Consider the following 144,179-nt stretch of genomic DNA (forward strand, 5'->3'; position numbering starts at 1 on the left):
ATGATCACAATAATCAGAAGACAACAATGAGACAGAGGACAACGATGACATTCCTATAGGCCTCTGATAGTGCCACAACTTGTACAAATAGGCGCGCTTCTATTTATACAATTGTGATCCTACCATAGGACACTTGCTCCACATTACACAGATTAAACCTAAGCTCTGATATCACTTTGTCACGACCCAAAATGAGTCATGACCGACGCTCAGGAAAATAATCCTATAGCAAGCCTAACATACTCAAATATAAGTTGAATAAACAAGTTACAAATATTTTACAAGTTCTAAAATAAATAATTATATATTTTTAACAAAAAAAATTAAAATAACTACAAATGATTGGATCCTACCTGTGACATATGGAGCATACACTTCTAGAAATTCGACAAAGAATAGGTACTCATTGCAGACCGTTACTCTTGAATAGAAAGTCTCACATAGTCAAATATTTGTTCCTGAAAAATATTTTTAGAAAACGGGGTGAGTTTTGCAACCCAGTGACTAGACAATACATCTATAATCGACATGAGACCATATAAATATTATTATCAATGTAATATTAACTAGAAAGTAATAGTTGATAATAATAGGTGAATCAATAAGGGAGTTCTCATACAAAAATCAAATCAAAAGTCCACACATGGGCGGCTCCACCTCTATGGGTAGCCCTTTCCTCTTGTGTGTCCTAACAGAATAACAGATCTAATGTGTGGTCTACACATTAGGCTAGCAACACCCCTGCTAGCTGGAGTCTGAGTCAGATGCATCTAAGTTAACGTCATAACCGCCGTTAACTACGGTTTTCTAATACGAGCCTCCCAAACCAATTCAAAATATATAGTTTCAAATACAATAAATCTTTAATCTCTCAAATATATAAGGTATCGAATCAAATCAATCATAATACTTTTTTTTATCAAAAATCTTTTCAAATCATATTTTCTCAATCATAAAAACATATTTCATAATTTCAAAGTGAGTGCCAACAAATACTTTAATATTTCAAAAGTATATATTCGAATAAAATCAATATTTTAAAATAATATAAAATTTTATCAAACATATATATATAGTCTCATGTAAATCTCTAAAGTATGAATTTCATAAAAAAAAAAAATCATTCAACTATAATAAATCCATTATTCTAATCAAATCAAAGTTCTTCAATAACAGTTTTATAAATATAATTAAAAACTCCTAATAGCATAAACCAAAAGCTTAACGGTTATAAATGTAAAGCCTACTCACAGTATGGTCCTAACGGACCGAAGAGACCAAACCCGGAGTGTCGAATCAAGATAAGGAGAATTGAAGTAAAATAAAACGAATGAGCGCAGAATTTGGACCGGAGTAGCGACAAAATGGAGCTGGCGATAGTCCCGAAAATCTAAAACAGGCAAAACTAAAATCGAATTAAAACAAGGACAAGACTGATTAAATAGTGGTATAATAGGACATGAAAGTTAGAGCAGAATCAAGGAAAAAGGACTGGACCGTGATAATGACAGGAACAGTTCAGCTCCGGTGGCAACGACGACTTGGTTCAGGTACATCCGAATGGCGACAGGAACAACGCAGCAGCGGACGGTCCCTCCTTGGTGTTTCTTGGCGGCAGAGGCGCGACGGCCATGGCAGCAGCAGCAGTGGAGTTCCAACGGCGGTGGAACCTCCCTGCGACCACTTCTCTCTCCACGCGCATTCTGTTTCTCTCCCGGTGACAGATCTAGCGGCGCGAAACGGAGGCACGAACGGCGGCGATGGTGGCTGGGCTTGACGGCAACGACCCTTCCCGTGGCGCCTCTAGGTAGAACGGCGCGTCTTCCCTCTGTTTGCAAACCTCCATGGACGGCGACGATGAAGACCTCGACGGTGACGCCTCCTTCTCCTTGTGCTCTCTCTCCCTCGGTTCTGGCCTTCCTCGCGACGACACGACGGCGGCGACGGTGGTAGTGACGCCCACCGGCGCCACCTCCCTTCCTTCCTCTTCTCTTCCCTCTCCGGTTCTCCCCCTCTTCTCTTTTCCTTTTTTGTTCTTTTGTTCTGCTGTTGGAAGGGGTAAGGGCGGCTAGGGTTTTGGTGAGTGTGTGAGGGAGTGTGTTATGTCAAAATTAGGGCTAGAATTTTGGTTTGGAAAAGAAAAAGAGAAGGGTATTATAGGGATATTACAAAAAATGATGGAGAAGAAGAAAAAGAAGAATAAAAATAAAGTATTTTGGTGAAGAAAGAGAAGAGTATTTTGGTCCGAATGACGGTTTTAAAACTAAATTAAACCTTAAGGATAATTTTGTGTGTAAAAAAATATTAAGGACGACAAAAATTTTCGACCTTTACCTTATAGACCAAAATCATACTTCACGTCACCTTAGTCTTGAGCAACACTTTTCTACTCAATACTGGAACCCTCCTCCAACTGGGATAAAATTTTTGTTATTTAGTGATGTTTCTAGAGTGGTTCATTCTCGTAATGTGTAATTTATGTGTAACTTAGACCTTTGTCCTTTGTTAAAAAAAAAAAAAAAATCTGTACTTAACTCTATATATTAAACTTCTTTCCATAGTTGTTTATTCTTTCTCATACAATTGTTATTATATGAACATTCATTATATTTTTATAATTTAGTTAAGAATATAAAATCTATTTTATTTACTTAGATTATACCAGAAAACTACATAATGTGATAAAATTAAATTTTTAAATTTTTATTTTAAAGGATAAAATATGATCTTTTTTATTTTTAAATAAATTTTTTTATATTTTTTTAATTTCACCTATAAAATAAATAGTAACAGATCATATTTTATTCTCTAAAATAAAATTTAAAATTTAAAAGATCAAATCCAATAAAATTATAAAAGAAGGTATGCGGCCGTTTGGTTAGGTTTTGTTTAGAAGTATTTGTGCTTTTGATTTTGTAGTTGATAATAATTAAGAAAAAAAAAAAAACTGAAAAAAGATGTATGTTTTAATTTTTATCTTTATAAATTGTATATGAAAAGAGAGAGAATGTATGCCGCCATTGCACAAATGCCATGTTTCTTTCTACCGTTGATCTTAAATCTAACGATGTTAGGATAATTTTTGTAACAATGAAATTGTTAATAATGATTTAATTTAATGGGTTACTTACGATTTCATTAAATTCAAAATAACATCTTATAATTTGATATTATACACCAAAAATACACCAAAATCATAATTTATCTGTATTACTCTAATTTTTTAAATATTAAAAAAATCTTTAATTGGTTCACATCACATTTTTTGGCATGTTAATTATTTGGTCAGTACAAATATTAAATTATCAATAAATTTTACTAATTTATAAATATAAATTCTAAAAAATATAAATACAAATTATATTAACTCATGTGAACAAATTTTTAATAAGTATAAATATAAATTATGTATTTATATATAAATACCTATAAGTATTAGTGTAAATTATTGTTCACCTAAAATAATAATATTTGTCTTTTCCTAGACATTTTAAAATTTTTCCATGCATTTCTGGCGCTGCTACATTCAAACTCTGCACCAGAATTTTCATTGTAACTGCTACACAGTACACACATTTCCGCTGCTGAGTGGAAATTCAATTCAATGCATAAATCTTTCTGTCATTTTAGCTTGTTTGCCGCATTGGTGACATTAAAAAGAATCATAGGCAAAAAATGGCAACAGTTTTATTTCAATTACAAATAAAGTCTTATCACTGTATAAACGCCAATGCCAAAAAATACAAATATTATGTATATGTATTTTTATAAATATATTACTCAGCATTTGCAACCGGTGACCTTTAAGCCATTGGCGATGAATCTATCTACAACCCTTCAACAAATATGAAGAAGGGCTTGAGAAGTTCACAGGTGAGGATTTGCTGTTATCACCTTTGCTTGGTGTTGTTTCACATTCACTAAAGTCAAGTATGCGTCGTTCCATCTGAAAAACCAACAAAATTCAATTCGGCCATCATAAGCTAAAGGTAAATCAAGAAAATGCAAGAATTGGCCAAGTTAAGAAATAGAATTTGGCTTAAGAGACACACAAGCATGTCTAAATTTGATTTGAACCACACATCTTCATTGCAATTCAGGGCAATGTGTACCATAAAATGTGGATTACAATGAGAAGTGGGGAAGGAAAAAACAGTTTTACCAATGCATTTGAAGCTGCCTGAGAATGCTTAGCAGACTGTTTCTGCAGATGATTATCATCCTGACCACCTTCTTCGTCATTTAAAGATGCATTTTTAGGCAATGCTTCAGGAGTTTCATTTTCCAAAACTTCTTGAGCATTAGCATATGTAGCAGCAGTTTTTTCACTGATCTGTTTCATCAGACCGATGGCGTCATAGCTTCTATTGCCTGAGCTCATTAAGTACCCATAATCCTGTAGATGTTTGTCAATTGTTTTTCGCAAGGCAGAAGGTTTCAGTAGTTAATCTAGTTCAAGATCAAAGAGCAGTTAATCCAACATATCCTACATTACCTCAATTGAAATTTCAGTAGCAATCCTGGGGCTGCACAGAAATGTTGCGTTGATGAACCATGGAGATTTCCATGCAGAAGGTGATTTAATGCTTTTCATAAAAGGTGTGTCACCAAATCTTGCATCAAAAAGCAGGCAATCAGAAAAGGGGACAAACTGAGAAATGAGAATCCAAGTGCAATATTTAGAAAGAAATTCAACAGAGAGAAGCATTCTCCAAGGACAAAGAATAAACCAATAAGCCATTATTTACTGTCGTTGAAGGTTTTCAAAATAATTCAGCATCACTAACCATAAAATTGCTCAAAAACTAAAGAAGTGAACATGTAAAAAAAGCAAAAGACAAAATGACAACTAATTTAAGGATTACATGCTACTTGTTTCAAAACCACCATCATTTTTGGCTTGTTTCCCTGAAGTCGTCCCTACACAAGTGACATCAACTGAAAGCTTTTCATGCTCCTTTGCCCGGACACACTTGACCCTTGAGCATGGACTGCGCTGATTCGGAATTGCTTCCAACCTCCTATTGCTCAAGTTCTTGGGAGTTCGAGCACTTGAACCTAGAACTGTGTCTGATCCAGGAGAATTTGGTGCTATATCATTCATATTACGTTCAACCAAAATTCCAGAAGGCTGTTCAACCTAATAAGCAGAATAAAGAAGTAATTTATCAACTGAAAGAGAGAAGCACAGTTCAGATAAAAACACATTTTGCTTTCAGGTAAAGAACATACTACTTAGTACTTACATTATCATTATCATTATCATCATCATTATCAGTGTCAATATCAATCTTCTTCATCTTTGAATCAACTTGATGCTTAAGGCTATCCTGAGAGCTATTTTTGACAGTCCCATTTTCTCTGTTCTTTTCATCCGAAATGGCAGAATTATTTTTCTCTTCTACTTGTTTATCTTTAACAGTTTGACCACAATTTTCTTTATCATCATCAACAGACACAGCAATGCTCCATTTTTGTAATGAAGTCGGAGAAATCATATCTGCCTCCCGATTCTCATTGTCATCAAACATAAAGTCCAAGCTGGAAAAGCTTTTTATCAAGCTGGATGGCATGTCTGTCACAAGTTTCTTGTCAGTTCTTTTATCTGAAAGTGGTGATAACAAATCTCGGTGTCGTTTACTTAATATGGATGGTGTACCAGTAAAAGTTTTGGCTGCACTTTTAAACAAGGCATCTAGATTATCACCACCAGAGGGTGAGTCCCACAACCTGAAAGGAGTTAGACAGGTTACAGGAGACATCAGAAGCTGGCGGATACCAAGGGGACTAAATTCTTGCTGCATATCAGGCTCAGATTGTGCAAGATCACAGCTTAGAAAAGGAATATCCAAGCTTGGAAAACAGGGCGGTTGGTAGCATAAAGTTCCTGTATCTTCCTTTTTTGAATGCTCATTCAACTTCCCATATTTTGCATAACAAGTTACCTTAGAATTTGATCCATAACCAAAACTATTTACAGGGACCAATTTTGAAGAATCCTTCGGAGTTTCTGGTTGCTCTTGCTTTACTTCACTATCTATATTGTCAACACAAGGAGAACTGGATGTGCCATTAGAAGAAATGACATTATCAGGTCCACCAGAGACAATTTGATGATCCTCTTTCCCTAATAACTTGTTGTCTTCAGCAGCATAAACGAATCTAGAAACACTAGCAGAAAATACTGGTGGGAAAGATTGAGAAGATGAACTTCCTTTAAAGTTGTTAGAACACTTTGGACAAGTAAGCTGTGAAGTCGAAGATGATTCACGAGGAGAAGGTATCTGTATATGACATGATTGACATAGAAACATATTGCATCCAGAAAAATCAACCATGTCCATGTCTTTAATATAAACTCTGGGAGAAAAGCATCCATCACTAACTGCCTCCGAAAATAGGAATCTGCAACATTCATCCTCAGATATTGACATGTTATTTGGCTTAGCAGGATCCATAGATGCAGGTCTCATCAAAGTTGAAATACCTAACCCCTCAGTCTGAAAGGGAACATTTACCATGTTACACATTTCACTATTATCCACACAATTAAACTGGTAATCCCCAGTTAGGGCATTTCCAGATTTGTGTGAGCATATCTGCTCAGCAAATTGAGAACAGCAAGCATCTTGGCAAGCAACTTCTGGGATGCAGATATCCACATCATCAAGAGATATGTAGTAATGCTGTGGACACGATGCTTGACTCAGATTATGATCCTTTCCTAGAATAGATTCTTCCTCTGGCTTATACACCTCTCGAGTTTGTAGATCAACATTACTAGTCAATCCAGCAGAATCAGCTGATTCTTGGCTACACTCTGAAACATCCTCTCTATCAGTCCTCTTAGGACCATTACCATCTCCAACGGAGTGCATCTCTGAAGTTAAAACCATCTGTTGATCAGGATTTCCAGCAAGTGGTGCAGATTGAAACTGAGCAAGCAACCCTGATGCCAAGTAAGAATCCAATTTCTTTTTGACAGAACTGTGCCAATGGTTCTTAATAGAATTATCTGTCCTGTTTCCACAGAAGCAAAAGTATAACACAAAAATAAGAAGATTAAGAATCAACTAACTATTGCTCATTAAAAAACCAGAATTTATTCCCTAATAATTGCTGCAGCGATCCTGTAAGAGAAAAAGTTTGACTTATTGTAAAGTTTACTTTATTTTTATGTCTCTTCCTCATACCAGAACCTACAAGTACTACTTTGGGTATCCAAATCCCTCACTCAGTTTCAACCTGCTTAATAACAATAGGGGGGGAAATAGATGTTTACCTCCCAGGCAAGAACTTCGTTAATTCAGCCCATTTGTTTCCATAAATTTGATGAGCACGGATTAAGGTCAACTCCTCTTCCTGTGTCCATGCTTCCTTGTTTATACCAGGATTAAGATGATTATGCCACCTAATAAATTTTTAGCAGTTCAATATAATCATACATGAGGCTATATCCACTAAATAATCTGAATAGAAAACTTACTTTTTTTTGCCCATGAACAGTAGAAAGATAGTACAATGATATTAGAAGAACAAGTAGATTCCAACAGCCATACCTTTCTCGACATTGCTTACCAATGCGTCCTGGTAAATGATGAGCAATAGTAGACCATTTTTTAGGTCCATATTTATTCACCAATTCAATAATTACTTCATCTTCCTGTTTGCATTTGAATTAATCAGGTATTTTCATATTTGAAATTAGTAAGAATTAAGACCAACACAAACAAGAAATTAGAACTCGAGATCACCTCCTTAGACCATGGGCCCTTGACAAGTTCAGGATTTAAGACTTTCTGCCACCTATGTAGGCATTGTACATCAGTTCTATCCTTGAAACACTCCGCTAGAAACAGACATACATGGCAATTAGACAAGTGAGAGGACAATCTAAGAAGGTTATGAATAATTTCATAAAGTATAAGAACAAATTGACAACGTTACAATACCTATTTTTTTCCAATTCTTTCCTTTGAAATGCTGAACAGCCTTCCGCAAGATCTCATCCTGATGACGAGGGGAATAAATGTTAATAAACAAGACAGAACTTCATAACATGGAAGTTAACACATTTTTACTCATAATTGCAACCAAACTTAAGACTTTATAATCTATTCAAATAAAATTTGTTAAATCCAGAATTCTGAAGCCTAAATATACTTCATGATACTAACACATTAGATGAAAATGGGTCACGGTAGAATATATTTTTTATGATAAAAACTCATAGAAGGGTAAAAAATAAAAAATCAAATAAAATGTGTTAAAGTTGCATGATTTAGAGTGCAAACATAACATTCCCAATCACTATATAGAAAAAAATAAGTCATACCATCCATTAGCACTGACAAAAACAAAGTTACCAAATTTAAGAAACGGTAAACATGTTCAAGTATGCAAAGTTTCACCTGTTCAGGTGTCCAATTCCCTTTTGTAGAACGCCTTGTTGGACCAGTAGTCCTCCTGTAATTCAAAATAAATGTTGGATAAGTTCCATATTCAGAGTGATGCTGAAGCCACAATCAAATAAAAAAAGGAAAAAGAATAAAAGTTATTGAATTACCCATGCAATGCTCTAATCTTCTGAGCACCATCAATCTGTTCCTTCGATGGAGAAACAGGGATTTTCCGGTCACCATTCATTGTTTCATGGCACAAAGAATGCGGCGATTCCTGCTCGATCACAAATCATTCTACTCCCCCCTTAAAGGAGCAGCAGCACTCAACTCCTTTACAAACACAAACATAGAAACAGGTAAAGAACAAAAAATCAATGAAATCGTCATCGACAAACAATTCAACCAAAGAAAATGAATATGCGAATCCCCAATCATCTGAATCACAACACAAAAACTTCAACACTTGCCTTCACAGTTACTTTCACTATTGATGTAAATCCAATTGCTCTAAAATTACGAATCCACAGTGCAATGGGTACTTCACTTTGATGATTTAATCTAAACAAAAAGATATCAAATCAAAACCAAAATATGAAAACAAAAAGAACACGAACGAAATCAAGTTCGAATTGAAGATACCAGAAGACAAAGGGATCCAATTGCAGAGCCAGATGAGAAACGCAGAAACGAGAAGTACGAAGATTGCAGTGAAAGTGCAAGGATCGCAACACGAAAGGAAACGGTTCAGATTAGAGAGAGAAAAATAGAACGTTGGAAAATACTTTGTATTCAAACAAGGAAATCAAACTGAAGGGGCGGACTCGAGTGAATGAGTTTCGAACTGTATATGCGTTTTAAATCTGCAAGTCTGTAACGTGCTCGTGGCTTTGGACGGTCCTGATTTTGACACGTCAGAAAATGTTATGCTTATGTGTGCTTTTTCAAATATTTAACGGCCAATTTTATTTCATATATTCATATTGACTATTGAGATGTCATTTTATCTAATTTGTTTAAAATCCTGAAATTTTATTTTTTATTATAATTTTTTTTTGTAGTACTCCTGTTAAGTGTTCAAGGTTTTTTTAATTAAAAAAAGGAAGGTTTTAATGTCTATATTAATATATAAAAGTTTGAGTAATTATCTAAATTAGTCCCCAAAAAATTTAAAAGTAGACATTTTAGTCTCTAAGAAAAATTAATACACAAATCAATTCCTAAGGTTTTACTCCGGTAGATAAATCAGTCCCTAGTTTATTTTTCGGTCAAGTAATTACCCAGTCTCCAAGGATTTTAAAAACGGACATTTTAGTGTAAAAAAAAATTAATACACAAATCAATCTCCAACATTTTCCTTTGTTAGACATAATCGTCTTCAGTCCAAAAAGAATAAAATAAAATAATTATTATTATTATTATTATTATTATTATTATTATTAATTGCATAATAATATTGTACTATAATTTTTTATATTTTTTTAACAAAAGTAATAATAGTCATTAAATAATAATAATATTCAATAAAATTATTAGAGATTATTCTACAAAAAATTTAAAGTTAAAATTATTTTATATTTTTGTATTTTATATAATCAAAAGATGTTATTTTAAAAGTCATGTTTGTATTAAAAAAATATTTTAATTTAAATTTCAAAACATCATTATTCACCTTACTTATTTCTAACGAAAAAGAGTATAATAATAATAATAATAATAATAAATATTATTATTATTATTATTAATTGCATAATATTGTTATTAATATTTTTTTGTATTTTTTAGACAAAAATAATAATAAATTTGTTCAATAGATATCAAACGATTTTAATATAAAGATATCAAACGATTTTAATTTTAAATTTTTTTAAAATAATCTCTAATAATTTTATTATTATTATTATTATTATTATTATTATTATTATTATTATTATTATTTAGTGAATATATATATATATATATATTATAAATACATACATAAAAATTTAATGAATAAATTTATTATTACTTTTGTCTAAAAAATATAAAAAATTATGATACAATATTATTATGCAATTAATAATAATAATTATTATTATTATTTTATTTTATTTTTTTGAACGATAAAATCTTTAGAGATTGATCTGGGTAATTACTATGCCAAAAAATAAATTAGAAACTGATTTGTCTGCCAGAGTAAAATTTTAGGGATTGATTTGTGTATTATTTTTTTTAGAGACTAAAATATCTACTTTTAAAATCCTTAAAGACTGATTTAGGTACTCTAAAAATTTTATACAACAATCCAATCACATATCAACATATAAACTAAATAATACTTTTCAAAGTCAATATTTGAAAAATTATATAGGTAACTGAATTTCGTTAGACAATAATATTAAAAAATATATATTATTATTGTATTAAAACTAAACTCATTTACTTATATTTTACTATCATAGGATTTGACTTTGTTTTAAATGCAGGTAGAAGCACTTTAACATCATTTGAAATATTAGCCAGTTTGGTTTATATGCTTTTGGTTTCTATTTGTGAAAATAATAATTTTTTTTACAAAATTCTTAAAATAAAAATCTTAAAAATAAAAAAAAAAACTAAATACACCTATAATTATATATTTATATATAACCTAAAACTATTAACAAGAAAGTTTGGCGGCTATTTTCAGACTAAGTTTAACATTCTTTAATAATGTTATTGTCGTCTTTTTTTATTCATCTTTAACATCGTCGTCTTCTTCTTTTGTTAAATTTATCTTATTTTTTTCTTTTTCATTATCATCATCGTTGTTATTATTGTTTTCTTTGTCTTCTTCTTCTCTTATATATGTTTAGAGAACTATAACACAAACATTTTAATTCAAAATATAAAAATTTTTAAAAAATTACATATCCAAAACATTAACACTCATAAATTTATGGTATGTGTATTAATTTGTGTGTTATATATAAAATTTTTTATGTTACATCAATCAATTTTTGAATTATCCAACAAAAATTTTTATACTAAAAAAACATTAAAAAAAATGATAATACATACGTATATTTTTTTTTTAATTAAAATTACGCCAACTTCATTAGATTTAATTAAAAAAATACTTGTACCGACCACATCACTAAACTATTAATTTTCCATATATTTGAATGCACACCTTACTCTCTTATCAAGCAAAATCCGCGTAACTATGCTTTAGAAGAGTGTAATCGCTTATGACATACATTAGTGGGTATTTATTTATTTATTTACGATAATAAAAATTATCACTTTTATTTTGATAAAAAAAAATTAAATTTAATATATTAACAATATAAAATATTTTACACTTTCATTCAATCACATTATTTTTTTAAATAATTATTTTTCAATTAATATAAAATATAATTATTTTTATTCGCACGATGTTATATAATTGCATACACGAATTAAAATTACTTTACACTTTTAATATATAAAAATTAAGTTCTTTTCGTAATGTCACTAATCGCAAACATATAATACCTATGACTATAAGAAATAGTTGATATATACAATTACTTGGAGATCGATAATCTCTAAAAACATACAAAATCCAAATATATATGTTGCTAAAATGTTCTACCTATATCAGGTGACCCTTTTAAGAGAATATAGACTATACAATTCTTTTCATTAAAAGAAAATTAAAGGAATATAACCGATACAACAAGAGCTAGAACATAAAGAACATTAATTAGAAATTTATAATCTAATTCAAATTCATAGTCCCCTATTACTCCATGACTTGGAAAAATAGCATAAAAGCCTTGACACAAATCTCAAGTAGTAAAATTTTAATAACCTTGGGTTTTGTGTATTGGGAGCTTTTGGATGATGTAATTGTAAGTAAGTATCAGAAAATAATCTTCTTCCATTGAAAATTATATACCATACTTGCAGAGATTATCAAATCCCATATATTCATGACTTTTGATCTTTTCAATCATAGCTAAGATGCCGACTCCACCTATTAAGAAAAATAATCAACGAAAAATGCTTCAAACTTTTTGGTCATGCATGCAAGCATGTATATCTAATAATAATTTAAATCATTTTAAAATGTGAAGATAACAAAATCAAATTATTAAGAGAAAATTGCAGGGACTATATATTAAATTATTACCTAGTGTAACTGCACTAATAAATATTGTAGATGCTAATATAAAGATGATGAGAGAGGCTCTTCCAAATATGTCAATAAGCCTTCTCACAATATGTTGTCCTACAACGGCTGCAATTGTAGCAACCAAAGTGAAGTATAAAGCTGCCACAAAAATCCAAAAATGCAAAGCTAGGTTAACAGGCAGTTATGATTTGTATCATAGATGTGCATAATTTGGCCACAATGTAGTGATATTAGTTTTTCAACCAATCAATATCCAAAGTTTAATATTGGATATTTTAATTCTATAAAATTTAAAAATACATATATATTTATTTTTGTTAGATAATATAATTATTTTTCAATTTGATTCATTTAATTAAAATGACTTTTTTTTTTAATTTTTAGGATTTGTTTTGAGAATTTTTAAATTTTTTAAAGATTGTTTTATACTTCACTCTTAAAATTAAATTAGAAGAGGAGTGTATTTTAAAAATATTTTGTATATTTTAGAATTCAAAAAATTAAAGTGTCTGCTTTTATAGACAAAAATACTATTTGTATATTAATATAAACTACTAAAATCAGTCACTAATGTATTTGTATATGTGTGGTTTAATTTATTTTTAATTTAAATTTGTATTTTAATATGTAATTTTTACTGGTGGCTGATTTTAGTGACTGATTTTAATAGGATTTGGATCCTCTAAATTTTAAAATTTACTTTAGAGTGTAAAGTGTAATCTCTCACCATTTATTTTATAAGTGGAATAAGAGAAAATATGAGAGAAAAATTATTCAAAAATGAGAGATCACACTTTATTTTCTAAGGTGAAAATTCAAAATTTAGATGATGCAAATTTATTTTTAATATACACATAAATTGATGGCTAGTTTGAGTAATTACCCTAAATGCAAATATTGATGCAATAAAGGCCACAATTATTGTAAGGTGAAATTTAACTTTATGTAAAGATAATCCTTAAAAATGGTTAAATAATAATTTAGTTAAATATATCAAATTATTTATTAATTTAATTCTATTAGATAATAATTTGACTAAATATATTAAATTATTTGTTAATTTTTAATTATTATTTTTAGTTAAAAGAAATTATGTGAATAGTCACCTCATAATAATATTGAAGCCGAAATCAAAATGATGAACCACAGTTTAAAATGCTAAGGTCCAATTTAGATACTTAATTAAATTCTTTAAAAAAAATTAATTTAAATAATAAATATTTATATTAAAATTAGTTTATAAATAAATTATTTTGTATTTGATTTTTTAGTTTTAAGAGTATTTATTTAAAAAGAAATGTGATTGAAAAAATTTTATTATGGGAGAAGTTATTTTTTTATTTTTTTATAATTATTTAAATAGCTTCTTAGAGAGCTATAATTTGGTTTTGAAAATTACACTAGATATTAATACTATATTTTTACATAAGTTAAAAGTAAAAAAAAAAAAAAACTTATGAACCTATTCAAGTAGGCCTTAAGGTAGCATTTAAAAGAGAGATAGAGATTGAGATTGAGAGACTGAGACTGAAATAAGTCTCTATTGTGTTTGGTGTAAAGTGAGAGATATAGAGTAAAATAAGAATGAACTCTAATTTAATTTGTACAAAGGATAAAGTTTGAATTAATTAATTGAAATAGAGATATTTTAGGTATAAAATATTATTAAAGTTTAAGTCTTCATTCCAAAAAATTTCATTCCCTGTATCTTCACTTTTTGGAGGTACTGAAATACTCAAATTTTAGGAATAGAAACTAAAATTTTAATATCAATCTTTACTAGTATCATAAAACAAATGCTACCTAAGTGTTATTGGTTTACTCTTTTTCCAAACTTATCTAATAAAAAACTAAGAAATATGAAGTAGAAATTAACCATAAAACGGCCGAGTTTAAATAAACAGCGTAATTAAACTTCTTTTAAAAAAATATTAAATAATAAATATTTATATTAAAAATAATTTATAAATTAGTTATTTTATATTTAATTTTTTAATTTTAAAAATATTTATCTTAAAAAAATAATAAATTTTTTTATTATAAAAAATTATTTTTTAATTCTTTTATAAATATTTAAATAATTTTTTAAAAAGTTATAATTTAATTTTAAAAATTACAATAAATATTAATACTATAATATTTTTTAAAAGTGAAAAATAAAAAAAAAATTATATCCATATATCAAAAGAAAAGGAAAAAAAAAAAAAAAAAACTAACCATAAGGAACCGGAAACCGTTTCAAGAGGTAGTACTGTACGACAGACATAGAAGAGGAAAAGGTCATGGCAAACGTGGCAGTCGCACTTGAAACCTGAGGTGGGACCCCCAACTCAAGAAAGAGAGGTCCCATTATGAATCCTCCACCAAGACCCAGCAAGCCACCAACCACTCCAGCAACCACTCCAAAGAAACAATACATGATTAGTTGAAACACACTGAAATTTGTTCCTCCTTCTCCTATGGATGAAAGTGTTCTCCTTCCCTTATACAATGAAACCGCCTCATATACACACACCCCTAATGCAACTGGAATCTACATTAATAAAATTAAATACAGAGAATTAGTTTTTACAATAATCTTATAGAAATAATAATTTAAAATTATCTTATTTAATTTTAAATATACGTACATTTATAATTATACATTTTTACATTTTTTTTGGTGACTATACATTTTTACATTTAATATTACTCAATTATTTCAATGATAATAAAAAATATAAATGTGACAAAATAATTTTGGACTACTCTGACCTAATTTTTTGTGTTTTTTTTAAAATATTTTTATAAATTTTAATTAGTTAATATTACTAATTTTTTGTTATTATAAAATTATTTTTTTAAGTGTATAGAATTTAGGACTAAAATTTAAAATTTAGAATTTATGATTTAAAATTTAAAATAAAAAATAATTTTAAAAAATTAATATTAGCTCAAAAAAGCTAACTTCTTAATAAAACTCTATTATTAAACTAACATGTATGGCTTCTAACTTCTAAGAGCTACTAATTAATTAAGCTCTAATATTCCTAATTAAGAATATTGAAATGGGCTTAATATTCATCTCTGAGAATATTGAATATTAATTGATGCACCTTTACATACCAATTACTTCCTAATTAAGAATTAAAAACCCTAAAAAAGCTCAATCCACAAATTAAATATTCCTTTACTATGGCAATGAGACAATGCATGAATATATAATTTACCTGTAACCCTTCCAATACCCAATATGATGTTGAACAAGTGGTTGTATAGTAGTTCTGTTGCCAAGAGTAGGAGATTGTGCAATCATGTTAGTTATGGAGAGTTTACGGTTGCAATAAACTTTCTATTGAAGATATGAAGAAAGAAAATTAGCATGCATGCCTTGGTAATTTGTATTGCAAGGAATAAAATCCAAACTAGAACAAGAAGTCCAAATTCATTCCAACATACGTTTTCAATGAGAGTCACCTGCACAATGGGTAAATCAAAATCAGTTAGATATATATAATTCTCATATATAATAAGATACTTTCACGGTTGCTATAGTTATATAAGTGTTGTTAAAACTAAACACATATTTTGTTATATTTTGATATTTTTTCATTTTTTAAATTTAAAAATATTATTAAATAATAAAAAATATTGCTTTAATTTTTTGCAACACATCTTAAAGTACCGGACTCATAGCCATATATATATGAGATAAGTTTTTGGTTACTATATTATGAGATAATATTATTATATATGTACACAAGTTCAGTTCTTTAATTATTGTTATATGTAGGACCGTTAAAATGGGTTAAATTTATTGGGTCAACCTATTTATTCATTTAAATAGATGAATTTTGCCTCTAAAATTAAATCCGTTTAAATTTCGGGCTAAACGGGTTGAGCCTGATTAATCCGAAAAAAACAGCGAATTAAATGGGCTAGCCCGCGGGCTAAACGGGTGGCCCGTTTATTTTTTTTTGACATTTTTTTAAGAAAAAGTAGTACTTTTAACCGATATTTTTCCCGATTTGACCCGAAAATTCGATCTATCAACTAAAAAAATATTATTTTTTAAAAGGTTTTTGACCTAAAAATAGTATTTTTTGTCAAAATATTTTTTAAAAAATAAAATAAAAAATAAAGAGATTGGCCCGTTTAATCCATTGGGCTGACCATAAACGGTCCGGACTAAAAAATTATGGCCTACGAATAAAGCGAACTTAATAGATCGGATTTAAATGGGTTAGACTAGCCCGTTTGACCATCCTAATTATATGTATATATGAATTTAATTTTAATACATTATTAATATAAAATAATTATTATTATACATATATAAATTTAATTTTGATGAATTATCAGTATAAAATATTGTTATAAGTATATATGTATATAAGAATATTTCATGGAAGTATTTAATCAGAGTATGCTGACCTCATGCTTCTCTATGTGTTTAATGGCATTAGGGCCAGTAGGAATTGGTCTGTATTCTACTTCAGACGCAGCACCTATATCAAAAGGAAAAATAAATAAGTAAGTAAATAAATAAAAAGTGTATATATTCCGAAAGCTAATTAAGGAGAAAGAAAATAAATTATTCAGACCTAATCATAAAGTGAATGAATAGATTCTCAACTCACCGTTTGACTCTAGTCTCCTCATAGCTTCCTGGAATCAAACATAAAGCAAATTAAATAAGACTATCTAGAGAAAAAATAGCATAAATTTATTTTATTTAGGTTAATATTTATAATGATATATTTATTAATATTTAAAATTATCAATTTATTTCAGTAATAATATAATTAAGGAATACAAACAAAAAAATGAATACATTAAAAAACTTAAAAAAAAAAAATAAATTATGACTCCATATGGTTCTCAAAATAGACTTCCAAACATTTTTGTTGAATAATAATATACTTCTTTAATTATATCTTGAACAAAACCTCACCTATAATTAAATACATTAGCTTGAAAATAATCTAGTTCTTGAATTCATTTTAAATTAAAATTTCAATGTTAATAACAACATAATATTTAATATTTGGATAGACTATAGAGATCTCTTTGAATTTTTTCTTATTACTATTCTTGGTATCCATTAATTTATCATATTTATACTGATTATCCCTCAATAATACTTGGTAAGTACATAAAGAAATAAAAAAGTGAACGATTTGTGTGTGTATAGCGTTATTGAAGAATAACGAGACCTTTTTCATTATTGTTTCCTTTTTCCATGTTTCAACACCTTTAAGGAATGCTTTTGTTGATGTTCCTGCAAACTAGCAAGATCAATCAAAGGAATCGGAACAGAAACATAATGACTAACCAAATTCATAATTAAAAGAATAATTGATTTTGACAATTATAACATGATAATTACACACTACACTCTAACTGAAAAAAATGTATGTGTATTTTTATAGGAGATTCACTGTGTAGTTATCATGTATAATTGTTAAAAATAAATAATAAAAAATATCAGAATTTATTATTTTTTTATTATTAATTAATTATTAATATTTAAAAATATAGAATAAAATATGTGATTAAATTACTAAACTAATCTAAATAATGACAAAAAATAATAAATTATAATATCCCTAGCATTTCCCTCATTGTTAAAAATTAGGACTGTACATGACAAAACTAAAAACCGATTAGTCGGTTAAAAATTTTTAACTAAATTTTAAATAACTGGGTTTTTAAAATAGTTTATAAATTATAACTAGTTTAAAAACGTGGTTAATCAAATAAGTAAAAAGTTAAAAACCAATTTGTAAATCGGTTAGTCAAATCATAACCGGTTAATGGTTTTGAATTTTAAAGTTAATTTTTCTAATATAAATGTGTTATAGATTTAAACTTACTTTATATTAGGAAAAAAACGGCTAAATTAATTTTTGAAAGTGTTAAAACCGGTTTCTAAATGAAAAAAAAAAGTTTTTATGAAAAAAATCGGGTTTTAAATTAAAAAAATATATTTTCAAATAAAAAAATTGGCTATTTTTTTAATTGGTTTTTGTTTTTAAAATTGATTTTTTTTCTTTTTTATAACTGGTTAATAATCAATTTTGTTACCTAGATTATTTCTTTATCAATAATAGACTTACCATTGTAATTATTTTTTAGTTAGAGTATATAAATAGTACATAGTATATAAGGTGTAATAACTCAACAAATAATAAGTCTATTATTTGATAAAGAAATAATCTAGGTAACAAATTTAGTTTATCAATCTAAACTAATTTTTAAATAAACTGAAATCAAATTTGATTTTTTGTTTAATCTTAACGTGTAACCACTATTACAATTTACAAACTAATTATATTTATCTAATATTTTTAATATTTAGAAATAAACAAGCAAAAATCATTACCTAAGAAAAGAACAAGCAGCAAAATGGTGACCAGCCATTCAGGAAATATAACATTAAAAATCACTCCAATGCTTATGCCAAGCATGAGCATTGGTTGAATGAGAAGTGCCAAATCATAGTCAATCATAGGAGCATTCATTGTAGGATGCCTCAGTTTAAGGTTATAGTGAACACTTGACAATGCTGCACCCATTATCATACCTAAAACAAATAACAACTAACATACATGAGGTAGTGATGTTTGTGAACCTATAAATATAATATAGGTGTCTTTTTATATTATTTGTTAAAGTGGCATATTTAAGAAAGATTATAAAAAAAAAATACATGCATAATTTATACACTTATTTTAATTAAAATAAACATTTTAAAAAATTAATTAAAAAATCTAGCTATTTCCACATTTTAAAGAAATAAAAAAATAATTATATATATATTTTAAAATCTAAAGACTACATACATAACCTAAAATATTTTAACCTGTATAACATGTAATTAACCCTAAATATTATATAAATAATAAAGATACATTATTATTATTTGTAGGATGGTGAACTCTTACATTTTGAAATAGCTGTGGATGATTTCTGATCAAACCCAATAATAAGAGTAAGCATAGGAACGTATATGCCACCACCACCAACACCTCCTACACTTCCAAATGCTGCTCCACAGAAACCTATTATTGTGCCCACAACTATTTGCCACCCAAGTTTCATATCCTGCTTATTAATAATAGTTCATAATTAATAATAACACTAATACATAAATAACATCCAAATCCTAGATATTACACATGTGTGACTACATTAACGTACGCAAAGTGTCTAATTAAGATAACAAAAATTAACTTGCTATAGTAGTACACAAAAATGTAAGAGGTATTTTTTTCCCCCATGAAATCAGCACAAATTTAAAAGGAAATTATGCTTTTTCATTAATTAAAAAAAAAAGACAAGGAAAGGGTAAACAATTTTTGTTCTTTTTTAGCATGCCATACAAATTATCACAACTTAAATCCCTTTGTATAAATTTTGTATAATATGAAAAAAAATTATACTGTTTTTTTTCTCTGTGTATGTAAAAAAAAAATTATAATTTAATTTTAATAAACTGAAAATATAAAATAATTTTACACATATATTTATTTACATAATAACACTTCAGTAAAAATAACTATTTTTTATAGTGATAGCGCTGAACCGTCATTGAAAAGATTACTAACTCATTAGATTTATGTATTTCATTGCATTAATGAAGAGCTTGCTTACCGGCCAGACATGTTGATAACCTGATTCTCCCGGTTGCCATAAGAACTCTACAATATTGGTAACTAAATTCTGTTCATAAGCATAATCCTTTGTATCATTGAATCTTGACCCTTCCAGCTTCATGAAAATTCTATCTCCCGAAACTAACATGAAAACCGATGAAAAGTATAACATTATCATCACCATCGTCCGAATCGAACCCATTGTTTTTCTTTTTCTTCTAAGTAACTCTCACTTCTTCTATTATTATTATTATTTTTATTTTTTCTGAAAAATGTTCTCCAAAATTACATATTATCTTTCTTTCTTTCTTTCTTTTTTTGGTGGTGAAAGGATGAAACTAAAACATTGTACTGTTGAGAAGAATGATAAAAACGGAAACTAACAAGCGAGGGAAAAAAAATGAAGAAATAAACTGTTATTTGGAAATTAAAGGATGAAAAAGAAGGAAAGGGAGAAGATTAAAAAGTATGAGTGATGATTAACGATCACAAATTTTTTGCAGAGAGTGGTGAAGGTTGTTAAATGGCGAAAAGAGCGCTCTCCCTCTTTTTCGCTTAGCTTTCAAAATTCAACAAGCAACTATTACAAATATTAAAAAAAATTTAACTAGAGTAATATTATTAAAAAAAATTAAAAGATCTATTATTTACGTTTTTTGTGCAAAAATATACCGTATTAGATATTGTTAGGTTATTTCATTGATTCTTGATTAGGATCTTGATGGCAATGCTAGAAGCCAGTCTAAATTTAAGTTTCAAAAACATTGTACACAAATACTCTTTTTAAGAATTTTCAACCATATACAATATACATTGAATTTTTTATAAAATTAAATATTATATAATCTTTTGTTTTTGTTTTTGCCTTGTATTTGGTTTACATTATTCAAATTTTCATTTTTTCCGTTAAAAACGCTAATCTCGTTCTCCTAGCATCTACCTTTCATCAACTCAAAAGTTTTAGAGCAATTTAACATTTCGTTTTTCAATTTTAAGTTGCTATTTTTATTTATTTTATCATTTATTAACTTTAAAATATAAATATAAATACAGAATTATCTTTATTTAAATTTAAATAAAATATAAAATATAAATTTAAATTTTAAGTTTTATTTCAAACTTCAAACTACTAAAGGAGCCATTAAAACAGACAAGACTTCCTCTTGATCTTGTAAACGTGTCTAAAATCAAAGCAAAACTGAGTATCCAGTCAAACTTGAGTGAAAACTAACTTAGAAACAACAAAAAGATAAGAGAGGAAAAAAAAGGGAAATAAAGATAATCCGAAGAAATTTAGTTTCAAATCAAAATTAAAATTATATCTAACATTCAATTAAAATTATGTGTATCCACTATCCAGTTAAACTTGAACGAAAACGAATTTGAAAACAATAAAAACGAAGTCGAGTGAAAACTTGTGTTGTGTCCAGTTAAACCTGTCAATTGTGATATTAAAGACTAGGATCATACCAGAGAATTATTTTAAAATAGTATCTTATCATATCATATCTTAAATTAAACTTACACAGATTAAAATGAATCAAAATCTTCTGTAATTGATTTTTAAAAACAGAAAGTATTTAATTCTATCATAGCTTAAACTCTAAATAAAGCACATCCTATAAATTCTGATTCAAAGAAAACTGTGTTCCTGTTAGCATACCGATCATGTGTATCAATACCATCAAATCTCTGAGGAAATTGGACATAGCAGACTTTCTTCCCAGTTTGAGGGTCCATTAAAAAGAGAAAAAGTAGATTCTTTACCATATATTAGCCTATCGGTCATCTGCTTTGCACAAGCATAAGACCATCTCTGCTTCTCTACTGGACCAAATATACAAGGACTAACGTCTTCCTTTAGCATATAGTATTTAGGATCCTGCAGCATGAAAAAAGTAAGGGTAAAATACAAGGGTACCAGCATCATATTAACCTAAATCCTCGTGGAAGATTAGTGATCAATTTTACAAATAGAAAGGTGCTATTAGGGGGTAGTAAATGAAAACAAAGAAGTGTACCTGATTGGAGCAAGAAGTGAGGAGAGAATGAAAGGCCAAATTGAAGGACTTGGTTACTTAGTTACTTAAAGAGGCACCAAATTTCTCATGGACTATGCAGAAAACCTCTCTCTGTCATGAGGGGAAGAATAATCAATATCTGGACTAATCAAAATTTCAGATCAAAGTAAGCATTAAAAGCCAAGTAGCACTTAACCCAAAGATTTATTTATAGGACTCTGCTTGTTTGAGAATCTGTCGGTTTAATATGAGTAGAACCATTGATGTAATAACACATGATTTGTTTAACCCAAAGAACATGATTTGCCAAAAGTAGCAACCAATATGTTGCAGTGAGTGCAGACTAATATCCATCCATGTAATATTTTCAATCGCTCTTAAACAAGTGCTTTACATTTATCTATACTTCTAATGAGAGATTGAATTGGATAAACTGAATAAAATGACTCAATTATGCCAATAAAGGCTTACATCTAGAAATTGAATTGCCTTACCTTACCACACTGCTTTAAGTTTGAAAGGTTGAGAGGGAAATTGGAGGGAACAAATTTCATTCTTGACATGGACAAAACAAAGGCCACCACACAATTGCTGCAGAATGAATAACACTGCTCATGTTTGTTAAAGAAACAAAATGAAAGGAGAGAGATATCATAAAATTAAAGTAGTATTTTGTCATTATTGTTCAACTAGCTTGTGACATTTGTTCTTCAAAGAATCAGTACAAATTCTCAGAACTCAAAAGCACTCACTGCAGAAAATGTCATATACAAATAGTCCAGTCTGCACAACACATGAATAGAAAAGATACACACATCAACTAACAGGAAACACTAAAAAAAAAGTGTAGTAGAAACTTTGTTTAAATACTAGTCTTGGTTAAAAAGATTGGAAATCAACAGAGTCAAGATATTAAAAAATGAGGATTTGTTTCTCCAAAACTTTGTTTTCTTTTTTTTTTTTTTCTTTCAACAAAAAGACGAGAGATCAAAAAAAGGGAAATAAAAGAAAATCTGTTTCTTTTTTTTTACGAGAAAAAAAAATCAGTTAAGTGATAGAAAAATGTTTGGGTTGAAAAATCAGTTAAAACCTTACAGAAGAAAATTTTTCAAATCAAAATTCAAATCATATCTAACATTCAATTAAAAGTTAAAACTGTGTGTATCCACTGTCCAGTTAAACTTAAATGAAAACCAATCTGGAAAGAACAAAAACGAACTCAAATGAAAACTTGTGTTGTGTCCAGTTAAACCTGGTCATATCAAATAATTATTTTGAAACAGAATCTTATCATATCATATCTTAAATTAAACTTACACAGATTAAAATCAATCAAAATCTTCCGTAATTGATTTTTTAAAAACAGAAAGTATTTAATTATATCATAGCTTAAAGCCTTCAACTATAAATAAAGCACATCCTATTAATTCTGATTCATGAGTCTCACATTCTTGTGAAAGAAAGCCTAACCTGTTTTTGGAAAGTGTTTCTAGTGTCAATCATGGTTGCCAAGATGAGAAGCAAGAAAACTTTGAAGGAGTTGTTGAAGCTGGATTTGAAAACAATAGAAGCTATGGCTCCGAATCCATTCCGCCTTACAAGAATTGACGTCTTAGTGTCCCTGCAGAATCCGGAGTACTGCAAAGTGAACCGGGCAGCAATTAAGGCAAATCAGAGTCTCTACCGCAAAGAGGACCACGCTGTACTCAAGAGGTTCTTCAAAGCTTTGAAGCTGCACCACTCTCTTGGAAAGGCAAGCATGAAAAAGAATAAAGACAAGAGGACGCCGGATAAGAAGAATGCTGCATCATCACCTTCAACAGGATCCACATTAGCATCTACATCAACAACAAAGACTGATATTCCAGAGCTTCCGGAAATTTTCAAGGCGATTATAGCTTCATTGAAAGGATTTGATGTAACTTTTGTGATGCAGAGGAAGTTAACAAAGACTGATTTGGAGCCTAATAACAGCCGGTTGGCGATGCCGGAGAAGCAGATAAACGAGGAGTGCAAGTTCTTGGCACACAAAGACGCGGAGATTCTGAGGATTCTTGAGGCTCGGGATGGGAAGGGGCGGCTGATTGGGATGAAAGTAGGGCTCATAGAACCGTCAGGTGAAGTGTGCCATGATCAGGTTCTGAAGAAGTGGAATATGACCTCTGCATCAACTTATAATCTAGCGAGTTCTTCTTGGTGCGACATTGCTAGGAGGAATCATCTCAGGAAAGATCATCTTCTCAACATTTGGTGCTTCAATGATGCCGCCAATAAGTTTTATTTTCTTCTCCATCATGTAGGCTCTGAACCTTTTGAGCCTTGCAATGAAATCAAGACTTGCTAAGCTTGTGAGCGGGGGAACATGAAGGGAGTAGGGCATTCTAGTAAGACTTCTTTCCCTCCTTGCACTGGGTTCGGCCTCTGTTCCTCTCCCGTTGGTCGAGTTATTACTTTCTCCAAGACTTCTAGTTCAACCTCTGTTCCTTACTTCTGTCAAGACTCATTACTTTCTCCAAGAGCCCTAATCTAATAGGGGAGGATGGTGCTTATAGGGAAAGAGTTAATCTGAGTTAATCTTGTTTAACCTGCTCTGCGGTTAGTTTTAGGGTTTAAATTGAAGTATTTTAATGAAATTAGAGATAAAAAGGTAAATAGGGATTGGTTAAATATTAAATAGTAAATACTATAGTATAGGAATTGTTAGATTGCAAAAACATTGTATACAAATACTCTTTGAAAGAACTTTACAATTTACATTGAACTTTTTATAAAATTAAATATTAAATAATTATTTTTTCTTGTATTTGAGTTTATATTAGTTAATTCTCCATTCTTTTTTCCATTAAAAATGCATTCTTTTTTCTATTAAAAATAATTAACCTTCTAGCATCCACCTCTCATTAATCAAATAGTTTTACAGCAATTTAGCAGTTTATTAACATTTCGCTTTTCAATTTTAAGCTACTAACTACTATCTTTGTTTAATTTATTATTTACTAACTTTAAAACATAAATATATATACAAAAATATTTTTTATTTGAATTTAAATAAAAATTTAAATTTTATATCTTAATTCTAATAATTAAAAATATAAAATATATTTTTTGTTTTTGAAAGTTTTTATTTGTATTAAATATACTCCTGATAGCTAAATTTTAAAAAAATTTATGAATAATTCAATAATAATAAATAATAACTATATTTGATTTGCTTATGTTAAAAGTTGTGCTGATAAAATTATTGGGGCAAAAAACAGAAATAAGCCAAGGGAGAAAATAATTTACGTGAATCAGCCAAAACGAAAACTGCTTCATGAATCCACCCATGTACGTTTATATGTAATTCGAACCAGCTAAATTCGAACTCCATTCCTACATAATTCGAACCAGTTGGGTTCGAATTATATACAAACACACGCACACACTAATTCGAACCAGCTTGGTTCAAATTACACACAGTAATTCATGGTATAATTCGAATTATGCTGTTAAAAAATTAATAATTTATTAAAAAAATTTTATTAAAAAATTTATTAAAAAAATTAATAATTTAAAAATTAAAAAATATATTTTTTATTTCATATGTTAAAAAAAAGCTAACAAAATATTTAATTACGAGACTTCTTTAAAATATTAATGAGCTATCAATTCGAATTCTATACAATACTTTTCTGTCCATTTTTAATAGCTCATGAATATTTTTTAATAAATTTTTTTAATAAATTTTTTTAAATTATACTACAAAAAATATTTTATCCTATGCAAAACAATTTTAAAAAAAATGGTTTAAAAAATGTTAGGAGTACTATAAAAATTTGTAATGTTCTAATAACTTAAGTAAATACATGCATGTACTCAAATTTTAAATAAAATATTCTACATAGTCAATAATAATTTAGAAATGAAAGAAAATATTTTATTCCATACAAAATAATTAAAAAATATATTTTATTCTATACAAATAATTTTTAAAAATGGCTTAAAATATGTTATGAGTACTATAAAAGTTTGTAATATTCTAGTGATTTAGGTAAATACATGATAAAAATATTTTTTCTCTAATTTCTAAATTATTAGTGACGATGTAGAGTATTTCTTTAATGTCCTAAGTCATTAGGACATTACAAATTTTTATAGTACTTCTAATATTTTTTAAGCCATTTTTTAAATTATTTTGCATAGAATAAAATATTTTTTTGGTATAATTTAAATAAATTTATTAAAAAATATTCATGAACTATCAAGAATGGACAGAATTTCTATTGTATAGAATTCGAATTGCTCACCATATAATTTGAATCAGAGTGATTCGAACTTCCCTATGCGTAATTCGAATCATGTAATATCTCACCATATAATTTAAATAATTTTATTAAAAAATTATCATGAATATTTTTTAATAAATTTATTTAAATTATACCACAAAAAAATATTTTATTCTATGTAAAATAATTTAAAAAATGGCTTAAAAAATGTTAGAAGTACTATAAAAATTTGTAATGTCTTAATGACTTAGGATATTAAAGAAATACTCCACATAGTCACTAATAATTTAGAAATTAAAGAAAAAATATTTTTATCATGTATTTACCTAAATCACTAGAATATTACAAACTTTTATAGTACTCATAACATCTTTTAAGCCATTTTTTAAAATTATTTTGTATAGAATAAAATATATTTTTAATTATTTTGTATGGAATAAAATATTTTCTTTCATTTCTAAATTATTATTGACTATGTAAAGTATTTTATTTAAAATTTGAGTACATGCATGTATTTACCTAATTAAAACATTACAAATTTTTATAGTACTCCTAACATTTTTTAAGTCATTTTTTTAAAATTATTTTACATAGGATAAAATATTTTTTGTAGTATAATTTAAATAAATTTATTAAAAAAATTTATTAAAAAATATTCATGAGCTATTAAAAAAGGACAGAAAAGTATTTTATGGAATTCGAATTGATAGCTCATTAATATTTTAAAGAAGTCTCGTAATTAAATATTTTGTTAGCTTTTTTTTAACGTATGAAATAAAATATATATTTTTTTAATAAATTATTAATTTTTTAACAGCATAATTCGAATTATACCATGAATTACTGTGTGTGTAATTCGAACCAAGCTGGTTCGAATTAGTGTGTGCGTGTGTTTGTGTATAATTCGAACCCAATATAGAAATGAAGTTCGAATTTAGCTGGTTCGAACTACATGTAAACGTGCATTGGTGGATTCATGAAGCAGTTTTCGTTCTGGCTGATTGGTGTAAAATTTTACTCCCTTTAGCTTATTATTGTGATTTGCCCAAATTATTGTTGAATTGGTCCTAATATTTTTAAAAAATCAACTGTCATAGATATATTTGATACAATTCAAAAAATTTTGAGACAAAATTGAAATAAAATAAAATTTATGAATATTTTTAACAAATTTTAAGGAAAAAAAATATATTTTACCCTAATTAAAAACGCCATCTAACAAAGAAGGCTTCCTCTTGCAAACTTGTCAAAATTATGTATACTCAGTGAAAACGAATTTGGAAACAACAAAAAGATAAGAAAGAATGAAAGGAGATAAAAGAAAATCGGTTAAGTGATAGAAAAATGCTTGAGCAGAAAAATGGGACTAATGATATATTTCTCAATCACAAATCTTTTACAAATGTATGCTGCTGAATAAGCTAGCATTACAGGTAACTGGGGCTTCCAGAAAATGACTATTTCTTCTCCAACTCCAATATTTCAATTCCAAAGAGTTATGGTATGCAAGTTTATTCCACCTTTTTGCTAGATTTGGGATCACTGCCTTCTTGAGATGAGTTGGCTATCTTGGACTCGTCGAACTCCAATAACTGATTTGAAACAAAATCAAAAAGTTGTTATGCATAAATTCTACAGGTCTAAGTCTAGTTAAACATACATTCAGTTAGTCTTCCTCTAACTATAACTCGATTCATAAGGATTGTTATTACTACGATAAAATGTTAAACATACTTAATAACCTTATAGAAACCTTAACAGGAAACTTTAGGTCAATTTACATTTGTAAATATGTACAAGATTTAGTTTTGATCTGTAACATGATGCAGTTTTTTTAAAAACAGTTAAAACCTTACAGTAGAAGAAAATTTAGTTACAATGTTATAGTTTCAAACCAAAATTAAAACTCACACTTTCTAGTGGTTTCTAACATTCAATTAATATCCAAAATAGAATTTAACTTTTGATCCACTATCAATGAACCATTAGGTATTTTTATTCTAAAAAGAAAATGCTTGAAACTTTTATTGCCATTACACTGTTGCAATTTGCAAGTAATTTGTTTTTACAAAGTACCCTATTGGGTATGTACTGCCCTCACAAAAAATTAGTAAGAATTTAACAATGAACAGATCAGAGGTAAAATTAGTAAGTCAAACGAACCTGTTTAACATCAGCATTCCATATGCAATGAACAGCCAAAGATCCAATTACAGCAGGTACAATGTATAAAAGAGCAGGCTGAAACAAAGATAAAAGGAAAGAAGGAGGGGGGAAGGGGGGAATCCAATCAATCCATGTTAAAAGAGAATGCATTTCCTATATGAATCTAAAAAAGCTAATTTCAATAGTACTCTTTTCTACTAAAATGTACTAACACTTCAAAGTTCATTTATAATTGATGAATATTTTATGATATATGAGTAAACATAAAAACTGGAGGAACTTTGCAACTTTAGTACTTAATTTTGTAGGTGTTTTCAAACTGCAGGATGGCCCAGCACACTACATGGCCTTAATTTTGTCAGTCGGATGCACATTTCATCATATTATTCACAAAATTGTCAAAGAAACATGATATTTTCACATGCTTGATCAGCCATATGTGTCAATATGATCTTCAAATACTTTCTATCTTAAACTACCATGACATCATAATTGAGAGCCAAGAACAGAAGAGGGAAGTAAAAGAAGAAATAAGTACTCAGATCCAGTCACCTGAGCAGCTTGAAACCAATTCATCACAAAAATTGTAAGCGCCAAGCCAATAGTATATCCTAAAAATGAGCTTTTGAAATACTGAGGCTGTTTTCCTCTAGACACATCAAACCGCAAAGCCAATGCTATGAAGATACCTGAGGGTATTTTATAAAAAAAATGAAATAACAAAATTATGACATAGAAGTCACTGACTCTTCACCCCAAAATGCACATAAGTATGAAAATATGAAAGATGAAAACTGCATAAAATTCTGCAGTACATGCAGGGTATACAATAAAAAAAAGTATATAATCTTTTCATGACTAATTCCACAATGTGAAGCATATAAGAAAATATGAAACATGTTTCATAACAGAAATGAGATAGGAAAAGTTCCCTATTCAAATGGTCACATAGAGAACAATGGTCAAGTAGTGCAAGTGCAACATGGATGGAATTGAAACAACCATACAGCCTCTATAAAATAGTCATTGACTAAATATGTGGTTAACCATAGGTGAAACAAAATTGAAGATCAGAATAATCTCAAAGAAGAATTTTACAGACTTAAACTAGGTGAAGATCTTAGAAGTTCTGGTTAGTAGAGGATGACACTACCACAAGAATTTACATTTAACTTTTTTGTTATATCAGGTGTAATTAGGGAGATAACATTTGTTATTTTATTTTGTTGCTGTTTGTTGCTCTACCAATAGCTTTTGAGGTTTCATGAAGCCAAAGGTGAGAGCAACCATTCTTCCTCATTCCACATGAAACTCACTTTTGTGTCCCTATAAATTGACAGATAATGTGGTGAAATGCATTACCTTTGTTTTAAAAACTTGCATTTTAACATTCCTCAAGTTGAGCCACTTAAAAATTTAACATCCCTACTCACTCATTAACGTACAACTCTTTTCCTACAATATATCAGAATCCAATACCAGATATAAATTAAGAAGTTCTACACTAATCTCACTGCTACAAAAAGCCGGATACATTTGCAAGAAAATACATCAATAAACAAGTCAGCCTACCAGGGATGACAATGTCACCAAGGCCAAGCATTGAAAATGGCCGGGTAGAATCTGCTGTGGGGAACAAAAGCTGAAAAATAATTGGAATGATCAATATTAGGAAGATATTGTATAATGTATACTATTTAACTTCATATAAAGGAGAAAATAAACTCAATTCACTTATATAAGACTTTAACCTTTATCGGAGCATCAAATGATTTAGCAACGCTAACCATCACTGGAGTGAAGAAAACCCAGAAAATGTCATATACAAATAGTCCAGTCTGCACAACACATGAATAGAAAAGATACACACATCAACTAACAGGAAACACTAAAAAAAAAGTGTAGTAGAAACTTTGTTTAAATACTAGTCTCGGTAAAAAGGATTGGAAATCAGCAAAGTCAAGATATTAAAAAATGAGGAATTGCTTCTCCAAAACTTTGTTTTCCTTTTTTTTCTTTCAGAAAAAAAAAAAAAAGAAAAGAGCTTATCTAAATTTTCTCAAATGAAGAACACAATTTTGAGCAGCTTGATTTAGTTGCAGACAAATGACGGGTGATCCAGTGGGGGAAAACAGTAATTAAAACTTAGTAAAATTAAAATTAAAATTAAAACAAAACGGTTCTAAAAACACCATTAACAATGAGGATAATTGAAGAAAATATTCTTACCAAGAGAATAGCACCAGTCTTGAAAGATCCAAGAGAAAGCATTTCAATTCCCTGCGAAGATTAAAGATTAAGCCAGTTGTCACTCCACTAGTTACTAATTCAAATGTGATTTACACAAACAAGGTATTATCAGTTAGTTTCTAAACCCTTGCTCTTCGGAGTATAATTATCATACTTTCAACATTTATGATATAAAAGAATATATTTATTATTTAATGCATTCAATTCAGTTGCTCATAATATGTACAAAAGCACAACAATAAAGAGAAACAAAGAATGCTAACCTTACAGTTCTAAAAGATACCTTTTCCAGGCAAGAGAAATGTAAGTAAAATGAATGAGTTTAAGGAACAACACATTAAGGATCAAACCTGAATACAAAAAGAAAGCCCCAATATATTATTTGCCAGCCAATGCTTCTGCCTAGCATACCAAGCACAGAAAAAAGTTCCAGGGATTGCAGCAATTATCTGTGACTTTGTAAACTCAATCTCCAAAGCTGTGTAAGAAAGGTGTAATGAAAAATATCATTCTGCATGATGGAAGCAAGTTACTGTCAACTAGACCAAATGCAAACAGCCAAAAAAATGCAAAATTCAAACACTTTGTCGCTATATATGTCCCCTATAGGTATTTTGTTCATATAACTTTTATGTACGTGTTTGCTTCAAATATAGTCATTAACTAAACAAGAAAAAGAAAGTATACTTGGCAAGGAAAAATTCTCAGGAAGTTATACTTCACACGTACATCACAAAACTAGCTGCCGTAGTCAGCAGAAGCAAGTGATACAAGTTGAAGAATATCATCACTGACTAAAAGATGACTGGTTATATATAACTTCAGGGTTGATACCCCAGTTAAAGAGTTCACAGAGAGAGTAGGGTGAAAGAAGGAGGCAAGCATGTCTCACATACAACGGAAATATGGGAAGCGCCAGACAATGATGTCCTCGTTCCAGTGCTTTGGTAAATACCGTTTGATAAGTGGTAATACCGTCGCCCTGTAAAAAGAGAAAGAATAAATGTTAGAAAGATGGCAAATATGAAGGGGAAAGAATCTACATGGGACATAATGGCCCTAGGTAAAGAACATACGAAAGCGCAATAATCCCAAGTAAAATGAAGTAGGCTGTCAATACAGCATTCACCAAGTCCTTTGATAGAAATTTGAAGAGTAAGAAAAGTGAGAGCAACATTGCACTCCCAACAAAGGGAAAACGCATGGCATGTTCATTAGACATTGTTTCCTGCATTATTATTATATACATGCCACATTTCAGGGAAGTCAGTTCTCAAGATGAACAAAGAGCAACATATGAAGTAACTGAGCATGAAAGGTACTACTCACAGAAGGCGGAGTTGGTTTGACGGAACGATAACATCCCACAAACACAGTGAGGCAAGCAGTCAAGATAACATTTACATTTGGTTCTACTTTAATTACAAGAGGTGCAAAGGTTAAACCTGCCACAAAAGATAGAAACTAACTAATTAACAAAAAATTATCTCAAAAAAAAAAAAAAGAAGCAAAAAACAAAATGAAAAAAAGAGAAAAGAAAAAGAGAAACGCTTTTTGGCTCCCTATGCATGTAAAATTGGAGAGAAAGGAACTTGAAAGGCCTACATATATCTTGATTTTAACTCCTCTCATGGACAATCCAAACGGATAATAGCACAACCATCTGAATTCAAGAACCTATTAAGAATTCTAAACCACAATCACTTTATCACTCATTCAACCCTACAGCTTAGTGAATTTACATTCCAAGCCATCTATGTTAATCAGTAGCAGGAGCAGAGATAAACATCAACTGAATTATCCTAGAATTCTTAAAGGTAATTTCAGGGAAACCAAAGACTAGTCTTCATTTTCACCCATTTCCAATTTACTCAGAAATATTACCTCCAAAACATAAATTAACAAAGCAAAATTATTTAAAAAATAAAATAAAAGAAACGATCAATTAGTAACATTGAAGAGAAACTTTCCACTAACCTGCTAAAGCCAAATTGGCAATTTTCTCAGTGCTTTTCATGTTTCAAAAATCTACCTTACAAGTAGCAAAAAAAAAAAAGATCTTCTGAAGTATAATCTTCCGAATATGGACCTCCCCCTGCGATCACAAAACGACGAGAACTTCAGAATTCAGAAATCAGAAGTTCATCATTGTTCAATTTCAGAAATGAATTTCCCAAAATTATAACGTTTAAAAAGGATCTCGGAAATAAAATGAAATGAAACCTCTTGCAGCGACAACACTAGGCACAGTCGCAGACTTTGCAGATCGGAGAGGCCAGGAACGAAAAAATAAAATAAGACTATGGTTTTTATCAAAAATGAAATAAATGGATTCAATTTTAGGGTTTTAAGATTATTTCGTTTTAATATTTTGATATTGATTTGTTTAAATTTCTAAACATCTAATTAAATTGTAGATCACGCGGTAACGAGGATGAAAGCGGATTTAGCTTCTCCTCCACGTAGGTGGAGGTGTGTAAGCCAATCAAATGCCTTCAAATTGCCACGTCAGTCAATATTACCCTTTTTAGATTTTAGTTTACCCTTTAGCCGTTGAAAGTTGAAACTTGAAACACAAAAGTCTCCAAACATGCCAAATCAGCCGGCTCAAGTTTGTTTATGTGTTATTTGTTTTCTAATGCGAACTGATCCGGTTAGATCGAAAATTTCGTCATTCAATCATTAATTCAGATTAAATCATCATTTAAATTGATTAAATACTTTTAATTTGGTCAAATTTAATTAAATCCAATAAAATATAATTAAATATATTTAAAATTAGTTTAATTTTATTCATCAAATTTGGTTAAATTTGATTAAATTAAAAAATATGTATTTTTTATGCATGTTTTTTCTATTAAATGTATTATGTAAATAAAATTAAATCATATTTTTTATCTCAATGATTGTTATTTTTATTTTTTTCTATAAATACTTAAAAAGTATAATAAATATAAATTTATAAATATTTAAAGAGTATAATAAATATAAATTAATTGATGAGTTATTAAAATTTAAAAATAATAATTAATTGAATATAAAATAAAACAAAAAAAGATATTTATTATGAAAAGAAACAAATTAAATTAAATTTTATATAATTATTTAATTATGACCAGATCAACTGGTTCAATCTATGACCCACCGATTAAATTAATGACCCAATAATCTAATAGTCTCATTGATTCGATTTTGATAACTATGCTAATATTTAGTCAGAATAAAAAAATAAAATTTGATTAATGATTCACGAGAGTGAAATATAAATAGAAACATAGGTACCTCATAAAACATCGGATAATATTCCGATCAAGAATATTTTTAAATAAAAAAATAATTCTTTTTATTGGAATAAGAGCAATAAAAAAATTATATACATATTTTTATTAATTTAGTGAGAATCTTTATTTTTTATTCAATTTTCTTCTTCACCAAAAATATTCTCTAAATAAAAACCTTTATCACCAAATTTTAAAAAATATAGAATACAAACATGAGTTAAACATATGTATATTTATATAATATGCAACTATTTGCAAATGCCAATTTATCTATTCTCTACTACTAATATCCTAACTACTAATGTTGACCATTTTTAATATTACTATTGATATTTTATTCAAGAATAAAGTGATGATTTAGTCCCTAAAAAATTATTGCATTAGACAAATTAATTTCTGAACAATTAAAATACTAAATTGGTTCTTGAAATTAACTCTTGTTGAACACCTGTAGTCCTTCTGTTAACACTGTTAAGTTTTTAAGTCGCCAAAATGTTTTTTGTGTTTTTTAAAGTAGTGTTTGTTTTGAGGTATTGAGACAGAGATGGAGAGATTGAGACTCAGTATTATGTTTATTGGTTCAGAGACTGGTACTAAAATTTTTTTTTCTGTCTCCAAAATTTTATTATTTCAGTACCTCTAAAAAGTGAAGACACATGGGACTAAAATTTTTAGAGATGTAAACTGAAACTTTAATAACATTTTATACCTAAAATATCCTCATTTCAATTAATTAATTCCAATTTTATCTTTTGTTCAAATTAAATTAGAGTTTCATTATTGTTTCAATTTCTGTCTCCTATTTTACACCAAACAGAATACTGAGATTTATTTCAATCTCTACCTCTTAGTCTCTATCTCTCAATTTCAATTTTTCTATCTCTTTCTCTCAAACAAACGCTACTTAAAGGACAGAAACGTTATGACTCTGATATAAAGTGCTATTAAAAGACTGATTTGTCTAATGCGATATTTCTCTATCTTTTCATCGAACGCTACTCTATTCAATTTATATTTGAAATGGCTATGAAAAAGAATAAAAAATCTCGTCAAATACAAGTATATGCATAACATGTGTTGTACGAGCATATTTGAGTGTTAGACACTAACATGAATTAGACGGACATTTAACTTAGTTGATATGTTTAAAATTCTAACTAAATTCAACCTGGTAGCGAAAGTAAATGGATCAACTTTTACACGATTCTCGTGCATTTTTTCCACTCGTAATAACTATGGAAACTTTAACACTTAATCACATGTTCTCGAATAAAAATAGTTGTGCAAATGGATTAATTAAAGTTAATCACACCTAGATTTTTTATTTAATTGTTTATGATTGCGTTTTTAGAGTAATCTTTTTAGAAATATCTTTCTCTAGAACAATTTATATGTAATTTTGTATTTTGAATTTTTGTCCGTTGTTTAAAAAAAAAAGAATATCAAAGGATCACACATTTCTTAACAAAACAAAATAATATTGGCTATGCTTTGGTGAAGAGTAACGGCTATTTAATTTTTTAAGATAATGTGGTTTCAGATGAAAATAAAACAATTTCGCTAGATAACTAACTAAAGTACCAGCCAAACAAAAAAATATATTCTCAATGCACCAATCAACATATTTGTTTACAATAATAAAAGTGTAATAGCGAAAATTCATTCTACATGACAAACAAAAGAACATTAATTTTTTTTGAAACAAAAAATACTCAACACACTAAAATAAAAACAAAACTCGAACACAAGGTTATCAAAAAAAATATTAATAATCATAACGGTTTAGTAATTAAGTCTTGAGAAGGAAGGTTGAGTTAAATTTGCGTTTAATTGAACTCCAAATATTTTCTAAGTTTTTCTAGTTATGCATGATCTTTTTTCATTTATGGAAAGAAGATGATTTAACCATGTATTAGTTAGTTTTTTTTTTTAAATATTGTTGAAACAAACTTGCATATATTTAATAATGACATAAGTTATGGAAAACTCATATTTATTTGTAAGTTTTCGTGTCATAATCAAATAACTAATTGAACCAAATCATGTCAATAAGAGAGTTATATGTTTGTCCCCTATAAAACCCGCTTTACAAATCATCATAATCAACAAAGGATTTGACATAACAAAAGACATTGATAATCGAGCATTGAACCATGGCAACACTCCTTAACATTTGTGTATTGTTCATCGTCATGGCTCATGCTTCTTTGTTGGTCGAAAGTGGAGGTGCATCTAATTTGGCGCCATCACCACTTGCAATGTACCAAACCTATTTGAGCCGCTGTTCACAGAAGGTAGCGCAAGACTGTCGCGACGAGATTCATTCGAGTGTAGTTTATGGCAATCAAACAGTTACTGAAAAATGTTGTTCCAACCTTGTAAATGTTGTGGGAAAGCAGTGTTATGACGACATGTCCAAATATGTTGCCACACTTCCAGATCTCAATCCCAAAAAGGACGAAATTCTGCAGAGGAGTAGAAATGTTTGGAATGCTTGTGCTACACACTAGTTGATTTCAACTCAATAACATATATATTGTAAATAAAATAATGAAATATTCTGTGTGAATAAAAGGTTATATGCATTTTTTCGCTTGTAACAACTTTCCAAACTTTGTTAACTAAGTGAAACATAACACTTAATCACATGTTCAGAAATAATTGTGCAAATGGATTAATTAAAGTTAAACACACCTAAATTTTTTATTTAATTGTTTATGATTTTCTTTTTACAATAAATTTTTTAGGAATATTTTTCTCTAAAACAGTTTATATGTAATTTTGTTTTTGAATTTTCGCTCGTTATTAAACAAAAATATCAAACTTGACTCATATTCATTTTTGAAAGGATAAGACATTTAACAAAACATGGGCTTTGCTTTGGTGAAGAGTATCAAATCAACTATTTTAATTTTTTAAGATAATGTGGTTTTAGATGAAAACAAAACAATTTTGTTAGGTAATCCAACTAGGATATTAGTCAACTGCAACCAACTAGTGTATAAACGGGAATGGATCCTCTCAATTATTAAAAAAAAAAATTGAAGGAGTAAAGTGTGATCTCTAATCCTTCATTATTTTCTCTTTCATGATTTTTTTGTCCCACTTATTAAATTAATGGTGAGAAATGAATAAATAAGGCGTTGACAACTTGAAACACGAGAAGTTATCCTAAAATAACACCAAAAAACTCCCTGAGAGTGTGCCCTGAGCGTTGGCAACACCAGGTTAAACTGGCACCACTTTGTGATAACACCGAGAAGCTCCTGGGAGTGTGCCCTGCCAGGTTTAACTGGCGCCATATACAAGTAAACCCTGAGATGACTTAGGAATGCAAGTTTCAACAAGTGTGCGTACGCACAAGTGTACGAACTGATACAAATGCAAAAAGGCGTTGGCAACGCCAGGTTTAACTGACGCCATATTCAAATCACTCTTCCACGAGCTTCAGTTTAAGAGATGGATGGTCTACAAAGAAGCCATCCCAGAGATAGCCTTTAAGCTTGAGGAAAATACATACTCTTTCCTAACCCTAACACTAAATGCTTACCCTAAGCTTAAATATTTTACTCCTTCAATTGTTAAAAAAAATTGAGATAATCTATGTCCGTATATGAACTGCAAAAGAAGCCTAACAAGTAGGGAAAAAAAATTATAAATCAAGAGTAATCTTAATCCCACATTCACTCTTATATACAGTAAAAAATAAAATAACTACAAAACTCTTTCTCTTTGCTTATGTATCACTGACGTCAAAGACCCCTATGTCCGCTCCCGCCACCAGCAGCTGGCCACACGCCCACACGTCCTCTTCCGCCACCAGCAGTTGCCAATTCTCCACTGTCAACTACGCATCACCTTCTACCACCTGCAGTCACGCGTGACGTCATAAATATTGTGACACAAACTTCTCTTCTCCTCTTACTCGAGTTAAGCCTCAATGTAGTCCCTGAACTTAAAAGTTCCTCAGAGTCATCCCCGAACTTGCACTCCGGGACTCAAAGTGGTCCTTCCAGCAATTTTTGGACAGGTGGCGCAATCGTAAAGCTTAGCTGGCAGCGTCGTTGACACGTGGGACTCACAGAAACGACGTCGTTTTGACTGTGGCGCCAAAATGACATGAAACGACGTCGTTTCACGCTGATTACGTCCCTCCCTCAATGTTTCAATAACGTATTGTCTCCCTCCTCTCTAAACACGAAACAAACACAACACAGAGTGAGGTTTCTTCTTCTCCCTCCCTCAATCTCCAATGGTGCATGTGCTCCTCCATTAACCGCTCCGATTTCAGTGGAAGACATTGGCTTTGGAGCATCGCTGCTTTCCTCTCCTTCATACACAAAGTTGGGAAGCCTGATTGCTCTGAAAGAGGTAAGCCAAAAATGAAAAAAAAATGTGGTTCCTCTGTTTTTTGATGTTGTTGTTAATCTAATATTCACAAAAGTTTAGGCCATTTTTTTCGATTGTCTTGGTGGGTATGAACGCCTCTGTTCTGTTCTCTGTGCTAGGGTTTAATCACTACTGGCTTTCGTAGTGGTTTGGCCAAGAAAATTATAGAGTAGGAGTGTTTCCTGTGTTTTGATGATATGAAAACGTGTTCTTTATGTGTTAGGGTTTACTGCTCTTAGTGGAGGAGTTTCCAAACTGTTAATGTGTTTCAGGACAATGACTCTGATCAATGAATTTGTTAAACAGAGTTTGCATGATCACAGTAGAAGTAAAGATCTTTTGGGAGTTGAAATTTTTTGTAACTCTGATAACAGATGCTGAATTTGACTGATTTACCTAATTGCCTTTCTTTGTATTGGGTTGGTTTAGTTAAATTGAATGAAATATGTAATGCTGTTTAGTTAAACAGAATGTGTGATCATAATGGATTCTTGCATACATATGTTAGAATAATATAAAGTAAGTTTTGCAATTGCTAATGAAGTTAAATTAGCTATTGGAATAGTCAAGTTGTTAGATGAATTTGGCCTGGACTAGTGGATTAGTTGTGGGAAAGGGTATGTAAATTTGAATGGTTTGATCCATGAAGATTGAAGTTAGTGTCTAGAGAACTGCTATCTTTAGTTAAACCAAAATAATGTTCTTGATTTCACACTTTCTCTGCATAGCTAGATGTGATTTCTTGGTATGACATCAGTAATGTTTATTCATTTCTTATTAGTGGACAATAATTGATTATTCTTTACTTTCAGATTCTTAATCTATTACTAGCAGTGATGTTTGATTTCAAACAATGGGTGTGATCAATTAATTTTTTTTTTGTAAATATTGGCAGATGGGTGATCCGTTAATTACCATTATATTTCACCATGGAGGGTCGTTTATCACAGGGGCTGATAGGAGTATGTCTTACAACGGTGGAGAGACTTGTGAGTTGCTGGATATTGATACAGACACGCTGGATGTATTCTTCATCCGAGACTATCACAACAAAATTGGGTATGACAAGGTTAGCCAAACTTGGTGGTTGGTGCCTAATTGGCCTATGCAAACTGGTTTAAGAGCAATAGCAGATGATAATGAGCTGATGGAGATGTGTTACCTGGCTCAGCAGAACAAGGGGGTTATTCATGTGTACTACGAACATGGAGTATCTGAGCCAGTGTATATTGAGGAAGTAAAACTAGTGGTTTCTGGCAAGGAGCTGATGCTGATACCAACCATTATCCCCACCCCAAAACCCACCACCAATGCCACAGCTGAACCAATTCCCAGCACAACACCATGCAATCCAACTTCTGAACCAAAGAATACTACTGAATCCACAAAACCAAAGGAGCCACCTACCTCATTGGCTGCTGGTAACCGAGACAAAGCAGAAAAAATTTTCCCCCAACCCACTGCAAGTCTTGGACCTAAGCCCAATCCACCACCAAAAACAATGGCCCAACCCAGTAAAAGCAAGCCCAAAATCCCACAAAAAAAATGCCCCAACCCACAGCAATTCCGAAACCTTGGTCCAAAGGAAAAGAAACCAAGAAGGCTAAAACAAAGAGAGGCTGTAAGAATGTAAAAACAGCAGCAGCAGCATGTGGAAGGAGGCCACTGACAAGAGCTGCTGCTACTGGAAATATTACAAGAACAATTGGTAAAGGAAAACAGCCCAAGACAGCCTTTGTTGCTTTGTCTAGTTCAGAGGGATCCTCAGACAGTCATGACAGTGACGATAGTGCAGAGGATGAAGCATATAGGCCTGGTGGTGATGAAGTGTCCAGTGAAGAAGACTTGCCTTCGGATAGATCAGCAGGAAAGAGTAATGTGAAATTGAGAAGTAGGCCAGGGAAGAAACTTACAAAAGGAAAGAAGTCTGTTATAGTTGAAGAAGATGGTCCTGTTTGTGCAGACTCAGATTCTGAGGATGATGAAATCATTTTTGGATCGATTTTTAAGTTTGGATCATCAGTTGCTCCTTATCATGATGTGTAGGATGATCCTTATAATGATTTTGATGGTGGAGACTCATGGCACTCAGAAGAAATGAAGACTCCTTCAAACTCTGAGGATGAGTTGGAGGAAGTTGATTCAGATGACGTATTCCCTGCATTTAGAGAAGGAGGGAGGTTTGGAGAGCTTAGGCTAAAGGTTGGAATGACTTTCACTACAAAAATGGAGTTCAAAGAGGCTGTGCGTGAGTATTGCATACAAGAGGGTAGAAGGATTTGGTTTAAGAAGAACGATAACGTGAGGATGAGAGCTGTGTGTAAGGATGCGAGCTGTGGCTGGCTTGTGTATGCCTCTAACAATACTGAGAACAACTGCTGGCAGATCAAGACATTCATGGATGACCACACCTGTGCAAGAGAGACAAAAAATAGACTAGCTAATAGGAAGTGGCTAGCCTACAAATTGGTGAAGAAACTAAGAAAATATCCGAATCTGAGACACTCCGAGGCTGCACAATATTTTAAGACTAAATGTAATCTGGAACTAAACAAGTCTTCACTGACCAGGGCCTTAGGAGATGCTAGATCTGTTGTGTACGGTGATGCAGCTGCCCAATATGGCATGGTGAGAGATTATGGGCTGACACTGCTGAAGAGCAATCCAGGATCCACTGTCACAGTTGGGGTTATACCTCAGCCCAACCCTGATGATGATCCAATTTTCGAGAAGATGTATGTTTGTTTGGAGGGATGTAAAAAAGGATTTCTGGCTGGTTGCAGACCCCTCATTGGCTTGGATGGGGCTTTTCTGAAGACCCGGCATGGTGGTCAGATATTGTCTGCAATTGGCCAAGATACAAACAATCATATATATGTTATTGCCTATGCAATTGTCCCTATTGAGAACACTGAAAACTGGAGATGATTCTTGGAATTACTTCATCAAGACCTGGGGGATTATAAGAAGAACAAGCTCTGTTTTATCTCAGATATGCAGAAGGTATGCAATATTTATAGGTTGTCACTTAAAATGATGTGTATACACTAGGCTGCTGATTATATATGCTGAATTAATCTATTGTGACTTAAAATGATGTTTATACACTGGTTGTGACTTAATAGTTCTTAGTTATAACAAGTCACTGGTTGTTACTTATTAGTTACCTATTGGGTGTGTTTCAACATGATGATTATACACATGGCTGCTGTCTATAGTTGCTGAATTAATCTATTGTGACTTATTTATGAAGTAGTTGTGACTTAAGAATTCTAAGTTATTTAGTGTCAACCTATCTATTGTAGTTATCTATATGATGTTAATACACTGGGCTGCTGTCTATATATGCAAAATTAACCCCTGGACTGATTATATGCTGCATAATGTTCTGTCAATCTGTTGTTACTCATTTATCCTGTTCTGCATAATGTTCTGTAATAGTGCTGTGTAGGGACTAGTTTGATGTCACTTGAACAAGTCTAGGGACTATATTGATGTCACTTATATAACTGTAGGGACAAATTTGCTGCCCGATAACAACTATCTGACCCCTACTTTGGTATCTGAAACAGGGCCTTATAAATGCAGTTAAGGAGGTTTTTCCAGATGTCCATTACAGATTCTGTGTTTGGCATCTGTGGAAGAACTTCAACAAGCAATGGAAGGATCTCCAGCTTAGAGCGCTACTCTGGGATTGTGCAAGGTGTACTAGCCAAGATGGCTTCCTTGATATCATCAAAAAGATTGAAAGGGTTAATAAGGAAGTCTGGGAGTATTTGAACAAGTGGCCTAGAGACTCTTGGAACCGGGCATTCTTCAGTAATGCACCTAAAATAGATAACATCTGCAACAATGCCTGTGAAGTCTTCAACTCCAGGATCAAAGATGCTAGAGCTAAGCCTATTATCACACTCTTGGAAGAAGTCAGAATGTATGCAATGAGGTCGATAGCTAGGAACAAGGTGAAGCTGAATTCGAACACTGGAGTTCTACCTCCTATACAGCGCAGCAGGTTAGAAAAGATACGGAAGGAATAAAAAAATTGGGTCCCGATGTGGTCTGGTGACGCAGATTATGAGAAGTTAGAAGTACATGGTTGGCCGACCAACATGGTTGTGGACTTGGGAAAGAGGCTCTGCACATGTGGTTTCTGGTAATTGAGTGGTAATGTTTTTTTAAATTCATTGTCTTAGTCTTATTATCATTATCAACCTTTGTTGTAGACTTACTATTGTTGTCTTCATTGTTGTGTGAATGCTATTTAGGGATGCCATGTGTGCATGCGTGTGCTGCACTGGCAAGGGCTGGTAAGAGACCGGAGGACTACTGTCATCCGTGGTTGACCATGGAAGCATATAATAACACATATGCCTTCCATATCAATCCAATTCCAAGTCAAGCACTATGGGAAAAGTCACCATATAACAGACCACAAGCCCCAAAATTTAGAAACAAGCCCGGACCACTTAAGAAAAAAAGAAGAAAATATGCAGATGAGGAGCCAAGTGAGAGTAAGAAGTTGAAGACAAAGATGAAAATAATATATAAAAAAGGTCGATGTCGTTGTTGTGGCGAAGCAGCACACACCAGAAGGAACTGTCTAAAGAGGGCTGCTGCCGAAGAGGCTGCTGCAGCTGCAGAAGCTGCTGCTGCAGAGGCTGCCGCTGCACAACCCACTGCTGCTAATGGTGGTGAAGGTCAGAATGACTCCGCTACCCCTGTCCCAGAAGTCCCAACCGAAATCAATCTTGACCAAAGTCAACCACCCTTGGAAGCAACTGATGACTCTCAACAGGTTCACGAGCTTATATGATTTTAAATTTATCATACTCACATCCTTACCTAGTTTACTAACTATGTTACATTTTTTTTTGGCTGATAGGTTCTATCCTCACCTGTTAGGCCGCCAAAGCTCCCTCTAAAAAGAAAGTTAGCCAAGGATTGTGAAAAATCAGCTTCAGGAAGTAGCAATCCACCAGTAACCACCCCACCTGCTGCTACCCCACTAGGAAGTTGTCATACATCAAGGAATCCCCCCACCTAACCCTATGCAAGGTGCAACACAGGGAACTGCTACAAGGCTTGCAAATTTCATGAAGTTTGTGCTGAATCTTGGATTCAAGGCACCCAGACACAAAAAATGAAGATTAGGATGATTATGTTTAGGGAAAGCAGGCTGTCTTTTTGTATCTATTTTGCTGATGTTATTTACAATGCCTAAAACATTGTCCCAGTGTTGGGGATTTTAGAAAAAGCAGGCTATTTTTTTGTATCTATTTTGCTGGTGTTTTGGCTCTATAATGCCTTTTTTGAATCAAACATCACCAATATGAATATGAATTATGAATTATGATTTTATTCAATTAAGTTTTCTCAGCCTTTTGTTTATATATTATCCTCTGTTACAAATTTAAGACTAGTTCAAGTGCTGTCCATTTATATTTCATTGAAAAGAAGTCCAGGAAAAGAAGTATGCATATAATCAAACACCTTAATTTCCATTTCTTTCAAACAAAAGGATAGGAACAACTACATGAACAAGGAATGCATATAACATGCATATCATTTATTTTTTGCTAGATACAGTTGACCCTCCTGTCTATCCAGCTTTAATACAAGAATACCAATTACAATCAGCAGCATGAACACAAACATCAAAATTCTCCCCATTTTTATAACCCTAATTTCAGCTTCTAATTTACCAAATTTTCAAGCCATCTTCATCTTCCATTCCTCATCATCAACTGAATGTCTTGTTCTATCATCACATGGCATGTCATTTTCCAAAACTTTATCAACCCACAAAAATAATCCACACCATTTCTTACCCACTGTCTGCACATCAAAGAAAATTCAATCAGCAAAATTTATATCCATAAATACAGCAATCAACAACAACAATACTTACATTGTAGTTTGGGCAACCCAGGAACGGTCTCCCTGGATTAGAATCCGTCCCTGACCACCGCAGCACTGGTCTCGACCTGCATGCACACCATTCTGACAAACGAGCTTCTCTGTTTCTGTTCATTCTCCTCATGATGCTTCCAAATGATCGTGGGTTGTTCGAGCTCCTAGCTGCATTGCTCGTGCTAGCCATAACCGACGGGTTTCAGAAAGGGAGAAGAGAAGAACACAGCACCGACGAGAAGAGAGCAGAGTGAACAATGTGGCCTTCAAATTTGGGGATTAGGGTTTTAACTTCACCTGAGGGACCAAATTGAGTCGGAAGACTTTACTCTGCCACATCAGCTAGCCGTTGTGAGTCACACGTGTCAACGACGCTGCTAGCTAAGCTTTCCGATTGCGCCACCTGTCCATAAATTGCCGGAAGGACAACTTTGAGTCCCGGAGTGCAAGTTCGGGGATGACTTTGAGGAACTTTTAAGTTCAGGAACTACTTTGAGACTCGAGTGCAACTTCAGGGACTACATTGAGGCTTATCTCCCTCTTACTCCGTCTTTTCTCTTCCTCTTTTTTTTTAAATAATTTTACAATAATTTTATATATTTATTATTATTTAGTATCAAATATTTTTTTAATTTAAAATTTACATATTTTTCGTAATAATTTGAATTTATATCCTCTCAAACAAAATTTCTAAAAAACAAATTTATTAGTTGACTGCATCTGGTTGGTTGTACCGTATTGTCTCAAAAAATCAATAGCTATCCTAGTGGAAAGAACAATTATAAACCGCTTTGTTAATTTTGTTAAGCGCAGAAAACAAGTTTGATTTGAAAGCGCAAGCAGAGCAGAAAAGCAAATGTCTCAGGCCTTTGCAACTGCACTTGAGCCTTTGAAGTTACACTCATGCAGATTCACACACACCCCATCCTTCTTCTCTCTCCCTCCCTTTCCCGCCTTCAACGCCAAACCCTCTCTCACTCTCACACCTCTTCGTCTCTCTCCTTCCCACCCTCCTACTCTCACTCACATCCTCCCTTCCCGTTTTCGGACACCATGCACCACGCAAAAATCAGGTATACCCTTTCTTGTTGTTTTACTCTCAACTTCCCTTTGGGGCATTTTCTCAAACACTTGTGCTGCAACATTTTTTAAAACTTGAAATATACTCTGTTCTTCTAGACATGATTTCGCAGCTTGAGATTGGGAAACCGGAGCGAATCAAGAAACCCGAGAAGCGAGTCAATGGAATATTCTGGATCATACTACTCAACATTGGCATATTCGTTGCTGACCATTTCTTTCAGGTCTGCCTCGTTTTGTCTTAGTTTCTGTTTGGTTTAACTTATACTCTTATAGGAAAAGTACTTTAAATTTGATAGAATTAAGTAGAAAAGTTTACTTTTTGGAGGAATTATTTTGAAAAAAAAAAGAGTGGAATTCATGAATTCAGATTCAACTTATAATTAGATTTGTCCAGAATGCTGAGTTCGGCATTGTTAGATCAAGGTGTAAAGTTATGTTTTAGTTAACTCCCAATTTTGTCCCTGTAAAAAAATGGGCACTATAGTTTTCCCTTGTAGCACACCAGATATGTAGCCATCTCATTATTATATATAAGTATAATCCTTCAATAAGTTAATGAAAGCATGTATGCAGTTGCTGATATCATCTTTCATAATTTGTATTAGTTTCTATTGTTTAATATGAATGATCTCAACTAGGTTAATGGCATCAAATCTCTGTACCTGTACCACAACTGGCCTGCTTGGTACCAATTTGTCACAGCAACATTTTGCCATGCTAATTGGTCAGTCCTCTCTAATTTCTTTTTTTCTTTTTAAGACAAAAATTGTTTGTAGTTAAATTTTCATAGGATAAAGTATTTTTTTTTTTTTTGTATTCTGATGTGTTACTTTGTCATTTACCTCATTTTACAATCTTACTACTGTTTTTAACTCTTCCAGGAAGCATCTTTCTAGCAACCTTTTCTTCTTGTACATTTTCGGTAAGGTGGATTTTCTTCTTTTGATCAAGTGAATTGTAAGATTGCTTGAGCAGTTTTCATCTTATTGTTCTTGCAACAGGAAAACTTGTTGAAGAAGAGGAAGGGAACTTTGCTTTGTGGCTTTCTTACATTCTTACTGGTGTTGGAGCAAACCTTGTTTCATGGTTGGTTTTACCAAGAAATACAGTTTCTGTTGGAGCTTCTGGTGCTGTTTTCGGGTTGTTTACTATCAGCGTCCTCGTAAAGGTACCTGGAATTGTGTTCCAATTTATTTGTTCATTTGTTAGTCTCTAATCATCCTTCCATGTTCTTACATTTATTATAACTTATATCTGGATGTAGATGTCCTGGGATTGGAGGAAGATCCTTGAAGTTCTAATTTTGGGTCAGTTTGTTATAGAGAAGGTGAGCATGGACATATTTTCCCCCTCTTATTGTGTAAAATAACTGCAAATCGTTATCGATTTAGACTGTTTTCGTCCTCTCAAAATGTCAATATAGTGAACATACAATTCAAGTAATTATTGCATGAGGCTATGTGTGTCCATTATCATAATTTGTAGAGATGCTTCCAGTGTACTATGATATCCTCCATGTTCTTTAATGATCATTTGAATATTAATTTTTTGAAAAGATAAAAGTTGTATCTCATAGATTTCTCCCTAATGAATTAATCCATGTTTGAGTATAGATCTGTTATCTGTGACTGTTTTAGGTGATGGAAGCAGCCCAAGCTTCAACTTCATTATCAGGAACCTTTCGCGGAGGCTACGCATTGCAGAATGTCAATCATATTGCTCATCTTTCTGGTGCTCTTGTTGGTGTTCTCTTGGTTTGGCTCCTAAGCAAAGTCCCTGCTGATCCCTCAGAACCATAATATACTTTGCACAACAAAACTGGCCAAACTACAAATGTGACTTTGCTCAGCTAATATTTCAAGTCAGAGTCTAGGTTTTGTTTACTACTTCTGTGGCTGTTGGATATTTATCATCTATGTAACAGGAATGTATTAATTGTAAAGGTGTTGTCTAGTGCTAGCTGCCCTAGGAGAAAATATAAGATCATTATCCAAACGGAAATGCTGTAAATGAAGGAACATAACATAATTATTTTATCGAAATGAAATAAAAATAAAGTGAATTGAGGTGAACTAATTAATTGAATTTCATTCTAATTTAAATTCCTTGAAATTGACGAATACTTTATTCGAACGCCCTTACATACATAAAATGAAATGTTGATCCATCCGTGTGTTATTCTAATGAGCCAAAAACTTGAACATTGCATTTTTACATTCTTTTTAGTAATTCACAATTGTTGATAGGGGCATTTCTTTTCCTAGGTTAAGAAAAGAAAATTGTATTTTTAAAAAACAAAACATGTTCATTTTCTGTAGCAAAATTTTTCTCCGTATTCCATTTTCATTACATTGTGTAATAAAAGCTATAAAAAAAAGTAGTGTGAAAATCTTTGCTCAGTACCCATTCCTCTCTCTCTCACACACTTAATATTGGATAAGGGAGAATCAAATGCAATTGACTATAGTAGAACCTAAAGAATTAAAGTTGAAGAATGAAAAACAAGCAATTGTGATGAGGTAGTTTGTTTAACAACACAACTTTTGCTGCGTGAGCGTAAGAATGTAATTACATTGAAAATTTAAAAAAAAAAAGGAAGAAAAAAAAGAAAAAATGTTCACCCTGAACCTCACCAATTCTTTTAGTAGAATACTGCTGTACATGAATTTGCAAGTTGGTATGTACCATGTTGACATTGAAACTGCTTTTGGCACATGATGGAAAATCCTTCTCCCAATCTATACATTTGAGAATGACGCTTAAACCTTGCTGTGAGAAGTGAAGTCTCCAATTCACCATCTCTAAGAAGCCTTCGGTTCCTTCTAGTCGCGAAAGCCGAAGCTTTATGATCATTGAAACCTATAGATGGGATCTGTAAGAGACCACAGAAGGGAACACTAGTAAATGGCTTTTCGTAAATTTTATCCAAGCTTTCAACTGGTATATTGTCATCTTCCTCTGTCGAATTCGGCATCTTCTTGGTTTTCAGTCTTTTTATGGTACTTAGCAACCTATTTTCCTCTTCTCTTAATCCAGCCATTCGCCAAGCATCGGCAACAAGCATGATTGTGGATTTCTTGGGTGGAATGTGAAAATCTTCCATTATTTGGAGCATTCCTTCTGCATTCCATGGCTGTTTTGCTTCAGCATACCCTGAGATAAGCGTCTCAAAGGTCTTAAGATTTGGCGAAATACCGAACTCACGCATCTTGTCAAAGACTCTGACAGCATTGTCCATTCTTTTAGAACTGCACCATCCACTTATGATAGTTGTTAACAAAACAACATTTGGTTGGATGCCTGATTCGACCATCGCATTCAGCAGTTCTTCTGCCTTTCCTGCTTCTTGCGCTCGAACATAAGCTTTAGCAAGAATACTATAAGCATGTATATCTGGTTTTATACCAGATTTCAACATGTCATCGTAAACTTGTTTGCATTTCTCTAAGAATCCAGCTTGGCTCCATACATTCATTACTGTACTATATGTAACCACATCTGGCCGAACATGAAATTCCTCCATCAACTTTAAAACCTGTCAATGGATATTCAGAATGTGTTACAAGATGAACGCATATGTATAAGAAATTAAGAGTCAATCCACCATGCCAAGCAAAATAAAAGTGAGAGCTTCATTATTCTTCCCTCGTTAACTGAATTAGTTAGTTAGACGTCTTAATTGCTTAAAGGCAAACAACTGATTCAGAACAAAATGTTTCAGATACAGATGCCCAATACATCCAAATTGTTAATTTCTCTTTAGAAGAAAATAACTTGGATGTACACAGCACAAAGAAAATAACTTATAGAGGTTGTTTCATCTTTCCCTTATGTAGAACTTTGATCCACCCCGCCCAATTGCTTAACTTAAACATCATTGCCAATTGCTAATTGTCTTCTAACATAACTTCTTGCTTTACTCTATATTATTTTTATTATAAAATCAAGAGAGTATGCAAGTTGGTTCTATACGGAATGTGTCTACAGTATCATTTATCATAGACAGGTTCAAAGCAATTTTTCGTCAAGAAAGAAATTTCAGACCACAACCACAAGTTCAAACGTACCTCATCAACACCATCTCTATCCATCACACCCGCAAAGCCATTAATCAGGGAGTTGAATTCAATAAGATTTGGCTGCAGGCCCAGATCCTTCATCTTATACATAATCCTAAGAGCTTCCTTTACTTTGCCTTCTCTACAGTATCCGGTTATGATGATTGTGCAAGTTCTCTCGTTTGGTTCCAAACCATACCTCTGCATCTCTAAAATCATCGCTTCGGCCTGAGCAGTCTGTCCTGTGTTAGCATAAGCTGTTGCTATAGTATTGAAAGTAACAACATCTGGTTGCATTCCCGAACAAGTCATCTTATTTATCACATTCCAGGCCTCTGATATATTCTCCAGCTTACACCTTGCTCTGATAAGCATGTTATATGTGTTGAGATTTGGTTTCAACCTTGCATCTTCCAACATCAGATCTAGCAACTTCGTCGATTCATCAGGCTTACCTATAATACCATACCCTTTTATCAATGTGTTATAAGTGCTAGTGGTTGGTCTTAGTCCACTCTCTTTCATCTTTTGGACAGTTTTCATGGCATCATCCATGTTACCGGATTCAGCAAATGCATTTATAAGTGCATTATAAAATACCGGGTCGGGCTTCATGTGTTTTGCTTCCACTTGTGAGACGATAGAATGTATAGGCTTGAAGCACTTTTGATTGGTCAAGGCATTTAAAAGGGTTGTGTACGTTACTAGAGATGGTTGGTGCCCTTCTACAATCAGATTTTCAAACATGGGAATAGCTTCCTGAGATTTTCCTCTCTCTATCAGAAAATTCATTACCTTTGTTTTCGAGCGTACCACACGGCAACTTCTTTTATCAATGCAGAACGCGCAGCTGGGTTGGCTGCTGGAATTTAAAATCTTAACAATGTTATTCATTTGAGTCTTGCCATCAGAACGATTCCCCTACCATATTACATGCCAAAAGATAATCAATTTTGATCAGTAATAGCTTCTTATGAAGTGGATGTAAACTAGATTTTGAGCGATAAGAACATAAATCCTTACTAGCAAGTAAACATCTCCAAAAGCAAGAAAGAATCACCATCTATAAAGAAAACTAGTGTTACACCTTAGAAATTAAAATGTGAATCTTGCAATGATAGGCAACTATTTTCTTCGTCGGAACCATCGGTATCCTCTTCAGTTGGCATGCCTCTCCGGACACCAAATTTTTCCATACCTAAGGCTCAATCAACCATATATATTGAAGGTTCTTTGATATAGATCCAACTAAGCCACAACACAACATGAATCAAAACTCCAAAAAGCACTAAAATGGCAGCACTTCAAGATAATCAATTTGCATAATTAAGCTTAATACCTTGACGCTGTTTGATTGAAACGATCCTTTCTTCATGTTGGAATTTGCAGATTGATTATCATTTCTTCTGCCAGTTGCAGAAACTGTATCATCGTTTTCAGGTTTCTTCATTATTCTCCTCTAAATGCTGTTCCTCAATGTGAATTTCGAATCACTTCAATATAGAACAAGAACCGTTGCCACTCCTACGATTTCAATTCAGAGAAGATCATAACTGAAAAATTCATAAAATTTGAGAAATCGAACGTCAAATTAGATTGCAAGAAATCTGAATATCTTTTTTTTCTCTCAAGAAACTTACAATCAATTACTCTCTCTCTCTCTTTCTCATTCCGCATTAAGAAGGTTCTTTAACAAACAGGAAGAGTTGAAATGAAGTTTAAAACCGCAATACAGAAGATGAGAAAAAAAGAACGATAAAAAATAAAGAATGGATATTGGATTTTATTACCTGCTGAATGTGCAGGCAGAGTGGCACGAAATTAGAGATTAGTGTGGTTTATGTGAGTGGTGTAGCAGAGTTGAAAGTACAGGTGGGGTTATGCCATCCAATGGAAAGAAAATCAAAGAAGATATTCTTAGGTTAGTTAGAAGGTAAGAAATAGAAAAAAAAAAGAAAAAAAAGAAAAGAAAGAAAAAAAATTGAGTGAATTTTTATTTTTTTTAGATGTGTTTGGATGAAAAGAAAATAAGAAAAAAATATTATAAAAAGACAATCTTACTCTTATATTATAAAATATATTAAAAAAAGTGAAGAGATAATATTGAAAGTAGTGAAAGAAAATAAGTTTTTTCTCCATTTTCTTTTTAATATTGGAGAGAAAAAAAAAATCGGTGGATTCCACCAGTTTTTTCCATCCCTTTTTTTTTCTCTCTAATTTCTCTTCACAATCAAACAATGAAAAATAATCATTTTCTTTCCTCTTTTCTTTCTTTTTTTTTTCTTTCCTTGCATTTTCTCTTCAAACAAACATAGCCTTATGGATAAGTATTGATTTGATCCCTAAAATTTAGATCAAAATCAAAATCAAAATCATCCCTATCCTTATTTTGAATTTAAAATCTGTCCCTAATATTTTATTTAATATTAAAATTGTTCTATTTGACCATTTTATGTTTATTCTACTAACCCTATTCTCTTTCCTCTCTAACTCCAAATCCTATCTTCTTCGCTCCACCGCAAGAATACACAGATCATATTTCTCTTCTTCTTCTTCTTCATACACCTCGTTCTTCTCCTCCTCTTCTTTTTCTTCTTCACACACAATCGCCACACACACTTTTTCACCTCGACGACCTCCACCCCGACGGCGCGGCGACCTCCAAGTGCAGCAGCGGCCAACAGCGACCTCCACTTAGACGACGCGGCAACTTCCAAGAGCAGCAGCGGTGACCTCCATGCTTTTTATAAGATATAGTTTCATTTTTTTTGTTTAAAAGAAAATTTGAATTTGTTGTTAAATTTAAAAATTTTGATGTTATTCATCACAATTCCTAATTCTCTAATTTTTATTGTTAGTTTTGTTCTTGCTTTTATTTTTGGATTTTTGAATTGTTGTTTTTCTTTTTGGATTTTTTGTTTCTCTCTAATTTTTTTTTCTTGTTCTTGTATTTGATTGTTTTTTATAATTAAATTTATAGATTTTTGGTTTTTGTAATTGGAGATGGATTTGGATATTTTTAATTCTTGTAATTGGATTTTGTTAATTGTATTTAAGGATTTGAAGTTTTGAGTTTTGTTAATGGAAGAAGAACAAAAAAAGTGAAATGGTGAAAAAAAGGGTATTTTTATCATTTAGAAAAAAAATTTATTTAAAATTAAAAGGATAATTTTAATATCAAATAAAATATTAAGAACGATTTTAAAACTAAAATAAGATTAAAGACGATTTTGATTTTGATCCTAAACCTTAAAAAGTAAAACAGTATTTATCCCATATTTTTATTATCCACTAAAAAGAAAAATAAAAGTAAAATCTTTTGAAAATGGAGACAAAAAAAAACAGAAATTTTTTTGTAAAACCCACACCAAATTCTGTGCAATTCTTGCCAAGGGCCGAAGCCTCTTTAAAAAAAAGGTGGCTATCCAAATTATAATTTTAGATTTTTTTTTACTATAAATAAAAAGCCTTTATTTTTCAAAAAAAAATAGTTTAACTTTAATTTTTGGAATACAATTTTTTTTAGCATTTGAAGTTATAATAAACTTTAAGTTATTTATAGATTTTGTCGTATCCCGAACGGACTTCTATTCAATTTCTCCATAAATATCCATGCTTCTTGAGATGAAATTCAATACTAATAGCTCATTCTTCTTTTTGATATTGTTCTCCTTTTTAATTTACTCTTTACAATGTCTGAAATTTCATTATTATCTATTCATTATGATGGTGAAATAGTGTATGATGAAAAAAGTTCTATCGTATTTAGGCCTGCTCAACCAGTGATTGCATACTTTGACAGCGTTAAAAAATTTAATATTGTATTTCATTAGCCAACAACACATGAAAAGAGTGAAAAAATTACCAGAGATATCCTTCGGAATAATATTTTGTTTTACAAAAGGTATATCATAGATGTTGTAATTGTTTTTTTTTTTTGTTATTTTTATTAGAGTTTAGTTTTTTAGCATATTTTATGTTTTCTGTTTAGGTATCAGTTACGTGATGACAAAGATATACATCTTATAAGGGTGTGGCACAACCGGGGACAAATGTTCATCTGTTGAAATTATTTGTTTTCTTAGTTGAGTTAAGTGGACGAGGATCATCTGCGAATACTGTTGATGATAGCCTTTTAAGTAGAGCAGTCGGAAGAAATATTAGAAGGACGATAATTGACCTAAATATGCCACCTGAAGGTAGTCAAGAGGAGTTAAATGTTGAACACTCTAACGAAGGCATGATGTAATCTTGATATTGAAAGTCATGAGGGTTCTGCAATTAGGGGCCCGATGATGGATCCCCATCAAGTTAATCCCAATGACAGTGAAGACGTTGAGGCTGAATCAACGAAAATTTTTGATGTGGGTGAGGAGGAGGAGGAAGAGATCAACTACTACAGTGACATACAAATCGCGCTGACACAGCTTATTATTTCTCGACCATACGACTGGTCGGATCACTTTTCCTCTTTAAATCTCGAGGCAATGACTTTAGATTGTTTATTTAGTCATGGAGGTCCAAAAAAGGATTCTGTCAGTGAGTTTGAGATTGGACAAGAGTTTGAAAACAAGGCGGAAGTCATGTTGGCCGTTAAGACATATAGCATCAAGAAAGCTGTGGAGTATAAAATACTAGAGAGTGACCAGCTAAAATATGTTGTACAGTGTACCCAGTTTGGGTCCAGTTGTGGATGAAACATACACATATCTTATCGTCAAAAGCAGAAAAAATGGGAGGTGAGGAGATACAATGGTCCTCACACTTGCATGCAAACATTGGTGGGCCAAGACCATCGAAGGTTGGATTCGAAGGTGACTGCTCAGCACGAGGGTTAAAGCAGATCCAACCATCAGCATAAGGGTTGTGTAAGGAGGTGAAAGGTTTGACTTGCAAAGCAGAGAATCATTGGTAGGATATACAAAGACTGAGAGGAGTCATACATCAAGCTTTCTCGTTGATTATTCGCTATGTAGATGTCCTTACCTGATAAGATTCATTATATTGTCTTTAGTTATGTATTCTTAAGGTAGTCAGTCCTCTTGTATTATAACATCTAGGGTTATTTATGTATTTGGGTTCATCTTATAACACAACCTTGGCCTGCTTCAGCTGATACTGGCATATTTCATTGGGTGTTCTGGACGTTTTTTTCCATATGTTGAGACCTTTAAGCATTGCAAATCACTTATTTCGATTGATGGCACTCACTTGAATGGTAAATACAGAGGCTTGTTATTGATGGCTATTGCTCAAGATGGTAATTCAAACATATTGCCTATTGCATTTGCAGTTGTCAAGAGTGAGACGAAAGAGATTTGGTCATTTTTTCTTTCGTATCTGAGGCAGCATGTTACACCCCAACCAGACGTGTTAGTGATTTCAAACAGGCACAAATCGATTGATGCTGCATTGAACACATAAAAATGTATGGAAACCGCCACATGCCTTTCAGGTGTTTTGTACACAACATATTGCTGCCAACTCCATGACTCACTTCAAAAACAAGGACTTGAATAAGGTTCTTATTAATGTAGCATATTTAAAGTCGCACCAAGAGTTTGTTCATTATTTTGGTCGTCTGAGGGGCGAGAATATCGCAATTACAAACTGACTTGAAGAAATGCCTCATTCACAGTGGACATAATATGCAAATGAAGGTCGCTGATTTAGGCACATAACAATAAACATCTCAGAATGTATCAACGTTGTCATGAAGGATTTTCGTAATCTGCCCATCACAGCTCTTGTTAAGTCAACCTACTTCCATTTGGGTAAATTTTTTGCGTGAAAGGGTTCAAAGGTCCAGGCACAGCTTTAAGTTAGCGTTGAATTCTCACAGATGTTGATAAAAGCCATATAGTTCAACTCGAAACACGTTAATACTATAAATGTTTACCAGTTTGATTGGTCGAGGACCACGTTCACCTAATGTGCACGGTGCACCTGAGAGTCAGAGGCATCCAGAAATAGAATGCCCCTGATCATCTGCATAATATATCATTTGGTATAATGCAATAGGCGCTCCTCCGTCGAGTGCTCCTCCAACTCCCCGCAAACAGTATTCTAAAACCAAGTTAACTTGACAGTCCACTTGGTCTGTGACTGTCTATTATCAGGGCCCAGAACAACACCCAATAGCTGCTGACACAGGTCTTCAATGGACGTTCCCTGGTAGAATTGCTCAAACCCGCCGATTCAGCCACTGACTGGATCTCCATTAATAACGAGTCCCAACTGATAAGCCATGTCATACAAGGTGATAGTCATCTCCCCACATGACAGGTGAAACGTATGAAATTCGAGTCGCCATCTATCGATCAACGCTGAGAGCAATGGCCAGTCATGCTCCCACTCTACCATGTAGGCAACATGCTCGAATCCTACTCGTCTAAGATGTGGCCTAATATGCTCGGACGGATATCCTAATAAATTTCTTCTAATACGCAAGACCTGAGACGCCTACTAAATAAAATAAATAAGCAAAATAAAAAAGACTCAACAAGTAATAACACAAATTCAATTTCACATAAATAAGGCCGCGTTTCTTTACAGAGACAAGACATTAAAACAAAAACACAGAGACACAAAATTATGTTTGACAGATGAGACATGAACAAAGACATTGTGTCTAGAGACACTGAATTAGTGTCCATCCTGATAAAAAAGACACAGAAACACTAATAAGGAACACAATTTAATTTTTATTTTTTCTTTCATTATTCTTGTTAATTTTTCATAATTATATTTTTTATTATTATATTTTTCTCAAAATTTTTGAATAAAAAAATAATAAATTGAATTTTCATAATTTGTTCTAATTTATTACTAAACAGAATACAAGAACATAAAATTTTATGTCTTTGTCCTTTGTGTCTTGTCTTATCCTGTCATGTCCTCAAAAACAAACACAACCTAAAAAACATGAGTTATAATGTATACCACTCGGTCAAGTCTACCTTCAATATAGTCATGATCCAGTCTATAAAGAGTATCCTGGTACTCTAGTAATTTTTACTCCATAAAACTACACTCTAATAAAATAAATTAAAATAAAATAATTTTAAATTAATTAAATTTTTATCAGACATGTTCAAAATAAATGTAAATAACATAATCAATTGGATGTAAACAATTATCTAAATAAAATAACTTATGTTAAAATTAATTCTATTAAATTACTAATCACATTTGGCAATAATCAAATGAAAGAGAAACCAGAAAAATGGAATTACCAAAATTAATCCTAATTAGTTCAAATGAAATAATAATCAAAATATTTTTTTCTAACTTAACATCTATTCATAACCACATGATAGTTTTACATATATTAAACTAACAACACATATAAAGTTATGAAACTAAATGTATCATCCGCTAATCAAATTAATTAACATAACTAATAACTTAATCTAATTAACTTGCTAAAGAAACATATTCAAATAATAAATAATAACAAATCAAACAAAAAAGATAAACATAACAATAGAATTATCTGAAACTGACGAACTAAAGAAATAAATAATTTTAACGATGTCCAAAGAAATGACCTTGATAAAATAAGAGAGGATGAGAGCAAATAGAGTAAAAAGGTGAAATGAAAACATGAAACATAAGAAATATAACAACAAATCGAATTAAAAAAGAAAATAAAACAACAGAATTATTTAAAACTAGCAAATGAAGAGACCACAGACTTCAACAATTTCTAAAGAAATAATCTTGACAAGAGAAGGAAGGATGAGAATAAAGAGAGTTGAAAAGAAATAAAAACGTGAAAAATGAAGTGGTCCTCCCGTGGCTTTTATATTTGGGTGAACTCAATGTGAAGTTCGCCAAGATTACGGCGAACTCTATAAATAACTTAGAACTTAGAGTTCGTTGTGGTATGGCGAACCTTACCAAAGTAATGAGGTTTGCGAGGGTACGACGAATTTGCTTCAAATACAAAAAAAAAAAAAAATTGTATCCTAAAAATTAAAGTTGAGATAATTTTTTCAAAAAATAATTTTTTTTATTTTATAGTAGAAAAAATCCTTTAATATTTGTTAATAAAAAAATTAATTTCTATAGAGATAGCTCCCTAAATTATATTATATGGTCCCTTTTTCAGAAAAAAAAAATCAGCTTTCTTTTCAAATTATAAATACAATTCATTAATAATTTAGTGGAAGCTCGTCAACAAAAAGTTCAAATATTTTTGTATTGTGTGCTAAGAAAATATTATAACCCAACTTATTTAAAAAATAAAATATAAATTTTATTATCTTTTCAATCTACTCATCTATTCAAAGAAATTTTCTATTCTTCTATTTTATCTTTTTATTTTTTTTTTATCTTTTACTCTTTGAGATTTTAATTTTTGTTTTTTTTTTCATGTAAATTAAAAAAAAAAATAATTCAACAAGTGGCTCTTCATTTTTTTTATAAAAAAGATTATGTTTCTATTATTTTCTTTTTTTTTTTAACTGTAAGAATACTATTAAACCAACACTTGAGACACAGTCATATATTATATATAAGTAATAGGATAGATAAAATATATTTTAATTTTTTTCTTTGATTTAAAAAAATTAATTTTATTTTTCTCTTAGTCTTGCTTGATTCCTTTTGTTTATACTTTTTTTATATATTTGATTATTTACTTAATTTACTATTATTTGTTATGTTTGTATGTAATTATACATTATTTTATTTATTTTAATTTTTTATTATTTAACTATTTAATTATAATTTTGTATTATTGATGCTACAATGTTAGTATTATTGTTCTAAATTTTAAATATCTTATTTTAAATTGAAATAACTTTTATATTTCACAAAAATTATAAATTGTAATTTACACTTTTCGTTAAATATATTTTTTATTATAAAAAATTATTTAGACACTTGAATTATGATTTTCTAAATAATTAGTCTAATTCTGCCTCTGATTTTTGCATAAATTAAATGAAAGGAGTATTTTATTATTTATAATTATGCTCTTACAAAAAATTAATCACTAAATTATGCATCTGTATAAAATATATATTAAAAATAAATATTAAATATAAATATATAATAATTAATCTTTTATGTGGACATAATATTTTTATTTTTATTTTTATCTTTTATTTTTTTCTCAAGATGTACACCGGGTGGCTTGTGTAAATTCACACAACCTATTGTGTTAAGTGCGTTTCGGGGGAAAAAAAAAGAACATTAATAATAACGGTTTACAATAGCAAAGTGTAACAGCCAAAATTCATTCTACATAAACAAAATAGAGAATGAAAAGAAGATGACTTAGCTATGTATTAGTTAGTTTTTTTTTTTTTTTAAATTGTTGAAACAAACTTGCATATATTTAATAATGACATAAGTTATGAAAATTTCACATTTATTTATAAGTTTTCATGTCACAATTAATTGAACCAAATCATGCAAATAAAAGAGTTGTATGTCTATCCCCTATAAAACCGACTTTGCAAATCATCATCAACAAAGAATTTGACATAACAAGAGGCATTGATAATTGAGCATTGAACCATGGCAACACTCCACAACTTCTTTGTTCATCAAAAGTGGAGTTTCATTCCACATTCCTATTTGAGCCATCATCACTTGCAATATACGAATCCTATTTGAGCCGCTGTTCACAAAAGGTAGCTCAAGATTGTCGCGACGAGATTCATTCGAGTGTAATTTATTGTAAATTTTGTAAAAATTAATAAATAATTAATTAATAAATTAATTATTATTCAAAAGAATTAAAAAATTTAATTTTTATAATTTAGAGGAGTAAAAATATTAAAAATACGAATTTTGACATTAATTTTAAAAATTTTAACCTAAAATCAGATTAATAGATCGAACTAATTAAACCGAATCCAAACTAGGCCTAGGGTCCAATCCGTTCACTCTCTTATAAGTGCTTCAGCCACTTCTCCCTCAATGAAAGGGAAATTCTGGTTGTGGAGTGGAGAAAAGAGAAATCGACGTAAAGAAAAAAAATCTAACGTCTCCAAAAATTCAATCGTCCACAACTTTTAATTCAGAGTTCCGATTAAAGAGTCGTCAGCGGTCACGTATTCGTCTCGAAATTTTTTTCAATTCTATTTAAATAAAGTGGTAAGAAATTTGCATTTCTTACCTGATTCTCTATCTCTCTCCTCAATTTCGTGATTTTAGAGTTTGGGTATTGAGGAATTGAATGATTTTGATGGTTTAGGTGAACTCTAGCAGTGGATAATATCACTAGGTTTTGTCCAATTGATCCATGGGTAAGGTAAAGAACTATTGTACCCTTGTGGATTATTGAATTAGTGAACCCTACGAGGATTATAGTGATATTGTATGAATTAGATGGTGTTCTTGTTGATTTGAAGTTCAATTGGGCGGTTTGGAACGAAATTCGGGTAATTAAGCTTGAGGAATTGATGTTTGGGAGTTTGAAGCTTGTGAAATGAGAGGTTTTTGAGGTGTTCCGAGTTTAGGAAGAAATCGGTCAAGGTATGGTTTTGGTTTCTCGTAGTTAATGTTTAATGTCACGTGAAAACTTAGGCTAGAAGACCTTTAAGATAGGAATAAATTGAATGAATTATTGATGGATTGTGTATATGGTATATGATGTGTGGTTCGGTTTTTGTAAATGATTTGCTATTGGAGTTGGTTGGTTTTGGAAAAAGATTTAATATTGGAATTGGTTTGGTTTTGAAATAATTTGATACTGGAAATGATTTGAATGACTGAAAGGTATTTGGTTTAGTAGTTGGGACTCTTGAAGGGTGACAGAAGTTTGAGTTTAGAGGAGATACTGTCAAAATTTCTATAAAAATTAGAGTTTTGATTTGAAGTGTTATTTTAAAAAGAAAAAAATTATTGTGTGGTTTGTATATTTGAGACTATTCGTTGACCCTCTGTCGCAAGATATGACCGAACACTTTAATTTCCCGGGTTTTTCCATGGGTATATATATATATATATATATATATATATATATATATATATATATATATATATATATATATATATATATATATTATATTTGAGTTTAGAGTTTGACTCCATAGAATATTATTGAGCTTGTTGTTTGACTCCATGCAATATTATTGAGCTTGGAGTTTAATTCCATAGAAGATTATATTTGAGTTTGGAATTTGACTCCATGGATATTATTTTTGAGTTTGGAGATGTGTTCACAGAGAAACTGTTCAATGGTTAACTACCAGGACATGTCGAGTTGGCAATATAACCAACAGATAAGACTCATTAGCCATAGGATAGACATACATCATGTGCATTTGTATGTTTTACTTGGGTGTGCATTGTTTTGGTTTGCTTAATTGCTTAACTATGCTTATCTGCTATTTGTTCCATTTGCTGTAATTACACATATGTCTGTGTTTTTCTTGTTTGAATTGCATGTGTATGTTTTCTGAGATACCCCTCTTGGCGGAGGTAGGAGGGAGCTGTACCACCGGTGATTCGGAGAATTGGAGAAGACAGAAAGTGAAGTGTTAGGTTAAAGTTAGATTTAGAACTTGAATACCTTAGATAACTTACTTAATTTCTGGTTTAGTTGGACCTTTAAGCTGAAATCCGAGTGTCGGTGTTCTAGGAATGCTTCTGGCTTTCCCGGGACCTTTTATATTAAGGATAAAGTATATTTTTTATCCTTGAAGTTTGGTAAAAGTTTCAAAAATACTTTTAAATTTTATTTTGTTTTAATTTTGTCCCAAAAATTTTCTATTTGCATCAAATATACCCTCAACGGCTAAATTTTTTAAAAATTTAACACCAATCTAATAATAATACATGAAAATTATGCTTGATTTGCTTGTGTTGAGGGTTATTCTTATGAAATTATTGTTGAATTGATTTTAAATTTTTTAAAAAAATTGTCGTCAAGGGTATATTTTATGCAAATCGAAAACTTTTGAGACAAAATTGAAACAAAATAAAACTTAAGGATATTTTTAAAACTTTTGTCAAACTTAAAGGACAAAAAATATACTTTACCCTTATATTAATTATGTGGGCATCTTTACCATGCTGAGAATCTCCGGTTCTCATCCTATGCATATTTCTATTGTTTTTCAGATGCAGGTCTAGAGGTACCTCATTGAACGTGCAGGTCTAGAGGTACCTCATTGAACGTCTGGAGTTTTCTGTGCAAGCGAAATTTGGTTATTTTAGGATGTTGTATTTTATATTTATGATATGTATATATGTATATAGATTCTCTTCTGTATATACTTTATGTTTGTCCCTCTAGAGTTTGACTTGGAGAAACAGGTGTTTATTCTATAATTTGAGTTATATTTTGGGTTTTATAAAAATATATATTTAAATATTCTGGCCGGTCTTAGTTTCGCAGGTCCAGTCTAAAGCTTGATATGTGTTTTAAAATTCTGATCTGTATATTATGTTTTTAGCCTTCTTTAATCTTACCTATCTATTTTATGCTTATTCGTACGAGTGTGACATGATTTTTTATTTTTTCGTTTTTGCTTAGATTCTTTTTCAAAGCTCCTAGTTTATACCTTGTCGTTTATACTTTATTCGTCTCTATGGGTAAAATATTACATTTATGGTAATCAAACCGTTCCTGAAAGTGTTGTTCTAACCTTGTAAATGTTGTGGGAAAGCAGTGTTATGACGACATGTCCAAATATGTTGTCACAATTCCAAACCTCAAGCCCAAAAAGGACGAAATTTTGCAGAGGAGTAAAAAGGTTTGGAATGCTTGTGCTACACACTAGTTGATGACTTCAACTCAATAATATATTTATTGTAAATAAAACAATGAAATACTCTATGTGAATAAAAAGGTTATAACTTTATGTATAATTTATTGTATAGCTCTAAATTCCAAGAACAATTTAAAATGATGATGGAAGAGCAATAATACTATCGTTTTTTATTTTGGTTTGGAAAGAGCAATAACTTTGTTCAAATGCGGGAAGATCACTTAGATAAGATGAGTTTGAAGTTGTTTTTTTTTTTATCAATTTCTCTCCTTTTATGGCCAACTAAGAGGAGCCTAGGATAGAACTCATGCCAGAAAAATTATTTTCGTGAATATTAGTTTAGCGGAAGGAAGAGAATTATTAAGGCGGGGACATCTTTGATAAAACAATTATTTTTGTGATTTTACGTCAAGTGATGAATTTATTTTTTGTGAATGATCAAAATTTAAAAAAAAAAAAAAAGACTGGAGATCGAATTTTATTTTGATTTTATTTGTGTATCTTTTAAATTATTATTCAAATATTTTTACAAAAAATTATCAATTAGATTAAATATACATGTCATTTGCTAAATACAAAAATCATTTACTACTTATATAAAAAAATATTTTTGTTATTTTTACCCATATTAAGATCACTTATTAAAAAGTTTGTATAGATAAAATTTAAATTTTTTATGTATTTATTATATATTTATTTATTAAAGTACAAAATTTAAAAATTTGTACTAATAATAATTTAAATATGTAAATTAAAGATATATGTTAGTTAAATTTATTTCCAAAATTTTTTGACATTATTTTCGGTCAATAGATGAAGAAGAGGATCTCATTATTACATGTTATCATTAAATTAAATTATTATTAACTTTTAATTAAAATTTTGATTATATATGTTTCTGATTATGTAATACTTTTACAAATAAGCTCAAATTTAAATTAAAGTCGGACAAGACATATAATTTAAAAATTACAGAAAAAAGTTTATACCTTACTATCAAAAAAATAAATCCCATAAAAAAAAAGTTAATCAACAATCACATTTTTCTCAAACATATTAACTAAACAATTCTAGAATTTTCTTCTTCACCACCTCTTCTGTTGTAGCCACCGCCACCACCACCACCTTCTTTCATCATTTTTGTTTCCCTTAATTGCACTGTACAAGATGTCCATATAGCTGTTTTCCAAAAAGAAAAAGGCCTTTAATTTCTTTGCTTCAACTGCAATTCAACATCTCATTCTCAAAGCCAAGTTGACAGTTAAATCCATGAAAGTTAAGCTTAGTTTCCCACCATTTTCCTTTCTTTCTTTTTTGTTGGGCCACTTTTAATTACATATATGGATTGGAGGAGCACCACTTTAATTTTTTTGTAACATAGTGCACATGTATGTGTGATGCACCAAAACAAAATCCTCCATGTCCAACATGTGTAATGAATTAACTTTAATTACCACCCTCTCCTCATGAAACTGATTGTGGCAAAAGTGAGAGAGAAAAAGTACTATGCTTTGCCTCAGCTTTCCAACATCTTTCAATGTCTTCAGCTATGTTCTTGGCATCCATGGATGCTCCAAGTAGACCTCTTTTGGTAAAACCAACTGCATAAAGACCATTTTCTCCCTTCCATCCATTTGGGAATGGCCTCTTAGGGTACCCATCTTCCTTTGAGAACATATCCCCTTCCTGAACATAATTGTTTTTATTAAATAATAGAATAAATATCTAAATTAATTTCTAAAAAATTTTAAATGGAATTCTTTGGGGCTAATTTTTTTTTATATGAAAAAATTTTTGGTGTTTTTGTTAAAAATGAGATTATTTAGTGTAATTACGGATAGGGGTAGGGAGATTTTGGAGGTGGAGAGTCAACACGCAGAGTGCATGTTACAATACACAGGATGCGTATTGGATACGTGTCAACAGCTAGGCAATACACAGGATGCGTATTGGACATGTGTCAACATCTTGGCAACACGCAGAATACGTGTTGAACATCCTTTTTTACACATCCACAATAAACAATACTATAATACACTTCAAATATTAATATTCAAACAAAACACTATTTTTATCTCCATATTAAAAATAATTTCTGATCTTGAGGTCCCAAACAAATTTTTATTTACTACAAAATTTTGAGAATTATTCCATTAGAATTATTTTATTAGAATGTATTTTTGAAGATCTAATTATCTAATAATAAATTTTATTAGAAATTTCTTACTCAAGTAATCCAGAACAATGTTAAAGAAATTTTAAAGACTTATTAGAAATTTCTTACTCAAGAAATTTTAAAGACTTCTAAAAAATAAAAATTTGTTAAAAACTAAAATGTCGAAACTAAAATTCTTTGTAACCAATTTAGATGTAGAATCTAAATAATATTACCATAGAATTTAGTTTTGAATGCTTGGTTAAAAAGAAAAGAGGGAAAAGTTAAAGGAGAAAACATTGTAGTGACATACCTTTAACCAATAGGGCACATTGCTTTTGTAACCAGTTGCAAATATAATTGCATCAAAGTTCTCTATCCTTCCATCAACGAATTCCACCGTATGACGTCTTAGTCGCTTGATTCCCGGACGTATCTGCACCCAAAGTTTAATTTCACTTGTTATTTTAATTAATTCATTTTATGCTTTAATTATTTGTAAACTATAATATAAATAAAAATATTAAATCACTAACATTTTTTATATTTGAGATAATATACTAATTAACTTTTCATTTTTCACTAGAAATTTAAACTGCCTAGCATTTCAAAAGAAAAATAAAACTCGATATACATTTCTATACTTATTATAGCAAATATTAGTAATCATTATCTAAATAGGAAATTGATTTAAATTTTTCAAACAATAAAATTAAGTAGTTATTCGTGTAAAGATGATTAGAATTATTTTCATGTGAAGATGCAGATTCAATAATTGGCATTTTTCGTATTACGGTTCAAGAAAAAATGATTTATCTTTTAAGAAGTGGTTAGTTGTAATATAAAGAAAAAAAAATTTATTGATTTGGTTTGATTAAAATAAATCACTCCTTAAAAATAAAGCAATATATTTTTGTAAATTGTAATATGAAATAATTTTAACTATCTTCATGTATTATGTATACAACTAATATGGAAAGGTACTAAGTAGACTGCAGAGATCAGACAAAAAAAACTAATGAACATAATTACGCGCACCAGACATGATTGACATAATGATGGTTCCTTCGATTTACTTTTCTAATAGTGAAAAATCTTGGAGATCCTTAAAACCATGTGAATGATTTGATTGAAAACACAACACAATGATGCAAATTCAAAAAGGGCAAGTGGAAAACTGAATAAATAGAAATGTCATTTCATTGAAATTATGGACGAGATATTCTCAAAATGTTAGTTCATCAGTTGAGATTCAAAAAAGAAATATAATAATAAAAAAAAGCAATGCTATTAAGATTAGTTATAAGAAGCCAACAAGCTATAACTAAAATGGTTTAGTTTATTCATCTTCATTTAGATCTTGAATTTAAGTCTCACTCCTAATTTAAAAAAAAAAAAATTAGTTATACAAAAAACTTTAAGTTTAGGTTTAGATGGCCGCACAATATCTAATTAGAACATTCAATTATATTTTTTAAGCGTATCATATTCATATATATTTCTGTATGATATTTAGAAAATAAATACTATTAAAAAAAAAAACACTTAAGTTATATCTATTTAGTTATTTTTTGCTATTTTAAAAATTTTAAATAAAAGTAGAAAGATAAATTAATATTTTTATTTTGAAATTCACTTATTCATTGTATCTTATAAACATAAACGACCATTAACCACCACCACCCCCAGTAGGCCTTCTTGCGTTGAAGTTTTTAATTAATAGACACTTATGTATCAATAAATTTCACTGGTTAATATAAATTTAACTAGTCTAACATAAAATTAGAAATATATAATAAATTAAACTAACAATATAATAATTTGCATATACTTCATGCATATGAGAATATAATTAAAAAAATGTTAGAAAATTAGTAAAATTTATTATTTTTGATTAGTAGTTAGTTATTAATATTTAAAAGTATTAGCTAAAAGTATTTTGTTAGATTATTTAGACTAAAGAAATTGAATTGATAACTAAAAGTGATAACTATAAACTATAAATTTTGCTGATTCGTAATTAAACTTGATAAAACCTAACTAGTTAGCAAAATCTCTTATATTACAGTTATTAGTTCAATCATATCGAAATTAAAATGCAAAAGATGAGAGCAATAATGATGGTAAGTTAAGATTGAATGTAATTTGATGATAAAAAAAGAAGCAAGCAAAAAGTACCATAATATCTCCACTTTTAATCTTGGCAAGGGTACCCACATCAAGCACTGGTGTCTTTCCGGACAGGTTCTTGAGTTGAAGGGGACCCAAAGGAGGCCGATCCAATCCGAACCGCGAAGTGTTGCCGAGCATCAACCATGACACGATCAGGAGGAGGCGATCAACAAGTTGTATGGGCAGCCACTTGAGCAGCCACATGGACAACCCAAAAGTTGATTTTCCCAGCATCTCTCTTGGTAGGATGTGTACCTTCAACAAAGTAGAAATAAAAAAAAGTATCATCATAATGATATAGAGAAAATTTTTTTTTTTTTTGTATTTCTTTGAATTTTTACTCATGAGTATCTTAATAACTACTAATGAGCTATATAGAAAGCAAGAAGTACAATACTTTCTATAATTAACTTATTATATATATTAAAGGTTAAAAAAATAAAAAATAAAATATTCTAACTCTTTAAATTTTAGATTTTAAATTTTAAATATAAAGTATTGATATAAAATATAATAAATAAAGAGTTAAAATTTATTTAGTTACAAATAATATAATACTTATTATTTACTAAGAAGCAGTTAAAACTGAACCCTTGATAATACTTGCTGATGTTTTAAAAGTTATTATTTTTCATAAAAATAATATTTAAATTATTTTTAAGCTTTTGTTTTCATGTTATACTTTATAAACTTAAAAATTAACCAATAACAAAAATGTTTTTAAATTACTCATAACAAAAACCCTATATTTTAAAAAACAATAAAAAATTAGTCCAAAGCAATCAAAAGTTATCTTATCTTTTATTCCTTAGTTAATATTTTTATCATATTTTACATTCATTAATAATCTCTAAAATAATTAAATATTAAATATAATAGATATATAATTATAAATATTACATGCATAAAATTACAAAATAATAAGTTACATATTTAATTACATAAGATAATTAAATGGTGTCAAACTCATCAATTCAATAACTTAGGATCCACGAAAAAAAACCTTATATATAATTTTATAATTTTCATTTATTTTCACTTTTCATGTGTTTATTTTTAGGATTTTATAATATATATAGAAAACGGAAACAATTTTTTTTCCCGAACATTCTGATTTGAGAGAACATCCAAGTGTTTCTCCATCATCACAGCTCAGAAATTCATTAAATTATAAAAGTGAAGACAGGTGCTTCACTTCATGAAAAAGAAAGTGGAAAGAGAAAAGGAGTAAAAGGTGTCATAGGAGCTTATGATGTGTGAGGATTATGGAACTTATTGGTAGGCCTTAAATTTTTTCAGGCCACGCTCTCTTTCTCTATATACAGTATGGAATTGAATGAGTGTCACTTTTGCTAATAAAATCGTGGGAAGCAAAGAAATTAAAGAAAGAAAAGTGGGGAAAAAAGTATCCTAAGGTTTTATAAATCACTTGCTATCTTATGTATGCTTCGAACCCATGCTGCGCGTGCGTGATGAGAATATCAAGAAAGTGAAATATCAATGTTTCAATAACATTATTATTCTTATATACTAGTATAGTACTACTTATGGTGCCCTCAAAATCAATAATATAATAATGCTTAATATTTAAAAAAAATGAAAAAAAAATTAATGCTTCCTGATGAGTCACCTTATTGATCAATCTATTGGTATTTGAAGCCACAAATAGAGAATAAGATCAATGAAACGTGGGTTTAGTAATTTGCCAGAAGAGCTTTTCATTTTTTTATTAAAAAAAAAAAGGAAAAACAACAACGAAAACATAACAAAAGATGAGGGCTAAACATTTGATGATTACTTTTTCTACTTTCCTTCATAGAATGAGCACAAGTAGGATTGCAAATTGCATGTTTCTGATTAAGAATTATTAGTAATTAGTGATTTTGACAAATTATATCATACTAGCTACCAGTTTTTATATAACAAAAAGACACGCACACACACACTCAAAAGAAAAGTGGAGTGTCTTGTTGCTACTTAAATTAGCAATCTTCTAACTTCCAAAAGCGAAGGAAAATGTATGTAAACCTTTTTTTTAACCAAAATAACTTATACAATCTTTCTTGCCATATATATCTATTTTCTGAAACCAACAATGATATATGATCAACAAATATTGTCATTTTAGATTAATATTTGATCATTAATAATTTATATTCATATTTACAAAAATTTATACCAAAAAATACATAATTTACACACATAAATCAAAATATAATTTACGCTCGTATTTATCAAAATTTATATATATAATTAATATGGATTAATAAAATTTATTTATAAAAAATAATTTAATATTTATACTAAATAAATATTAACTAAAATTACTAAAAATTCAAAAGTTTTTATTCAGATAATTTTAGAAGAAGAGAAAAAGAAGCCAAAAAGAAAATATACTAGATTACTATTTTAGCCATTAAAATGTCGTAAAATTGACAATTTAATTTTCACAAGTAAAAAATACGTTTTATATTGTATGGTCATCTAAACCATAAACAATAAACAGAAATGTTGGATAGTTAAAGAAAATTAGTTAAAAATAGCAATAATTTATTTTATTTAATATTTATTAATTGTTGTAATAATTAATAAATACTAATTAAAATAAGTTTTGGTTGTTTTTTTGTTTCTCCCGTAGAATTAAATGGATGTTTATCAAAAAAAGAAAAGAAAAAAAATAAATAAATAAATAAGGGGAAAGAATTGTTACCGTATCTCTGACGACAAGAGAAGGAGTGGCATTATGGTTGCAAAGATCCAAACAAACTTCCATACCCGAATTTCCACAGCCAACCACCAAAACCTTCTTCCCTTTGAACTCTCCCCCACTCTTATACAAGCTTGTGTGCTTTATAGTACCGCCAAACTCCCCCGTCCCCTCAATCTCAGGCACCACAGCCTCCGCATTCTCCCCTGTCGCCACTATAACCCACCGGCACACGAACTCCGTCGCCGTCGTTGTCTTCACTCGCCAGAACCCCAAGGAGGAATCGAACTCCGCTTCCTTGACAGCCTCGTTGAACCTGGGCTGAATGGCGAAGTGCTCGGCGTAGGATTCAAGATAGCGAATGAACTGCTGCTTGGTAGGGTAAGTGGGGAAGTTAGAGGGGAATCCCATGAGAGGAAGCTCGCAGAATTGTTTTGGAAGATGAAGGCGAAGTCGGTCGTAGGTGTTTAGCTGCCATAAAGAAGCTATGCAATTCGATCTTTCTAGAATCACGCTTGCCACGCCTTTTTCCTTCAGACACGCTGCTGCTGCTAGTCCCGACGGCCCTGCTCCCACTATCACTGGACCCGGCACCCACACGCATCGCTCCGCCTTCTTCCGACTTATTATAGGGTCGTGTAACCGCTTCCCTTCTTGCTCTCTTTCACAATACTCCATCAATTTTGCACGTACAGGTTGTGAGTGAATTCGGAAATTGAGAATTTATGTTGTGTAGGGTTAAGTGTAAGTGAAAAGTGTGTAACTAATTAAATCAGCATTCATCAAAGAGAAAAGAGAGTGTGAGAATTAAGGATGGTGACATCTCTCTATATTTATATTCCTATGGCTTCAACGAAATACTTATATGAGCAGAAGCAAGTGGTAAAATTAGAAGCGACAAATTACGAGTTGTTGCAGGTAATAAAAACTTAACTTGAGAATGTCCGGAGTCAATAATATTTTTAGTATAAAACAGAAAGTGATAGTTACTTAGATTTTTTTTTTATTTGGAGACAAATTGAGGTATTGAATTGTTTAAAAAAGAAATGAAATTAGTCGTATACCTTAATTTTAGTAAACTGAACAGTATTATGTGTTCAAATGCTAGGTCCAGCAACTTTTGTGATTTGTAGCCATCAAATAGCCATCAATAATAGTTTTAATGGTGTGAGATTTCATCCAATGACTCACTTTTTTTTGCTGGTTACATACTGGCCAGAATTTAACAAAATTGCTGCCCCTAAACTTTTCTATAACTTTTAATTATTGGGATTTTTCTTACGGTTCCGCTACGTTGCTGTGTTTAATAGAAGTGTCTTTATAGATATATTTTCTGGATGTGTCTCTTTATATATGTATTTAAAATATATTAGTTATTAGACACATCCACGAACACACTTCCATGAAATACAATTATAAATAAGAGTTGGCAGAAGTTGGCAGATAATATGTTGGTACCCTATACTTTTCCTTTTTCTTATAACTATCATTATAAAACAATATATACCTAGCTATATGTTAAACGCACACATAAATAATCACGAAAAAATTCCATAGAATTCGTACATGTGAAAACCACCAACATGCAGCAGTTACTATCCTATGAGAGGAGATTACTACTAGTTTGACTGTTGGATATGGATTGTTGCAAATAAACGCATATGATTTTTTTTTTAAATTATGAGTGAGATTTGAATTAGTGACCTTTAAATGAATATAAAGACTATATCATTTGAAGTATAATATAATTCGTTGACAATAACGCATAATAACGCAGACAGTTTATTTGTAATAATGATTAAATTAGCAAGCGGATGTAATTTATTTGCAGAATAATATAAGGCGGTGGTGATGATCACTGTACTCAACATTGGACAATGTGGTGCGGCTCAACTTGGTCCTGGTGGAACCATGAATTGTGTCCAACATGTCACCTACATTAGTGGGATATTTAGGGTTGGGTTCATAATTTTTTTTTTTTAATTAAAGTTGACTTTTGAAAGATAATTTGTTAAAAGTAATAATATTTATATTTAGTAAATTAAATTAAAAAATTCATAAATATAAATATCAATTATATTAATAAAATAATATTTAAATTTTAAATAAATTTAAATATAATAATAAATTTAGATATTTATTACATATAATATTAGACTATTATTTTTAATAAATACAGTTAATTTTTAAAAAACTATCTTTAAGATTCTTAAAAATATTTTTAACTTTTAAACACTGCAAATACAAACACACGAAATATTTCTATATATTTACAATATAGCTTATTTGATAGTTGATTTTTTGTTATGTAAACATGCTATTTTTGTTCTATGTATGTATGTATCCCTATATATTTGTAATATGAAAGTTTGACCTCCCTTATACATATGATGCTAACATCTTTTATGAAAGTCAATGTAAACATGACATAGACAAACGAGATTTCGTCATGTTTCATGGAGTATAAGATTTTTACTTCAAACTTAATTACATCACACAATGCTCTCTCATTTCTAAATCAATGAATGCAATATATTTACTCTAGAAAAAGGTGAGTATAATTTCTCCTATTTTCAATTATACTCAAATTTAATTTATTTTGGTAAATTTTATTTTGGTCCATTCTAAATGAATTTATTTTAAAATTCATGCTGTGTTTTAAATGTTAGTAATTTCATTAAAGCAGCAGTCTAAATATTTTTAGCAATAGTAAATTAATTTACATCTAACTTTATAATTTTTAATTCTTGAACTACCAATTCAGATAAACATAAAATATTTTGATAATCAAAATTATCGACTCAAATATCATTTACTAATTATTTTTTTATTAAAAAAAATAATTACCTATCTGTTGAGTTTAGAAAACACTAAAATTAATGTTGATGACAAATATGTTAGTAGTTGGGTTAAAAGTCTAATTGGGTTTAGTGTTACATGTAACAGCCCAGACCACCCGCTAGCACGATATTGTCTGCTTTGGCACACAAGACCTCACGGTTTTGTCTTTGACGATAGGGATGCTAGCCGAAACCCCCCACACTCACTCGTCAAAACGCGTCATGCTAGGGAGAGGTATCCATACCCTTATAAGGCATGCTTCGTTCCCCTCTCCAACCGATGTGGGCCTTACAATCCACCCCCCTAAGGGAGCCCAGCGCCCTCGCTGGCACATCGATCCGGGTTCTGGCTCTGATACCATCTGTAACAGCCCAGACCACCCGCTAGCACGATATTGTCCGCTTTGACACACAAGACCTCACGGTTTTGCCTTTGACGATAGGGATGCTAGCCGAAGCCCCCCACACTCACTCGTCAAAACGCGTCATGCTAGGGAGAGGTATCCACACCCTTATAAGGCATGCTTCGTTCCCCTCTCCAACCGATGTGGGCCTTACATTACAGGTCCGTATTTCATTATAAAGCCGAAACAAAAAAGATAAGCAACCCAAATAAAAGAATCAAATGTAATCAAGGCTACCAAATGAAAATGAGTCCATAATCCAACCTATTGTCATTCAGAAAAAAAAAAACTCTCAACTGGTGGTGCTATATTGCTTCGGGTAAGATACAAAGAAGAAAGAAAAGGTTCACCTTTTCATTGAGTATTAAAGAAGAAAAAGGTGCTTCACTTTTTCACTAAGTACCAACTCAAAAGAAAAAAAAGCAAATCAAGGAAGTTAGGTCAAATCAAAATCAACATGCAACAAATTAAGTATAATTAGAAGAGAAAAGGTAAATTATTTCTATTAACATGCAAGTCAATTACTTGATGATTTCTCCTTTCTTCTGAGCAACCATTTTGAGTAATATAAAAAAAGTGGTGGCTACTTTTTTTTGCTGTGAATCAATGGCTAATATTAAAACTTGGGGTCAAAACACAAGGTTAATAATTTTGATTTATCAAACCCATTGAGAATCTATTACCAATGAAGCTGCATTGCTTAAACTCTGATTTCAAATTGCTGATTTTATGGTCTGATTGAAGAAATAGAAAGAAAATCATCAAATAGCTCAAGATTCAAGAAGTTGACTTTGTTTTGTAAACCCTAGAGTTGGCTACAGAACTCCATAAAGAAATCACTTCAATTTCGCAAAAAAAAAAAAAAAAGAAGAGAGAACCCAAAATCAGAATTGAGAGAAATCTCACAAATCAAAGCTTGAAGTCTTAGAAGCATTGCACTTACACAAAATGGAGCATTCCACCAAGATAAATAGCTATGTTTGAGAGATTAGAAACTGAGTTAATCTTATAGAGTTTGAGTTATTCAACGTCATCTTCTTCATGGTTTATTATTGAATATTCTGTTTGTATGTTGTATCTTTCTTTGTTTCTATTCAGTAGTAAAAGGTATATAAGTGAGGCATTAAGAAAGAGTCATTGAGAGAAAAGACAAAAAGAAGAACATGGAGAGAAAAGCCAAAATTGATATCTTATCTCTTTTGATTGTATTTCTATTTTGTATCATGTACCTGAGAGGTATCTCTTACTAAGTTGGGTGAACACTTAGTGTGTTGAGAGTCTAGAAAATTACCTAGCCAAGTCAAGCTTATGTTGAAACTTGGTTTGTCCCTGATAACATTAAGTAGAATCCTTGAGAATTGGTGTATATTATACTTGAAAAGATAGTGAGAATTTCACTACTGTTGTGGTGGAGACTCAATGTAGGTTTCATTGCACAAGGTAGCTGAACTAAGATACATGGCTTAGTCATCTTCTTATTCCCTTCTGTGATTTTGTTTTTCATGATTTATGAGACAAAATAAAATTGTCTCCTGCATAATCATTATCGCGGTCTAAACAAAAGCAAAATTTTATTTTTTGCTTTGAGGACTCAGTATTCAAGATTAAAAGAATGCTATATATTCAATCATCTCTTCTTTAGGCCATCAAGAACCATCAATTAGTATCAAAATTTGGTCCTCAATGATCAAGCTTCACAGCTTGGAGGAAAAGTCCAATGGCTAACAACTTGGGTGCAAACATTGTGGCCTACACTTTAACTGAGTGTTAGTCAAATAACATGCTTTCTTTCTTTAATGGGAAGAACTATACCTACTGGAAGAAAATAATGCGAATCTTTGTTCAATCCATTGACTACGATATATAGAAGATCATTGTAAATGGTCCTCAAGTCCCTATCAAGACAAGTGCTAAAGAAGTAGTGACTCCAAAGGAAGACGCCGAATAGAATGATAAAGACAAGAAGAAGGTGGAGTTAAATGTCAAAGCCATCAACTTGATACACTGTGCTATCAGCTTCGAGAAATATCAGAAAGTATCTAGATGCAAGACGGCAAAAGAGATTTGGGATAAACTCCAAGTTACACACGAAGGTACCAAACAAGTCAAAGAAATAAAGATTGATATACTACAAAAAGAGCATGAAATATTTTTTATGAAGGATGAAAAAACTATTGATGAGATGTTGGAGAGATTCTCGATCATTATAAACAGCTTGGATGCTATGGGTATAACCCACACTAAACAAACTCTTGTGAGAAAAGTCCTTAGAATTTTTACAAATGAGTGGAAAACAAAAGCTACTGTTTTGACCGAGAGCAATAACCTAAGTCCTTTAACCTATGATGAGTTGAGAGGAAAACTTCTAGCTTATGAAACCAGACACACTAGCCAAGACACAAAGAGAAAAAGAGTGGTTCTAAAATCAAAAGTTTAAGTCTTTGAATAATGATTTTAATGATAGTTTTTCAGATGATAAAATTATCTTTTTTGCTAGAAAATTGAGAAGACTAATGAGGAGTAAAGGCAAGAATAAGGATTCGAGTTCAAAGGAGCAAAAGAGGGATCTAAGCAAAGTCATTTGTCATTACTATAAGAAGGCATGACACTTCAAGTTTAACTGTCTTAAACTCAAGAGAGAGGACAAGACAAAAAAAGAAAAGAAGAAAGTGCTTATGGCCTTATGGGAGGAGAGTGGGGAGTTAGAAAATGATTCTGATGAAGATGAAGATTCTGAATATGAAGCACAAATTTATCTAATGACTAGTCATGATCAATTAAATGAGGTAAATTACTTTGACTTGTCCATTAAAGACTTACATGTTATTATTGATAATCTCACTCATTATTCTGAAAAATTACTGAATAAATATAATAAATGCAAGTCTGAAAATGAAGTTTTGAAAGCTGAAAATAATTTTTTGAAAGAAAAAGTGAAGAAAATCAAATGTGGTATTGATCTTGTTGAAGAAAACAGATTTTTAAAATCTGAAATTGAAAAATTTTAAAGAAAAGCACTTGGTTGATGCTTCACAAAAACTCATTGCTAAAAATAAAAGATTAAATAAAATGATTAAAGGTTTAAACAATGACTTAGCAAAATTTGCACATAGTTCCAATAACTTGGACAACTTGTTTACTAATCAAAGACAATTATTTAAAATATCTGGTATGAGTTCTGTAACAAAAAATAATGCAGTTTTTGAAAAATTATTTGCTAACTCAATAACAAAATTTTTATTTGAAAAATTTGGTCTATGTTATTTCACCAACAATGATGCTGCTTTTGAAAATCCATATTTAAATACGAATGCATCATCATCAAGAACTAATCCTTTATCAAAAAATTTCGATCTTAGCTGTGTAGCAAAAAATTGTGCGGTTGCTAAAAATTGGTTTATCACTTTCAATATTATGTACACAGAAATTATTACTCTACTTGCAATAAATTGAGTCATTCCTCCTATCAATACTTTATTGTCAAAAGAATTGTGGAAACACAATTTATAAGATTGTTTATGATTTCAATGCTCTTCGACAATTAAGATTGATTAACTTTAAAGGATCCAAATTAGTTTGGATACCTAAAGTTACTTGAGAATGTATGCAGATTTTCCTAACATCTAAAAAGAAGAAAGACATGTGGTACTCAAATAGCGGATGCTCTTAGGCACATGGTAAAAAAGTCAACATTCTTTGTCAAACTCAACATGTATGATGAAGGATTTGTGACTTCTGGAAATGACGGTAAAGGTAAAATCATTGCTATCGAAAAATTTGATAATGATCTCTCTACCTTCATTGAAAATATTTTTCTGATTGATGGGTTGAAATACAATCTTTTGAGTATTAGCAAATTATATGATCTTGATTATCTGGTAATTCTTAAAAGATTAGAATGTATTATTGTGAATGAGAAATCAAATGAAATGTTATTTGTGACAAAATATTGTGATAACGTGTATGGGCTCACTTAGATTAACTTAAGAGTCAAAATGTAGCTTGTTTTCATTCAAAGAATTTTGAAAAATTGCTATATCACAAAAGATTTGGCTAGCATATTTCAAATTTCAAATTAATAAGATTGTAAAATCAAAAAAATAATAATAATAAGATTGTAAGAAGAAAATTAGTGAAAAGTCTTTTTAATATTAAATTTGACAAAGACATCACTTGTGATGCTTGTCAAATGAGAAAACAAACAAAAAGTTTTTTTAAATCAAAGGAAGATATTTCTACTAAAAGATCTATTGAATTGCTATATATTGACCTCTTTGATCTAACTAGAACTCAAAGTCTAGGTAGTAAATATTATGGTTTAGTAATTGTGGATAATTATACAATATTTGGTTCGGTTCTATTTCTTGCACATAAGAATGATGCATTTTTAATTTTTGAAGTTTTTAGCAAAATAATTTAAAATGAAAAAGATTTAAAGATCGCTTCTATTAGAAGTGATCATGGTAAAGAATTTGAAAATCAAATTTTTGAATCATTTTGTGATGAATTAGAAATTTTGCATAATTTTTCTTGTCCAAAAATTCCCCAATAAAATAGTGTTATGAAAAGAAGAAATATAAATTTTCAAGAAATGGCTAGAGTCATGTTATATAAAAGTGAAATTCCTAAATTTTTTTGGACTAGAGCCATATTATATGAAAATTTAGTGTTGTAGGCCTATGTTTCATTGTGAAGCCCAAACAAGAAAGACAAGCAGCCCAACTAGAAGAGCCAAATGCAACCAAGGCTACTAAATAAAAACGAGTCCATAATCCAACCCATTGCCATTCACGAAAAAAAAGCAACCCGCAATCGGTGGTGCTATGTTGCTTCGGGTAAGGCACAAAGAAGAAAAAAAAAATTCACTTTTTCACTAAACATCAAAGAAGAAAAAGGTGCTTCACTTTTTTATTAAGCACTAAATCAGAAGAAAAGGAAAGTAAATCAAAGAAGTTATGTCAAATCAAAATCAACGTGTATAAATTAAGCATAATCAGAATTGAAAAAATAATTTGTTTTTATTAACATGCAAGTCAATTACTTGCTGATTTCTCCTTCCCTCTGAGCAACCATTTCGAGTAATATGAAAAAAATGGTGGCTACTTTTCTCTGTTGAGAATCAATGACTAATATTAAAACTTTGGGTCAAAGCACAAGATTAATAGTTCTGATTTATCAAATCCATTGAGTATCTGTTATCAATGAAGTTGCATTGCTTAAACTCTAATTTCAAAATCCCTGATTTTATGGCCTGATTGAAGAAAAAGAAAGTAAGTCATCAGCTAGCTCAAGATTCAAGTTAACTTTGTTTTGCAAGAAAGAAAAGAGAACCCAAAATCAGAATTAAGAGTAACCTCACAAATCAAAGATTGAAGTCTTGAAAAAATTGCACCTACACAAAAGGGAGCATTCTACTAAGATGAATAGATACGTTTGAGGGTTCAAAAACTGGGTTAATCTTATAGAGTTTGAACTATTCAATGTCATCTCTTTTCATAGTTTATTGTTGAATATTATGTTTGTATGTTGTATTTTTCTTTATTTCTATTCAATGGTAAAAGATATATAAGTGAGGCATTAAGAAAGAGCCATTGAGAGAAAAGGTAAAGAGAGGAACTTAAAGAGAAAAGTCAAGATTTATGTTTTATTTATTTTGATTGTATTTTTTCTTTGTATCATGTAGCTGAGAAGTATCTCTTGCTAAGTTGGGTGAGCACTTAGTGTGTTGAGAGTTTAGAAAGTTATCTAGCTAAGTCATATTTATGTTGAAGTTTGGTTTGTCCCTGATAGAATTGGGTAGAATCCTTGAGAATTGTTGTATGTAATACGTGAAAAGATAGTGAAAATTTCACTACTATTATGGTAGAGACTGAATGTTGATTGCATTGTACAAGACAGCTGAACCAGGATATAGAGTTGAGTCATCTTCTTATTCCCTACTCTAATTATATTTTTCAAGATTTATGAGACAAAATAAAATTTTCTCCTGTATAATCATTCTCACAGTCTAATTAAAAATTTTATTTTCTGGTATGAGGACTTATTATTCAAAATTAAAAGAAATCTATAAAGTCAAAATCTCATTTTTTTAGGCCATCAAAAATTTTTAACTATCAATATAATTAACTAAAAAAAATAATTACTTAATAATTTATGTATAATACCATTCAAACTAATTTATATAATATATTAATAAATTAAACAACATATAAAATAACAAATTATAATATTAAATTTGTGTTTAATAATTTTTTTGAACAACTTAATTCCTAACAAAATAAAATGGCAAAACGGTCCCTTATAATTTAGAATAGCAAACAAGCTAGTTCCTAATAAAAAGTTAAAAACAAAAGGACAAATTAGTTAAAAAAAAAAAAAAAAAGGAATGGGTGAAAAACCGAAAGCTATTATGAATTAATTAAGCTGCCGCATAGAGCCTATCTCCAATGTAGAGGGAATACGACATATTGAAGCTTAATCTATGAATCTATGATCATGGTCAAATGGGAATAGAAAGAAAAAAGCTTATACCATATTTAGTAACCTTGGTTTAGTCCCTCTCAAGTGGGAACCGGACTTTGAACCTATAACCTAGTCTATGACCCTATGCGACTATGTCATATATATTTTCAAATTCGTTTTATCCAGTATTATTTCTAAGGACCTAAGTAGCAGGAAGGAATGTTAGGTCATTCAACAATTCTGAGGTGGGGCCATTGAAAGTTAATTTTCGAAGCCCAAATTAACCAATAACAATTATTCTACCTTAATTTCACTAGTTTTAGGTGCAATTCACCGATGGAATTCTGGTCACTTGATATGATGTATATGAAAATTTGTTGAGGAAAAAATAGATAAAATATATTTTTTATTTTAAATATTTATGATTTTTTAATATTTAATTATATATTTTTTAAATATTTTTATTTTTATTTTATTTTTAATATTTTTATTTATGTCAAAAGTTAATAAAGTAAGAATGTGAGAAATTAATTAGTTTAAAATTAAAATAATAAAAAATGATTAAAAATTACAAATTTAATAATAACTATTTTTTTTCACTTTATCATTTTATAGTTTTTTTTTAAAATATTTTTTCTAATAAATATATGGCACACTACCCATCAATATTAAACATAGTTAATTTTATATTGAGAAGGCGTCAATAGAACAAGAAAGAGAGAAAAACCCAATAACTAATAAGCCAAGACAAAAGCAGGAATAACAGTAACCAATTAGATGCATGAAATACCACTTCTATGATCTCTTGCATTATTTGCAGATCGAAATAAAGGTATCATTCACCCACCTATATATGCATTTTCTTCTAGAATATATATATATATTCTCTTCCCCTCCACTGAGAGTGTGAATTTTCAGTACAAGAGTGAAGTGTATTATTTTGGCAATGAATGAATTATGCCTCTTAATTAGTATAGTAGTGATTTAATTATATATTAAAGATATACTTAAATTTATTATATTCGCCACCAGAAGGTTGGGAGAGTTGTGGATGTCTAATCAAGCATGTATTATCATGGTTCATCCCATGATATGATTAATCATTATGTGCCTACTTTACCAAAGCATAAACAATGTTTTGTTGGAAAATTTTATCAATATGCTGGTAGGCTTAGTACCACTTCATAAAAGGGTCTATAGAGGGAGACACTTAATTAGAAGTTGATTTGAATTTGTTTATTCGAGTAAAAAAAAAATATTTTTATCAAACTAAAGTATTTTTATTAAATTTTAAATACATTTAGTTATATCTTTTAAAAAAAAAATTGTTAAAAAAATAAATTATTTATCTTTCTAAAAACTAACAATACCTTACTTTTAAAATAAGTCGAAGCAAAAGATATTCTTAATATTTAAAAATATTTATAAAAAATCTATTTAAATGTGAAATAGTTTTTATCAATTAAAAAATATTTTAAAAAAATAAAAAAATAAATATTTTTTTAAAAGTCAATCACGACTCTTAGTAGTTGTGTTACTACAAAAATTCAAAGATATTATATGATATAATAAATTTTTGTTGAAAAAATAAATATAAAAATAAATAAATAACTGTTTTGGAATAAATTTTATTTATTTTGTTTGTCCGAATAATTAGAAACATAAATAGAGACAACACTATTTTAGTTTTATCTCTATTGTTATAATGACTTGGTATTTTTTTTTCTTGCAAGATATATATATATATATATATATATATATATTTTTTTTAGAACACATAAATATAGTAAGCATATAGAGAAGTAGTATTTGTTTTCTCGAAACAAAAAAAATCTATTTTTTTTCTCTTAAAAGGTAAGAATAACAAAGACAGGCATTGAAACATAAAAAATTGTCATATTTTAAAATCTTGAAATTATTATCAAGTACACTTCTATTTGTTCTATCTTCATTTTTATTATATATATTTACTTATTTTCTAAAAAATAAAAATAGTAAAAATCAGTAATCAGAATGAATTTAACTAACAGAAAATAATAATTTCACTCTCATTATTTCTGATAATACTACCCTACACATTTTTTTTTTGCATTGTAAATATGTATATATGAATTTGTAAAAGAAAAAAAAAACTAATATTATTAAAATAAAAATGACAATATCCATTGTCTTAACTAATTAGTGGGTACTTTTATTATTTCCCATATATTTATCCATTCATTTTACATCATAGAGACAGTTTCCTCTCTATTATTCTTAAATGCAATCTTGTTAGTTAGGTCATCACAAAAAATGCATATCTAGAGTATAGAGCCCACATGAAATCTTATGATGATGACATACTTGGAAGCTTCATAGACATCCCAATCACTCAATCCTAATTGGTAAATTGACACACCCACATATATATATGTCTTTAATTATTAATTACCACTAACTATTGCTATTTACTTTTGTCCCTTGATCACTTTTCCTCAAATGGTTAAGTCAAAATATTATTACTTTTGTGTGAGATAATTCCTTAGTTGAATCATGTTAATCTGACTATTAGGGCCCCTAAAGATAGTAATATAAGTATATGTAAGCTTCATTATAAGAAGGAATACTAATTAGAGTCTGATGTAATAACAAGCCACATAAAATAATCCTGGCCTCGTGGTATTATTATGATCACTAATTATAAGGATTTTTCAAAGATATTCTCAAACCCCACATGGCCAAACGCCTAATTTAAAGATATCCATAATTAAATGTAAAATTTTATATTGGTTGAAGAAGGAAAGAAACATATTTTATAAGGATGTGAATATCCTTTTTTTATGGTATTTTTTAGTCTAACAGACAAAAAAATAATTTATAGTAAATTATAGCTTTTTTTTGAGGGTTTATCATTAGTAAATAGACAATAAATTTGTTACTGCTGCATGTACAAAAACAAAAACAAAATTCAAATCATAACTAATTTAAGCAGATTAGTGATGATATAATCACTAGACTAACCAAAATTAATTTAAAGACTTTTCTTTTGTCAACACATTTTAATAGATGATTATCAATTTTTACTATCGTCTCTACCATCAAAAATAAAATTTAAAATTCAGAATATCAAAATAGACAATATTTTCATTTTATTTTTCTTTTTTAAGAGTTTACACTTTTACTATCCTAATATTGAGAATAATAGTTGTAAAATTATAAATCAATAGTATTAAGAAACCAGTATATTTTGTGATTTATAATTATTAATTAGTTATCATTAATATTTTTAATAGTATGAAATTACATTTAATAATATGAAATTACACCTTTTTTTATAGCTAAATATTAACTAAATTTTAATGAAATTATTGGCCCTAAAATTTTCTCATTACAAATTTGAAAGTGCAAAAACTAGGGATTATGAGTGATTTTATATGTTTAGGCTTATCGAGTAGTGTACAAAATCCACTTGCAAGCCTAATTAACATCTTAAGCTTTATTTACACTTAATGGGCCAATCATATCGTTATTAAGGTGAGAGTTGAAATCAAAAGGGAAATGAGCATAGTAGTAGTGGATTGATTACATGCACTTACACCCACGCTAAAAACCTAATATCAGCATGCATGTGTCATTAAGTGGTGAAACTTGAACCAAAAGGAGAAAGAGAAATAAAATAACATGGTGGTTAAGTGCTAATTTAAGTGGTGAAACAAGTAATTATGTCAATAATTATAGGTATAGAAAAAACTCATACTCGCGTGCACATAGTAGTACTTTATTTAAGCTTTTTTAAGTAATTATAAAATTGGTTTTTGGGTTGACATTTTTGTGCATTTACTTTGATTACGCATCTAACAAAACCGAAAGCATTATGAAATCATCCTATAAAATCACACCCTGAATATGTTAATAGTTTTTTTTCTGTACTAAATGCGTAATAACAAAATTAAATATAATCATCATAGAATTGAATGGGGACATGTGCAAAAATAAATAAATAAATAAATAATAACTAAGCAGAGGCATAGGTGGCTTTTGGAAGTACTCAAAAAAGTTCTGATAAGCACTTGAATTGTTTAATTTAATATCCCAATCCAAGTTACAAGACGACATATTTAGCATGACAAGCATCTCAAAATGTATAAATTTAATTAAATACAAAATTAAAGTAATAGCTTCACTTTGAAGTTTTAACAGATTGCACACCACCTGAGAAAAAGATGGAACTATTATTATTCCATGAGATGGATTTTTATTATTATATATTTACACTCCATTTCAAGCTAAATCTTAAAGTATGATCAACTGAATAATGTACATATAGGTTTCTTATAATTGAAATTTTGAACCCCATTATTTAGTCATATATACAACTTAATAATCGAGTACTATAAATCTACGTTAAAAATTTAAGGTATTTGTTAATGTTGTAAGTATAAAGAGTGAAGTTAGTCCCACATCAAAGAAAGCAAGGAAAAATGAGGAGTTTATAAGATGAGAGACTCATTAATTTGATATTTTAAAGTTTTGAGTTGAATGTGATGTCTCAGTGACCCAACAGAAAATATAAAATTATATATTTTTCCAACTTTATTGGATGTTCCTAAAGGGACATCAAGCACAAGATTCCATTAGTGATCCTTTTGAATTTGCTCCTATGCCTTTGGTGTCAATGGTATTAATGAGTGGTAATCATCATCCATAGGCATGAGTGATGAGAATGGTTCTTAGAATCAAATGTAGCTCTGGATTTGTTGATGAAGGGATAACGAGTCTAAGAAGTTTAGACTATTTCTTGAGTTAATGATGATCTATTTAATTTACGTGTTAGATACATTATAGACATTAATACATGAATACATTTGTCAGAAAAATACGTATTTAATTTTAAGGTATTTAACCAATTTGGATTGGTCAAATGATCAGTTCACTTGTTTGTTTGAGTGAGTGTCGGAAATTCGAATCTCGTCTTATGTATGTAGTAACTCATTGATCAATAATAAATTCATCATTGGACTGTCGAACTAGAAAATACCATATGCAACAAAAAAAATGAATGTATTTAGTTGTGTTTTTTTATTAAAAAAAATAAAACTTTGCAAATAAGATTAGACACACGCAATGTGTCACAAGTGTTTAATTATATCTTAGCGAGATGAGGAAACTACTATATATTTTGAATTCAAAAAATCTAATTTTTTTACATATACATACCAAAAAAAAACATCTAATTGGACTCCCAAAAAGATTATCTTAATTTGATATAAATGTGCTTTTTTTTTTCATAAGTGACAAGGGAATCATATTGATCGATTTTTTAAAAATATTTGAATCATTATTCAAAAAGTATAAAAAAACTTTAGAAAAAAATTTGATCTTTAGACCCATTTTTTCATTTTTTCTCTTGAATTTTTGGCTATTTGCTTAAAGAAAAAAAAAATCATTTGCTGCAAAATTTTAAAATTTAGAGATTAAATGAGAATATATATCTCATTTTTTAAGCAAATTTTTAAATAATTATATCAAAATATGATATATAAAATTCTTTTTAGAATATGTCTTCTATATATAATGCATTTTGTCAAATAGAGATAATCAGTTATTTTTGGAATATGTCTTTTGTGTATGTATGTGTAAAATTAAGGCTCTGTTCTATTGATGTATATGATGAGATATAAATATAAAAGCACTGACATTAAAGATATAGATATAAAATATTTGTGTCTATGTATTATGTTTAACAAAAATAAAAAACAAGATACACATTTAAAAAAAGGTTGAATTATCCTTCATTTAACTACAATTTTTACCATTATTACAATACACTCATTATCCTAAACACTGCATGTCATCATTATTGAATTTTTATTTCTTCTAATACTTTTTATTTCTTCCAATATCATCTTAAATTATCATTTAAATATTAATTATATAATTTTTTTTAAAAAAATAAAAAACTAAAGTTTAAAATTTATCAAAGATTAATCAAAATTTAAATAAACAAAAAATTAAATGTAGAATATTTTTTTTTGAAGAAAATAGAAAGATAAATTTGGTTGTAGAATCTAAAAGAAAAAAAAAAAAGGAAGATTTAGAAAAATAAGAGGACAAATTTAAAAAATTGAATAAAAATAAAAAAATAAAAAATTAGTATATGACAAATTGTGTCTCAATGTCTCACCAAATTAGAAATACACAAATTTAATGTCTCTATGTCATCGTCTTCATGTCTCGATAAAACATAAACATCAACCAAATACTACCTAAGTTCACACACACTCACTTTTATATATATATATAGGTTTCTTCATCTGATGATGAGTGCAGAGTTGCCGTTAATTAGATGCACTTTTCAGAGAGCAAAGAGCAAACACACTTTATATTCCATCAGATATGATTGTGCACACATGAATATGAATATGAATATGATGCATGTATCTCTATGATAAAGACAGTTTCATATGGTAATGTGGAAAAATCCAATATAAGAACTACAAAAAGTGTGAAACCTAAAAAAAAACACACAGAAAATCTCATGCAATTAAGCAAAGGCAGCATCCATGAGTTGCGGTTAACTATAGAAAGGAAAATCGTTTTTTTTTTTTTTAATTATTTTATCTCTTGTCAATATTTCCACCGCAATATTATTGGATTTGGTGCCTTTGCAATTTAATACCAAAAATAAATTTTATAGTTTAAATTTAATTAGTAAATGTCAAATCAATATTATTTTTTACATAATTAAATAATAAATTTTTATTTTAATGTACTAATAGAATAAAATATTTTATATAATTATTTAATTATATTTATTTTTTAAATAACTATTCACATAATTAATGTAAATAGTAATTATTTTTAATATATGACATTATGTATTTATGTAATTAAATGTATGTATAAAAATATAAAATCTCACATGTAATTTTTTTATGTGAAGTTCTTAATTAAAAATATTAAATAATTTGATATATTTGACTAAATTATTATATAATAACTTTCAATTATCAATTTTATTTAAAAATAACTGCATGTAAAATTGTAAATTTTCACCAAAATTGTTTTACATTAATAATATATTAAAATTAAATTCTAAATAATATAATTTTTTTTTGTCTTGAATAAATGTACATTGCAATAATCTTTTGAAAGGTGAGAGAATAATGCTTAATCTTTTGATGGAAAAAAAAATAATCAAAAGCTGAAATATTTAAATATTTATTAATAAGCATTTACTATTTTTATTTTGTTAGCAAAACTTGCTAATTTTGCTGAATAAATATTGAAACAAATCGAGAGGCATGGATGTGACTTTGAGCAAAATCATTGCTTCCACCCATTATATTGTATGGAGCAACATCAGCATGAGGCATGGGGCATGTTCTCCACTTCTCAACTAAACATACATAAACTCTCAAAGATTTTATTAGACAGGCGTGGGGTGCCAACTTTTCATGATTTAAAGCATCATTTTCTGAATTTCTTTTAAATATTAATAAATTAATGCAATACTCAATTAATTAATTTGTTTACAAGCATCATGTTGGAATTTTAAATGTAAGTTCCACTTAAAAAAAAAAAGGGAAGGATAAGTTGAACTGCTGTACCATTAATCTTATTTTCTTAAATTTTTTAGAAAAATTTTAGTGTTAGGTCATGAATTTATAAACTTTTTTTTTTCAAGACGTGACATCTGATAAATTATAAATCTTTTCGAAAAACATTTCTCTGTTTGATAAGATTAGACCAATTGAAAGAGTAATCCTCCTTTCAAACCGACATTAATTAAAAATTTGGATGATGATTATTATAAACCAATTAGTATAAATACTCATTCATGAGTCATTTCTCCACGGTATCTCTCAACCCAATAGGTCAATGACTAATCCGTCGCGAATCTGTCAATGACTAATCCGTCGCGAATCTGAGCTCCATTTAAGGGTTTGTCGCTGGCCAATGGGTTGCTGCATGTATAAAACGAGATTCGAACTCCCGACAATTACTTAAGCGGACGAGTGAACTAACCACTTGACCAACCCAAGTTGGTTTAACCTCAACTACTCTACATACAAAAATCAGTGTTCATGACACAAATGATGATCAATCCAATAAATGAAAGTTGAATACAAATAATGAATATTGCTAAGTTTGGTAAACATTAGATCAATTAGAACAATCTTTTTTCACAAATAGTATATGTAGTTTGGATAATAATAATAAACCAATCAGTTTTAATCTTCAGTCTCTGGTTCATATATATATATATATATATATATATATATATATATATACCGATAATACTAAAAAAACAATAATTAAAATTATTTTATAAAACATAATATTCATAATTTTATATATATAATATCTATAATATCTATTATATTTAAAATTATATAATTATTTTAATAATAATTAATAAATATTAAATAAAATAATTTTAAACGGTTTGAACTTATTTAATTTTTTATTCTCTCAATCATTATTATATTATAAACACACAAAATGATGTTATATGATATACATCCAATAAAGCTGATTCTCATCAGTCTACTTTAGTCAAAGGAAAAATGTAATGAAAAAAAGTGTCCAATGTATGCAGCTAGCTAAATTTTAAATTGTAATTACGGTTGTAAATATTGTCATAATTTTATAATTATATTAGGCATAAACTAAAATTAATTATTAAAATAAATTTTTAGTGTAAAATATATATATATTAAAATATAAAATTCACATTAAAAATAAGTTAAACTATAAATATATTTATATAAAATATATAATAATTAATTTTAATGATTGATTTTAATGTGTACATCATATTTTTGATGATTTTAATTGTTGTAATTATACATATTATATTATGGTCATTCTATATAATGGAAATTTAAGGCAGCATTGTTTAGTATGTTGTGATAAGCATTGGTGGATGACCATTTAATGAATTGTGACTTCCTTCACAATCTTGGACGGCCAACATTTTTGATACAAAATTTGGTTTTATCAAAGAAAGATCATATTTAATTACATTTGAAAGCACGACTTTTATGTGCCTATAAATAAGAATATGATATGAAGCAAATTACAGTCAGCAATAAAAAAAAACCAAATACTTTCTCTCTCTTTTTTTGATATAAAGCACTTCTTTACTTTCTTCATATACTACTAATATAATATTAATATATTATTATTATAGTAGTATAATAGTATTGGTAAATATTAATAGTAATATTTTCTATTGATACTTTTATTTTATTACTTCTTCCTTATTTATTTTACAACACGTTATCAGCACGAAACTCTAACGAAATTTTAGAAAGACTCTAGGTAACAAATTTTTATTATATCGAATCTCTTTCATCCTGAATATAATGATTTTGATATATCTGGAAACAATTATTTATCATAGATACTATATGCTAAAATCCTTCTTGATTCAATGGATCTTGGAAATACCATTAAAGCTGAAAATAATACATCTCAGAAGGATAAAGCCAAAGCTATGATTTTCCTTCATCGTCATCTTGACGTATGATTGAAAAATGAATATCCCACATTAAAAGATCCTGCAGATCTGTAAGACATTGAAGAAAGGTACAATCATCAAGAGACAGTAATACCTCCTCAAACCCGATATGTTAGAGAAAACTTTCTCGACCTTCCATGCCTCGAATGTGCTTCTGCAGTAGCAATCGAGAAAAAGGATTTAAAAATATTTTGAGCTAATTTCTTGCTTTCTTGTTGCTGAACGCAACAATGAGTTGCTCTTAAGAAATCATGAAGCGCGTCCAGCTGGCGCCGCTCCATTTTCTGAAGCAAATGCGGCAACTTATAACCCCATAAGAGATAAATGGCAAGATTTTGACAACAAAAAAAATTATGGAAGGAAAAGAAATTATGTTCACAAGAAAGGATCTCACCAAAAGTGGGATAAAGAAAGAAACAATGGGCAAAGTAAATCAATTGAGGATAAATGCTTCCGTTGTAGTGGAAAGGGCCATTGGTCACGTACCTGTCGTACCCCAAGGCACCTAGTTGATCTTTATCAAGCATCCTTGAAAAAGGATGACAAAAGAAAAAACAAATTTTGTTTCAAATTATGAAAATTTCACTACTCATTATGATGTATCTAATTTCTTTGAGGATCCTGAAGGAAATATTGGCTATTTGATCAATGATAAAATAGTTTAATATGTGTGTTTGTTAAGTATTCATGTGAATAATTTTACTGTGCATGTACTTTTACTCATTTTATTATTATTATTATTATTTGTTTTTGAAGAAAAATGGCAAGAATATATTCTGAAGATATTTGCCTTGTGGATAGTGCAAGTTCGCATACTATTCTTAAAAGTACTATATATTTTACCCATCTTGTGCCAAAAGAAGAATATGTTAATACTATTATTGGCTCAGGCAATGTGATAGAAGGCTCCGGAAGAGCTATAATTTTGTTTTCTGGAGGAACAAAATTCATAATAAATAATGCACTATTATCTACCAAGTCTCTGAGGAACTTGTTGAGTTTCAAAGATATTCGCCGAAATGGATATCATATTGAAACAATGAATGAGGGAAATCATGAGTATTTATGTAGCACAACTCATGATTCAAATAAGAAAGTTATACTAGAAAAATTACCCTCACTTTTATCTGGGTTGTATTATACCAAGATTAGTGCACTTGAATCACATGCCACTGTAAACCACAAGTTTACTAGCTCAAATGAATTCATAACTTGGCATGATAGATTGGATCATCCGGGAACAACCATGATGAGGAGAATTATTGAAAACTCACATGGACATTCACTAAAGAACTAAAAGATTCTTAAAACTAGTGAATTTTGTTGTGCTGCATGTTCTTAGGGAAAGTTAATTTTAAGACCATCACCAGTAAATGTTGGATTTGAGTCCCCTGAATTCTTAGAAAGGATTCAAGGGGATATATGTGAACCTATTCATCTACCATGTGGATCTTTTAGATATTTTATGGTCCTGATAGACGCATCTTTGAGATGGTCACATGTGTGCTTATTGTCCTCTCGCAACCTGGCGTTTGCGAGATTACTGGCTCAAATTATTCGATTAAAAGCACAATTTTTAGAAAATCCAATCAAAGCTGATGAGTTTGGAAAACTCTAAATTAATATGTGTGATGACTAAACATTATTAAAATTAATTAATTGCAAAATTATTTAATTTTAATTTTTATTCAATACATTGATGATTATAATTTTGCTGCAGGTTTAATCATGGGCCGGAAACAAATGTATTGTGCTAAGCCCAATTTACACTCAGCCTTGGTTTTAATAACAAAAATAAATGTGGCTGTTTTAATATTACTTGGGCCCAAATAATTTTCTGCTCTAAGCCCAAGTGGGTTACATGCTTTCCACTTGCTTTATGCATGTTCCAAATTTTATCAGGAAAGCAAATGTTATTAATGGGCCAAGATCAAATATTGTTGCTACCAAGCCCAATGTTGATTCGAATCCATGAAGCAAATGAAATGCCTAAATGCTTCCAACGGATTCCACTTCATTATTTTGAAGGATTTCAAATTTAATTAATACATTGGAAACATAAGAAAAAGAGAGAAGATTGATTTGATGGCTATTATGACACTACACGCTACTCAACAAAGGGAAGTGGGAAACTTGAATTAACTTTTACATTCTCTCTCTTTGTTCATTGATTATTGTTCAAACCCATTGAATATTTTCTCTTTCTTCTCTCTCACAACTCTTTCTCTCTTCGGTCTTTACTCAGAAAATATTGGCAGCCATGGAAGCAAAAGTAAGCTACCGAGATGAAGAGAAAGCAAGCCTAAAGACCATCACAATGATGGCAAGAAAACATACTAAAATAAAAATGAGCTGTGGCTAAGATATTCACCAAATGTGGTTAGATTTGGTGAGGTTATCTTGAGTCTTTCATGCTCAAAATGGAAGAAGAAGATTCGGCCAGCTAGAGGAGATTCTTGAAGCATGGCTTGTCTTCGATTCTGCTCAACCACCACAGGAAGTAGCTAGAGTGGCGAAGTGATGGTTGAAGGCAGAGATTGAAGCAGATGAAGTCATCATCATCATGAAGCATCAAGGGCCAGAATTCCATCTTGGAGAGTAAGCCAAGGATGGAGAGCTCGGATTGATGAAGGGTGATGATCAAGAAAGGACTAGAGGTAATTGCATGTTGGTTAATGCATGGTTATCTCTTCTCTCTCTATGTGGCCGAACCGGTTTGTTGAAGGAGGAAGAAGTTGGTTCAGTTTTGGCTTCAATAAGTGGAGGCTCCCCTCTTCTATATTAAGGGTGGACAGCCATTGTTTGAAGCAAGGAGAAAAATTGAGAGTGCAAGGCACAGAGTTCTCAGAGCTACCTGAGCTAACAGTTTTCTCTTCTCCTTCAATGTATTCAGTTTTGTATTTTTCTGTTTAATTTTGTCATGTCTTGAGTCTCATGGTAAAAGGCAAACAGTGAGGTTTGTAATGAAAAAGCCATAGAGCGGAAAAAGGCAGAGAGTGCAAAATTAAAAGAAAAAGCCATAGGTGTCTTAGAGTTCCTTTGTTCATCTATGTTGTGTTTCATGATTCTGTGGGAATCCCCTTGTAAGTTGGGTTAGCACTTTACAAGTTGTAATCTGTTTGATTATAGTGAAATTCCATCATTGTTGTGATGGAGACTGGATGTAGGCTGCACTGCACTTAGCAGCCGAACCAGGATATATCTTGGTGTGATTTTCTTCCTCTCCTACTTCATTTCTGTTTTCTACTGCACAGGAGCAAAAACAAAAAATGTCTCGTGCCAAGTGACGAGACAAAATGAAAATGTCTCGTGGCTAGGGACGAGCTAAAAACAGAAAAGTCTCCTCTGAATCCAGCAAGTGTTAGCAAAAAAAAGGGGCTAAGATTCAACCCCCCCTTCTCTTAGCCACTGAAACCATCAATTGGTATCAGAGCTTGGTCTCAAAGAGATCAAGCTTTGCAGCTTGGAGTAAAGATCCTCATGGCAGAAAACAGTGGCGCAAATGTGGTGTCTTATAATCTAACTGAAGGACAATCAAGCAACAGACCCCCTCTTTTCAATGGGAAAAACTATACCTATTGGAAGGAGAGGATGAAGATATTCGTACAAGCAGTGGATTACAGACTTTGGAAGATTATCCTCGAAGGGCCTAAATTTCCAACTACCACAAGTGCAGAAGGAGTTGTTTCTATCAAACCAGAAGCAAGATGGACCGAGGAAGATAGGAAGAAGGTGGAGTTAAATGCCAAGGCAATAAATCTGCTCAATTGTGCTATCAGCTTTGAGGAGTACCGACGGGTATCAAGATGCACAACGGCAAAGGAAATCTGGGACAAATTGCAAATCACCCATGAAGGAACCACCATTGTCAAGAAGACTCGGGCAGATATGCTAAACAGAGAATATGAAACGTTTGCAATGAAGGAAGGAGAGTCCATTGATGAACTCTTTGAACGTTTCAATGCTATCATTGTTGGCTTAGATGCTCTGGGAATTACACATTCTGATTCTGTGCTAGTGAGAAGAGTGTTGAGATGTCTCACAAAAGAGTGGGAGACTAAAGCTTTAATTATTTCTGAGAGTAGTAGCCTAGACTCCATAACACTTGATGATTTGAGAGGAAATCTTCTTGCTTTTGAAAATACCTATTTGAAAAAAGATACAAAAAAGAAAGGAATTGCATTTTCTTCTGTGACTAACCCCCTGGATGATGAATCCAGTGATAACTCTTCTGAAAATGAGTTTGTTTTATTTGCAAAAAAATTCAGGAAAATGGCTAAGCTCAGAGGCAAAGGCAGCAGCACAAGGAAAGTGAAGAAAGACCTCAGCAAGGTAACTTGCTACAATTGCAAGGAAATGGGGCATTTCAAATCTGATTGTCCCAAGCTGAAGAAGGAGGAAAAGCCAAAAAGAGGAAAGAAGAAAGGACTGATGGCCACATGGGAAGACTTGGAGAATGATTCTGATGATGATGATGAAGAAACCGAGACCAAGTCACAAACATGTCTCATGGCAGACCACATAGATCAGGTAGTCTTTCATAACCCTAACACTGAAGATCTCCATCTTATGATAGACCACCTTTCTGAAAAAATAAGATGTTTTCTGCTGGAAAATCAAGAACTTGAACAGCAAATTACCATTCTTAAGGCCGAAAACAGTTTTCTAAAAGAAAAAGTGAGAGAGGCCGAAACTGCTTGTGATCTTGTTGAAGAAAATAAGCAGTTAAGAGCCCAAGTTAGGAGCTGTGAAAGTAACCATTGTGTTCTTGCATATGTGGACTGTTTTAAACAAAATGAAGAGTTGCTTAAAAAGGTTAAAAGACTTGAGGAAGACTTAGCCAAATTTACACAAAGTTCTGAAAGTTTAAATCACATCTTGGCTAGTCAAAAACCTCTTTATGATAAGGCTGGGTTGGGGTTTCATAAATCTGAAAATTCACATTTTGAAAATATTGCTTCATCTTCTAATGACATAAGATTTCAAGATCCCACCTACTTTAACAAAAAGGCAACTCCAAGATTTTGTAGACTATGCAATCGGAATGGACACTTTCCCATTCAATGCTTTTTCGGTGAAAGAATGGTTGGTAACAAGGTTTATAAAATTGTTTTTGATTACAATGGCTTAGGACATAGAAGATGGTTTAACGTAAAAGGATCCAAAAAGATTTGGATACCTAAGGTTACTTAAGCATTGTTTTGTAGGTGTGCCTAGCATCCCAAAGGAAAGAAAATGTGTGGTATATGGACAGCGGATGCTCTAGGCATATGACCGGAAAGGCAACCTTCTTCATAAAGCTTGATGACTATGATGGAGGACTTGTCACTTTCGGTGATGATGCAAAAGGAAAAATTGTGGCTGTTGGGAAAGTTGGTAAAAACTTTTCTTCTTGTATAAATGATGTTCTCCTTGTACATGGCTTGAAACATAATTTGCTTAGTGTTAGTCAACTTTGTGATTTGGGTTTTGAAGTTATCTTTAAGAAATCTGTTTGTTTAGTTGTGTGTGAAAAAAACTGGGAATGTTCTTCTTGAAGCTAAAAGATGTAACAATGTGTATGGATTAACTCTTGAGGATTTAAAGGAACAAAATGTAACATGCTTCACATCTTTTGAATCTGAAAAATGGCTTTGGCATAGAAAGTTGGGACATGCTAGCATGTATCAAATTTCTAAGTTAGTCAAAAGAAATTTGGTTAGAGGAATCCCAAACATCAAGTTTGATAAGGATCTTACTTGTGACGCTTGTCAATTAGGCAAACAAGTAAAATCCTCTTTTAAATCAAAAGATGGAATCTCAACCAAAAGGCCATTGGAAATGTTACATATTGATCTTTTTGGTCCTACTAGAACTCAAAGCTTAGGAGGTAAACATTATGGTCTTGTGGTGGTAGATGATTATTCTAGATTTGGTTGGGTACTTTTCCTTGCTCATAAGAATGATGCTTTTCATGCTTTTTCCACCCTTTGTAAGAAAATTCAAAATGAAAAGGATTTGAAAATTGCCCATTTAAGAAGTGATCATGGAAGAGAATTTGAAAATCAAGATTTTGAAAAATTCTGTGATGACTTAGGGATTTCTCATAACTTTTCATGTCCTAGAACCCCCCAACAAAATGGGGTAGTTGAAAGAAGGAATAGAAGCCTTCAAGAAATGACTAGGGCTATGTTATGTGAGAGTGAAATTCCTAAATTCCTATGGGCTGAGGCTGTGAACACAGCATGTTATATTTTGAATAGAACAATCATTAGAAAAGGGTTAAAGAAAACACCTTATGAGTTATGGAAAGGAACCCCTCCAAATCTTAAGTACTTTCATATTTTTGGATGCAAATGCTTTGTGTTTAATAATAAAGAAAACCTTGGAAAATTTGATCCAAAATCATATGAAGGAATGTTTGTTGGATATTCCACCACAAGCAAGGCCTATAGAGTTTATCTCAAGGAGCATAGGACAATAGAGGAATCCATACATGTTACTTTTTGTGATTCTAACTTAGTTCCCAGTATTGTGAAGGATATTGATTCAGATTGTGAAGAGGCTGCAACAAGTAAAGAAAATCCCAAATCTGTACAAAATGAAGAATCTGTCAGCCCGGTTTTATCTCGTCAGATTGTAGGAGAAACTTCCAATTTATCTCCTGAGCAGACACGAGAAACTGAAACAGTGAGACCACCAGAAGTTCATCAAAGTTCAACACCTGGCCGAAAACCTAGAGAATGGAAGTCTATGAGGGGTTATCCTCATGACTTCATCATTGGTGATCCCTCTCATGGTGTAACAACAAGATCCTCCACCAAAAGGCAAACCGAACCTAGCAACTTAGCTCTCTTGTCACAAATGGAGCCCAACAATGTCAAACAAGCTCTTGAAGATCCATCATGGGTCAAAGCCATGCAAGAGGAGCTAGCTCAATTTGACAAGAATGAGGTTTGGACATTAGTACCTTATTCGGATGGTATGAAGGTAACGGGTACTAAGTGGGTCTTTAAAAATAAACCTGGTGAGGATGGACAAGTTGTTCGTAACAAGGCTAGATTAGTGGCCCAAGGTTACGATCAAGAAGAGGGTATAGATTTTGATGAGTCTTTTGCTCCGGTAGCTAGAATGGAAGCAATTCGGTTGCTTCTTGCCTATGCCGCCCATAAAGGTTTCAAAATGTTTCAAATGGATGTTAAGTGTGCTTTCCTTAAAGGCTTTATTGATAGAGAAGTGTATGTGGCACAACCCCCCGGTTTTGAACATAAAGAGTTTCCAAATCATGTTCTTAAATTATCTAAGGCTCTTTATGGGCTTAGACAAGCTCCAAGAGCTTGGTATGAAAGGCTTAGTGCCTTCTTGTTGGAAAATCAATTTCAAAGGGGTACCACCGACACTACTTTATTTATTAAAGCATCTAATGATGACATACTTCTTGTTCAAGTTTATGTTGATGACATTGTATTTGGATCGGCCAACATTTCCTTGTGTGAAGAGTTTGGAAAACTCATGACTAGTGAGTTTGAAATGAGTTTAATGGGAGAGCTTACCTTCTTTCTTGGCCTCCAAATTAAACAAACTCCTAGTGGTACTTTTATTTACCAAGGAAAGTATGCAAAAGAACTTATCAAAAAGTTTGGCCTAGAAAATTCCAAAGCAATGAGTACACCAATGCATCCCAACACAAAACTTGAAAAGGATGATGATGGTCAAGATGTGGATGAAACAAGGTATAGAGGAATGATAGGTTCACTCATGTACCTTACCTCCTCTAGACCAGATATTGTTCAAAGTGTGGGTGTATGTTCAAGATTTCAATCTCACCCAAAAGAATCCCATCTTACGGCTGTTAAACGCATCATTAGATACATTAAGGGAACTTGTGATTATGGCTTGTGGTATCCTAAATCTGATGAATTTTGTGCAGTAGGGTTTTGTGATGCAGATTATGCGGGAGATAGAGTGGATAGAAGAAGCACGTCAGGCATGTGTTGCTTCCTTGGAAGCTCTCTCAACATGTGGTCAAGCAAGAAACAAGCCACAGTGGCTTTATCCACCGCTGAAGCAGAATATATTTCCGCATCTGCATGTTGCACTCAATTAATTTGGTTAAAAACACAATTGGAAGATTACAAATTAAAAATCAATAGTATACCCCTATTTTGTGATAATATGAGTGCAATAAATATTTCAAAAAATCCTGTTTTGCACTCAAGAACTAAGCACATTGAGATAAAATATCATTTTATTAGGGAACATGTGCAAAAGGGTACTATTGATATTCAATTTGTAAAATCAGAAGACCAAATTGCTGATATTTTTACAAAACCCCTCTGTGAAGACAGATTCTGCACCTTGAGAAAAAGATTGGGAATGTTTGATTTAAGTTTTATTGAAAATTTGTGAATATTTGATTCTGTTCAGTTTTGTCTCGTAGGTTTGGACGAGATAAAAAACGCAAGCTTGATGGAGGAGCTCTGTTCAGGGGGAGGCAACACAAATTTAAATTCTTCTGGGCCCCACCTAATAAATTCTGACCCCACCATGGCAGTTTAGTTAGTTATTCCTTCCTTGAAAAAATAAAATCACAAAATTTTTTTTAGATTGTCTTTTCAAATCTAGTTGGAAGATACATGTTGTCAAATCATATCTTCTCCTTCCAACTAAATCCCTTGATTCAAGGAAAAACTCCCTCTTTATCACTTTTTGAAACTCCCATTTGGATAATAACCGTGCCATTATGGTCATTAACCTCCCATCATCTCTCTCCAATCCTCATTTATTGCACCTCTAACCTCCTTCCATCCTCCTCTCATTCGGCCATCACCCCTTCATATTCAACCCCTCATTCATCCACCATGAAAAAGAAAACCGCTGTTAGGCGAAGTAGCCGAACCCCCATTCCAAAAAACCCACCTTTCTCATCACCTCCAACCCATACACATATCCATCTCCATTCTACCTCATCCTCTTCTCAGTCACCACCCTCCAAGAAAACCGAAACCATGCGCCGAAAGGTTATTGCTCAGAAAACCTCAGGGAGAGGCAAGACAGGGAAGAACAAGCAACCAAATGTTGAAGAAGATGAAGAAGCATCTCAGACTACTCCACCTCCATCACCACCAAAAAGATCTACCTCTCATGCGAAAAGCTCTCACAAGAAACAGAAAACCTTTACTCTGCATGACACAAGCGAACCTCCCAATCTGGAATCTCTAGAGTTCAAAAACAAATTCCACAAAACTCATTCACATTTTGATCCTTCCCGCTTCCACTCATGTGCCTTCTATGAATTTCACAAAGACGTTCTTCTGCAGCGCAATCTCTGCCCCTCTTACTTGGTGAACCTTCCAAATCTTGCCACCAAAGGAATGAACTTTTCGTCTTTGTTTGATGCTCTGAAATGGACTCCTCTGACTCACATTCAGAAATTGGTATACCCGGGGCTGGTCCGGGAATTTTATGCAAACATGCGCCTGATTGGTGGGTCAATCCACTCTTATGTCAAGCGTGTTTACATAACCCTCACTCCTCAAACCATTGGTGCTGCCCTTGGGTATGAAGATGAGGGACCAAAGGTTTATATGGTTGATAAATGGGATGATCAAGTGGGAGTTACTCAACAAACTGTAATGCAACACATCTGTGCCAACCTGTCCGGGCTTGATGGATTAATCCCAACTCACAAATCCCTCGGCCCAGAGAACTCTCTGTTACACCGTATCATCACTCATATCATCACTCCTCAAAGTGGTTCTCATCATAGAGTAACAGTTTCTGACTCTATCATCCTCTTTGCTCTTATTACTTCCACTCCAATTTCATTTGCTTATATTATGACACGTCATATGTGGGAAGCAGTAAGAAGCACAAAAAAGGCTAATCTTCCTTATGGCATGTTTCTTACATGTATATTTGAATATTTTAAGGTTGATTTGTCTAATGAATCTGTTGAGAACAAAGTGTCACAGATTAAAGGAGGAGGAGTTTCGAACAAGAAAAGCAAGAAATCTGTTGCCTCCGAACCCTCTCTAAGCGATTTGGAAAGCCACCCTGAACCCTCAAAGGTGTCGGCATCCATCAGGGAGACTCTCAGTGAATTCCGCAATATGTCCAAATTAATGCTTAAGTCAAGCAAGGCTGCCCGGAAACTGGCGTATGCAAATGAGAAAGCCTGGAGGAAGTGCTATGAAAGGGTCGGTTTCATGATTCAAACCTTTGATGATGAAATGGGAACAGGAGATTCTGAAGATGATTCTGGTTCTGAGTTCAATGTTTCTGATGATTAGTGACTATTCCTCTACTTTTATTTGATATTGGCAACAATAGGCTCAATCCTTCTTTTGTTTTTTGTAAAGGCATGACTTGATACTCCCTGCCGTATGATACTCTGAACAATTACTGCTTTGTTATAAATATTATGTATTGCTCATGTCTCTTGTTGCAGGTTTTTATGCCCCTTGATGCCAAAAGGGGGAGGAAATTTAGATTCCAAAATTGAAATTGGAATAAAACAGGGGCTGAAAAACAGGGGATAACAGGGGCTGAAAAACAGGGGATAAGGGTTGAAATTTTCAAATTGAAAATTCATGATTACCCTTATTCAAAGAAAGCATGTTTCTATTATATTTCCTGCTGTATGTACTGCATTTGGCATTTGGTTTACTATGATGTTTGATATATTGATGCCTGGCTGATGGTTCATCTTTGATAAACCTGTTGGTTTGAAAATTTACATTTGGCAGTTCCTTTAAGCTGTGTTATTTAACAACTGCCATGTTTTGATGTGCTAATATGTGTTTCAAAAATATTTTCCTTATTTTGAATGACATTGCTCTGATATCTGGACTGGAAAATATTTGGAAATTTTCTGAACAACACTGGTTTGTGTTCTGTTGATATGTGTATGTTTGAGCAGTAAATCAGTTTATGATATCAAAAGAGATTTGATTATCAATTAAAACTGCTCATAAATCAAGCATTTAGCATCTTAAAATGTGCTAAATAACATTGTCATTAGAAGCTTGATTAAAGTGTTACAGGTTAGTGCTTCCCTTGGTAACATAAGCATACATTAAGGGGGAGCAATGTGACATTTTGAAAGGGGGAGAAATTCAAATTCAAAGGGAGTACTCTTACTCAATTTTAAATTTCTTTACATTTCAATTTTAATATTGTTTGTCATCAAGGGGGAGATTGATGAGTTTGGAAAACTCTAAATTAATATGTGTGATGACTAAACATTATTAAAATTAATTAATTGCAAAATTATTTAATTTTAATTTTTATTCAATACATTGATGATTATAATTTTGCTGCAGGTTTAATCATGGGCCGGAAACAAATGTATTGTGCTAAGCCCAATTTACACTCAGCCTTGGTTTTAATAACAAAAATAAATGTGGCTGTTTTAATATTACTTGGGCCCAAATAATTTTCTGCTCTAAGCCCAAGTGGGTTACATGCTTTCCACTTGCTTTATGCATGTTCCAAATTTTATCAGGAAAGCAAATGTTATTAATGGGCCAAGATCAAATATTGTTGCTACCAAGCCCAATGTTGATTCGAATCCATGAAGCAAATGAAATGCCTAAATGCTTCCAACGGATTCCACTTCATTATTTTGAAGGATTTCAAATTTAATTAATACATTGGAAACATAAGAAAAAGAGAGAAGATTGATTTGATGGCTATTATGACACTACACGCTACTCAACAAAGGGAAGTGGGAAACTTGAATTAACTTTTACATTCTCTCTCTTTGTTCATTGATTATTGTTCAAACCCATTGAATATTTTCTCTTTCTTCTCTCTCACAACTCTTTCTCTCTTCGGTCTTTACTCAGAAAATATTGGCAGCCATGGAAGCAAAAGTAAGCTACCGAGATGAAGAGAAAGCAAGCCTAAAGACCATCACAATGATGGCAAGAAAACATACTAAAATAAAAATGAGCTGTGGCTAAGATATTCACCAAATGTGGTTAGATTTGGTGAGGTTATCTTGAGTCTTTCATGCTCAAAATGGAAGAAGAAGATTCGGCCAGCTAGAGGAGATTCTTGAAGCATGGCTTGTCTTCGATTCTGCTCAACCACCACAGGAAGTAGCTAGAGTGGCGAAGTGATGGTTGAAGGCAGAGATTGAAGCAGATGAAGTCATCATCATCATGAAGCATCAAGGGCCAGAATTCCATCTTGGAGAGTAAGCCAAGGATGGAGAGCTCGGATTGATGAAGGGTGATGATCAAGAAAGGACTAGAGGTAATTGCATGTTGGTTAATGCATGGTTATCTCTTCTCTCTCTATGTGGCCGAACCGGTTTGTTGAAGGAGGAAGAAGTTGGTTCAGTTTTGGCTTCAATAAGTGGAGGCTCCCCTCTTCTATATTAAGGGTGGACAGCCATTGTTTGAAGCAAGGAGAAAAATTGAGAGTGCAAGGCACAGAGTTCTCAGAGCTACCTGAGCTAACAGTTTTCTCTTCTCCTTCAATGTATTCAGTTTTGTATTTTTCTGTTTAATTTTGTCATGTCTTGAGTCTCATGGTAAAAGGCAAACAGTGAGGTTTGTAATGAAAAAGCCATAGAGCGGAAAAAGGCAGAGAGTGCAAAATTAAAAGAAAAAGCCATAGGTGTCTTAGAGTTCCTTTGTTCATCTATGTTGTGTTTCATGATTCTGTGGGAATCCCCTTGTAAGTTGGGTTAGCACTTTACAAGTTGTAATCTGTTTGATTATAGTGAAATTCCATCATTGTTGTGATGGAGACTGGATGTAGGCTGCACTGCACTTAGCAGCCGAACCAGGATATATCTTGGTGTGATTTTCTTCCTCTCCTACTTCATTTCTGTTTTCTACTGCACAGGAGCAAAAACAAAAAATGTCTCGTGCCAAGTGACGAGACAAAATGAAAATGTCTCGTGGCTAGGGACGAGCTAAAAACAGAAAAGTCTCCTCTGAATCCAGCAAGTGTTAGCAAAAAAAAGGGGCTAAGATTCAACCCCCCCTTCTCTTAGCCACTGAAACCATCAAAAGCAATTCGTCTTGATAATGCTGGTGAATTTACTTCCCAAGATTTTGATGCTTATTGTATGGCTAATGGAATAAGTGTTGAACATCCAGTAGCTTATGTTCACACACAAAATTGGTTAGCGGAATCACTTATTAAATGCCTGCAATTGATTACTAGACCTTTGCTTATGAGAACAAATCTCCCAACCTCGATTTGGGGGCATGCTGTTTTACATGCCGCAACACTTATTCATTTGAGGCCAACGAGTTACCATCAGTTCTCTCCTATGCAATTAGCTTTTGGCTAGCAGCCAAATGTTTCCCATTTAAGAATATTTAGGTGTGCGATATATGTTCCATTACACCACCTAATCGCACCAAAATGGGATCCCAGAGAAAATTAGGGATATATGTTGGATATGATTCTCCCTCTATAGTGAGGTATCTTGAGATACAAACTGGAGATGTATTTAAAGTCTGGTTTGCGAATTGTCATTTTGATGAATCAAAATTTCCAACATTAGGGGGAGAAAATAAGCTTTCTGAAAAGGAACTTAATTGGAATGCATCATTGTTAATGCATTTAGATCCTCGATCAGGGCAATGCGAACTAGAAAGTTCAAAAGATTATACATTTGCAAAGAATAGCAAATGAATTGCCTGATGCATTTTTCGACACAAAGAGGATAACCAAATCTTATATATCTACGGAAAATGCCCCAATTTGAATTGATGTCCCAGTAGGACAACTAGCCACTAAAGAAAATTCACGCCAGAAGCGTGGCAGGCCTGTCGGTTCCAAAGATAAAAATCCTCGAAAGCAAAAAGAGGTAAATACTATTCCTGTTGAAAAAGACATAGTAGAGACACCTGCAGTTGTCCAAAATTCTGATATAATGTTAACGCCAGAAGACGTTCAGGTACCTGAAAAGTGTGAAAATGATGAGATCTCGATAAATTATGTATTTACAGGAAAGAAATGGGACCGAAGTAAGACAATTGTCAATGAAATATTTGCATATAATGTGGTATAATCGTCTTACTGAGTATCTGGCCAAAAATAGATTCAAGAATGATGATATCTGCCCCTATGTTTTCATAAAGAAAACTGCATCTGGATTCATTATTATTGCTGTGTACGTTGATGATTTAAATATCATTGGAACTCCTGAAGAGATTCCAACAATTATAAAAACTCTAAAGGAAGAGTTTGAGATGAAAGATCTTGGAAAGACTAAATTTTGTCTCGGCCTGCAGATCGAGCATACAAAAAATGAGATCTTTATTCATCAAACAAAATACACAGAAAATATCTTGAAAAGATTTTATATGGATAAGTCACATCCATTAAGTACCCCAATGATTGTAAGATCTTTAGATGTGGAAAAGGATCAATTCCGTTCTAAAGAAGAGAATGAAGATATCCTTGGTCTTGAAGTACCATATCTTAGTGCCATTGGAGCGCTAATGCATCTTGCTAATAATACGCGACCTGACATATCATTCGCGGTGAATTTACTAGCAAAATATAGTTCCTTTCCAACCAGAAGACATTGGAGTGGAATCAAACAAATTTTTCGATATCTTCATGGAACGGTTGATATGGGATTGTTTTATCCCTATGGATCCAAGTCACAACTAGTTGGCTATATAGATGCCGGATACTTGTCTGATCCACATAAAGGGAGATCTCAAACAGGATACCTATTCACATATGGTGATACAACTATATCATGGAGATCCACGAAATAGACGACAGCAGCAACCTCCTCTAATCATGCTGAAATACTGGTGATTCATGAAGCTAGTCGCGAGTGTTTTTAGCTGAGGAGTCTGATTCAATATATTCTGTCATCATGTGGACTGATTGATCATAAGATAGCTCCAACTGTCCTATTTGAAGATAATACAGCATGTATTGCTCAACTTAAAGGCGGATATATCAAAGGTGATAGAACAAAGCATATTTCTCTCAAATTCTTCTTCACTCATGATCTTCAAAATCAGGGGACAATTGATGTCCAACAGATCCGCTCAAGTGACAATCTGGCAGATTTGTTCACAAAGTCACTCTCAAAATCCTCCTTTAAAAGATTGGTACATGAGATTGGGATGCGCCGATTTCGAGACATCAACTGATGTCGACAAGAGGGGGAGACTGTACTCTTTTTTCCTTGGTCAGGTTTTTTTCCATTGGATTTTTCTTGACAAGGTTTTTAATGAGGCAGTCCCCATCACAAAGGATATTGTACTCTTTTTCCTTCACTAAGGTTTTTTTCCCACTGAATTTTTCTTTAGTAAGGTTTTAACGAGGCAATAATCCTAAATGGTCATCCAAGGGGGAGTGTTGTGATAAGTATCGGTGGATGCCTATTTAATGAATTGTGACTTCCTTCACAATCTTGGACGGCCAACCTTTTCGATACAGAATTTGGTTTTATCAAAGGAAAACCATATTTAATTACATTTGAAAGCACAACTTTTATGTGTCTATAAATAGGAATATGATATGAAGCAAATTACAGTCAACAATAAAAAAAGCAAATACTTTTATTTTATTACTTCTTCCTTATTTATTTTTCAACATGGTTTGTATTTTTATTTTTAATGCAAATTATAATATGTTGGACACTTAAATTATTGAGCTACTACTCTCCCAATTGATCTTCAAATTAATCATGGTCACCACTTTATAATGGATCGGACTAATCTTACATTTTATTTATTAGAGAGAGCAAAATCTTTTTGGATAAGATATCAAAAAAGTTTAAGGATAGAAAAAAAAATTAAAATAAGTAAAAAAGGGTTAGGAAAAGTTGGGTAGCAAAAGCATACGAAAGTGATAATATTAACCAATTTCAACAGCCAACAAGATATACGTGATGAGAATAGTATCCTGTGGATTTCAAACTATTTACTCCCACAGTTTTAAATTGTATTATTGTTAAATCATGGAATTGCAAATAATTGTAGGGGAGAAAAAGGACTAAAAAACAGGTCAGTAAAGTGATATATAAGTTTATCTATTTTTCAACTATTTTTTTAAGTGTCAATTTTAAAAGAAAGAAAAATTATGTCAGAAAAAAATTGTCACAACTATTCAAATTTAAATTTGTGGAATTTTTAATAAGAATTTAATTTTAATGTACTGTTTTACACAATTATACAATTTAAAAATGATATTTATACACTAAAATCAGTCACAAATGTATTTGTGTATAAATACATGTATGATTTAATTTATTTTCAATGTGTATTTATATTTCAACATATATTTTATACTGGTGACTCACTTTGGTGGCTAATTTTAGCGTACATATAGCATTACTACTATATATTATATCTATTTTTTTGGATGATCATTCACATACTCAATGTGAAATGTAGTTAATTTTATTGACATGTCATTATCGTAATTAGATGCACGTGTAAAACTACTTTACACCGATAATATATTAAAAAATTAAATTTTTGTTAATAATAGAACTTGATTGATTGATGGTTAAACTCCAAAAAACAAACTTATAATAACTTCGCCATACAACAAATTAGCTTTTTATTTTTTTTGTTTGTTTTTGGTTTGATTGAATTAGATTTTCTATATATTTTCAGATATGAAAGGAATTTCAAACTAATTATTTAATTAATAAGGCCATCACCATAACAATTAAAGTGAATGCTAAATAAGCAAACCGTCCCACCAATGAATGTTTGCCAAATGTCAAGCAAAAGCTCGCTAGAAATAATGGATTACTTCCCTTAATGAGCCACACTCCAATTGACTTCATTTTATTAACACTAAAAGATTAGAGGGAACAAAAATTAGCTTTAATTAGTGGATTACACTCCCCCACCAAAAGATTATTCATCAATGCAAATTAGGGGTTTTTTTTTTCCCTAAATAAAACCTAATATAAGATCTTAGTGGATAACAGCAATGGTGTTAGCAAAAATACTCCTATATATTTGCTCAATTGTGAGTTGTTTGAGTAAGATCGTGCATAATGCGCTAGCTATCCCACGATGGAATCGGATAGGATTATATAGATTCGTTTAAGGTTCTTTTTCCTTTTTTTTTAAAACAAAATAAATGAACAATGAACTAAAAATAATAAGAAAAAGGGAAAGTATGAGGAGCCAATAGAATATTTATGTAATGTATATAATAAAGGTTTAGGGAGTATTAGAGATATAACTATTAGTGTTATTTTTTTTTATCAGTTGAAACTTTTGGGATGAGTAGTATCATGACATGGTATTAGAGCTCTAGATCCAAAAAGTCAAGAGTTCGATTCTTAGTGAACCAAATAAGCCATTGTCTCCCTAGCGGGACTCTATAAAAATAATATAATAATACCAAAGAATGAAGAGTCTAAGATTTTATAAAATTTCTTTTTAGATGTTGATATCTTAATATGAGACTCTTTTTAGATATTAGCATTTTGGAATTCATAATATAGCATTTTCGGTCTCATTGAAGTCGATGTTCCGATAATTTCACTCTACGCATTTCATTTAGTAGCACTTTCCTACTCGACCTTTTGTTCATCAGAATCTTCCACAAATAAACATTTTCAACTGACCAACTCTTAATGAATCGGAAACATCAATATAATAAACTACAAAAATTTTGGAGGACTATCACACAAAAGCTATGTAACTATTAAGATGGAAAAGCCCAAAATTTTATAAAATTTCTTTTTAAGTGTTGGTCTTAAGTCTTAACCTCAATTTTTTTTTTGAATATTGACGTTTAACATTTTAGTTAAGTCTTAATTTTGTTCTTAATATTTAAAATATTCCACTTTTTTCAAATATTTTATTTTGTTATATTTTTATTTTTTAGTTAAAATTTAAACTTTTTTTTTCTAAAAATATTATTATTTTTATTATTATTTTTTTTTCTGTAAGTCTGTTATTTAACTTTTATGCTCAAATCACTACAACAATCATTATGACCATTACAATTATATTTTTTACCATTATGTACAAAAATATGAAAAGGAAGAAATAATATTTTTAAAAGAAATAATTTTAATTTTAACTAGAGAATTAAAATACAACGAAATAAAACATTTAAGATATATATAAAAAAGATATTTTAAATATTAGAAACAAAATTAATATTTGACATAAATATTAGAGATTAAAACAATGCTTTACTTACTACAACAATTAGCATCCATCTAGCTAGAACTTGTTTTAACATTTTATTTTATTAGTATTTTTATCCGTAATAACATTACGGGAATATACATTTTTTAAAATTACAGTCCACTTTGTTCTGACAGTATAGATTATGCATAGCATAAAAGATTTATAAAATCAAACTACTTTTACAAAAAAAAAGTCGTAGGTTGACAAAAGTCTCTGACTAAGAAGACCAATGTATCTATAGATAAAAAAAATCAAATAATAAGATTTTTAGTTATTATTTTTATATGAAAATGTCTAAACAATTAATTTGAAACAATTTAACGTGTATACTTTTATATTTAATTAGGTGTTAAGTTTGTTGCATAAATAGAAATAATTAATTTTTATACTTGTTATTTAAAAATAATATTTTTCTCTCTATGTATATAAAAATATAATTAGATATTAGTATAAAAAAAATTATATTGATAGTTATAAAATTAATTTAAAATTAATTTTTTTAAAACAATTGAATTTTGATTCTAACTTTTAATTATAACATTAGTATTCTCTCCAAATTATATGTAATAAATATTTGAAAGAAGAGAAATGAAAATATATATTAGAAAGATAAGTAGTGAATATTTAAAACTAAAAAAATATGTATATAATAATAATAAAAAATTTTATTTGAATTATATTATTTTGTTAATTTTATTTTCTGTAGAATAGAAAGGTAGAAAAATTAGAGAATGAAAGAAAAGAGAGAGAAAGATAAAGATGAAGAATGAGAGTGAGAGTGGGAGTTTGTTAATTTTGGAAGAAAAAAATTTATTTTAATTGTAGTAAAAAAATATCGGATTACATATTTTGATTTGTCAAAATTATTAATATAAAATATAAATTATATATAGAGTAAAAATTGTAGAGTGAAATAAAAAACAGAGAGAGGTAGATGAGAGAATTTAGGAATGGAGTTTATTGATTTTGGAAAAAAATATTTTCGCTCAATTTTAATAAGAGAGTGTCATGTGATATATTTGATTATTAAATTAGATAGTAATATATGATACATAATATAGGCATATTTCAATTTCAATTTTAATATTTTAATTTTAATTTTAATGCAATTAAAGAATGTCATGTTGCACATTTTAATTGTCAAATTAGTAATTAGTCATTGATATTAATAATGATATAGAAAATAGAAAGAGTGGTTGAAGGAATAAGAGAGATAGAGAAAGGAAGAGGGAGAATGAGAGAACTCTTTAATTTTGGAGGGAAAGATTTGATTTCAATTGCAATGAGAGAGTGACATATGACACATTTTGGTTATAAAATTAGTATGGAAGAAGGGAGAACTCTTTAATTTTGGAAGGAAAGATTTAATTTCAATTGCAATGAAAAAGTGACATGTGACACATTTTGGTTGTAAAATTAGTATGAAAGAAAAAAGAATTTTTTAATTAAAAAAAAATAATTCCGATTACAACAAAAAAAAATGATATATAGCATATTTTGATTATAAAATTAGGAATACATAACAGATTTTTGACGCCAATGAAAATATGAAATTTAAACCTAATACTTGGTAAACTTATACATATTCACTATTATTAGATCAATCTTAGTGGCAGGTTTCCTCTCTAAAATGAAGGATGAAATTTATCTATCAATTGGAATTCAAGCCTTGTGTATCACACTTGATATGATTTTATACAATTTGATCAAATTTAAATATTATATAGTGTTTGGTATGTTACTATATAAGATATTCAATTGCATAAGAATATATATATTAACCTCGCTCTAACAATAGACTCTAAGATAAAGATTTATTTGTCTAACGTAATAAAACATTAGAAACCAATTTAATAATTAAAATTTATTAGAAACAACAGTATCCAACTAAAATTTCTTCTAAGACTAATAATTTCAAATACAATCTCGTTATGTTACTAACAGCATTTCGACCAACTTCTATCAACTCTTATTTATAATTATATTTAATAGATGTATCTTTGTAGATGTATCTAATAAAAAAAGTCTTTTTTATGGCTATGTCTAACAGAAGTATCTTTATAAATGTATTTTTTAAATGTGTCTCTTTATACATGTATTTAAAATATAATAATTATTATTGACAACAAATTCTATGTCGCTTTTCAAAAGAGGACTGCCCGCTGTGGAAGAAGGTTGTTTGCTCTTGTAATCAGTTGGACCCGACAGTAATGTTATCAAACTAACCTTTGCCATCAAGAGGGGGCGTGGAAAGATATCTACCAGCTTAATATTAAGGAGTAACAGGTAAGAGATATGATGATCAGGGGTCTGTCCAAGAAGGTGAAAAATGGCAGAAACGTTCGTTTTTGGGAGGATGATTGGTTACAAGGTGGTTCGTTAAAAGATTGTTTTCCGAGACTCTTCTCTGTTTCAAATCAATAAGGATCCGTAATAGGGGACTGTGTGTTTTGGGATGGACTAGAGTGGATATGGGACTTCCAATGGAGGAGAGACCTCTTCCAGTGGGAGTTAGAGTTGCTCAATCAACTTCACGACCGGTTACGGGTTGTAAGGTTATCGGTTGATAGAGAGGATTCAGTTGTGTGGAAATATGATAAAACTGGTATTTTTTCTACTAATTCTTTTGTGCAGGTGCTTCAGAAAGAGACTCTCGCAGCTGACATCACAAGTTACAACTTCACAAGTTCCATTTGGAGAGGCTTGGTTCCTCTAAGAGTTGAACTATTTGCTTGGTTTGTGCTAGTAGGCAGGGTCAACACGAAGGAGAGGCTCAATAGACTTGACATTATTAATCACCATGATAATATTTGTGTGTTGTGTAAAAAGGATATAGAATTTGTACATCATTTATTTTTTGCTTGTGAGTTTACGTGACAGGTGTGGTGTGCTTGGTTGAGGTTTATTGATAGAGCATGGGCCATCCCAGGAACTGTTAAAGAGTTCTTTGAGAATTGGACAGGAGTAACAGATAGGAAGTCTGAGCAAAAGAAATGGCTGATAGGATTCTGTGCGGTTGTTTGGAGCATCTGGTTAGAGCAGAATAGCAGAATTTTCCAGAGAGTAGAGACAAGTGTTGAAGGAGTAAATATTCTGTCCTTCTTGAATTACAAGGAATGGTGTGGAGTTGATTCGTTTGGTTGTTGATGGCAATGCCGGAGATGACAACGGATTACAACTTTTATTTATATTTATATTTTATTTTATTTGTCCTTAGTTCCTGCTGCTCCACTTTATTGTATTGAGCTACCTATGTTCAAAAAAAAAAAAAAATCGTGCTTGCGAGTTGAGTTGTGACTTGTGAATGATCCTTTTGCTTGTAATAACTTATATTTGACTTGCCCTCTAAGCTCAAAGTTTTTGCACATAACTTTAGCAGCACCACGGTGGAGAAAAAAGCATGGATATATTATCTCTCTTTCTTTCTTTTTTTAATAAAATATTAATTTAGTTTTTAATATTTAGGTCAAATTATAATTTAGTTTCTAACATTTTAAATATTTTATTTTAATTTAAAAAAAATATTTTATTTTAATCTTAAAAAATTTCAAACGATTTAATATTTGCCTACAGTTAAATTTGATATGAATAATTAAGATATTTAAGAACCAATAATATTTAATTTTAATACGTAAGTAAAATTGATCTATTGATAATCATTAACATAAAAGCTTTTTTTTTATTCTAAAGCGTTGATAATTGATTGATAAGATTTATGCTTTTTCTTTTTTTTTATAAAAAGAAGATCAAGAAAAGGAAGTATTATAAGACGATTTTAGTTATATTTTTATATCAGAAGAAATAAGATATGACTTAATAATAATGTTGCTAACATTTACATCAATCATTTTGTTAACTATTTATGTAAATTTAATAGTAGGACAACTTTAAAACTGTTTGAAATATTTAAAACATTAAGAACTAAATTAAGATTTAACCCAAATTTTGAGAAGAAAATAATACTTTCTCCTTTTGATTTTTGGACAGCATGAATATTATCTTATGTGTTAGTGTTGACTTTTTTTTTGTTTTTTGTATTAGAACGGGGCTAAAAGCCCAAAACAGAAGACCTATATATAAATTTGTCGGGATAAAATAATCTCTCATTCTCATTGAGGATCTTGGATACATCAGGGGAGGTGAGTCCCAAAAAATAAAATTAGTTTCTAAGTCTAGACTCTTTTTAACCAGACAATTGACATATCTATTGCCTTTTCTGTATATCTGTACAAAGATTATTTTTCAATCTTTACATATCACCTCACTGATGTTTCTAACAATAAGATTGGGATGAATGACCAAATTCTTCTTCCCTATCAATAAGCTAAAAACGGCAGCAAAATCCACTTCCATCATAATCTATTTTATACCCAAAGTCCACGCTGCACTCAAACCTTTCAGAACACTTCACAATTCTACATCAAACACAGTTTTCCTTCCTATTTTGTGTGAAAAGCCAGCTATCCATTTTCCTTCATCATTCTTTAGGAGGCCCACATCCAATCCCACCTAGGTTTCCTCTCGCCATGCCATCCGAATTGAGCGTCGCCCAACTTGGCGGTGGTGGGTTCCACTGAATCTGCATCTCTTCTTCTCGATGCATTTTTCTTACATGGTAAGTTCCTTCAATCACCTCTTTGATTTCTTTGACTTGTTTTCTGATATTTTGGTGTGGGTGAGGTGGGCATTTGTAGTTTGGCTCATTAATTTCACTATTTCTCCAGGACCACAATCTCCAGCAGCACGTGATGAAGGTGTCCTTCCAGCTCAGCTCTCGATCATTTCCCAGGTTCCTCTTCAGGTTAGTTTCAATCCTGATCCGTCACCTTATAACTCGGTCTTTATTGTACATTATGAGTTATAATCGGCCTTAATAATTATCATTCGTTCTGTAACCGACACCTTCATTACCGATTTAATGACCATTATTCTGACTTAATGATCAATGGTCATACCATCAACTCTATCCATCAACTCTATGCCTATAAAAGGCACCAATTTCTATATACATCATATATTCTATAGAGATTCTAGATATATTCTATATACATTCTATGTTCATAGAATTATTATAATATACAACACATGATAACTTCTATTTCATGTCTTACATTCTATATTCATAGAATTATTCTTATACCTCTTAAACACTTACTGACTTGAGCGTCGGAGTGTCTTTTGCAGGTATCCACTCCCTTGTTCTCTCCTTGCCGACGTATAACTCATCCCGACGAGAAGCTTAAAGACATTCATCGACGAAAGAGCTATACACTGGTCAAACTCAGCAAGAACAAATCCAATTCTCCCAATTTAAATGGAAAAAAATTAGGAATTTTTGTGGGTTTTAGCAATTTACACCAGACAATAGATGTTTTTTGACAATTCCTCAAGACATAAATAGTATCTTCTATACCTCCATCGCAAAGTTGGCATATATTTAAAACTCCAAAAAAATTTTATTTTCTTTGGTTAGTCATTATCCTCTTGTGCATTGCTGTCCATAGAAAAATTTTGGCTCTGTTGTCCCCTCCAATTCCATAGTTCTGTTAACACTTTTTTTTTTCATACGACTAGTTGGCTAGAGCTCTATAGGTAGACTTTACTGAGTAATCTCCATCCTAAGAGTATTTTTACATCCTCTTGTCATCCTCTCTATTTTCTTGAGGTGCTGGAATGCTTAAAATTTTATCCACTTTGGTGGGAGATAAATTTCTAATTAATTTTTCAACATTCCATTCTCTATTCTCCTTGGTCTATTCCCAGACTAAATTATTTTGGTCTATATCTGCTGGGTTTAGTGCCGCACCAAGCAAGGGGGTTCTCTTGCTATCCATTGTTGCTCCCAAAGCTTTGTTGTCAAGTCATTCCCCATGATTTACACTTATCCCTACTCAAAATTCAGCCAGAGTTTCAACAACTTTTTTCAAAGTGGGAAGTCACTTGATTTAGGTTGGTAGTAGTTGTTTAGCATCTCTCCATTATGGTACTTATGCAATAGAACCCTAACCTATAAGGTTTTAGGATTTTTCATAGCTTGCCAGATAATTTTCAAAAGAAAAGCATCATTCATAATGGTAAGTTTCTTGAATCCAAAACCTCTTAAGAACTTTAGTTTACACAGGATGTTCCATCTTATAAGGTGCATTTTTTTCTTATTAGGTTCTTCTGTCCAAACAAAGCTCCTTTAGAGTTTTTTCACCTCTGAGCAAATTCCTTTGAATATCCTTTCATGTTGCATGTTGCAATTAAGAATTGGACTCAGAATGGATTGAGCTAGTGTAAATTTTCTTGCTAAGGACAAGTATTTGCTTTTTCAGCCCTTTAACTTGTTTTGGACTCTCTCCAAAATATCCTTGAAATTTCCTTTTCCAACCCTTTTATTTGTGATGAGAGCTATGAGATATTTACCCAACTCCTTTTGTTCTTCAAATTCATAATATCTGATGATTTCTTCTTTAATGCCTGATTCAGTGCCCTTTGAGAAAACTATAGATGACTTCTCATTATTGATTTTAAGACCTGACGCCTTGCAAAACAAATCTAACACCCTCTTCAAATTTCTTATTTGCTCCATGGTGGCCTCCGCAAAAAGAAGCAAGTCATCTGCAAACATAAAGAGTGAGATCTCAGGGACTTCTCTTCCCACGATTATCGGTTTCTAGTGTCCTTTCTGAACTTGGTCCTGAATTAAATGAGACAGCTTGTCCATACAAATCACAAATAAATATGGGGATATAGAATCTCCTTATCTCAATCCTCTTTTTGGTTTAAAAATATCTGTTCTACTCCCATTATTCCAAACAATGTTGTAGGACACAGAAGTGATACAGTTCATTGCAAGGGTGATTAAGGATTCAGGAAGCTTGAACTCATAGAGCTTTTCCTTAATAAAACTCCAATCAATCTTGTCATAGGATTTTTGAAAGTCAATCTTGATCGCCATGAATTATTTTATCCCCTTTATCCTCTTCATAGTTTGCATCATCTCCTTTGCAATTAAGATATATCTTGAATTCTCCTTCCAGGGATAAAGCTAGACTGGTGAATAGCTATTCTTTCGTTGAGGTGCGGCTTGATCCTTTCCACCAAAATCTTGGTAATCACTTTATAGCTTACCTTGTATAGTGAAGGTTCCAGAAGGCTTAGAGAAGGGGGGTTGAATCTATGGCCTTCTTTAACTTTGATTAATTAAGCCTTGAAACCAGAAATTAAACTTTGCTTCAGTTTGGTCTGTGCAGCAGATTATGCAGGAGACAATTTCGATTTGTCTCATAAAAATCAGAAAAACAGAACTAGAGCAGAAAGGAAGAAGGTGACATAGCCATATATCCTAGTTCAGTTGCCTTGTGCAATGCAATCTACATCCGATCTCCACCACAACGTTGGTTGAATTTTTACTATCAATCAAAGTAACATACACCAATTTTCTAGGACTCAACATAATCCTATTTGAGCACACAAGCTTCAACATACACTTGACTTGGCTATGCTAATACCTAGAGTCATCACACTAAGTGCTTACCCAACTTAGCAAGGGATACCTCTGAGGTACATGACTCAAGACAGAAAATACAACCAAAAGAAATCTGAAATCACTCTTGACTTTTCTCTCAAGTGTTTCTTTCAAACTTTTTCACTTTATGACTTTTTCTCAATGTCTCACTTTCTTGCCTTTTACCTCTCTAAGAACACAAAGAAAGATATACATTAAAACTGAAATACAAAATAGTAAAACATGAAGGAGATGACTATTCACAGCCTTGACTCTATGTATTGAACCTAGCATCTGAACTCATAACCTTGTTCTTCATCTTGGCAGAGTGCTCCCTTTAGTGTAGGTGCAATACTTCCAAGACTTCAAACTCGGTAGTGAGGTTTCACACTTTGCTCTTTCTCTCGGGTTCTCTCTCTTTGAACTCTAATGAGATTCAATTTTTTTTTCTTTTTGTACCTTAGTCAGAGCTACGATTAGGGTTCCTCACAAGTCAACTTCTTGAACCTTAGACTTTCAGAAATCCTCCTTCTCTTTCTTCAATCAACCCCCTAAATTAGGGATTTTAAATCTGATTCATTTGCTTGACCGAGGATAACAAAGCAGCAGAAATGAGCTTACTCAGTGATAATCCTAAATTCAAACCCTTGAAATTGTACTTTTGCTCCAAATAACAATGTAAGCTATTGATTTATAGCAGGGATAATCAGAAACCACTTTCTTTCATTTATCCCAAATTGGTATTGCAAAGAGTTGGAGAAGAAGTGAAGAAATTAACTTGCATGCAAATAGAAATAAATCACCTTTATCTTCTGACTTAGCTTAACATGCTTTTGATTAGGGCGATTTGACTTTTGCTTTCTTGATTAACCTCTCTCTCTCTCTCTCTCTCTCTCTCTCTCTCTCTCTCTCTCTCTCTCTCTCTCTCTCTCTCTCTCTCTCTCTCTCTCTCTCTCATGTTTGGGCTGCAATAATATTCATTTTGAGCCTACATCACTAAATGAAGCAATCAAACTTAATTAGATATTTAATCCAATAAATTAATATTTGTCATCATCATTAAATTAATTGTATTCTTAACTCAACACATAGAGTTGTAGGTCTGTGAAGGTTGTGGTAGGTTTAGAGAAGGGGGGTTAAATCTATGCCTTCCTTTTGAGTTGCTGTTATTATCCTTTTAAAACAAACTTTCAATTCTGATTCTGTTTGTACTCAGCAGCGGAAATTTATGAGACATTTTATTTTTGTCTCATGAATATCAGAAAACAGAATACAACAGAGAAGAGAAAAGCTAACACCAGCATGTATCCTGGTTCGGTTGCCTTGTGCTATGCAACCTACGTCCAGTCTCCTCCACAACTATGAAAGAATTTCACTATAGTTAACAGTATTACATACACCAATTTTACAGGATTGACCCAATCCTTTCACACTCAAGTTCTAACCTAACTTGACATTGGCTATGCTAATACCTAACTATTCACTCTTAATGCTAACCCAACTAAGAAAGGGATACCTTACAGGTACAAGATACAAGACATAAACATACCTAAAGAAATCTGAAAATAACTCTAGGCTTTTCTCTCAAGTGTATCACTCAGCCTTTTTCCACTCATGGCTTTTACTTGAGCTTTCTCACAATGCCTTTTCTCACAAGAAATTACAGAAAGATAAACATAGAAAAGTACATTACAATCTGTAAAACATGAAGGAGATTGAATCTTTCAACAGCCTCTTTGCTATGTGCAAAACCAGATTTGCAAACCTCAGCTTGAGTTCTTCAATATTGGCTGAATGCTTCTTTGAAAGAAAGCATTATCCAAGTAGAGGAACTTCTTTTTCAGAACACAACTCGCAAACTCTGGTTTTCTCTCCTTGGTTTCTGAATGAACAGCAAACCTCTTTTATCTCCTTGCATGTTGCTTGGTTCTTCTTCCAAGGTCAACACCTTGAACCTTGAGCTTCACCAACCCACAGATTCATTTTTTTTCTTTAATCCCCAAAGTAGAAACTTTGCTTCTGACTTCCTCATCTTGACCGAAAGCCATAAAACAGCAACCATAAGAGTCTTCCAATGGTCAACTTGATCTGAGCCCTTGAAAACCAACTTGGTCCCCAAGAAATGTTTGAGACCGTGGATTTACAGCAGAGAGGAACAGAACTCCTCTTTTCCATATAGCTCAAAACGGAGATACAGAGGGTTGAAGATGAAGAGAAGAAAGTGTGTTGCATGTAAGAGGAAATGGATTACCTTGAGCTTTCTGATCTTTTCTTGATTTGGTTGATTAGACCTCACCCTTCTTTGCTTTGCTTAACCTTCTCTTTCTTTCCTCTTCTTTGAATAGCTTAGGAGCTAAGCACTTTCTCTTGCTTCTGTGATTTGACATGCTCAGAGGGAAAAGAACGTTGCTTTGGTAAAAACAAGTGAGAGGGAATGAAGGTTTCGATCTTATATGAGAAGCTTGGTGGGATCAACTTAGATTTATGGATATGGGCTTGGATCGGGTTTGATTAGTTTTGCCCGTTGGTTCCTTTGACTTTGTTTCTTTTGGGTTTTGCTTGTTTATTAACCCACCAGCTTTGCTATATTATTTTCATACCAATTTGGGCTGCTAAACTAAGTTCTGGCCTGTAATATATAATAAATAATTAGTAACATATAATTATTAACACTCAACAGTAATTATTTATTTTGCCCAAAAATAATGTTTGTCATCACTAATTAATTTAATTAATTTCTTAACTCAACGGTCTGAATTGCTTGATAAGTTCAGGGCTATTAAATTTCAGAATAAGAGCTATGAGGGTGTTATTGCATAAACCAATGAGACTAGGGTCCCTCCAACAGTTCCTTATAAACTTGCCAACTTTCCCTTTCATCAGGTCCAGTTGTTCTTGTAGATGAAGGTTGGGAAACCATCGCTTTCAGGTGCTTTGAAGGATCCTATGTTGTTGATTGCATTCTTTATGTCCAAATCTATAGGTAATAGCTGTTAGGGTCCTGCAATCCGAAACACTAAAATCAGTACTGTTTATATGTAAACTTTCTATAGGTATAATACTTACATGCTCTTGGTAAAGATTTTGGAAGTGGTCAACGACGTGTGTCTTTAGCTCTTTCTCATCTTCAATCCAGTTTCCGTCTTCATTTATTAGTTTTCGGATTTTGTTTTTTCCTCTTCGAATAATAGTCTTGGTGTGATAGTATCTGGTGTTCCTATCTCCCTTAACTATCCACTTCTATCTTGATTTTTGCATCCAAAAAGTCTTTTCTTTGTCAATGATATCATTCAGTTCCTTGTTGAGGTTATGTTCCAACTCTTCCAAGAAAGGTTGTTACCATAAGAGTAGTTTCTTTGAATGTTGACAATTTTATTTAGAATTCTACGCTTTGGTTTAAAGATGTTGCCAAATGTGTCTTTATTCCACTTTAGAAGATCCACCTTAAGGGTGTTAAGAGAGTTTAGTAAGGAAACTTCTTTTCTCCAATTTGCCTTAACACAATCTATAAAGTTCTGGTGAATAACTCACATAGCCTAAATCTAAAAGGCCTATCTTGACAACCACTGTTCACTTTGTAATTCTTGATCAAGAGAAGGTGGTGATTTGAATTAGTCTTTAAAAGAATTTCTGTAACTAACTTTTTTTTTGTTATTTTTTATAGTTATGGTCTAACAAGCGAGTTTAGTTTGGCTTGTAAGTTGTAAGTAAGGCCCAATATATAGATTACGGATTACTTTAGCAGCACTACTATTTTTTGAAACCTTTTTTTCCCTTCTCTCTCTTTTTCCCTTTTTTTTTTTTTAAACATAAGACCATCCAATTTTTTTATTTTATGATATTGAGAAAACTCAGAATTCTTTTATTTTTTGAATAAAAAATGTGGTATTTACACAAATGTGCAAAATTTGAACAATTTACCATTATACACAGTCACCAAACAAAAAGTTACCATTATACACGTCATTAGGAATAATTATACTATATATATATATATTAAAAATTAATTATTACATCAATTACTCGTATAAAATACAGTTAGAATAATACAAAATAAAGATTAAAAGTATATGAAGGAAATTTGGCTGGAATATTTCGCGAAATATGTTACACTACTTTCTTATCATATTGTCATGGATTCAAATACCATGAATAACCTCAATATATAACAGCAATATCGTACAAAAGATCCATTAACGCTGTAGCAACAAAATCTTAGTTTCATACCACAAGCACCCAGAAACCTTCAATGTCCAATGCCTTCCCCGAGTTCATTCCAATATGCTGTTCTAGGGTTGCCTCCAGGGGCGGTGCTAGGTACAAGGAAAGGGGGGCAATGACCCTCCTAATTTTAATTTTTTACATGTAAATTATATGTAAATTTTAGTTTAGTCCCCCTTAAAATTTTATTTTAGTATTATTTTATTGTGTAAATATTTTTCGCTCCCCTCTAATATTTCTTCTAGCTCCGCTCCTGGTTGCCTCCTATTAAAATAAGAAGAAAAATAGGACAAGTAGATCCTAAAAGAACTAATTTATGTTCTCCAATTTTACTAAAAGAATATTTTTAAAGTTGGACTGAGCTACCAATTTGTAAGGAGGAACGCAAGAGATGGATGGTGTTTCTGTGCGACTATCTAAAATATTTTAGTTGGAAAGGAATTGATGGATTTTTTAGAATAAAGAAAAAAGGGTTAAGGATGTTGTAAAATAACTAAAATATGATAAATATAAATAAAGAAGTAGAAGTAGAAGATTCTAGTACCACAATTAATATAAAAATAATTAATATATTTATTAATATTATATAAAGAGAGAGAGAAATTTTCAGAATGCTTATAAAAGAAAGAGAATAAAGATTGTTATTGTTGATGATATATTAATAGAGGTTTAATCTCTTATTTATACACATGAGAAGACTTCTTTTTCAACTCTCAATTAATGTCATTCACCATTGAGAAACTGAGCTGCCCAGATATTAATGGGCATCCAACTCAGCTCTCATACTTATCACAACACTCTCCCTTTGGATGTCCATTTAGGATTATTGTCTTGTTAAAACCTTACTAAAGAAAAACTCAGTGGAAAAAACCTTAGTGAAGGAAAAAGAGTACAATATCCTTTAGTGATGAGGACTGTCTCATTAAAAACCTTGTCAAGAAAAACCCAATGAAAAAAAAAACTGACTAAGGAAAAAAGAGTACAGTCTCCCCCTCTTGTCAACATCATTTAATGTCTCGAAATTGGCGCATTCCAATCTCATGTACCAATCTTTTAAAGGAGGATTTTGGGAGTGACTTTGTGAATAAATCTGTCAGATTGTCACTTGAGCGAATCTGTTGAACATCAATTGTCCCTTGATATTGAAGATCGTGAGTGAAGAAGAATTTGGGAGAAATATGCTTTCTTCTATCACCTTTGATGTATCCGCCTTTAAGTTGAGCAATGCATGCTGTATTATCTTCAAACAGGACAGTTGAAGCTATCTTATGATCAATCAGTCCACATGATGACAGAATATATTGGATCAAACTCCTGAGCCAAAAACACTCGCGACTTGCTTCATGAATCGCTAGTATTTCGGCATGATTAGAGGATGTTGCAGCAATCGTCTGTTTCGTAGACCTCCATGATATCGCCGTTCCACTATATGAGAACAGGTATCCTGTTTGAGATCTCCCTTTATGTGGATCAGACAAGTATCCAGCATCCGCATAGCCAACTAGTAGTGGCTTGGATCCATAGGGATAAAACAATCCCATATCAACCGTTCCATGAAGATATCGAAAGATTTGTTTGATTCCACTCCAATGTCTTCTGGTTGGAGAGGAACTATATCTTGCTAGTAAATTCACAGCAAATGATATATCAGGTCGTGTATTATTAGCAAGATACATTAGTGCTCCAATGACACTAAGATATGGTACTTCAGGACCAATGATATCTTCATTTTCTTCCTTAAGACGGAATTGATCCTTTTCCACATCCAAAGATCTTACGATCATTAGGGTACTTAATGGATGTGACTTATCCATATAAAATCTCTTCAAGATCTTTTCTGTGTATGTTGTTTGATGAATAAATATCCCACTTTTTGTATGCTCGATCTGCAGGCCGAGACAAAGCTTAGTCTTTCCAAGATCTTTCATCTCAAACTCTTCTTTTAGAGTTTTTATAATTGTTGGAATCTCTTCAAGAGTCCCAATGATATTTAAATCATTGACGTACACATCAATTATAATGAATCCAGATGCAGATTTCTTTATGAAAACACATGGACAGATATCATCATTCTTGAATCCATTTTTAGCCAGATACTCAGTAAGACGATTATACCACATTCGTCCAGATTGCTTTAGACCGTATAAAAATCTTTGCAATTTAACTGAGTATAATCCCTGTGAATATTCATTGGATGGTTTAGATATCTTTAGTCCTTCAGGGACTTTCATATAGATATCCCGATCTAATGAGCCGTATAAATAGGCTGTTACCACAGCCATTAAATGCATATGCAGTTTATGATATGCAGATAAACTGACCAAATAACGCAATATTATCGCATCCACTACAGGGGAATACATTTCTTCATAATCTATACTGGGCCTTTGTAAAAAACCTTGTTTAACAAGTCGGGCTTTGTAGCGCACAACGTCATTTTTCTCATTTCGTTTTCTCACAAATACCCACCGATATCCAACAGGTTTTACATCTTCTGGTGTACGGACTACAGGTCCAAAGACTTCACGTTTTACAAGTGAGTCTAACTCAGCCTTCATGGCTTCTTTCTATTTTGGCCAATCATTCCTTTGTCGACATTCTTCGGCTGATCTTGGCTCAAGATCCTTACTTTCATGCATGATATTTAATGCCACATTATATGCAAATATTTCATTGACAATTGTCTTATTTCGGTCCCATTTCTCTCATGTAAAAACATAATTTATCGATATCTCGTCATTTTCACGGTTTTCAGGTACCTGAACGTCTTCTGGCGTTAAAACTATATCAAAATTTTGGACAACTACAGGTGTCTTTTTTCAACAGGAATAGTATTTACCTCTTTTCTCTTTCGAGGATTTTTGCCTTTGGAACCGACAGGCCTGCCACGCTTCTGGCGTGTATTTGCTTTGGTGGCAATTTGTCCAACTGGGACATCAATTCAAATTGGGGCATTTTCCGCTGGTATATAAAACTTGGTTATCCTCTTTGTATCGGAAAATGTATAAGGCAATTCATTTGCTATTCTTTACAAATGTATAATCTTTTGAACTTCTAGTTCACATTGCCCTGATCGAGGATCCAAATGCATCAAGGATGATGCATTCCAATTAAGTTCCTTTTCAGGAAGCTTATTCTCTCCCCTTAATGTTGAAAATTTTGATTCATCAAAATGACAATCCACAAATCGGGCTTTAAATACATCTCGAGTTTGTATCTCAAGATACCTCACTATGGAGGGAGAATCATATCCAACATATATCCCCAATTTTCTTTGGGGTCCCATTTTGGTGCGATTAGGTGGTGCAATGGGAACATATATCGCACACCCAAATATTCTTAAATGGGAAATATTTGGCTGCTGGCCAAAGGCTAATTGCATAGGAGAGAACTGATGGTAATTCGTTGGCCTCAAACGAATAAGTGTTGCGCCATGTAAAATAGCATGCCCCCAAATTGAAGTTGGGAGATTTGTTCTCATAAGTAAGGGTCTAGCAATTAATTGGAGGCGTTTAATAATTGATTCTGCTAACCCATTTTGTGTGTGAACATGAGCTACTGGATGTTCAACACTTATTCCATTAGCCATACAATAAACATAAAAAGCTTGGGAAGTAAATTCACTAGCATTATCAAGACAAATTTCTTTGATTGGATTTTCTGAAAATTGTGCTTTTGATCGAATAATTTGAGCCAGTAATCTCGCAAACACCAGGTTGCAAGAAGACAATAAGCACACATGTGACCATCTCGAAGATGCGTCTATTAGGAACATAAAATATCTAAAAGATCCACGTGGTGGATGAATAGGTCCACATATATCGCCTTGAATCCTTTCTAGGAATTCAGGGGACTCAAATCCAATCTTTACTGGTGATGACCTTAAAATTAACTTCCCTTGAGAACATGCAGCACAACAAAATTCACTAGATTTAAGAATCTTCTGGTTCTTTAGTGAATGTCCATGTGAGTTTTCAATAATTCTCCGCATCATGGTTGTTCTCAGATGACCCAATCGGTCATGCCAATTTATGAATTCATTTGGGCTAGTAAACTTTTGGTTTACAATGGCATGTGATTCAATTGCACTAATCTTGGTATAATACAACCCAGATGAAAGTGAGGATAACTTTTCTAGTATAACCTTTTTATTTAAATCATGAGTTGTGATACATAAGTACTTATGGCTTCCCTCATTCATAGTCTCAATATGATATCCATTTCGGCGAATATCTTTAAAACTCAACAAATTTCTTAGAGACTTGGTAGACAATAGTGCATTATTTATTATGAATTTTGTTCCTTCGAGAAACAAAATTATAGCTCTTCCGGAGCCTTCAATCACATTTGTCTGAGCCAATAATAGTATTAACATACTCTTCTTTTGGCACAAGATGGATAAAATATATATCACTTTTGAGAATGGTGTGCGAACTTGCACTATCCGCAAGGCATACATCTTCATTATATATCTTTGCCATTTTCTTCAAAGACAAATAATAATAAAATGAGTAGTATGCAAAGTTAAATTGAATACTTGATCGGAATTATTTTTCTAAGAAATACTGTACATAAAAATAATGTCATATACTAAAATTTTATTTTAAAACATGACACATTTAATAATTTCAAAATTCATAAATATTAATATTTCATTATTTATATGCATCATATTTGAAACTTAAATACATAGAAAATAAAACTTAACAATAAGTTCTTTACATTATTTATTTACATGAATACTTAACAATCTCACACATTAAACTGTTTCATTATTGATCAAATGACCAATATTTCCTTCAGGATCCTCAAAGAAATCTGACACATCATAATGAGTGGTGAAATTTTCAGTATCATTTGAAACAAAATTTGTTTCTTTTCCTTTGTCATCCTTTTTCAAAGATGCTTGGTAAATATCGACTAGGTGCCTTGGGGTACGACAAGTACGTGACCAATGGCCCTTTCCACCACAACGGAAATACTTATCCTCTGTTGATTTATTTTGCCCAGAATTTCTTTCTTTATCCCACTTCTGGTGAGATCCTCTATTGTGAACATAATTCATTTTCCTTCCATAAGTTTTCTTGTTACTAAAACCTTGTCATCTACCTCTTTTAGGGTAATGATATGCCACATTTACTTCAGGAAATGGGGCGGCGCCAGCTAGACGCGCTTCGTGATTCTTTAAGAGCACCTCATTGTTGCGTTCAGCAACAAGAAGGTAAGAAATTAACTCAAAATATTTTTTAAACCCTTTTTCTCGATACTGCCGCTGCAGGAGCACATTCGAGGCATGGAAGGTTGAGAAAGTTTTCTCCAACATATCATGATCAGTTATATTTTTTCACATAATTTCATTCGTGAAGTGATTCGAAATATTGCAGAATTATATTCATTTATGGATTTAAAATCCTGCAGACGCAAGTGCGTCCACTCATATCGTGCTTGAGGAAGTATCACCGTTTTTTTATGATTATACCTTTCTTCAAGGTCTTTCCAAAGATCTGCAGGATCTTTTAATATGAGATATTCATTTTTCAATCCTTCGTTAAGATGACAACGAAGAAAAATCATGACTTTGGCTTTATCCTTCTGGGATGCATTATTTTCAGCCTTAATGGTATCTCCAAGATCCATTGAATCAAAATGGATTTCAGCATCTAATATCCATGATAAATAATTGTTTCTAGATATATCAAGAGTATTGAATTCAAGATGAGAGAGCTTCGACATAATGAAAATTTTTACCTGAGTCTTCCTAAATTTTGGTCAGAGTCTCGTGCTGATAACGTATTGTAAAATAACTAAAATATGATAAATATAAATAAAGAAGTAGAAGTAGAAGATTCTAGTACCACAATTAATATAGAAATAATTAATATATTTATTAATATTATATAAAGAGAGAGAGAAGTATTCAGAATGCTTATAAAAGAAAGAGAGTGAAGATTGTTATTGTTGATGATATATTAATGGAGGCTTAACCTCCTATTTATACACACGAGAAGACTTCTTTTTCAACTCTCAATTAATGTCATTCACCATTGAGTAACTGAACCGTCCAAATATTAATGAGCATCCAACTCAACTCTCATACTTATCACAACAGAGGATATTATTCATTGGTCTTTTATAAGTTATAAGGAGTAGTTAGGTGTGGATCCCTTTTATTGTTGATGACAATGCCAAAAATGACAGGAGGATATTTATTAGTGTCCTTTGCTTTGGTTGCTTTCTTTTATTTGTTTTATTTTGATACTTTTTGTTATTTTCTTATGCTCCACTTGTTGTGTTGAACTATTTCTTTAAAAAGAAAAAAAAAACTAAAAGATGAATTTGAATAAATTTTCTTTGAGAGGTTTTAACGAATAATTGTCAATAAATACCCAATATATTTATCATTAGACAATCTTTTTTATTTTATTTTAGTCCCTTTTTTCTACTTGCCTGGCTGGCCGTGGCGAACTTAAATCATTTCAATAATTATTTAAAAAAAAAACATGATTATAAATAAACATTTCTAGTTTGTTTTAGCCATATACTCTACCAAACTAGACATGTATTTCAGCTTTGAAATAGAAGCAATAATTGTGTCTCATATAATAGCATTGCAACAAAATTGGCTGAGACAGGGGCAGTTGAATGAATGGGAGTTATGTGTATGAGTTAGTTGATAAAATTAGTGGTCATTTGTTACGTTTCAAGCAACCCAATTGAGAATCCATTTCACTATATATACAAATGCTGCAACACACATTGTTCTCCACACCTTCGATCTTCTCAACTTTGATCACTACTTGATCAATTAGCTCTCCAATATCATGGGGTTTCATCTCTTTCCCATTATTACATTTCTCATGGTAAGCTTAGGCATATAATTATTATTAGTACCTATCAATATATAATTAATAAATTAAGTTAATATTAATATGACTTTGTGAAATTTTGTTTTACTTTGAACCTTTTAGGTATTATAAACCACTAACCCATTATTCAAAGTCTATTTTAATCTGAAATTGCCTTTGCTATTATAATGGAAAATTGAGAATGAAGTTCTATTTCGAAATGCAGGCTTCACTAGTGGCAACTAATAATGCTGAATTGCCTCCTCAAATTTATTGGAAGTCCTTGCTCCCAGCAACTCCAATGCCAAAGGCAATTACCAATCTGCTACACCCTACAGGTCATATTGTACTTCAGAATTCGGATGGTGCCTTGTTCATTTTTCTTATGCTGAATATCATCACTTTTAATTGCTAACTTTAAATCTTTATCAACAAAATCGTCATCATTTAATTGGGAATGACAGATAAAAAAGATAAAAAAAAGCAACACTACTTTACTATATTACTTCATTTTCTTTTCCTAGAAGATTATAACTTAAAATGTCCTTGTAGTACATTTGTTATCTAGGCTGAGATTTTGAGATGAAAACATGAAATGCTTGTAGTACATTTGTTATCTAGGCTGAGATTTTGAGATGAAAACATGAAATGCTACTACCTCTCGGATTATACAACAATTTGTCCCATTAGATAAGTTAAAATCATGTTATATAACATAAATTCAACAAGTCGAGAAAATTATTCAAATTGTTAATCATTGAGTTCAAGTTGCCTTTTTGTTAGGAGGGTTTTGTTAGATAGAGAATGACTTTTGTAAATAATACGAACAATGTGCTTTAAAATTGACCAAATAAAGTAAAAAAACACTGCTTCCTAAATTACCTCAAAAACCCTAATATTAGCATATCCATCCGCACACTAGTGAGTGAATTGAACATTCATCAATTGTTAACTGGTAAATCGAATCAAGAGGAATAACCATTCAATTAAGAATAATCAACATAATCATATGCATACCTATTAAATTGAATATCCGGCATATTTATTGTTCACATTATTTATTATTTTCATTATCTCCTGTATTTTTTCTTTTCCTAAAAAAAAAAATACTTAGAGCTGACATTGACCGAATTTGAAAGGTTTGATGAATGAGAAATTCACCTCAGTGGGTTACGAAGGAGATGGCACCGACGTCAACGTTGGCGGAGGAAACGGAGGAGTCTCCGTGGGAGCTGGGAAAAGAGGAAAGCCAGTACACGTCGGCGTAGGGTACTCTCCATTTGACTATGTATATGCAGCTACAGAGACACAGTTACATCACGATCCCAACGTCGCGCTTTTCTTCTTAGAAGAGACCTTGCATCATGGATCACAGATCAACCTGCACTTCACCAAACCTTCCAATCTACCATCCTTCATTCCTCGCCGACTCGCAGATTCCATTCCCTTCGCGTCAGCCAAGGCGAAGGAAATATTCAAGAAATTATACATCAAACCAGATTCGGACGATGCCAAAAGCATGATAAATACAATAATCGGTTGCGAGAAGCCTGCGATCTCTGGAGAGGAAAAGCAATGCGTGAATTCTTTGGAGTCCATGGTTGATTTCTGCACTTCGAAGATTGGGAAAAATGTTGCGGCGGTTTCTACCGAAGTGAGCAAAGAAAGCGTTTTACAAAAGTATACGGTTACCACAGGAGTGAAGAAACTGGGAGAAAAGGAGGGAGTTGTGTGCCATTTACAGAATTACCCTTACGCGGTATTTTATTGTCATAAAACAGAGACCATTGAAACTTATTATGTGCCTTTGGAGGGTGCTGATGGGAGCAGAGTTAAAGCAATAGCGGTGTGCCATACTAACACATTGGGATGGAACCCAAAGCACTTGGCCTTCCAAGTTCTGAAAGTTGAGCCTGGAACTCTTCCAGTTTGTCACTTTCTTCCCGAGGACCATGTTGTTTGGGTTCCAAAGTAGAAAAAAACTCATGGATGTTTAATAACTACTTAGATTCATAATTGAACTGAAAGAACCGTTCCACTTCTACCTTTTTTTTTTTTAGTTTGTTGAACACTTCACTTTCTCTGTACATTGCAAAATCAATATCTAGGTATGGAGAGGAAAAAAAAGGACAATTAATTAAGATATAAGAATGGAGGAAGTGATAGTAACATTGTGTTCCTGTTGTAAACGGTTTATTTTACTGTTTTATTGATTCTGTATTTGCTTATGATGAATTGTGATGTAATACACACATTATATATATATCGAAGCCTTTTTTAGGCAAAAGATATGTTAAAAATGTATATCACGTTAAAGAGTGAACTAGCAAATAAAATTCTATAAAGATGCCACTGCCTATTTTAGTTAATGCGACCAAAGTGCATCAGGCAGCAGCATGAGTCTTCGGAAAAAGTTATAACCAACATGAAAATTTGAATTAAAGTCAGCACAGGATTTCTTAAATTCTTCCATGACGTTGTGCTCTTTGCTAGATCATGAATTGCTTAATTGACTGATCGGTTATCAGAGTTAATCCTCTCAATTGATTTTCACTTGACATTATGCTGGGTGAGAGTTTTACCATTGTTTGTTGACATGAAACTGTAGCCATTTTCTCTTATAAGGATACAAAAGGGGAGTGACTACATTGTCAATTTTCTTTCTTAAAAGAAGAGCGTTCTATTATGTACAGATTTCTTACAAAATTTTGTTTTTCCATCCTATATATGAAAAATTATTTAATGAATAATTGCAGCATTGCCACTTGTGATGCATTGGAACCCGTTTGCTATCTTCGAATTGAGAAATATGAAATCATGCCAGTATTTCTCGCTCTTAATCTGCAAAATAGAAGTAAAACCTCATCAGAATTAATAACCCTTTTGTTTGGCTGCCATGGTCGGCTGATGATTTCCCCCTCCATTCCAGACCTCCCTGAAAATTTAACAATGAAGGTGCCGCTCAATATAATTGAATACTTGCGACATCATGGACTATTCTGTTCGTAGTTCAGGATTCAGTGATGTGATTTTCGGCATTATCTTGAATTTATCTGTCCGGTGCAAATGCCTCCAAAGATCCCCATGTTCTCCCAACTTTGACTTTCGCACGAAGAGGAACTGCACCAGGGCACGGATAATCGTAAAGAATGAATGTGATTTTCACAAATGATAACAGAAACTTTCATCTACCCAAGTAAAGAAGAGAAAAGCATAAACACATACCAAGAAGTGAGACTGCATTCTCCATGCTTGTCTTTAACAGCGCGGCAGCTTCCCTTATCACCGAAGGATCAACTTCCAGCACTAACTCATCATGCACCTAGTTGTAAATCAATAAAGATTGAAATAAGCAAACACAATGGGGGTAAACAAGAGAAATAATAATAATAATAATAATAATAATAATAATAAAAAACCTGTAATGAAATTCGGCAACGATCTCTGAGCATGTGAAACTTGGTTGCCATAGAAGAACTAGAATCCGAACCATCAACACTGTCGACAATCACGGAGTAAATTCTTAGCATTGCAATCTTGATTATATCTGCAGCAGATCCCTTGAGGAACAGGGGAAAAAATATTAACACAAAGATCATCGAGCTCTGAAAAAAACATAATCCTACTCCGGATCCAGGATTGAAAATTTAAAGTATACCTGACAAATGGAATTCACAGCTTGCCTTTGAGCTTTTGATTTTTCTGTACTGTTGCCAAATTTTATTTTAGACAAAAATCGTTTTCTTCCCTTAAGAGTCTCGACATATCTGGATAGTGCATGAAGAAGCAAACCACAAAGTTATAGCCCAACAGTAACAGGTTTAGAAAGAATGCAGTTTATCCTATGTTTTTTTTTCCTGATGAAAAATAAAGCTAGCTATACGATAAAATACTAGCATAAATATGCTTAGTTTGCTCTATGGTTAGATACAGAAATCAGTAAATCATTTAAAATAATTAAATAGTTTCTATTTTCTAATACCTAAAACTATAATTTATGTCTACAAAGAAAAACAAATAAAAGTGTGGTTAGATAAGACACCATTTCATGAGACTACAATTTTTGGAAAACAATGTCATATGTTATCAGAGTTTATATGATCAAGGATTAAGAATTCAATGTTAATCCCTATTCTTCCATATAAAACTAGAATTCCACCTCTAGGTATGATGGAGTAAAGTACTATTCACACTTTAACCCTAAAAGGCAGTATACTAAAGCATATTAAGGGAGGCTTTGGTAAAACTTGTACTTTCAAAAGTTGCTCATCTTTCTTGGCTTTTCAAATATAGCTAACTAAAAGTTCTTAGATAAACAAAATTAGTGGCTTTCATTCAATAAGCATGAGTTACAACAATAGTATTTAGTGAACTTACTTTTAAATTAAAATAACTTTAATAGACATAAATGTAATAAATAGTAAGTCACCAAAAAGAAAATGTAATAAATAGTAAGAATAAATCTGGATATTCATTAATATATAAGATTATATTAGATTTTTAACTTTAAAAAGCACAAGCTATCTTTAAAATATATATATTTTTTTTGGAAAGCACAAGCACATTTCTAATAAACTTTACCAAACCACCCTAAATATAAAACTATTCATGAACATTCACAAAACATCTTAACCTTTCAGAAATTAATCGCAAGCGTAATCAATAATTGTTTGAACCAATTGGTGTCCTAAGCTTATTGCTTACCTCATCTTAGTCATTATAGCATTGCAGAAGGGATATGTCATTTAGGATATACAAAAGTGGGAAAAAGTCTCCTCACCCTTTGAGACGACAAGATGAAACAACTTCATTGAGCCAAGAAGCAACACCAGGAAAAGAGCTTTTGAAATAACTAATCTTTTCTGCAGCTTCATCAGAAGTGCAATCAAGGTGATCAGCAAGGCTATTGGCACCCATTCCATAAAGAATTCCATAAACCATCTTTTTAGTCTGATCTCTCTCATTGGAGCTGACAGAATCCTCTGCACACCCAATCCACCTTGCCGCTATCATTGTAAAGGCATCACCATCAGGCTTACTGAGAAGCTCAATGAGAGAAGAGTCTTTAGAGAAGTGTGCCATCACCCTCAATTCTATTTGAGAATAGTCTGCTGTTAACAGTAACCAGTTGTCCTGCAACAAACAAAATAAACAAATAAGAACACAACACAATCGCACAAGTATATCACACAAATACACTTTCCTAAACTTTAAAATGTTCCAAATAAGGTTTGTTGAAGAATAGCAGACTGCAACGGATATACATTGGGAGTTTTGGATGATAGGAAGAGAACCCCCGGGCGGGGCTGGGGTGGGGAGGGGGGGAGTTCACAAAATAGAAGGAAATCACTGTGATGGAAAGCACAATTTTCTTACTGTTCATTTATATAAAATAAAATAAATGAATGAAAGACAGAGAGGAAGTTTGTTAAGTGTCTATGTATCCAGCCATACTTTTGCTTCTCTTTATTTCCTCAAATTCAACATATGTTAAGCGTCATACTAAAAAGGAGGTTTGTCCTGCTATAAACGTGAATCAAATTTCAGTAGGGAACTTATTGTAGGTGTACAACATCGAAACACATTTTAATTTTTAACAATGCTGGTTGGCATGACAGAGATTGGGGAAACCATTCTACACTAATAACAAACTCATAAGAACTGGGCACAGCATAGAAAGAAAAACTACACTTGTCTTGAAATTTACTAACTAATCTTGCATTCAATAAAGACCCAGGTCCTATCACACACACATACACAACAACGACAACGACAACAACAAAGCACACACAGATACACAAAACGCAAATAAAACATAACCCAAGGTAAAGTTAAAGACCTGAGTAGGAATAAAGAAATCACGAGCATTAATGCTGTAATGATTTTCATCAGCATCTCCTTCGCTTTTATCCTCTTCCATTTTGAAGTCTACTGTATGTTCAACACACTGCATCGTTCATAAAGACAGTCCATAATATTAAATATAGCAAACAACAAGGGAAAAAAAGAAGAGGAAACTTGCAGATTAAGATCATATACCTGAAGATTAGGTTCCTCCATTGAAAGTCGACCAGTTGCTGTAGATGTCTGAAGCCAATGCCCATGTAATGTATACTTCTGTGTGCTTACCGATAGCCTAGCTAGAGAACAAATTGATCCAAGTGTAGTGTTCAAGAGCTTTGCCATTGTTCGATGCTCTTTAATGATTGGAACAATGGGATGTACATGCCTGAAAAATAATCATATTTTCTAGAATAATGTGCAAATATGAAATACAAAGAAATTTTAAATCAAAATACAGATATATTGGGAAATATATTTACAACATTTTTTGTACACCTTAAAGTGTACACATTTATTTTTGAGATAGTGGCTATAGTGCATTTATTGTCCAAAATTGGAAGGTGTACCGTGTACCAAAAAGATTGTGCAAATAACACATTTATATATTTAGCCTCCTACATATAATAAAAAATTCTGGTCTCTACAGCATAGGTATACTATAAATCAAATAACATACAAATCAAATAATCAACTCATGGAAATAATATGGGAAGGTTCATCATAATATTCCTAAAACTGAGATTAGAAATGCTCAAACTCAATGGGATATCACAGCCCCTTCAGAACCCACTTTGTCACCTTTTATTAACCCTCTTGCCTCTGCTCTAAAAATCAGCAGACCAAGAGTATCTACTACTAGGTGAACAAAAAGGGGGATAGGCAATCACCATGTCTCAGGTCCCTTTCACCACAAAACTATCACTTTGGCTAGCTATTGACAATCTCTTGTAAGACATCCAGAAATGCCTTTCTGTTGCAGAACTTTATCCAAGAAGCTCCAGCTAACCTTGTCAGAAGCTTTCTCAAAGTCTGACTTAAAAAGAATACATTCTTTTGATCTTCTCCTCATCATCCACCACTGAATTAAAATCAACATGCTAGCCAAGCACTTTGGTTGTCCAAAATAGCATCTCCGAGCATTTCACTCAAGTGGGTGGAAAACCTTTGTAATGATCTTGTACATGCTGGTTAAGAGGCTAATAGGTCGATAGTCCTTGACTCTAATCAACCTATCCTTAGGAATGAAGGTGATAAAAGTGGAATTCATGCTCTTCCTAATATTTCCATTCCTGTGAAATTCCTCAAACACCTCAAAAGATCATGCTTGATAACAATCCAACACACTTGAAAAAAACAGACAGTGAAACCATCAAGTCCAAGTGCCTTATCCTTATCCATGCTCCAAACAGCCTGTTTAATTTTCTCTAGATCAAAAGGTCTCTCTAGAAATGTTGTTTTGCCCTGGGGAATTACCAACCAATCTATCCTTGAAGAAAGGTCTAGATTTGTTTTCCTCATAGTAAAGCATCATAAAAAACCATGTTTGCTTCTGGAGCTTTTCTTCTTTCTATTTAGGTGCTCTTCTATTTCACTTTCTTCATAAATGACTAGTTTGAGTGTTTGAGGATGATGATGAATGCAGAAACATGGTGGGTGGTACGAACAAGAATGAAGAAGGTAATGAAAAATCAATGACTTTTCATGGAATATTTTATTTAATTCAAGTGTTGGTAACAATACCCTGCGGGTACTCAATTGAATTGTTTTTATTTAAGGTAGGAACCTGAATACAAATTTAAAACTATAGCAATTTATTTGAAATTTCAGTAAAAATATAAGAGCCTTAAGAAAAATCAAGTTAAAGATTGACATATTTTCTTACTTATGCATTACATCTGATCACACCCTGTCTACTTTAAAAGATACAGACTCCCTAAACGTTCATCTTTCATAAGATTTTTTTAAAAAATAAAAGAAAATACCCCTCCTTAATTTTCATCCAGACACATGGAGAATTCTCCAGACACAACAGTTATTTTCAATGATAACAGCAAATGCTACCAACATATCAACATAACCAAATCACCTAAATGGATCGAACTTGTCTTCTACATACCAAACCTACTATAAATATGTTTGTGCGGTATAACATCCTTCCATCCCACTTAAGTCAAACCATCAAAATCTGAAACATTTTAAAGATTTTCACGTATTATTTCTCTTGATCTTTCTCATCTCTAGTTATTTAGTATTTAGATACAGTCCGCCCGATAGTACTTAGCTTATACGTCCTTTTGTAAGGTTGAAAATCAAAGAGGAAAGAAAATCATTAAATATGAAACTGGAGGCATAGACATAAATTCGCAAACCCAAGGAAAGGTATTTGTTGCTCTTCTATTTATTTATTGAGTTTAATTTTAATGCACTGACAGTGTAAAGCATTTTACACAGTCGTGCAATCACATCTGTCCTTTTGGATGACCATTCATGCAATCAATGTGAAAAGTAGTTATTTTTATTGATATGGTGCTATGTAATTGGATGCACGTGTAAAATTACTTTACATTGACAATGCATCAAAATTAAATTCTTATTTATTATATAAACTACCTACTAAGTACTAACAAAAGCAACAGCAAAGTATTAGAAGTTATTGGAAGATTGCTTTTAATAACAATTAAAAGGAAAAAGAAAAACTTGCTGAATACCTTAATGCATCCAAGCATTGCTTGCCAGTACTTGCATGTTTTTTCCCCTTATTTCGGCCATCAGGAATAGGCAGCATCAAGTGTTCAAAGAGCACCTTTGCAATGTCTGCTGGCATATTCAATGAAAATGTAATCCCAGCCAGCTTATAAGCTTCCTTTTCAAGATACTTCAGCCTTTTCACCAACAATTTACGAGCCTGAATGCATCTCTCCAAGTCGACACCAATTCCCCATAGCTCCATGTCAGCAAGAACATTTACCTAAAGCAGCATCCATGTAGCATTACTCAGTGCATGTAAACATATAAAACAACTGAGAATATAAAACCATAAAAACAAACATCAAGGTAACTTGGTATAATTGTTCATAGTCTTAGTTTATAATTGTGACAGTACATATTATTTATAAATTTATATTGAGAAAATTTATGGGAAAAAATAAAGCAAGCCAATTCTAAATAACATCCTTCTTATCACTGCATTGAATGTTTGTAAAAGCATCTTGCTGCCAAACTTCAAATAATCAAAATGGCCTGAAAATAACATACCTTTATACATTCCAAATAAAAGCTAATATCAACTATTTCATCACCTTTTTTACTTTTATGGCTTTTATTTAAGCTTTCAAGCAAATTAAAAACGAGATTAATTCATCGTTTAGTATTTAGCAGCTAAATCACCTTATATGATACACTGCAAGGATATGCAAATCTAATGCTAATCTTTCTATGATATTTCACCAAATATAAGGAGAAAGTCCATCAGAGTCAGCATGTAGAACCACACAAAAATGTTAACTATACAATTAAGAAATTAAAATATTTAAGTCATTTAGTGAATTTCATATACAGTTAATCTCAGTTTTCAATGGAATAGATTGGTTAACATGTTGATAATTGTTCATAAGTTCATTGCATAGTTAGCATTTCCAGAAAACCCAAATTGGAATAAATTTACTACACCGTTGACAGAACAACACCAATAAATGAACATTTGAGTTATACAAATATACAAAATCAACAAGCTATATAAAATCTTTTGTCTTGCTTGCTGAAGGAATTCATATTTTCAATATCTATATATATAACCAAAACAAAATTTCCAACATGAGAAAGGACCAAGATGTCTTTACATGAGAAAGTTTTACATGTCTATGCATATGTCCAAGAAAGGTCCTAACCCCTAAATGAATCCAGCACTTGTTCGATATAGTTTACAATTTTTTTTATGCATCAAATGTGCAATGCATGAATTTATAATTTATTTTAATGCATACATCCTACAATAAACAAGTTGCTAATTTTAGTGTCAACACACATCAGAATAAAAACACACTTCATTAAGTAATAAAGTTAATGAAGTCTAGAGAAGTGTTGGCTAGTTAGAACAGTAGAGCCAGCTAGGATAGGACAGCTATAAGTTAATTACAGCTTCCATATCTAACTTAAGTATGAAAGCACTATTCTGCCCTTTGGACTAGCTTATGCAGAATCCTATCCCACATTGTATATAAACACAGATCAGTGCTAAGCTCAATCATAATACAGAGTACACATTTCTGAACTTTCTCTCTTCTCTTTGAATTCTCTCGTGTCTCAAACTGTATTATTAAAATTAAAAAATTACTTAAAATCTTACCAAAGGGATTTCTATTCTCATAAGCACTTCAACAAGTTCTTCAGAAACAAGTAATTTCCAAAGAACAGAACATAATGCTCTTGTTTGAGCAACCCGTCGGCAGCAACCATTATGTGCAGCTCTTCGCATCTGATTCTTCCACCTGCCACTCTGATTAGCAGCTGCAGCATCCTCAGAGGATAACCTCTTCTTTACCTCCTAAAATATCAACATAAATACTTAACTCTAAACGACCTAATATCTCCTACAATAACACAAAACATAGTCACATATGTACAAGTATCCATGCAATTCGAATATTTACATTACCTTCTCCAGGTTTGGATTTGAGCTCCTCTCTTCATCAGGCCACAGTATCCAAGTCACAATACACATGTCAATTACATCTTTAATGAGGACACGTGGTAGCAATACATATGAACTATCTACAATTTCAAAGTCTTCATTATTTCCGAGATTGTAAGAGCAACCAAACCTCTGAAGTGAAACTGCAGGCTTTTTTAAAACCTGAATTTGAATCTTCAAATTCCAAGTGAACTTTTTGACATCTCTTTTTCCTAATATTTTACTAATCCTGCTCCATCTATCCTTGGCAATCTCCAAATCATGCTTAGAATTAGAAGATGAAACTTTCAGCTTGTGACTGCATGCACTCAAGGATAAACTGTCATCGCTTTTACCCATAGACAACAAAATATCCCTGGGAAGGTTAATGTAGTATACAGGAGAGCATTCCCAACAGATGGCTATGCCATGTATTTCAAAAGGAGCAGGAGAGTGTAGTTCCAATCGTTTGATATAGTGGATATCAAAGTAGAACTCTGGCAAAGTTTCCCATAGATCCAGAAATGAATCAATCCCACCAGGACTACTACCTGCATTAATGGGACCTCTCTGGGTGGAACTTTCCATATTTCCACTTGCTAAAATTCTACTATGATGTTGGTCCTCTGAACCACGAGCTAGGCACCCATCATGTATGACGGTGGTATCAGTTGGATTCTGTAACTGATCAGAGAGAGTGGGCAGGTATACATTCTTGGTAGGGTCAAAAGTAGCATTGGGCTCATTTCTTATAGATCCAATAACTGGAGCTTCAGAATTTTCAGTAGACAAATTAAATGGAACCTCACTGATTGGTTTTCCTTTCAGATAAACTAGAGCATCATTTTCAGAATCTTGTCTCTGTCTTGCTAAAGCAACTTCATTAGAACTATCATTGTGGACTGCATCAACAAAACTATGACTAGTGTGAGCTGTGTCACTTCCAGAGTTACTTCCAGCTTCTTTCTTGGTAGAATCAGAAGCAGCAGTAAATATGGGAGGAGCAAACTGTGGGACATCATATCCAAGTGACTTATATGCTGAGAAAGCAGCAACCCTTGCCTCATCAGCTTTATCAAGAACAATCTTTCGAGCACCATTCTTGATCTTCTTCGCCACACCAAATTGTAAACTCCGTTTCGCAGAACCTTCCAAAATAAACAAAATTAAATCTCGTTGTCAAAATAGAGTCTAGATTGTCTCCACAGACATCAAAGATTTATGGAATGAATTGAAGCAATAAATTAAAGTCAAGTAGAAACTATAACAAGAATTGAAGATAAACTCAAAGAAATAAAAAATATAGCGCAGTGCTAACAGACTCAATTGAAAAAGTTATCAAGAAATATCGACAAACAAGAGGTCCCTATAAGATGTTAATCCAATTATTTTAATGCCATTTTAACCATATGTGATTTTTCATGTAATAAAGCACCAAAAAGGTTATCTCAATCTTTTAAACATAAAAACAAATAAATAAATAAATTCACTAATAAAAATTTTTGAAGATGACCTTCTGTTGCCCATGATGACGATTCAAAAAGCGCCTTAACTATTTCCGGTACCGAAGCTTCAGCAATTGCAAGAGGTGTTCGTAAACCTGCTTTATAGAGTGCTCTAGCTCGAGAACCCTACAAATTGAATGGTAAACAAGGCAAAGCAATGAGCTCTATCACAAGCCTATACTAAGAACAAGACATAAACTATTTGATGGAGTATGCTAGAGTGATAGCATTCGACTGCACCTACTTTAACATAGGGAATGGCAGTAAGCTCTACAATCTCTGCTCTGACTCCAAATGACACACGATTCTGAAATTTAGCAACTAAGCCTTCAAGATCATGCCAGCCAAGCCTCTCACAGAATGCAGAAACCATAGATGCAAACCTTCCAGCATTCTCTTGCAAGGCTTGAACCATTCCTCTGGCAACTTTATATGCTTCACAAACCTCGCCCACAGGAGTTTCCTTTAAAAAAGCACATTCATTCAAGGAATGATTTAATCACTAGAAAAATATTATAGATTAAATAAAGAGGAAAAGAAAGATATTGTTAAAGCAATTGTTAAAACAAAAGTTTAAATATTGTTAGAACTACAACAGTAAGCAGAACAAAATTTTATGACACTATCCTTTAAATATTGTTTACTTTCGCTTAACAGCAATGCTTTGCTTTTTCCGTTACCCCTTGACTTCCTTTAGGATCTAATTTACTTTCATGGCTTCTCTTTGTTACTTTCAGGAATTTTCCATAATTGGACATGCAAAAGGGTACTGTGTTAACACCTTGAGTTCTTGTTCTAACTGAGAAGGATTCCTTCTTACTTTTCTATCTTTTTTTCCTAATGGCATCCATCTTTGGAAAAACATAAGAAAAAAAATACAAATAGTGATATTTTAATCCACACAACAGGAAAAAGCACCTGAACTAGCAGTGACAAAATAAGAGCAACATAGAATCGTCTACAAACACGAAGTGTTTGATCATCTGAGAGTGCAGTTGCATCAGAGATCCCGAGTTGATTTCCTCGTTTATTGTTTATCCCTCTTGTACTGTCACTTGACTTGTTATAAGAACGTATAGGTGCCCCATGTGCCATACGCATCAAGAATGGTTCCGTCACACCTACTCGATTACCAACTGACTGCAAAAAGTAAAATAAATAACGAAATAAAAACTAAAAAAATCAATGATAATCAACAGGTGTTACAAATATGCTAAAGCTTCCATAGAACAGTTATGTCAAAACTACAAACATAAAGTTACTCCAAATTGATCTCCCTTGACATTTAAAGACAATTCAAACAATACACTTTGCACAGCATACTAGAATAACAGACATAGAGCTCTGACTTCAAATTTTACCATTTCATTGTTCATTTATATAGTTTGGACACTTTCCGTACTATAAATTTATTTCTTCTGCAAAGATAGGTTATATTGAATATCTGATGAAATCCAAGCAGCTCCAAAAGTCTTTCTGAAAAGCAACATGGGAAGTTACATCATGAACTATGTGATGGCTGTATTTTCTAGAAGAAACCAACCTGGTCAAGTGGAGACAATTTCACAAATCGCTCATAGTACAATTCCCAATCTGGCTCAACATCAACATTGATTGGAGTGACCAAGTAAACTAAGTGCAGGTCAGATGCGAGGACAAATCCTTCCCTAGCCCTTGAAAGGTCAGCGAGCACAATCTAAGATCAACCATACATAACAGGTTAATGCCAATGATAAACATAACTTTTAAAACTTCCCCAAATTATCCACCTAAATATTAAGCCATCCCCAGAATAAGAAGAACCAAAGAGAACAAACAGAACAGTGAAAATAAAAGTAAACAGAAACATTTACAAGTGATTCTTCTGGAGAGAGAGAGCTGCCAAATGATGCACGTCCAAGAGGTGTTGTACTGTAAAGTTTAGTGTCTTCATTCCATTCAAGAAACTTTCTTTGGCACAACCAGCGGAGGGATTCTTGTGCAGACTTTACCACATCTTGGAATGGTTTTGTGGAGTTCAAAAGAGTACATCTAACGTAGCGATGAACATCACTAGCTGTTTGAACTATTCCACCAGCCACAACTTCTAAGATTGCATGAGTCATTCCATTCACATCTTCAGATAAACAGGAATGTAATGGTGGACAGTTTTCATTAAGAAGCCCCATAACTCTTTTTACCTCTTCTGGTTTGCAGATAAGTACCTATGAAGATCAAAATCATTTGACACATTCAACTAATCAATTAAGTATAACAAAACAGTGCAATCAATGTAACATGAATATGCCCACATACATATAAATTATAATTAATTAAACTATAACATGCATGTGAAAAGCATAACCAAGTAGAAGCAAACAATATGCATATGGAATTATTGAATATGTTAAGTACAACAAGAGAAGAAATAAATAAAGATGATAATGAGTCAAAATACATAAAAGTACATCATATCAATCAGCCTAAAAGCAAAACACAAACACTACCCATATAATAGTTGAAAGTGTAACAGAAAAGGGCATACACTTTCTCCTTTTGTATCAATTCCAGTACGACCAGCACGACCAGCCATCTGTTTGTACCTCGTCCCATCTATAAAATCACGACCAATTCTAGGCTGGCGGAAAATAACCCTCCTAGCTGGCAGATTAACCCCAGCCGCTAAGGTTGATGTGGCAGTTAAAACACGTAAAAGTCCTTTTCGGTAACAGGTTTCAATTATCTCTCTTTCCTCAACCTGAGAACAGTGAAAATGGTCTAGGACTTGAGAAATAGGTGAAATATTCTGCCACAAATTCATTCTATATACCATACGTAAAGTTCAGGTCAAATGAGGAATTCTACTAAATTGAGTTTGCACTAACAATGTTAGCGGAAGCTATAAACAAAGAAGAAATAAAAGAATTACCGTGAGGCCAGCATGGTGAAATGCAACACCCGAAGGAAGGGTTTCCTCTAATATGGGATCCAACCCAGCAGGACACTTTCTCAACGAGTCGATAGCAGAAGTAATATCAGCAAACTCACAGTCGTTCTCCTGAATATTAGCAATAAAGCTTTTAAGGAACTTTCCAACATGCCTTGCTGTCGATTCACAACCCTTTCGACTAGAGCAAAATATTAAGACTGATTGTCCCTCTTGAACAACCTGAAAGCATATTAATTGTTGATAATTATTCAGGGTTCACTACAGAGTGTATACATTGCAGTTAAGACTCTAAAGCACCCACCTCATTACAAAGCTCAACAACATGATCCGGATCTTTACCACCAAGATCAGCTGCCTTTGAGATTGTTCTAGAAAGTTCCATACTCTTGTCATATATGGAATTACCAACTTTTATATATTCTTCTAAAGGAACTGGCCGGAATTCTGTCTGGTATAGTGCTGCCTTAAGGTAAAATTTGCAACAATCGAATTAAAAGAAAATCACCAGAAGAAAAGGTGCTTATACTGATATGACAATGTTGAAAGCTTCATTTATCATTTTGGAAACCAAATTATCTAGCACAGTAATACTTGTACCTCAGATAGAGTCTACAAATTATGATTCAAAGAATTCCCTGAAGTTTCATATTGTCTTTTGAATTAAAAATCATGAACTACAAGATAGATTCCTCTTAGGATTTGCCTTGCTGATGCTGAGTTTCTTCAATTTCATGTCAATGTTCATCAGCAGTGCATTTTGGTGGGGAAGAAAGTGAAAACCAATAAAATCCTATTTTCTATTTTTACTTTTTCATTTCAAACAAACCTAAAACCAGAGAACATTAGAAAATAGAATGGAAAATGTTTGCGCAGACCAAACATGCCCTAAATGAATTACTTCACAACCAGAATATTAATTTAGTGTGATATCAACATAGGAAGAAGATCGTCGTCAAAAAGCTTAGGAAGATAATCCAGTGCAAATCCCCAGTTCACCACCCCCTGTTCCTCCCCCCAGCAGGGCAACAACTCCCTAATTCTCTATTTATTTCCACCTTTATTCATTATATCCATGCACTCTAGTATTGTCTAGGTTCCTAACACAGTCAGGTGGGATCAAAGTTTTCTGAAAGATAAATACCAATATGTATGTTATGCAGATCATGTCTGAACAGATTGAAGTCCAATAATTGCTACTTTTTGGACTTATTTTAGGTTAAAAATGGAAAAAAAATAATACATGCTATTCTTATGTTTGTTAATGAAGCATTTGTTATGTATGGAAATAAATAATGTTTGAAATACTCCATACTTGAAGCCAGTCAGCAACTGCTGCAACATTTGGCATTGTTGCACTCATTCCAACAATTTGCAGACCTTGAGCAGGATCAGATTTGTCGCTGCTTCCACCTGAACTTTCTCCTTCACTTGATTTTGAAATACCTTCCCCTGCCGCATAACGAAGTTTTGTCAACATGAGTTCCAGAAGATAACCTCTATTTGCATCACCAACCTGTTAAAAGACATAAGCAACAAAACACTATGAGAACTGTCTAAGTGTACCATTTTGCATGTAATAGAATTCCCATCTCCTAAACATGTAACTAAAAAGTTAATGAGTGACAATACCATATGCAACTCATCTATCACAATAATTCCCATCTCTGATAAACGGCCCTCTTCCAATAATCTATTGATTAAGGAGTTTGCCTTCTCTATCGTGCAAACAGCCACAGAAGTGTCTTTAGGAAGTGTTCCACCACCTTGGTTCCCAAAATAACTACGAACATATTTACCAAGTGGCTCAAGAAGACGTTCAAGGTGTTCTGCCTGTGAACCAAATTGACATCTAAGTGTAAATTTTGAGCTGTTGAAATATGGAAGTTCATAAGCACATCCACAACCTGAATCGTATTTTTAAAAATATAAATAAATGAAAAATTAAAAAATTAAACAGAAGAGAACAAAAAGTGCACCTTTTCAGCACAGATTGACACATATGGAAGAACAAGTATTGCCATTTTATCGGTAGATATCACCCTCCGCAGCATTAAAATCTCAGCAACAATACTCTTACCAGCACTGTGGCAACAAGAAAATCATTTCATACATGTTTCCCTCAAAAGGAAGACATATAAAGGTAAAATGAGAAGGATATAGAGAAAACAAAACAAACAAATCAAATTTATAAAGGAAAATATAGATAGACAGGAATTTCAATAGTGTAAAAGATGATAAATAACATGATGCAGGTATAGAAGAAATGATATAGATCTTGAGCAACGATATACACAGAAGTATAAAATAATATATTGATTCAGTCAGACATTCAACACAAGAAAAGTAATATAATATGAAATAAAACATTTATTGATTAAATATGCTTCTTTTTCCAGATGTCATTACAAAAGTATAAGGCTGTAAGTGATCTTAGTATTTCTGACCAAACTCAAGAATAGCATTCTATCTAATGAAATCCTGAAGGTGGAAGACGAAACAAATGCAAACATGTTCCTCAAATTCGTGACCCTTGGCACATTATCATTAAACCCTTTACATAAATGAATAGGGCATAAATATAACAGGGTGCTGTAAGGTCCCACATTGAGGAAGTGCAACTATGTTAATTCTGCATGGTTGTATACCCTAGTTATGGCTGATTAAGTAACTACTTGGGTATTTCCCCTTATTGAGCCTGTGTGCTCGCACACGCACATGCACAAGTACATACACACAAACAAGCACTCACTATAGATACATTTGCATGCTCTTGTCCTGATATCATTGTTTTTCAATACTATCCAAATTATCTGTTCCTTCCAGACACGTTTTACAGAAATATCCAGTTGCATAAGAGAGTACCTTGTAGAAGCACAATATACAAGATTTCTTCTCTGAAGGACACCATCCACCCGAAGACAGTCAACCTAATAGATAGAAAGATAAATAGAAAGTTCCAATAAACTTATATATGCCAGAACAAAAGGTTTTCGAAGTAAATAATTTTTAAGATCAGATTGTAATGTTAAACACAGCCATATTTCAAGTTCTCATATCCAACTAAATTTACACTGTTTTCACACCTGGTTAATCACATAAATATTTATACCAAATTATGTTTATTTGACAGATAACAAGTACCAAGTATTTTCCCCTGGTACCAAAAAAGAGGCCCGACTAGTTACAAATTTGAACATCATTAATTCCTATCAAAAGAAAACATCCATTAACCACATATATCATAAATTATGTCACAATAATAACCAAACAATATGACTAACGGGAAATTTGCACATCGTTAGAGCAGCTTAGACAGGGTGGATAGAGCAAGCTTAGAAAGGGTGGATACTTTTGGTGTAAAATCAGAACCCACTAAACACTAAGCCAACAACTTGAACAAAAGTTAAGACACATTAATAGAAAGAAAGAAATGGGAAAAAAAAGTGTAAAACAAATAGCAGCCAGTACCCAGTAGTGCAATACATCTGGATAGAAGAGCATAAAATCAGTTTTATAGAAAAAATAATGTGTAGCAAATTGTTATAATAAAAGGCAACTAACCTGCCATTCATAAAGCTTTGAGATTCCTTTCTTTCTATATATACTGCATATTTCAGGTGGAAGCCAGCTGTTTAGCTCTAAATGATTCTTAAACGACAGACTACTTGACGGAGTACAAGCTTCATCAGATTTATGTGTATTAACTGCCATTGCAACCTCATTGAGGGGTGAATTAAATGTCATACTAATATTATCCTGACTTGAAAAATTCATTCTTTTGCATACTGCATCTACTAAAGGCTTCTCCTTCCCTTCATCAATCTTTTGATATCTATGATCTGTTACAGAACCACACTCATACTGTCTACCACCCTCACAAGTAACATTAGTCAGATTACCAACACCACGATCTTGCAGGGTACTTTCACCCAAAATATTATCCTCAAATGAAAAATCA

General features: G+C 31.8%; 9 protein-coding genes and 1 long non-coding RNA gene across 21 annotated transcripts in view; 3 read left to right on the forward strand and 7 right to left on the reverse strand.

The window, feature by feature from the left end:
• Nucleotides 1–3,665: 3,665 nt before the first annotated feature.
• Nucleotides 3,666–9,229, reverse strand: LOC107647539 (transcription factor MYB3R-1). The gene is made up of 13 exons (XM_088491444.1): nt 9,042–9,229; nt 8,870–8,960; nt 8,567–8,732; nt 8,412–8,466; nt 7,953–8,010; nt 7,755–7,849; nt 7,560–7,663; nt 7,283–7,411; nt 5,247–7,020; nt 4,866–5,140; nt 4,496–4,613; nt 4,163–4,396; nt 3,666–3,946 (listed from the first exon to the last, which is right to left on the reverse strand). Exons 3-13 carry the CDS (start codon nt 8,644–8,646, stop codon nt 3,824–3,826), a joined length of 3,045 nt encoding a protein of 1,014 aa, XP_088347570.1. The 5' UTR covers nt 8,647–8,732; nt 8,870–8,960; nt 9,042–9,229; the 3' UTR covers nt 3,666–3,823.
• A 3,066-nt stretch (nt 9,230–12,295) lies between these two features.
• On the reverse strand, nt 12,296–20,379 carry LOC107647538 (sulfite exporter TauE/SafE family protein 3-like). The gene is made up of 11 exons (XM_088491445.1): nt 20,176–20,379; nt 19,467–19,626; nt 18,905–19,105; nt 17,736–17,800; nt 17,160–17,187; nt 16,954–17,027; nt 15,910–15,996; nt 15,750–15,803; nt 14,758–15,073; nt 12,538–12,678; nt 12,296–12,381 (listed from the first exon to the last, which is right to left on the reverse strand). Exons 1-11 carry the CDS (start codon nt 20,377–20,379, stop codon nt 12,296–12,298), a joined length of 1,416 nt encoding a protein of 471 aa, XP_088347571.1.
• Nucleotides 20,380–21,657: 1,278 nt separating this feature from the next.
• LOC148563020 (uncharacterized) lies at nt 21,658–24,818 on the reverse strand. The gene is made up of 4 exons (XR_015886003.1): nt 23,669–24,818; nt 22,693–22,789; nt 22,199–22,309; nt 21,658–22,059 (listed from the first exon to the last, which is right to left on the reverse strand). It is a non-coding gene; the product is annotated as an uncharacterized LOC148563020 (long non-coding RNA).
• Nucleotides 24,819–27,811: 2,993 nt separating this feature from the next.
• On the reverse strand, nt 27,812–33,299 carry LOC107605181 (signal peptide peptidase). Its single transcript, XM_016306964.3, has 12 exons — nt 33,103–33,299; nt 32,857–32,974; nt 32,209–32,324; nt 31,956–32,107; nt 31,776–31,861; nt 31,230–31,357; nt 30,859–30,909; nt 30,381–30,467; nt 30,202–30,271; nt 29,182–29,318; nt 28,627–28,704; nt 27,812–28,055 (listed from the first exon to the last, which is right to left on the reverse strand). Exons 2-12 carry the CDS (start codon nt 32,894–32,896, stop codon nt 27,975–27,977), a joined length of 1,026 nt encoding a protein of 341 aa, XP_016162450.1. The 5' UTR covers nt 32,897–32,974; nt 33,103–33,299; the 3' UTR covers nt 27,812–27,974.
• A 3,014-nt stretch (nt 33,300–36,313) lies between these two features.
• On the forward strand, nt 36,314–36,670 carry LOC107647535 (protein DOWN-REGULATED IN DIF1 11-like). Its single transcript, XM_016351607.1, has one exon. The coding sequence runs from the start codon at nt 36,314–36,316 to the stop codon at nt 36,668–36,670; it is 357 nt and encodes a 118-aa protein (XP_016207093.1).
• Nucleotides 36,671–45,145: 8,475 nt separating this feature from the next.
• LOC107605180 (Rhomboid-related intramembrane serine protease family protein) lies at nt 45,146–47,618 on the forward strand. The gene is made up of 7 exons (XM_016306963.3): nt 45,146–45,532; nt 45,639–45,763; nt 46,181–46,266; nt 46,424–46,464; nt 46,544–46,710; nt 46,807–46,869; nt 47,180–47,618. The coding sequence occupies exons 1-7, from the start codon at nt 45,316–45,318 to the stop codon at nt 47,339–47,341; spliced, it is 861 nt and encodes a 286-aa protein (XP_016162449.1). The 5' UTR covers nt 45,146–45,315; the 3' UTR covers nt 47,342–47,618.
• A 411-nt stretch (nt 47,619–48,029) lies between these two features.
• LOC107605178 (Tetratricopeptide repeat (TPR)-like superfamily protein) lies at nt 48,030–51,498 on the reverse strand. Of its 11 annotated transcripts, none has more exons than XM_021105101.2 (5): nt 51,391–51,498; nt 50,940–51,124; nt 50,688–50,798; nt 49,610–50,521; nt 48,030–49,077 (listed from the first exon to the last, which is right to left on the reverse strand). In XM_021105101.2, exons 2-5 carry the CDS (start codon nt 51,048–51,050, stop codon nt 48,184–48,186), a joined length of 2,028 nt encoding a protein of 675 aa, XP_020960760.1. In that variant the 5' UTR covers nt 51,051–51,124; nt 51,391–51,498; the 3' UTR covers nt 48,030–48,183. The 11 variants fall into 11 exon arrangements, with proteins under 11 accessions (XP_020960760.1, XP_020960756.1, XP_088346181.1 ...); XM_021105097.2 differs by having other exon boundaries at nt 50,940–51,153; nt 51,391–51,485; XM_088490055.1 differs by having other exon boundaries at nt 50,624–50,848; nt 51,391–51,470.
• Nucleotides 51,499–63,199: 11,701 nt separating this feature from the next.
• On the reverse strand, nt 63,200–70,196 carry LOC107648463 (indole-3-pyruvate monooxygenase YUCCA6-like). The gene is made up of 4 exons (XM_016352318.3): nt 69,369–70,196; nt 66,665–66,913; nt 64,800–64,922; nt 63,200–64,017 (listed from the first exon to the last, which is right to left on the reverse strand). Exons 1-4 carry the CDS (start codon nt 70,041–70,043, stop codon nt 63,796–63,798), a joined length of 1,269 nt encoding a protein of 422 aa, XP_016207804.1. The 5' UTR covers nt 70,044–70,196; the 3' UTR covers nt 63,200–63,795.
• Nucleotides 70,197–125,138: 54,942 nt separating this feature from the next.
• Nucleotides 125,139–127,590, forward strand: LOC107605177 (BURP domain protein RD22). Its single transcript, XM_016306955.3, has 3 exons — nt 125,139–125,289; nt 125,501–125,612; nt 126,414–127,590. The coding sequence occupies exons 1-3, from the start codon at nt 125,251–125,253 to the stop codon at nt 127,247–127,249; spliced, it is 987 nt and encodes a 328-aa protein (XP_016162441.1). The 5' UTR covers nt 125,139–125,250; the 3' UTR covers nt 127,250–127,590.
• A 205-nt stretch (nt 127,591–127,795) lies between these two features.
• LOC107647534 (MUS308 and mammalian DNA polymerase-like protein) overlaps nt 127,796–144,179 on the reverse strand; it is an 18,225-nt gene continuing 1,841 nt past the window's right edge. Inside the window, exons 3-25 of one of the 2 annotated variants that reach the window (XM_088491325.1) lie at nt 143,783–144,179; nt 143,084–143,148; nt 142,198–142,303; nt 141,851–142,051; nt 141,534–141,734; nt 140,523–140,684; nt 140,201–140,440; nt 139,817–140,029; nt 139,146–139,496; nt 138,836–138,988; nt 138,211–138,432; nt 137,537–137,755; nt 137,301–137,418; nt 135,773–136,935; nt 135,464–135,661; nt 133,827–134,086; nt 131,314–131,503; nt 131,114–131,221; nt 130,055–130,407; nt 128,933–129,041; nt 128,694–128,834; nt 128,500–128,596; nt 127,796–128,394 (exon numbers count right to left, since the gene is read on the reverse strand). The exon at nt 143,783–144,179 is cut by the window's right edge and continues 597 nt beyond it. In XM_088491325.1, coding sequence (XP_088347451.1) covers nt 128,324–128,394; nt 128,500–128,596; nt 128,694–128,834; nt 128,933–129,041; nt 130,055–130,407; nt 131,114–131,221; nt 131,314–131,503; nt 133,827–134,086; nt 135,464–135,661; nt 135,773–136,935; nt 137,301–137,418; nt 137,537–137,755; nt 138,211–138,432; nt 138,836–138,988; nt 139,146–139,496; nt 139,817–140,029; nt 140,201–140,440; nt 140,523–140,684; nt 141,534–141,734; nt 141,851–142,051; nt 142,198–142,303; nt 143,084–143,148; nt 143,783–144,179 — 5,338 coding nt within the window. In that variant the 3' untranslated portion in view covers nt 127,796–128,323. Of the gene's footprint in view, nt 128,395–128,499; nt 128,597–128,693; nt 128,835–128,932; nt 129,042–129,978; nt 130,408–131,113; nt 131,222–131,313; nt 131,504–133,826; nt 134,087–135,463; nt 135,662–135,772; nt 136,936–137,300; nt 137,419–137,536; nt 137,756–138,210; nt 138,433–138,835; nt 138,989–139,145; nt 139,497–139,816; nt 140,030–140,200; nt 140,441–140,522; nt 140,685–141,533; nt 141,735–141,850; nt 142,052–142,197; nt 142,304–143,083; nt 143,149–143,782 lie in introns of those variants that run through there. The other variant, XR_015885982.1, reaches the window with a different exon arrangement.

This window comes from Arachis ipaensis, chromosome B6, assembly GCF_059453495.1.
Source record: "Arachis ipaensis isolate K30076 ecotype BB chromosome B6, ASM5945349v1, whole genome shotgun sequence".
Classification (NCBI taxonomy): domain Eukaryota; kingdom Viridiplantae; phylum Streptophyta; class Magnoliopsida; order Fabales; family Fabaceae; genus Arachis; species Arachis ipaensis.

What these genes read in the sequence shown, in the direction of transcription:
- LOC107647538 (XM_088491445.1), bottom strand. Translation starts at nt 20,379, where the DNA reads ATGGGTTCGATTCGGACGATGGTGATGATAATGTTATACTTTTCATCG. An exon ending in AACACATAGAGAAGCATGAG is followed by an intron (nt 15,997 to 16,953) that starts GTCAGCATACTC and finishes CCCATTGTGCAG; the next exon opens with GTGACTCTCATTGAAAACGT. An exon ending in ACGGTTTCCGGTTCCTTATG is followed by an intron (nt 12,679 to 14,757) that starts GTTAGTTTTTTT and finishes TTTTTGTGGCAG; the next exon opens with CTTTATACTTCACTTTGGTT.
- LOC107648463 (XM_016352318.3), bottom strand. Translation starts at nt 70,043, where the DNA reads ATGGAGTATTGTGAAAGAGAGCAAGAAGGGAAGCGGTTACACGACCCT. An exon ending in TTAAAAGTGGAGATATTATG is followed by an intron (nt 64,923 to 66,664) that starts GTACTTTTTGCT and finishes CTTTGGGTGCAG; the next exon opens with ATACGTCCGGGAATCAAGCG. An exon ending in ATGTGCCCTATTGGTTAAAG is followed by an intron (nt 64,018 to 64,799) that starts GTATGTCACTAC and finishes AATTATGTTCAG; the next exon opens with GAAGGGGATATGTTCTCAAA.
- LOC107605181 (XM_016306964.3), bottom strand. Translation starts at nt 32,896, where the DNA reads ATGAAAAGCACTGAGAAAATTGCCAATTTGGCTTTAGCAG. An exon ending in AGACTGGTGCTATTCTCTTG is followed by an intron (nt 30,468 to 30,858) that starts GTAAGAATATTT and finishes TGTGTTGTGCAG; the next exon opens with ACTGGACTATTTGTATATGA. An exon ending in GGAATGCTGATGTTAAACAG is followed by an intron (nt 28,056 to 28,626) that starts GTTCGTTTGACT and finishes GTTTCAAATCAG; the next exon opens with TTATTGGAGTTCGACGAGTC.
- LOC107647535 (XM_016351607.1), top strand. Translation starts at nt 36,314, where the DNA reads ATGGCAACACTCCTTAACATTTGTGTATTGTTCATCGTCATGGCTCAT.
- LOC107647539 (XM_088491444.1), bottom strand. Translation starts at nt 8,646, where the DNA reads ATGAATGGTGACCGGAAAATCCCTGTTTCTCCATCGAAGGAACAGATT. An exon ending in CTACTGAAATTTCAATTGAG is followed by an intron (nt 4,397 to 4,495) that starts GTAATGTAGGAT and finishes AAACATCTACAG; the next exon opens with GATTATGGGTACTTAATGAG. An exon ending in AGGCAGCTTCAAATGCATTG is followed by an intron (nt 3,947 to 4,162) that starts GTAAAACTGTTT and finishes TTGGTTTTTCAG; the next exon opens with ATGGAACGACGCATACTTGA.
- LOC107605177 (XM_016306955.3), top strand. Translation starts at nt 125,251, where the DNA reads ATGGGGTTTCATCTCTTTCCCATTATTACATTTCTCATG. An exon ending in CCATTATTACATTTCTCATG is followed by an intron (nt 125,290 to 125,500) that starts GTAAGCTTAGGC and finishes TTCGAAATGCAG; the next exon opens with GCTTCACTAGTGGCAACTAA. An exon ending in CAATCTGCTACACCCTACAG is followed by an intron (nt 125,613 to 126,413) that starts GTCATATTGTAC and finishes CGAATTTGAAAG; the next exon opens with GTTTGATGAATGAGAAATTC.
- LOC107605180 (XM_016306963.3), top strand. Translation starts at nt 45,316, where the DNA reads ATGTCTCAGGCCTTTGCAACTGCACTTGAGCCTTTGAAGTTACACTCA. An exon ending in TTTCTTCTTGTACATTTTCG is followed by an intron (nt 46,465 to 46,543) that starts GTAAGGTGGATT and finishes TTCTTGCAACAG; the next exon opens with GAAAACTTGTTGAAGAAGAG. An exon ending in CTATCAGCGTCCTCGTAAAG is followed by an intron (nt 46,711 to 46,806) that starts GTACCTGGAATT and finishes ATCTGGATGTAG; the next exon opens with ATGTCCTGGGATTGGAGGAA.
- LOC107605178 (XM_021105101.2), bottom strand. Translation starts at nt 51,050, where the DNA reads ATGAAGAAACCTGAAAACGATGATACAGTTTCTGCAACTGGCAGAAGA. An exon ending in TTCAATCAAACAGCGTCAAG is followed by an intron (nt 50,799 to 50,939) that starts GTATTAAGCTTA and finishes ATTGAGCCTTAG; the next exon opens with GTATGGAAAAATTTGGTGTC. An exon ending in ATAGAGATGGTGTTGATGAG is followed by an intron (nt 49,078 to 49,609) that starts GTACGTTTGAAC and finishes ATCCATTGACAG; the next exon opens with GTTTTAAAGTTGATGGAGGA.